General features: G+C 40.3%; 3 protein-coding genes and 1 pseudogene across 3 annotated transcripts in view; 3 read left to right on the top strand and 1 right to left on the bottom strand.

Moving 5' to 3' along the window:
• Positions 1 to 42401, top strand: part of LOC131240216 (V-type proton ATPase subunit H) — a 48496-nt gene extending 6095 nt beyond the window's left edge. Inside the window, exons 4-12 of the mRNA XM_058238340.1 lie at positions 466 to 568; positions 772 to 844; positions 1374 to 1439; positions 1522 to 1639; positions 34630 to 34791; positions 39278 to 39403; positions 39503 to 39628; positions 40625 to 40804; positions 41746 to 42401. Coding sequence (XP_058094323.1) covers positions 466 to 568; positions 772 to 844; positions 1374 to 1439; positions 1522 to 1639; positions 34630 to 34791; positions 39278 to 39403; positions 39503 to 39628; positions 40625 to 40804; positions 41746 to 41790 — 999 coding nt within the window. The 3' untranslated portion in view covers positions 41791 to 42401. The remainder of the gene's footprint in view (positions 1 to 465; positions 569 to 771; positions 845 to 1373; positions 1440 to 1521; positions 1640 to 34629; positions 34792 to 39277; positions 39404 to 39502; positions 39629 to 40624; positions 40805 to 41745) is intronic.
• Positions 26208 to 28221, bottom strand: LOC131240217 (uncharacterized). The gene is made up of 3 exons (XM_058238342.1): positions 26666 to 28221; positions 26439 to 26569; positions 26208 to 26331 (listed from the first exon to the last, which is right to left on the bottom strand). The coding sequence occupies exons 1-3, from the start codon at positions 26817 to 26819 to the stop codon at positions 26245 to 26247; spliced, it is 372 nt and encodes a 123-aa protein (XP_058094325.1). The 5' UTR covers positions 26820 to 28221; the 3' UTR covers positions 26208 to 26244.
• Positions 42402 to 62770: 20369 nt separating the features above from the next.
• On the top strand, positions 62771 to 121326 carry LOC131240215 (ribonuclease 2-like). Its single transcript, XM_058238339.1, has 9 exons — positions 62771 to 63020; positions 65832 to 65860; positions 66107 to 66180; positions 89930 to 90031; positions 90154 to 90157; positions 104597 to 104688; positions 109368 to 109529; positions 109727 to 109826; positions 121070 to 121326. Exons 1-9 carry the CDS (start codon positions 62824 to 62826, stop codon positions 121123 to 121125), a joined length of 816 nt encoding a protein of 271 aa, XP_058094322.1. The 5' UTR covers positions 62771 to 62823; the 3' UTR covers positions 121126 to 121326.
• On the top strand, positions 93901 to 94056 carry LOC131241577 (U2 spliceosomal RNA; annotated as a pseudogene).
• Positions 121327 to 144179: the final 22853 nt, after the last annotated feature.

Below are 144179 nucleotides of genomic sequence, written 5' to 3'. Positions count from 1 at the left end.
CAATCTCCTACAAACTGCAACCGAAACTGCTGGCCATGTCTATTTGAGCTACAAACATGACAACTGACATTTCAAGGGTACCTGCCAGAGTCTATGTTCAAGTTTCCCCAATTATTTTTTGGTGTCACAGTAGTTGCCTTGTTCACTCTGCCATGTCCTTGTGCTATAAATATGCCAGCTGGTATTTGTATTTTATCCGAGTTCTTCTCATTGTCAATAATGCGACCATGCTTCTTAGTGGTGTTTAATGAATTTTCCTTTCTTGATGAATATTTAGTGAGCATCCTTATTATCAGGTGTTTATTGTCGATCCTTTGTTGCATACCCGTTCTAAGGTTCCATTCATAGCCCTTTATAGGTTCCCAGAGGAACAAAGAAACATCCATTAGGGAATCATCATGAAATATTTTGACGTTTTTATTTTATTTTATTTTATAGTGATGACAATGTCAATGATTTTGACAGGATGGCCCAGCTTACATCCGGGTTTTTGTGAGCATTTTACGGGATATAACGAAAGAAGAAACAGTAGAATATGTTCTTGCTCTCATCGATGAAATGCTCACAGGTAACTGGGTAACAATTTCATTTTTTTTTTTTTTTTGACAGATAACAATATATTTAATTGAAAAAAGAGGTTACAAAAACAGGGGACTGATCAGCTGAGATAGCCAATCAGATGCACCCTAAGAAAGACAGATTACTTCAATTTCACTTTTTAAAGTGTTATCTGTTTAAGTTATTTGATGTATTGTTCATTTCTCTTGGCAGCTAATCCCAAACGAGCAAGACTTTTCCACGACAAATCTCTTGCAAATGAGGATACTTACGAACCTTTCTTAAGTTAAGTTTTTATTCGACATCATTAGATGTAATATAATAGATTATATATCGTTGGATGATTGAATTTATCAAATATCCAACTTGATACTGATAAAAAAATCCAGTTTGGTGTGTGTGACAACCGAGAAAATTGTCATTTTTAATGACAAAAAATTACTTTTTGCCTCTCTCCAACCAGATCTTCTTCATTTTTTAACTAGGCTTTGTCCTCAATTCTCTTCTTTTGGATTGCCAATAAACTATCCTGAAAGCCCATTTTTGAACACAGGCCTTCATAAACAAGATGTCCCTCTTTGGTGTTTTTTTTTTTAAAAATTTTAAAATTTCTTGTGCACGAGGCCATCCTTCTAGAGGTGAAAGAAGGAAATGTATTATGAGTTATAACTGCATAGCTAATAACTTTTCAATTTTACATTTCATCTATTTTTTTCCCTCTAAAAAAACTTCTAATTATTAGAAATGATGCCAATAATGTTTATTTCTTTAAACTGTAATGCTTGAGGTGATTTACACTTCTTGGTGCTTTTCAGATTGCTCTGGAGGGGTAACTGGTTCATACGAGAGAAGAGCTGTAAAATATTGTCACATATAATAAGGTACTCAAAATATCTTATTTGCACAACATTTTTTCAGAACCTCTAGAAGATTAACAACATATCCTACCTACTTTGATTATAGTGCTAGACCAAAAGCTCGGGAAGGCATCATTTCAAATGGAGAAGCCTCGTATTCAAAAAGCAAACTTACTACCATTGATGATGTATTGAAAGGTTTGGTGGAGTGGCTTTGTGCACAGGTCAGCATATCTTAAAATTATATGTTTAATGATAGTTTTAGACAGCTTAGTAGTTGTTTTCTGGGTTTGCCTAGTGATATCAAGGTGGAACTGATGGTTCTAAAAAAGTATAAAAGCGAGAGTGCCTTGGATTTGTCTATAAAGATCACCACCACCACCACGACAATAGCCTTGGATCTTTATATAAAATCATAACCACCACCATCATGGTCTTGACTCAGCTATGTGGGGTTGGCTTCATGAATCTTCTTTTGCCAATTTTTCTAATCTAATTGCCCTATCCTTGGTAAGTGAACAAGTCGCCTTCATATCCCTTCTCACCACTGCAATTAAAATCCTTTTAGGTCTTCCTCTCATCCTCTTTTCAACCCCTTGAAACCACAATTGTCCCCCCTTACCAGATCCTTTTCTGCTCTTCATTGAAAATGGTTGAACCATCTCAATCTGCTTTCTGTCTTTTTATATGTTACTATGCCTAACCCCAAGTATGCTTCGGATAACCTCATTCTTAGCCTTCCCACACATCCATTTCAATATTCTCATCTCTAAAACACTCGACCTTTGCTCATTCTGCCTTTTAATTGCCCAACACTTTTCATCATGCAATGCAACATAAATGGTTGGACAACTGTGCCATACAATTTTCAAAAAAAAAAAAAAAAAACTGTGCCATACAATTTTCCTTAAGTTTCATAGGCCTGAGAAAAATAACTATGTTACAACTTAACCAATTGAATAACTGTGTTATAAGATGAATGAGTTACAACTTTACCTAGTTCTAATTCCATTGGAAACATTGTTAACAATCTTCCCAGTCTTTTGAATAATAGATGTAAGGTAAAGAAAGAAGCATTGAAGAATCTCTTGACCATTGATTTTAACTAAAGACCGCCTCTTCAGATAACTACTACCAAAGTTACATTCCAAATACGCTCTTGATTCTGTTAAGTTTTAAGTAATGTTGGTCGACTCAGCAAGTTTGACTTGTGATTCGCCTGAGTCGACCTGGTTTGTATGCCCCATTGAGTCAAAATTGATGCAGACTCTGTGGGGTTGGAATTAGTACATGAATCGATTGAGTGTTCATATGACTTGATGGCTTGGATGAGTCACAAACCCACGCGAGATACATGCACTCCTTTTCTTCTCCTTTTCCCTTCTACTTTCTTCCCATTTTCATTCTTCCTTCTCCTCCATCCACACTATTGCTGTTGCTGCTGTGGATGCAGCTTTCAGTCCAATGACTGCTTATTTTCAATCCTAAAGAAAAAAAAGACTTTTTATCTCATCTTTCAAAAAATAAAGCAAGACTTATTATCTCTGTGAGAGAATAATGGTTGATACTCAGGCACTAAGAAATTCTACTTATGGCATATTAGTAACTCGGGCACTAAGAAATTCTACATATGGCATATAAGTTACATTAAACTGAGCAAATTGTGGGCTCCAATACAGAATGGTTATTAGAAAGATTTAGAGTCCTAGCTGTATGTTAGTGGATATTAAATGAATGGCTGAATTGAAAAATAGTTGACCGTTCTAGTTCAACAAGCATGTGTTCATTAATCAAAGCTTATGATCATTCATTCAATTTGATTTTGAGATGGTGAACTATCTGTGGTGGGTCCCACAATTTGGATGGTTTAATTTGAATAGTGTATGCAACTCATGCAATTTACGAGTGCCTGCATATCAATCTTCAACCTCTGCCAAAGTATCAAGTCGCTTCCCAAGAGGTAGGCTCCTGTGATAGTTCACCACCACATGTGACACTCATATATGGCTATCTATACCATCCAAATAATGGGGTTTGGATGGTTATAGAGATGAGGATGCTGGGATGGATGTGTGGGAAGGCTAACTATCCAACTGATGGTTAAAAGTAACCCTAAATGTATATTGAATAAGATAAGAGAGGTACGTTCTCTCTCTCTCTCCAAACCCTTTCTCACATTTTTCTCCCTTCTCTCACACATTCCTCTTCGGTTCTTTCATTCTTCAGTTATGACACGGAACCGATATTTAAACCAATATTATCATGGATGACACCCATTAAAAAAATAATGATTTATTTGTTGTGCTGGTAGGACATCATGTTAGCACATATGCACGGCGGGATTGTATACATACACTAAGGGCTCATTTGGTAGCTTGTATTTGGTATACATTGGAATCCAAATCACAATTATCATGGAATTGATGTGAATTGGAATCCTTAGTTGTGCTTGGCAGCTTATAATTGGAATTCATTAGAATCCAAAAACTGCGTTTGATAGCCTGCAGTCGGAATGAATTGGAACCTATAGTATATTCACATGAACCTGAAAGTAAATCTAAAGTTTAATACCTTAAAATGGCATACATATGTGACGTTTGACAGAATGATTTTAATAAGCCCATTGAAATACATACTTTGGCCAAAAATGAGGAAATATCGAGCCTCAGTTGGGCCACAAACGTAAAAGATCCCAAATGATGCAACTTGCCAACATTTTTTAATCGTCTGTTAGCTGGTTAACATCTGGATAGTTTGGATCTTTCTATTGTTATGATTTTAGTGATGTGGTCGATCTTGTTTTGGGGTATCATCAGCGTGCCACATGTACGATGGATTAGTAGCCCAGGGACTCTTCTGCCTTTAGAAAGGAAGCCAACATAGGTATTTCACACCAAACTGAGTGAATTCACAACAAAACAAGGGTGTCGGTCATCCTGAAAGATAAGTCTTCCAAATTCCAATGCTTAATCTCTTCTATTTACGGTCCTACTGTTGATTCTGCTAGATGCGAAGCCTGGGACGAGCTAACCTGTGTTAGACAGTCCTTCCCAGGTCCTCTCTGCATTGCTGGCGACTTCAATGTCATCCGGTTTGCTAATGAGCACTCTCGAAGAAGAAGGGTCTCTCCAGCCATGAACTGTTTCTTCGATTGGATCTAGTCTCAAGACCTCATCGACCTCCCGTTGTCTGGGGCCAGGTATACTTGAACCAATGGCCACAGATCCCCAATTCAATCAAGGCTGGATAGATTCCTTGTTTCCCCGGAATGGGTCGAGGCATTTCCCTCGGTTCACCAAATCGCCCTGCCTAGGATGATCTCCGATCATTGCCCGCTGCTTCTGATGATGGAGGAAGAGAACTAGGGGCCCAAACATTTCAAATTCAACGCTTCTTGGCTCAAAATAGAAGGGTCCAGTCAAAAGATTGTTGATTGGTGGTCGAGCTTCTAGGTGGAAGGCTTCGCTGGTCACAGGCTCTTATGCAAACTCAGAATGCTCAAGCTCAACATCAAAGAATGGCTTCTGGAAGAGCTTCGCAAGAGGGAATCCGCTTCGGAGTCCCTTTTATTGGAACTTCAACGCCTTGACTCAGAGGCTGATGGCACCCAGCTTTCGTTCGATCATCTAAACAGGCGTATTCAAATCATCCAAACTTTATCGGCCAGAGCGCTAGAAGAAGAAGCCTCTTGGAAAATTAAATCGAGAGCTAAATGGATCGCTAATGGTGATAAAAATACTAAGTACTTCCATAACATTGCCAATATGCACTCCCGATCCAAGGCCATATTCAGCATTTCGAAAAATGGAGTCCACATTGATGACAAACATACGATAGTTGACCTTGCTGTTAACCATTTCAAAGCCCTCCTGACCTCCGATACCAGGACCAGACCGCATCTCGACTCCATCCATTTCAACACGCTAGAGGCAGATGAAGTAGAGCTCCTTGAATCGCAATTTTCTGAAGAAGAGGTTAAAGCGGCAGTTGACTCCCTGGGTGGGGACAAATCCTCGGGACCTGACGGGTTCCTAATAATTTTCTATCAATCCTTCTGGGACGTCGTTCGTCAGGACATCCTTCAATTTGTCTAGGAATTTCACAGGAGAGGCGGGCTGTCGAAAGGGTTAGGTGCCTTCTTTATAGCTCTCATCCCCAAGGTGATCGGAGCTACTTCGTTTTCGGACTTCAGGCCCATTAGTTTGATCGGAGGCTCGTATAAGATCCTTGCCAAAGTCCTAACCAACCGTCTGTCAAAAGTCATAGGGAAAGTAATTCCGCCTAATCAGAACGCCTTCATCAGAGGAAGACAGATAACAGACTGTGCTCTTATTGCCAATGAGGTTCTTCATTCATGCCAGAAAGCTAACTTGAAGGCCATTTTTTGCAAGTTGGATATTGCTAAGGCCTACGACGAAGTAGACTGGGGATTCCTCCAATACATGCTATCTCGTATGGGGTTCGGGACCAGGTGGAGAAGATGGATTCAAGCCTTCATCGGTTTGGCCCATTTCTCTATTCTTCTCAATTGTACTCCTAAGGGCTTCTTCAAGAGCTCTAGAGGGTTGCGCCAGGGCGACCCCCTGTCCCCCTTCCTCTTCCTCATAATTGGTGAAGACTTATCTAAGATGATGCTCAAAGGTCAGGAAAATGGAATTCTGAGAGGCATTTCTATGCCAGGGCTGCCTGTCCTCATTACCCACATCCAGTTTGCAGATAACACCCTCATCTTCTCTGAAGCATCGGCGGAATTCATAGCAAACCTCCACACAACTCTTCACTGTTTTGAGGTTGTCTCTGGGCTGCGTATCAATAGGGCCAAGTTGAAGTTGTTCGGGATCAACGTGCCTACTGAACTTCTCCATAACTTTGCAGCTACTCTCAACTACTTTGTTGACTCTTTTCCAACCTCCTTCGTGGGCCTCCCCCTCTCTATTGGTCCTCCTCCCACATGGCTATGGGACAGAGTCATTTGCAAATTTCAGACCTACCTCGCCAGATGGAAATGCCGCTACTTATCTTTGGGAGGTCATCTAACTCTCATCAATGCAGCTCTCTCCAACCTCTATATTTCATGTCTCTGTTCAGATGCCCTGCCCTCATGTTAAAGTCCATTGACACCATCAAAAGAGATTTCCTGTGGTATGGGAAGGATGATCAACACAAGATTCATCTCCTTGAATGGAAGGATGTTTGTAAAATTTTTCGTGAAGGCGGTGCCAATGTCAAAAATCTGAAAACTATGAATCGAGCCCTGCTCGGTAAATGGACTTGGAGGCTTGGTACAAAAGGTGATGCCTTATGGACCTCGATTATTAAAGGCAAGTACGGCTCATCCCCGGGAGGTTGGTGGACCAAAGATTCCGCGAAATACAAGGCTTCTTGCCTTTGGAGAGGTATCCTCCAATCGAAATAGGCTGTTCTTCAGAATATTAGTTTCGAGTTGGGTGACGGGTCCGCTATCCAGTTATGGGAAGATATTTGGATGGGTGACGTCTCGTTGAAAATACGCTTTCCCAACATCTTCCGTCTGGCTCCCGACAAAAATATATTCATATCCGATTGGTACAAAAGGTGATGCTTGGTACAAAAGGTGATGCCTTATGGACCTCAATTATTAAAGGCAAGTACGGCTCATCCCCGGGAGGTTGGTGGACCAAAGATTCCGCGAAATACAAGGCTTCCTACCTTTGGAGAGGTATCCTCCAATTGAAATAGGCTGTTCTTCAGAATATTAGTTTCGAGTTGGGTGATGGGTCCACTATCCGGTTGTGGGAAGATATTTGGATGGGTGACGTCCCGTTGAAAATACGCTTTCCCAACATCTTCTGTCTGGCTCCCGACAAAAATATATTCATATCCGATTGTTATTCAGCCTCGGCGGCCCAAACTGTTTGGGACGTGCGATGTATAAGAAACCTAAGAGACAACAAAGCTTCAGAATACATAGACCTCCTGGAGCACATCTCCATAGCCATGCCGCAACGATCCTCGCCAGACAAACTCGTTTGGAGAATCGACAAATCCAGTGCCTTCTCGGTCAGATCTCTGTACTCCTCCCCTTCATCGTCCCAGCCTCCCCCTTCATCTGGAGATGACCCCGTCTCCCCTAAATTCATCTGTTTTGGGTGGCTGGTTGGACGAAACAGAATTCTTACCATAGACAACCTCAGGAAGAGAGGCATGCAGATTGTTAATATCTGCCTGTGTTGCATGCAAGCAGCGGAATTAGTCAACCACCTTTTGGTGCATTGCCCCTTCATCTCTCAGATCTGGACCGACATCTGCCAGCGATTCAACATCTCTTGGTGTACCCCTGACTCGGCTCACAATCTCCTCTCGTCTTGGCATGGCTTCCAGCTTTGTAAACTCAGAACAATCATTTGGAGAAATGGCAATCTTTGCTACCTAGTGGCCGGTCTGGGTAGAAAGGAATGATAGATGTTTTAACGACACCTCCGCCTCTGCCTCTGATGTTGGTTCTAGGGACAAAAGACTTTTGTTAGAATGGGCAATCAATGTCAAGGGTTTGAAAGATTATGATTTTTCTTTTCTAGGGTGTTAGGGCTGTTTGCTATCTCAGCAGGCTTGCTCTTTCCTTTTTTTTCCTCTTTTTTGTTCTCTGTCTTCCCCTTCTTTTTTTTTTATAAAATTTTTCGTTGCCTTTAAAAAAAAAAATTCACAACAAAACAAAGGGATTTCAAAAAACACAAAAAGCAGCTTTTCATTTACCACTGATTACACGGTGCCAAATGCACCAAAAAGGTTACCATCAATTACCACTGAATACCACAAAATACACGGTGCTAAATGACGTCTAAATCAAAATGAACCGTCTAAACTGCGGGTCCCATTAAATACAGGTCATCACTTTGAAAATAGATTCATTTATTTTGCTAATTGAAAATACAATTATTGAAGTAATCTAATCTAACCAATGATTAATAGACATTTGTCGGTTAGATTTGGGTCATCATGTGTTCTTCATTTCAAATCTCTACTCTATGTCCCCCAATCAAGTAGTTAAAAAAGGTAAATCCATGTAAAAATCTAAATAGGGGCCCACAATTTGGATGGCTAAGTTAATTGTGTGCCACAAGTACCATTCCGTAGTGCTTGTGTATCAACCATTACACATCACAATCGAAGTGTTTCTCAAAAAAGGCCAAGGTGTGTGATCTTTTAATCAAAGGTATTTGTACATGGGTGATTATGATGAGGTCCCTCATTTCTGTGGTATGGATGGCGTCAGACATCGCATCAATGGTAGGATCACTAGACATGGAACAATGGGCTCCAATACTGTAAAACATGGCTTGTTTGAGTAAAATTTTGTAAGTGAACTGAGTCTTCCCAGTCCCGAGTTTGCGAACCTTGGTTTTAAGCTTCTAGACTCTTTAAAGTATTCCTTCAAGCATCCAATTTAGCATTTGTCACTTGTCTAATCTCATTGACTAACACCACGCCATCTGCAAACAACCTATGCTGAAGACCTCGTCACTGAAAGTAGTGGTTGATTCATCTATAAACATAAACTGCTGAAAAGGACTCAATTGTCTCAGTTGGTCACCGGTTTCGAGTCGTCCTAGGACTTGGTGAGTCTACTAGGTGGGTCAGAAAATGATTTATTATTTATTATAAAATATTGAATAGATACAAAAATATACAGAATGATAAAAATAACTTCAAATGAAAAAACATATTATCAAATATAAAAATGAAAATTTGTTACACTATTAAGTCCATCGTAATCTTAAAAAAGTGAAATAATTAGAAAACTAAACACAGAAATAATCAGAAAATAATTGACAAAAAAGGAAATGCAATTGATAAAAAACAGATAAAAATCATTCTATGAAGGAAAAGATTCTTGTAAGAGGCGGATCCTTCATCCTCTTATTTGTCTTCAGACTCATGCTCTCGCTACTGCTTCCTAGCTGTTTGTACGTCCCAATTTGCTGCTGCTTCATTTCATGCTTTGTGCAAACTAACTACCAAAACTTTGTAGTCTAGATTACTCCAGAATTTTCTAAGCACTCTAGCCTATTTTAGAATCTCTGCACTCCATATACAAGCCTCTTATATACAAAATAAGCAAAGAATTGCTATGTCCCTAGATTAGATTCCACTCTCCACGCTCATGACACCATCCCAGTATTTTAAATAGCGGTAGCGTGTTGTGTAGCGTTCAACCCTCCGTAGCGTGTAGCGTAAGCTACGCGATACTTCTATTTTTTAATTTAAAAAAGAAAAAGAAAAATATGATAAATAGTAAGAAAAAAGCATACACACACACATATATAAATGTCACATTCTTCGAATTAAAAATCCCACAGGTAAAAGCATCAAGTACAATACAAATGTCACATTCCTCAGAAATCAAAATCTCAAATTCTCAATTAATAGTCTCTAGATTGTAGTGTCTAAAGTTCATCTACATCTAATAGATCATCATCATCATCGTCATCCTCATTCACTTCGTCACCAGGTCTAAGCATTTCATCGCCAACATCTGCATGTACATCATCCACACCATGAACAATCATTCCTATATCTCCTTCCTCTCTTATAGGAGTAAGAAATCTTCCCATAGGACCACCTACACATTAAAAAAAGAGATTCATTGGTCTTTTACTTTCTTTGTTAAAAATGTTCATGTAACTTAGTTTATAACTAGAAACACTTACTTAAATTAGTTGCCTTCCTTTTGTTTGAGGAAGGCGGGGGGCAAACTCCTTCAGAAATATTGTTGATGGTGCATTGCTATCAGCTAGATCATCAGACTTCGGAATAGTTGCAATGACACTAATATCAAAGGCCATATTTTGATCTTTGAGCCACGATGGATCAGTTGGGAGAACACGGTCTTCTTTCTTAGCAATCCATTCATCATCTGAAGCAATGTGGTCCACCAATATAGGATCCATTGCTGCTCTCCTCTTCATGCTTCTTTCTCACAGTTTCATATTTTACATCACATACACTAGAGAGTTGAGCTTTTGTTGCTCTAGCCGATTTCTCTTCTGTGTGGATTTGATCATATGATGACCTATGTCAGTCAATTATCAAACACTTGCTAATCTACTAAATAAAAATTAGCCAATTTAAAATATCGAATGGTACAACAGTCACCTGCTCAAAACTACTCCAATTTCTCTCACAGCCAGAAGCATTGCATGTGAGGCTTAAAACTTGTATTGCAAACTTCCAAAGCTGTGGAGTTCTATCTCCAAAGCGTTCCCACCAATCAGCTACACAAATTAGTTGTAATTTATAAATTAATGAAATGCTTTCACCAATTATAGAAATATAATTTACATAAAAATGAAAATATCAAAATATAAAATTATAAATTACCCGGGGAACGCTTTGTCATGGTTTCGAGTGCCAGGCAAGAGCCAAAATCCCCTCCTCTTCTCATATTCATCCAACTGAATATAAGCATCAACATGCTCTTCACGGGGGATCATCCTATCCATGCACTCCAACAACCCCTTTTTATCTCAGGGGTGTAGAGAACTTATTTGAGTACCGTATTTGAGGATTCAAATAGTACTCGACTGCATGTAGAAGTCAATGAAGTTGAGGAGTCCCATCTGTCATCTATTTTGTTCCAAATTGGAACATCTCTTTTTTACATTATTGCAATTAAATGCAAACTTCTCCTTCGCCGAGTCCATCAATTCACAAATGAACCCCATTGCTGGCCTCTCTTCCGAATCTACTTCTCTTAAAACGCTTATTAAAGGCATGGTGCTCTTAAGACATAAGGCAACATTCGGCCAAAACTTCTGATCAAACATTAGAATAGCCCGTACCTTTATTCCTTCAGGTTTTTTTTAGCCCAAGAACATGAACACCATTGTTCCGATGCGAACATGGCTATAAGACCATTCTTTTGCTTGTAAATATTTCGGAGGGTAAGGTACAGTGATCCGATGCAAACATGGCTATAAGAATACATTTTCATTTTTCCGATATCCTCCAACATTAGATCTATGCAGTGTATAGCACACAGTCCAATATATCCTTTTCCTCTTATCCATCTTCTTACCATCACTCACATAGATTGAATGGTTATCCGTGATAGCTGGACCACATTTTCTTCCACAATTTCGTCAAGATATTTAAATAGCAAATTTTCATCTTTTATTGAATCTGAAGCATCAATAGACTGGTAAAACATTGTTCCGATCGAAGAATTAATCAAAAAGTTAATGATGCTTCTGTTCTTTCCATCCATCCAACCATCGGACATAATTGAACATCCATAAGTTTTTCATGAATCTTTGTATGCTTTCATTAAACTATCAGTATTAGCAACCTCCTCTTTTAGTATCCATGTTCTCATCTCATGCATGGATGGTGGTTTTAACCCTGGTCCAAACTTTCCAATAGCCTCACACAATGTTGAAAAATATAGGTTATTAACACAGGTTGAACGCCAAAGCATGCTAAAAAAATATCTTCCAATCACCCTGTATACTTCTTTTCTTTCTTCCTTCTTCCACCTTGAATTCAATGTGGATTGACGTTGCTCGCTGCTAACAAATTGATCCATAAGACCCCTTGCTCTTGCCATTGGTTGATTACCAGAAGATCCACTGCCAAGTTGGCTGCCAATGAAAGCATCATTACCCACACTGACACTATCACTTGCAGAACTGGAAATATATGTTGATCCCCCTCTCCCTATATCTCGAAACACTTCATTTCTTTTATTTTTTTCCGTCATGGTATTCCTTTAAAGCCTTTCTACACTCCTCCTTGGCTTCTTCCGTCACTTTTGGGCATAACTTTATCCCATTGTGGGTTCCGGCCAAATGATTCTTTGGGCGAGTCATGCCTTCCGTACACCTTTGACCGTAAAATTTGCAATGCACATAATTTCTATGAGATTGTCCAAGTGGATTATCAGCCACATATTTCCAAGCAAAATCTCTTTTTTTCTTCAAACATTCTTCTCTCTTTAGTTCACTACTTCACAAAAAAAATTAAAAAAAATAACATGTTACAAACAAATCAGTGAATCACAAAGATCAACATTAACTTATGAAAAAACCATCATAAGATAGTGGTGGCCCACATGGACTAGAAAACAATGCATAGTCAGCCATACACACCACAATTGCCCCCACGTGGGCCCACACCATAGAAAACAATTGACAGCTACCTATATGCACACTATAGTGGTTGCCACGTGGACCACACAATAAAAAACAATGCACAAACACTTACACGTACAACATAGTGGTCCCCACGTGGGCCACACCATAGAAAACAATGCACATCCACACATACGCACACCACAAGTGGTCCCCTTGTGGGTCACACCATAGAAAACAATGCAAATCCACCCATGCACACACCTCAGTGGGCCCCACGTGGGCCATACCATAGAAAAGAATACATAGCCACAAAGATTGAAAAAGAAATGAAAAAAAATGATAAAGAACAAAAAAATGCACAGTAATTGGCATTTTAAAAAGGAAAAAATGAAAAAAAAACCTCAAAATAACAAATTATTTTTCATTGTACACCAAGAGAAACTCACTAAGGGAACAAATGTACCTAGTGTTGTCTCAAGAGGAGATTCAATTAATGAAAACTCTGAAATTTGAAGCTCCATAGTCGTACGAAACCGAAATTGGAGAAATTTGATTTCTCCTTTATTTCTTCTCCAATGATCATGACACCGCACCAAATGGACCTCCTTGTAGGCTCCAACAATCAGCCAAAGAAGCCCCTTCGATGGGCTTTTGTTTCGCAAGATTTTAGAGAGGGAGAGGAAGTTGCATTTGACGAGGGCTTTCCAAGGGGTTTCGAAAACCCCATTCGATTTTATTTTATTTATTTATTTTAAAAGTAACTTTAGAAGTTCTTGTGGTGTGAGTTCACTACCATTTTCAGCAAAGAATTTTGTTTTTTAAAAAAGTGCAGTGTAGACCACACTACTGTGCTACACACTACGCATCCGTAGCGTATGCTACAGGGGATTTACGCCATTTGGCACGCTACAACAATGCTACGTAGCATACACTACGGATGCTATTTAATACACTGCACCATCCCTAGATTTTTCGAGTTTTCCATACTGGACTATGCCTGGCACCAGTGCTATGTGTTTAGGTAACACTGTATATTCATATAATTACTTACAACAGTATATTATTCATTATATTCCATTCATGATATTTATAATTATATTCACAGATAATTTAGATCTAGATTATCTGTCGAGATTCTTGCGATGTTCAGTTAAAAACTTTGAATACGTAACAAAATCTACTACAACAAGAAGCTACGAATTGACCATCAACCAAAGAGTTTCTAATTCCCTAATTCTTGAACACCAAATTGAGAGCTCCAAGACTAAAAAAGCTCAGGTTTCAGCAGGTCAAGTCAACATAACAATATTTTCACTAAGAATAGTCCAGTACACCATTGAATGCATCAAAAAGTATATTTAAATGGTAGGTTCTTGTGTTCCTCAAATTTTCTTTGTGCTGATATATTTCTGTAATGTTTGGTTAACAAATTCATGCCTATACTTTCCAACATAGGTCAGATATACTACGTAGCGTATCATTTTTCAATTGGTTGGTATGCCCTGTAGTATATTTCTTTTCAACCCGCTGCTGATACTCCCTCCGACACTGATATTCAAAATCTTATTGTCTTACTTTTCCCAAATCCAGAATGTAGTGAGCATTTTAATGTTTTTTTTTTTTGAAAGATAACGATTATATTAAAAAGGAGAAAACCAAAAAACAAAAGAAGTCTGCTGAGAAGGCAGACTGCAGTTACACTCCTAAAAAGAAAAAATCACAAGCATTTAGACTCTCTACATTGGATGCCCATTCGATCAACAGACGTTTAGCCTTAGTCGCAACCTCCCCAGCAATATTAGAGGAGTTCCTGATGATTCTGTTGTTTCTCTCTCCCCAAACTGACCACCAGACAGCTAAAATAACCATCCTCTAGATTACTGTTTTCGCCTTCCCAAAATGGACCCTGTGCCACGCTTGAATGGACTGCTGAACCTCACACGGGATGCACCAGCACATGTCAAACCGAAGCAAAAAATCAGCCCAAATGGACTGAATGAAAGGGCAGTGAAGAAACAAATGATCGACTGTCTCTTCAACCCGCATACAACATAAGCAAATATTGGGAATGGCCATCCCTTTCCTCAGATTATCCACCGTTAAGATTCTCTTTTTGCCAACCAACCAGCCGAAAGCAAGAATTTTTGGGGGAGCAGCATTTTTCCAAATAAAAGAACAATGAGCAAGAGGCGCTGACTGACTGATGGCGGTGCAAACGATTGTACAGAGAACGACGAAGATTTGTCTAGTTTCCAGAAAATGCCGTCTTCGGAAGAAGGAGAAGGAATTGCCACGTAGATGCATTCCAAAAGGGCCGCATAGTCTGATATCTCCCAATCTTGGTGATTCCTTCTGCATGTCACGTTCCATATGACTTTACCATCTTCGATAACAAAATGGTCAGCCACAAAAGAAGCTTTCGAAGAGGCGATGCGATACATTTGCGGGAATCTTGTTCTAAGCGGCTGGTCCCCGACCCAAACGTCATCCCAAAAACGAATCTTTGTTCCGTTGCCTAGGACGAGGCCGATGTCGGATACAACCACCTTTTGCATCTTCAATATATCTCTGCAGATGGGAGACACCCTTTTGGACGAAGACTCCTTAGACCACCAACCACCAGGAGATCTCCCGTATTTACTCTTGATGATGAAGTTCCAAAGACTCCCCTCCTCAGCCCCAAGCCTCCAAATCCACTTGCCGAGCAATGCCCGATTCATTGCTTTTAACTCTTTAAACCCAGCTCCCCTGTCAGACGTATGTAAACAAACCTCTGCCCATTTTAGAAGAGGAAACTTCTTCTTATCCTCTTTCCCGTGCCAAAGGAAATCCCGTCTCAATTTGTCGATAGAAGCCAACACCGAGGCCGGACATTTGAGGAGAGACATGAAATAAATTGGGAGGTTGGAAAGAGTAGCTTTGATTAAGGTGAGACGGTTGCCTAGAGAAAGATACTGACACTTCCAACGCGCCAGGTAAACCTGAAATCTGAGGATGACTTTCTCCCAAAGGTTTTTCGACGGCCTTCCAACACTATTGGGGAGACCCACAAAGGATGAAGGCAGGGAAGCAGCCGCACATCCCAATACTTGAGCTAGCTCTTTGACCTCCCCCTTTTCCATATTTATCCCAAAAATTTTCGATTTCGCCAAATTCACCTTTACCCCAGAAATGGCCTGAAAACATCGGACTGTGGTTCGAAGATTTTCCACCTTATCTCTCGAGGCTTTAGAAAAGATTAAGGAATCATCTGCATACTGAATATGAGAAATCGGAGTGGAGATACCATTGATGCCGACTCCTCGCAATAAGCCTTCCACTTGCCCTTTGAGAATCATCCTGGACAAAGCCTCTCCAACTATGAGGAATAAGAAAGGGGAGAGGGGGTTGCCCTGCCTCAAACCTCTTGTGCTTCTAAAAAATCCCTTCGGGGAACCGTTAAGAAGAATAGAGAAGTTAGTCGACCCAATACATTCTCCCATCTAGGCTCTCCATCTTTCCCCAAATCCCATGCGATCAAGCAGATACGATAAGAATACCCAATCAACGTGATCATAAGCTTTCTCGATGTCCAGCTTGCACATGATATATTTGGATCTCGATCTGCAACTTGAATCGAGACACTCATTGGCACTAAGGGCCGTGTGAATAATCTATCTTCTTGAAATAAAGGTGCTTTGATTCTCTGAAATTAGCTTGCCTATAACCTTCCTGAGCCGGTTCGCCAACACTTTCGCCAAGATTTTGTAGGGCCCTCCCAACAGGCTGATCAGCCTGAAGTCTTTGGGAGATGTAGCTCCAGGCATTTTCGGAATTAGGGCTATAAAGGTAGCCCCAAGGCCCTTAGAGATCCTACTCCTTTGGTGAAACTCATTTAAGAATTTGATCACATCGGAGTGGATCACCTCCCAAAATGTTGGAAAAAGAAATTGGAAAACCATCCGGGCTTGGGGCCTTTTCAGCTCCAAGGGAGTCAACGGCCTGCTTGATTTCTTTGGTGGGAAAAGGCCCTTCTAACATTTCTGCCTCCCCAGTCAAGATTCTATCGAACTGAATTCCATCTAGCAAAGGCCTACGCCATTCTTCTCCCCTCAGCAGAGAGCTAAAATAGGAAACCATCTCTTCAGTTGTCTCTTCTTTATCTTCTATGGGTTCCCCATTCACCAGAATGCTGCTGATTTTGTTGTTCCTGGCATGCATGCTTGCAATGGTATGGAAGAAATGCGTATTCCTATCGCCTTCTTTGATCCAGGAGAGCCTAGACTCCTGCTTCCACGAAATCTCATTTTCCAGAGCCCTACTAGCAGTAGTCTGGAGCAGCTGAACTCTCCTATTCTGAGTTTCGGAGTTTAGCAGTTGAGCTTCAGCCTGGGCATCAATGGACTTCAGCTCAAATAATAGAGATTTAGTTTCCTGCTCCCTGGTGTGCATTTCACTCTTGAACCACTCCTTAAGGGCTGCCTTCAACAGCTTCAACTTGGAAGAAAGCCGGAATCCCGTGTACCCTTCGACCCGAAAACTTGTCCACCAATCTGCCACTTTCTGATAGAACCCTTCAACTTTAAACAAGGAAGCGTCAAAACGAAATGGCTTGGGGCCCTAATTTCGCTTCTCCACCTCCAAGGCAATTGGGCAATGATCTGACGTTGTCCTTGGAAGGATCGATTGGGAAGTTAGGGGGAAACAATCTAACCATTCAGGGGAGACTAAAAACCTGTCGAGCCTGCACATGGTGGGAGTCGCTTTACTGTTAGACCAAGTAAATCTGGCCCTGAGAAGAAGCAGATCCACTAACTCCTGATCTTCAATCCAGCGAGAGAATGACGCCATAGCTGGAGAAACCGAATGCCCATGGGATTTTTCATTAGCGAATCTGATGATGTTAAAATCCCCAACTATGCAGCAAGCACCTGGAAATTGTTGTTTAGAGCTAGAAATTTCCTCCCAGAAAAGCTTTCTGTCTGCGTCAAGAACAGGCCCGTATACAGAACAGAATAGGCAAGAAAAACCAAAAGAGACCTGCTGCAGAACAACCGAAACTGAAAAACGACCTAACCAACTGTTTAAGAGAACCCAATTTGATGACTTCCAAGCTACCAAAATTCCACCCGCACTCCATGTGGAGTCTAGCATGACCCATTTAACATCTGCTGCTTTCCAAAGAGTGCCCATTAGTCTGTCGTTGAAGCTGTTACTTTTTGTTTCTGGAAGACAATATCTGGATTATATCTGTCATAGGTATCTTTGATGAGTCTTCTTTTCTGTTTGGACCTCACACCCCTCACGTTCCATGAGAGCAGCTTCATTTGGAAATGGAACTTCCTCGAGAACCCTGCGCTGAAACCGTTTTAGGAAATACCTCAGAATTCCTTTGACCAACAAGGTGTCCCGTATCGGTATCGGTTGGTGTAACGGTGTCCTCCAAAACCGATACGGATACGGGGGCGTAACGGCCCGTAACAGCGCAAATTTTTTTTTTTGCCAAAAAAATATGAAAAAATATGGATTAAATCCAGAATATTCTAAGCATTCCAAATATGCATTCATTTATAAATTGGAACATGTTTATGGTGGTGTAACGGTCCACTCTTTGGTGAGAAGTTGTATCAGACTGTCTGATGAATTTATGAACCAGATAACCTGAATTTGACTACAAAATTCATATATTTAATTTTCTATCTACTATCAATGATAGATATATTATAATGAATGTAAAATGAAAATATCTTACATTAGGTGTTTGCAATTATTTTTGAGGAATTTCTCGAACATACCTGTGGTCCTGTGCAGTGTGGTGCACCGTGCACGTGACTATGATAGTGTAATTCCTGTCTATGACCTGTATTAAAAAATAAAAAATAAAAAATTAGTAGTGTCTGATATACTCCCTGCAACTTGATTAAGGATTACTTGATTGGTTGTCGGGGGAGCTATTTTAAATACAAGTTCGGCAGTGTCAAGTGTGTGCATGGCTTCTTGCAATAATCTGTTGTGAGCCTGCTGCAAATACTTACCTTAACACAAATATATACTCACAATCACAAGTCACCACCAAAATGAAACTCTGCTTTTTTGTGGTTGCTCGACCTCCACATCATCGTCATTGTCACCATCAGGCTGAGGCTGTCCAATAGGTGTAGGTGCTACATATCCATAATATCCAGGGCCAGAAGGAAATACTAGATCAACGAAACTAGAGGATGACTGATCCCGACTAGGCAACGACTCGACCGAATAAGGATATCCACCGGTTGCGTCGAATAGCCATCCGGTGCCCATACTCAGCCGTTGAGAATCTTGAGATTGAGAGTGCCTCTGGTGATGAGTAACTTGGATTTGGATCTGGATATCTATAATCATATGGATATTGATCAGGAGGGCTACTCCAACATGAATGTGATGGAACAGGCTCAGTATAACCATCATAATTCAATTCACCATAAGAATATCCATCATAATAACCAAGACCATGAGTCTGCTGATGTTCCGAACCTCTCGGACCCGGTGCACCACTAGATGTACCCACCTCCTGCTGGCTGTATCGTGACTCGGTACACTCATAAGTCCGACCTCTTGTACCACCTCGTCGCTGTTCATCGACATCGTGATCTGTAGACGGCTGTATAGGGCACTGAGCAACACCAGTAGTGCCAGCACCAGGGGCAGGGGGGTCATCGTCTTCATCCGACACGGTCACGCTACCACTGCTCGTACTCTTTTGTTGATCTTGAGCCGTATTTGTACGTGGCATAAACGCTGCCCCTCTTACTGGGTCCAACACATCTGCACGATTCTCTTGTTGCGCTCTGCGTATTTCTGGGTCATCAATTTCCAATTCTTCACTATCCTCTTCAATTTGTTTTTCCCTTGTTTCCAACCAAGGTAGAAGTGGGTCATCCTCATCATAAATATTATCCAAGTTTATTGGACAGTAGTCTTCGTCATCAGCAGCTGTAATGCTCCTATGATGTCGTCGCATTCTTAGTTTTATATTGTAGTGCATGAAGACAAGTCTATCTAATGTTCTAGTCTGCAATCTATTCTTATTCTTTGAATGAATGAGCGCAAAACAACTCCAATTCCTTTCGCAGCTAGAGGAAGATGTTGTCTGGCTCAAAACTTTTACTGCAATTTTTTGGAGAGCCTTCGTACTCTCTCCAAAATTAATCCACCATTCGGCCGGTTGCAATCTAGATACTGCATGCTGTGCAAGAGCATCTCCAAAGCTACTAAGGTGATTTCCAAATTATCTAATTCATTTAATGCCTTTATTTGCAGATCTAAGTCAGGCTCTAATCTCTTTATCACATTTTTTAGCCCGACACGAACTTCATCATCCGCAACAAATGATTGGGCATATCTATACCTAGGATTTAGGTAGTAACCTGCTGCATGAAGATCGTGATGGAGTTGTTTTGTCCATCTCTTGTCGATCATCTTCCAATAAGTCTGCCAACTTCTACAATCACGTTGAATTGCAAGCTTTGCCTTATCCATGGCATCATATAGGAAGCCCATGGTAAGGGCATCATATAGGAAGCCCATGGTAGGTGCTTCATCGGATTCAACAAGACGGAGTACCCTCATTAGTGGCTCCATCACCTTTAGGATCGCCTTGACCTTCTTCCAATATTTGTTGTCCCGTATGGTGTTCGCAACTTCGACCGGTATTCCTGATGTCTTCTTCCCATGTTTTGTGTTGAGCCATTCTCGGGAAGCGAACATCTCACTCAACTCTTCCCTATGCTGGAATAAACTCTCTAATGCTATAAAGTTTGTTGCGAATCTAGTCGCCGCAGGCCTCAACAACTCTCGTCCTTTCGTGAACTTTCTCATTATTGCAACTACTTGATTATGGTTGTAAATAAACGTCGTCACTTCCCTTGCCCTTTCGACCATTTCCTTAACATTCTTCTTCTTCCCAATATCTTCCAATATAAGATCAATACAATGGGCAGCACATGGTGACCAAAAAAGATGTTTTCTCTTATCCATCAACATATGTCCTGCAAGCTTATATGTTGCTTCATTATCTGTCACAATCTGCACTATATTCTCCTCTCCAATCTCATCCACAACTTTATCCATTAGTCCATTAATATAAGTAGAATTTTTTGTTGCCTCTGAGGCATCAATTGACTTGTGGTATATAGTTCCTAAGTGGCAGTATACCATGAAGTTGATCATGCTGCGTCTGGTTGGGCCAGTCCAACCATCACACATGATTGTGCATCCTCTGGCTTGCCATACAGGTTTAAAGGTAGCCACGTATGCTTTCACATCCGCATACTCTGCATCTGTCCATTTCCCCCTAATCTCCTTAGCCGTGGGAGCTTTTATTCCTTCACCTGCTTCTGCTGCTGCATCAATTACCACCTGCCAATATGGAGAATTGGCTGCGTTAGGAGGTATGTTGGCATGTATAAATAACTTTGCTGCTGCTCTACCTAATTTCTCAACGGAAGTTCTACTCCACATTTGTTTTATCTTCTTTTGTTTAGTTGATTCTTTCCTAAATAGGATTGGATCAATAGAGGGTCTCCTAGGCTCATTTACTTCTTCATCCAAACGTATAGGGGCATCATGTGAAGATGTCTGTCGTCGGCTCCCAAACATACGTCGTAACCCACCAAACCTACCCCCCCCCCCCCCACTCCCACCCCCACCCCCACCTGCAGAAGCAGTTGCACTTCCAGTTGCACTCCCACTCCCACTCCCACTCCCCCCCCTGTATCACGCACTGACCCATGCGTGCCAAACATGCGGCGACGTTCTTCCTCTTCACGAGCTAGACGCAAGCTCTCTCCTAGCTATAGTAAGTTCTCGATCTGAATCTTCGTCAGAATCAATAATATCTTCATCACGAATGCCCATATATTCAGGACCAAACACTTCCTATCGAGCTGCATCCAAAATATCATCTTTCTTCTTTTGTACAGCAGCACGTTTACCCTTCGACTCATCCAGACTAGCTTGCATTAAAAGCATTATCTCTTTCGGTACTCTACTACATGGCGCAACTTGACCCTTTCGATGTGCCAAATGTTGTTTGAGACGGGTAATTCCACCAGTCACTAGTCTATCACAATACTTGCACTTCATTTGGTGCCTAGTACCACCAACCCTCTCACAATGTTGCCATCCAATATCATCACTTGTTGTTGGCCAGACCCAGACATTTCTTTAGGCTTAGGTAGACACTAGATAATTAGATTTGAGTATGAGTGTATGACCTATGTTAATAAAGATGATTTTATATTCTAATTAAACCCTAAGAAGCTCCAAGGCAAAACCTGTCCAATATAAGCAAATAAAAACATAAAGTCACTAATTCGAAAATAGAAAAAAATTATAAAATGACACCCCAAATCTGTAAAATACACATTAACATGTTCTACTATGATTAACACATCACATGGGATGATTAAAACAGTAAAACAATCATTAAAAAATTATTTTTAAAATTTAAAAAAAAAGAGCCATAATTAATGCGTAAATAGAAAAAAATATTAAAAAATTATAAAATGGCACCCCAAATCTATAAAATGCACATGAACATATTCTACTATGATTAACATATCATATGGCATGATTAAAACAGCAATACAACCATTAAAAATTGATTTTTCGAATTTTTAAAAAAAGGGGCAAAATTCATGCGTAAATAGAAAAAAATATTTAAAAAATATAAAATGGCACTCCAAATCTGTAAAATGTACATTAACATGTTCTACTATGATTAACACATCATATGGAATGATTAAAACAGCAAAACAATCATTAAAAATTGATTTTTTGAATTTTAAAAAAAAGGGGCAAAATTCATGCGTAAATAGAAAAAAATATTTAAAAAATATAAAATGGTACCCCAAATCTGTAAAATACACATTAATATGTTCTACTATGATTAACACATCATATGGCATGATTAAAACAGCAAAACAATCATTAAAAATTGATTTTTTGAATTTTTAAAAAAAGGGGCAAAATTCATGCGTAAATAGAAAAAAATATTTAAAAAATATAAAATGGCACCCCAAATCTGTAAAATGCATATTAACATGTTCTACTATGATTAACACATCATATGGCATGATTAAAACAGCAATATAACCATTAAAAATTGATTTTTTGAATTTTTAAAAAAAGGGGCAAAATTCATGCGTAAATAGAAAAAAATATTTAAAAAATATAAAATGGCACCCCAAATCTGTAAAATGCACATTAACATGATCTACTATGATTAACACATTATATGGAATGATTAAAACAGCAAAACAATCATTAAAAATTGATTTTTTGAATTTTAAAAAAAAGGGACAAAATTCATGCGTAAATAGAAAAAAATATTAAATGGCACTCCAAATCTGTAAAATGCATATTAACATGTTCTACTATGATTAACACATCATATGAGATGATTAAAACAGCAAAACATATTAAAAAAAGTATAAATACCTATTTTTGACAAATTTATGAAAAATGGCCCACCAAGCTTTGATTCAACAAAATCCGCAATATAATGTGTTTTTTCCTCAAATATCCAGCCAAGGTTGGTCGAAATTAGTAGTAGAAGGAGTGAGAAATAGTTTGGAAGCAAGAAGTTTCGAAAAAACATCAAAAATGGAGCTTAAAATGCAAAAAAAAAAAAAAAAAGGCCGTTTTTCGACCGTTACGGCGCTGACCGTTACGCCCGTATCGGCCGATACGAGTACAAAAAATCGTATCGACCGTTTCGGCCCCGAAACGGGCACCGTTACCGTTACGTATCGGCCGATACGTAACCGATTTGGCATACCATGCTGACCAACCGCCACATGCTGAACTCCCTACTCCTTGGAGTTGATCAGCGTCCTCTGGGCGATTTCCGATCTAAAAGGGGCCTTCCGCTGGACTCAACACATTGAAAAAGGGCAATAAAGTCCTCTAGACAGTCTCCAAAGGATAGCCCAAGAGGCCTGCCCACGTGCCCCATAGCATCTCTAATCCACTTCTTATTGAGAATCTTGTCCAGCAGATGTAATCTTTCCGCGTCATCCACCATCGAAAGGGGAACACCTTCTGTCGAATCCGGTTGAACTCCCGCACGAGATTGAAGTGGCTCCGCTTCTAAGATTTCTAGGTCTGGATGTTCCTGGAACAACGTGAGAAGGCTATGATCTGACCAGTCGCAAATGGATGGAGGGGGCGAGGAATACATTGGCGTTAGAGATGGCGGATTTTCAGATTGAAAGGATCCTTGGTCAATCTTAGAGCTTAGGGTTCCCTGTAACGACTTTCTAGGGAGAGATAGATTTGGGTAGTGGGTTTGCCTCAACTGAGAACAATCAACTGCTAAAACCACCTTAGCTGCAGACACTGATATAATAACATATGCTTCAGACGAATCAAAAGGGTGATACAGAAGCCTTCTTTTTGCTCTCGTAAGCGGCTCGGGCGTTATATTGAGATTTAAGTTACCTGGGTCCGATATTCGTAGGTTGGGCCCGGATCCGTTTAGACCCGAAAGAGACTTATTGTGATTTGATGACTGCCTGCCTGATAAGGATACATAATCGGATCGATTATTGGGTCTGGCATTAAATAAGCTAATTTCGACTCCCGCCATCGAACCTCACCTCGCCACGTGTCTCTACTACGCTGTCAAAGCGGTTAGGGAAATGAAGGGCAGCCGCGACGGTACTGCCACTTGGCATAATTGCATCTCTCTGGCGGGAAACTCGAGATCGTCCAATCTCGATGCCGTCCTCGGGAAGACAAGGAGTCGACTTCTCAATGCCACGCGTCTGTCGGAGAGGTCTTTCTCTGACAGAGTCATTAACTGCAGCAGAAACCGGAGCTCTCCGGGAGTACCGAATCGCTGCTCTCTCACGCTCTGCTCCGACCGCCACTGTTGTCGCCGGAGAGAGATTCTCTTGAACGCCATAGGTCCCCCCATCTAGGTGAAGGAGAGAGCTTATCTTCCTTCTGAATAGGTAGACAGATCTCCCTGTTGTCTATCAGAACCTGAATGTGGGTCGGTAACTCATCACCCTTCTTCCTTCGCACCCGCAACCTGGCGACCGCCATATCCTCTCCGACCTTGGTTTTGGGATCCAGTTCAACCAGCGTACCTAGAAGCTTCGCAGTTGCGATGAAGAACTCATCGTACCAAAATTCGAGAGGGATCCCCCAGATGAGGATCTAGATCTCCTCAAAACCGAACACAGAAAATTCCTCTCAACTTTGGACTGTAAAAACTGGCCCATCCTTGTGCAAAACCCCTGCCATGACAAGGATATCTGGATTCAGACCGGGGCTGAGCTTAACCCATAGCTCGTTATATCCTATCGGTTTGATAGAGTACTGAGAAACTTGGATTCTACTAACGCCATCGATCCATTCCCTGACTTGAGGGATCGTTGCTCCTCCTTTCGTTATAATCACTACAGACTCTCGTAATTCTTGTTTTGATAGTTCTATATGCTCTTTACTGATTCGCAGCGAATACAATTTCTTTAGCTGGTTGGGGATTAAGTCTTCCTTCCTAGCCTCTTCCTTGTCCGGTTTTTGCATCTGATCTTTATTCTGTAACGAGTTAGAAGAAACTTCACGGTCCATTAGGGCTTCTTTATATGAAAGATCGGAGGCTGAGATCTGACGACTGCATTGAAGTTTGGAGACTTGTTTCGGTATTTTTTTTGTGTTTTGGATGGTGTGAATCATTTATGATATTAACCCTATCTGGACCAAATCGTGCTCGCTGCACCAGCAGAGGTATTCCCCCAAAGCATTGGCCATGGAGCATAAACACCGCTTTGGACCAATGTTGTCGAATAGCATATGCGATCGTGTGCGATTGCATATGCGTGTGCGCATACGTGATAGCACAATCGCATATACGGTCGCATATTTTTTATTTATTTTTTTCGCATTTTTCAAAAAAATTAAAAAAAATCAGAAAAATCAGAAAAAAAATCAGAAAAATCAAAATAAATTATTATATGTCATTGGCCCTTGAAATACATTTAATTTAAGTAAAATAAAACCAATTACATTTACATTTACAATTTTACAAAATGAATTAAATATTAAGTTAAGTCATCATCACTCATCAACATTTCTACTACATTCTACAATATATAGTTTACTTCTTAACAATTAACATCTAACAAATATGAAATATCAATATTCAACATTCAACACTACATGATATACATCAACACACTTAGTAAACATTAAACAAAATTAAGAAGTTATTTATTTATTATTTATGTAATCAGTAATCATATACATTGATCTAGTAGCCATTGTGGTACATCACCACCAGGTCCACCACCACCACCACCACCACCATCATCATCATCATTCGAGTCATCTCCTTGTTCCACATACACTTCTTCTTCCGTTGCTTCATCATCTGTACGTACTAATACTTCATCAACATCCAATGGTAGATGGTCTTCAACTTGATCATCATTATCACTCCTTCTTTAATCTCCTCAATCTCATCAACGGGTTGACGGCTACTACTCGCCCCCCGGCTCCTCCCCATCCTTTGCCTTCGAGTGGTACTACCTTCACCAAGTGTCGATCCGTATGCAGCATCTTCAACTCGTGCCATTTCAGCTCTTCTCCAGTAAATGCTGGGTCCTCCGTCTCAACGAGCCACTCGTTATCTACATCCAACTCATCTAAGCAGATAGGTTAAAGAAACTGGGTTTTTCTTTCCTAGTTTGAAATCATTCTCGCAATTTTTTATTGTATGGAACGAAAACCAAGTCGTTGAGCTTTTTTTGCTCAAGGCGATTCCTTTTCTTGGTATGAATCTGCAAGAAAGAAAGCGTATTTGGCATTAGCTATTTAGGTAATTAATTTAGCTTTGGCCACTAAAAAATTAAAGTTGACAAACAATTACTAAACAGTCCAAACTTACCGCCTCGAACGTGCTCCAATTGTGCTCGCAACCACTGGTAGAACACGTGAGTCCAAGAATCTTCATAGCCAGCTTCTTTAGAGATGGATCCTTCCTGTTCGGGTCCACTCCATAGGCAGCCCACCAGTCAGCTGAGAAAAACAGTTTAAGTAGGTTCGTTAGAGACACTTTGTAGAAAAACTATTTGTAAGAGTACACACTACACTAACATTTATAGAAGTACTTACTCGGTAATTTCATTGTCCAATGCCTTATTACGATATCCCTTGAGAATATCTCTTCACTTTTTGTGTAGAAGTCCAGTAAAGTTGAGATCTTGTCCTGTTCTCCTCTATCTGGAATCATTCTTTCCAAGACATCAATAAATCCAACCATATGCATAGTTAGTGGTTCTGCTGGATCAGCAGAAGCGAATAAACAGGCTGGGTTAAGGATGTAAGCAGCCGAATACAATGGGGATGACGTTTGGCTGCCTCATCTTCTATCTATAATATCTAAAATTGGCTTGTAATCACGGTCTCAATAGTTAAAATGGTCTATGATCTTATTTTTTACCCTCTCCATCGCATCATATATGTAGCCCATTGCAGGCTTCTCATCCTCGTCCACCAATCGCAACGCAGTGACTAAGGGCTCGGATGATTTTAACGCCTTTACCACTTGAGTCCAAAAACTTTGACAAAGAATTGTTTGTTGAACCCATTTCCCTTCAACCTTCTTTGACTAAGGCCCACTTGTAAAATCAGCCGACACTACAAAGCTTCTAAGTTCCGATTTCTTTGTATGTAGCCTTTGTAGTGTTAAAAAGGTTGTAGCGAAACGGGTAACTGCTGGACGTAGCAAGTTACCCCCAATGTGTTTTCTCATTCGACTAAGAAGAAGGGCGTGTTTGTACATAAAGACTGTGATTCTTCTAGCCATTGCAATCACATTTATAAATAATCTACCTATATCTTCTAACATAAGATCAATACAAAGGATTACACAGGGGGTTCAAAATAAATGTCGCCTTTTCTCCATAAGAAGACGACCGGCCATTACATACGAGGCTGCGTTATCTGTAATTACTTGTACAACATATTCCTCACCTATTTCTTTAACTACACTATCTAGTAAGTTAAACAAATATTCTCCTGTGTGAATGGCCCGACGCATCCACTGACTTCAAGAACATTGTCCCAGCTGGACAATTTACCAAAAAGTTAATGAGAGACCGACCGGATCTATCGGTCCATCCATCGGCCATTAGTGAACAACCATATGTTTTCCACGATTCCTTATATTCAGTTATGAAGGATTGTGTAGATTCAACTTCAGTTTTTAGGCATGTCTCCCTCATTTCATGATATGAAGGAAGTTTAAGCCCATGTCCAAATTGACCTATAGCCTCAACCATTACTTTGAAGCTTCTCGATTTAACGGCGTTGAAAGCAATGTCGGTTTGGTAAAACCACTTAGCAATATATTGAATTGTGGTTTTCCTATCTTTTTGTTTATACCGGTTCTCTAAAGTTGTTTAAGCCGGCCCTTTCCCTCTACCCCTTTGGTCGATCACGTCATCGGGGTGTGGTCTACACCATCTATCCATGGGCCCATGCCCTTGGGCTCTTTTCGATGGTTATACAACTTGTGGTCTAGACCTGCTTGTCGAAGTAGGGGGAGTGAGACTAGCTTCATCTACATTAACTACATTTATATCTTCATATGCATCTTATTCCAGATATTCCTCTTGACGTAGGGCACTATCTCATTTCTTTCTTGATTATTTTTCCATATACTCTACGATTTCCCTTCAGATTTTTGGAGTAATTTTGTTGCATGCTTTTGCATTTGACCCCCATAAATGTGCAAGGTGTTGCTTGTCCCTTGCAATGCCACCGGAACTCACATACCCACATAACTCACATACTATGTGAGTCTTTTTTGTAGCACTACGGTAGTGCCCATACTTCTAAATCGGGTCATTCAACTAGGGTTTCAAAGAGGAAGATTGGGAAGAAGACATTATGATGGTGGTGTGTGTGTTATTGATTGCTAATAGCCTAGTACTAAAAAGTAACTACTAACTAGAAAGTAAAAAGTAAACTAAAGTAAGAGACTAAGAAGTAAGAGTAAAGAGACTAAAGAGATGAGACTTGGAGAGAGAGAGAGAGAGAGAGAGAGAGAGAGAGAGAGAGAGAGTTACACTTACACACACACTTACACACTTTAGTAGTAGTAGTCTAGTAGAGGGAGAGAGAGAGTTGAGTTACACTTGTAGAAAGGGAGAAGAAGAGGGAAAAGAAAATGAGAAAGAGAGAGAGTTGAGTTACACTTGTAGAAAGGGAGAAAAAGAGGGAAAAGAAAATGAGAAAGAGAGAGAGAGTTGAGTTACACTTGTAAAGAGAGAGAGAGAGAGAGAGAGAGAGAGAGAGAGATTTACACAAACAAAATTAAAATTACAAATCTAAAAGAGGTTCTAACTTCCAAATTCTTGTCCAAGTTGTCTTCTCTTCACCTTTGCCCCTTGACTTGAGTATTGATCTTGAATTCTTGTTGTACTTGTAAGTTGTAAGTTGTAAGTTGTAACTTATAACAAAGTAACAATTAACAACCAAACTTAAAAAAAATAAATGATTGAAGTTGTTAGTAGAAGTGTAGAACTTAGAAAACTTAGAACTTGGATATTATGAAATATGAAAATAAGTGAAAATAAGATAGAAAGAGAGAGTGATGTTTGTTCCCTTGATTGAACTAGAAAGTAGAAAGAGAGTTCAATCAATTCAATGGATGGAGATTGGAGAGCTTGGTCGTAGACTTGTAGTTGTAGTCTTATAGATGTAGATCATGTAGTAAATTAGTAATGTCTCTTGAAGAGTCTTGACTCTTGAATCTTCTTGATTCTTGAATGTGGATGTATGTACCCTTCCTTGATTGAAACTTCAATCTCAATCTTGATTCTTGATTTTTGAAAGTTGAAAGAAAAGAAATATGGAATATGGATGGAGAGGAGTGGATGTAGAGTGCTTAGAAATATGTAAGAGAGAATGTAAGAGAGCAAAATAGAGAATAGAGAGAGAGTTTGAGGTTTTTTTTTTTTTGCATGTAGGAGTGCTTAGAATCCATTTTTGTAGAGAAAAAAAATCCGGATTTAAGAAAAAAAAAACAAAAGGTAAAAAAACGGTTAGAAATATGACCGTTGGCCATTATGCGATCGCATACATTGATATGCGATCGCATATGCTGGCACATGTGGCATATGTGCAGTGATCGCATATGCCACTGCCGCATATGCGATCCCACCACCATTATGCGCATATGCGATCACATATGTGAATGTGCGATTGCACATGACAACACTGATCCCTCGTCATTGAAACATGTAACAATACCAATAATCTAAACACCAGTGCCATTTAAGGCACGCCAAGACTATCATTATATTGGAAACCAGATAATATATAGACAAAGTTGCAAGTTAAAATGATGTTGCCCCCTCTGAATAACTAACTATTAAGAAATTATTTTTCTTGTCGGTTCCTATCAAAACATTCCTCATTTTAGTGAACATTAAGAATCTTTTGTAAGCACTTCCTTATTATCACACAAAGACTAGTCATTGCCACTAACAAATCCTACACTAGTTTCTTTTGCTGTCGATGTTGGTTGCATCGTTCTTGAGGAAAGTTGTCTAAATTTAGACTTCGAGCTCTTCCGTATCCCAAATAGGCTAAGGGACATTAAAATGGCTACTGAATATGAGATGATGATGATCGACGACGACGATCGAGACGACAATGGCCTGTACGATGACAGAGACCGAAGACGATCGACTTAGCGACTAGAGGAAGGACGACGCAAGGGAAAGGAAGTTAACGGAGAGAAATCTTCCGGTTTGAACCAAGCACAGCAGGCGGAAACAGTAGATGAATGGGCAGAGGTTAATCGAAAATCAAGGAAACACTTTCCCTCTACAAGGTAAGACAGGAAGGTGTCTTCCTACCCAACCCTGGCTATGAAGATCCGAATAGGAAGGATCCAGCTCTAAAGAAGCTGGCTATGAAGATTCTTGGACTCACGTGTTCTGCTAGTAGTTGCGAGCACAATTGGAGCACGTTCGAGGTGGTAAGTTTAGACTGTTTAGTAATTGTTTGTAAACTTTAATTTTTTAGTGGCCTAAGCTAAATTAATTACCTAAATAGCTAATGCTAAATGCGCTTTCTTTCTTGCAGATTCATACCAAGAAAAGGAATCGCCTTGAGTAAAAAAAGCTCAACGACTTGGTTTTCGTTCAATACAATAAAAAATTGCGAGAACGATTCCAAACTAGGATAGAAAAGCCCGGTTTCTTTGACCCTAACTGCTTAGATGAGTTGGATGCAGATAACGAGTGACTTGTAGAGAGGGAGGACCCAGTATTTGTTGGAGAGGAGTTGACATGGGCACAAGTTGAAGATGCCACATACGGATCGACACCTGGTGAAAGTAGTACCACTCGAAGGTGAAGAGGGGGGGGGGGGGTAGTAGCCGTCAACCCGTTGATGAGATTGAGGAGATTGAAGAAGGAGATGGTGATAATGATGATCAAGCTGAAAATCATCCACCATTGGATGTTGATGAAGTATTAGTACGTACAGATGATGAAGAAACGGAAGAAAAAGAAGTGTATGTGGAAAAGGAGATGACTCGAATGATGATGATGGTGGTGGTGGTGGTGGACCTGGTGGTGATATGCCACAATGGCTACTAGATCAATGTATATGATTATTGATTACATAAATAATAAATAAATAACTTCTTAATTTTGTTTAATGTTTACTAAGTGTGTTGATGTTGATTGTTGATGTATATTATGTAGTGTTGAATGTTGAATATTGATATTTCATATTTGTTAAATGTTAATTGTTAAGAAGTTAACTATATATTGTAGAATGTAGTAGAAATGTTGATGAGTGATGATGACTTAACTTAATATTTAATTCATTATGTAAAATTGTAAATGTAAATGTAATTGGTTTTATTTTACTTAAATTAAATGTATTTCAAGGGCCAATGACATATAATAATTTATTTTGATTTTTTCTAATTTTTCTGATTTTTTTTAATTTTTTAAAAAATGCGAAAAGATAATAAAAAAAAAAATGCGACCGCATATGCACACACGCATATGCAATTGCACACGATCGCATATGCTATTCGACAACATTGCGAGGGATATGGAAACATGTATCATTATCGTCGATACTCGGAAAAATATCATTGTCTGAGAGAAACCTTGGAAAAAAGGTGGAAGTTTTCAGTGGAACTTAAGAAGATGTTAAAAGACACATGTTTACACATATTTAGGAATCAAAATATTGGAAAAACAACCATACATAATAATGTTCTATTTTGTAGAGGCCTAAATCACGTGTTATCAGAAAAATCAGGACACTACGCGCGCGCGCACGCACAAAATATATGCATGTGCGCGTGCATCTGTGCATGCGTGTGTGTGTATAAATATATAAAATTATGTAGCCAATTAATAGATCAACCAACACTCATCATATATAAGGGAATGCTTGGCTTTGCTTTGAAAAAAACTGTTATATATATATATTTTTTATTTTTTTATAAATCTGAAAATAACTTTTTAGGCTTTAAATGTGTTTCATTAGCCACTTTTAGAAAAAAATAATTTTCCAAATTTGTGCCTTTTCCCACAGCCCCTAGTCCCCCGTTTCCTGCAGTTGTTTCCACTTCTAAAAATTTGTGAAAAGCACTCACAAAATCTAAGATCTCTCTTGTTGGAAGGTTTGTTAACCACGTACAAGTCCGCACACATCCACACATGTGCCATCATGGCATGTAGGTCCAAGATCAAATCCATCCATTGGTTGGTTCGACCATCTTTTTCCTAAAATTAATCTAGTCCACTGAGAAGGTGGGCCTCAATATTGGAAACATGTGGATGGGTAAGAAAACTTCAACGGACTGTTTTAGAGCTGCACATTTCTTTTGCAAATTGTGGCCCACCTGACCAATGGATCAACCTAATTCTTGGGCTAGGGCATCAATATAGTGGTCCCTTTCTAATGGATGGGTTGGAACTCGGACCGAATTGCCATGATTGGAAACATGTGGTGTGTACGTAAGTTGTATTACACGCACGTGATTTTGGTAAATCTCATCTCCGGATAAGCCAGGCGGATGTGACTTTCCTATAACCCCCTCCTGCAGTGTCGAGGGGCCAACTGTGATGACTGTGAGACATCCAATTCTCCATATCATGTTAGGATATGAATCCAAAGATGAGGTAGATCTAAGACTTTAGTGGGCCAAACCACGGGAAATAGTGGGGATTCAATGTTCACCTTCGAAACCTTCATGGGGAAATTAATTTTCTTATGCATGTTTACCAAACATGCACTTTTCAAGAAGGCAATTCTCCTACAGTTGCTAGAAGCAATGCTAAACAGACCCTAAAATCTCCATATTAATTAACAGTGTAAAACACATATTTCCATTAAACAGATTGTTTTGTATCTTTAAATAAAAATGATTTTTTTGCGAAAGAAGGAAAAATTATGGCCAATTGGTAGATTGACCCTCACTGATGAACATATCAAATTTGCACTCACCCATTCTCAATTTAAGAGGGTGAAAGTGGGGAAACTAAGATTTCCCTATTTTCCACATTAAGTGTTGATTTTTCGCAACAAATCCATGTCAACACATGAGAATCATGCTTAGACATGGATTTCTATTGCAATCCATGCTAACATTTGATTTTTTTTTTTGGGGGGAAGTTTATATGGATCTTTTGTCACCTTTGAGTTCTGACCGTCTCCCACTTTGAGTTGAGATTCTGCCCCATATCCATACCTATGATTCAATACAAATGAAGAGAAGTGAACGAAATCACAAGGAACTAAATTCTAAAACACACACACACACACACACACAAAAACTTGATATTTTATGAGTTTTTGGGATTTTGTTTTTCCCAATTTTCTATTGATTTTCACCTATTTATAAATGTTTACCTGGTATTGAGGAATTATTGTCAGTATCGGGGATATTATCATTGGTATTTGCCAATGCCAGGGTACTTTTATGAGTGTATCTTCTCAAAATATTGCTGAGTCAATAATATCATTGATATTATAAAAAATATTGGCAATATTTGGAAAATTTAAAATACCAGTAGTTTCGGTATCCCTAACTTGACGATACCAAAAACACCAATGATACCAAAAACACCAATATTTGGAACATTGCATCGCATACACATTTGTTTGAGAGTTCCTATATAGGGTTGATCCATCTGATTAGTCAATGGTGGATTTCCACGAAACTTCTCTAGTAATTGTTTCTGCTTTTTTTTTTAAAAAAAATTATTATTATTATAAATTTTACTGAGGGCAACTAAATGTGCTGATAAATACTAAATTTTCTGAAGTTTTTGCCACATCTCAAAACTCCATATTTACGTGTGCTTGGGCTAGAGTAGTAATACAATGGGTAACCTGCTGGGCAGTTGTTACCAGCAGGTTACCCATTGTATGGAGTTTTGAGATGTGGCAAAAACTTCAGAAGTTCGCAGGCCCTGCCCCCCCCCAAAAAAAAAAAAAGAAAGAAAGAAAGAAAGAAAGAAAGAAAAAGAAAACAGAAACACATGCCACCATGAAGTTTGCAGCCTTCCAGTTCAATTGAAGTTCGTTGGACAACCTCTCTGACATTCTGACCAACTTGATACCCACATTTTTAATCTGCTAAAGATCTCTAATATCAGCAAAAGAAGTTTTTAGTGTATAGCAGCCCTATCGGCTGCAACTGTTTGAAGGATTACAATAAGCTAGTGGGTGCTAGGATTTTTGCTGGTGCTAACAGCTCCATTTACTTGGAAAACAGGTTTTACCTGTGAAGAATTGGGAAGCTGCCTTTGATATTGTTCTCGTGCATGTCTCAATTGAGTCATTCTGTTTAACAGTGTTCATTTTATTCTCATGCCACTTGATGCACTTCACGCTGCTATGCTCCAGTTTCCTGTTTCGTGAGTTGTTGGAATTTGGAAATATACACAGAATGCCCAGTGTGCTCATACTTTTAGCTAGCACGTGGCACAATTAGTGATCCAAGTGATCATGACTGTTATTTTCTTTTCAGATAATCAGTAGAGTGTGATTTAGATTCTTATATTTCAATTTGACATGACATCTATGCACAGTTGAAGGCGCCTTCCCATCCCACTAGTGGTGTCCCAACAGCAATCAGTTGCCTGTCGACATTGCTGAGGGAACCCTTGGTCAGATCATCATTTGTTCAAGCAGATGGTGTGAAGTTGCTTGTTCCTTTGATCTCTCCAGCATCTACTCAGCAATCTATCCAGGTAATATAATGTTATTTTCCTGGTGATTTGCTGTCTAGTCAATTATGCATGGGCTTGCAACAATGACTGCATTTTCATTTGGTTACCAACAAAAAATGCATGCTAGGTCTAAATCTAGAGGAATGCCTGAAGTATAAGTTATGAACTAAATGTGTTTGTTCAATTGATTACTTTCACACTACAATGCTTTTCTCGGTTTTGTATATAGTTCTCTGTTCTTCAATTAGGTGAAAGAAACATCCTTTGCAGTACATCAATAGAAATGGATAAAGTGCATTTTTCTACTACGTAGATCTGATGCCCTAGTGTTCCAGTAACTTTCCATCTGGAAACTTTCAATGATAAGAACTGATAGCCTGAATTGACTATGGGCAGCTCATTTTACTCGAATTATCTTCGAACTCAACAATAGTTGCAAGAAAGGTGAAGCCAGGTGGCAAAAGATTTGGGTGCAGGAGTGCAGAAGCTTATGTTTTAAAATGTGCCTGGTTATAATGATCGTGTGTCAAAGAACTCAACATGGCAGGAGATGTATATAGGTCTCTTCATCATGCGTATAATGTAGTCACCATCATCACTATAGCCTTGTCCCAACTGTTTGGGTTGGCTTTGCAAATCTTATTTCACCAGTCATTCATAAGGCCCTTTCCTTTGTACGTGAACTAGCCTTCATATCCCTTCTCACCCCCTTAGTGGAATTCCTTGCAGGTCTTCATCTTATCCTCTTTCCAGGCCCTTCAAGCGTCGTTAAAGTCCCCCTCATGACTAGTATCATCTCTGGTCTTCATTGCACATGAGCAAACCATCCCAATTTGTTCTCCATCATTTGTTCTCCCATTAAGACTGATCCTAGGCTGCTTTGTATGATCTCATTCTTAACTTTATCCTTGCTAGTCTTCTCATATATTCATCTCACACCTATCCTCAACTCATGTTGCCTTCTCCCTGTGCAACACTTTGCCCCTTTGGCATAGACAATTAAATAAATGTGTATAAATTTCCCCTAGTATCATTGGCACGCAGCAGTCACTCCAAAGGCACATACGTTATCCCTCCAGGCTCTAATACTACTGGAAACATCATTGTTGATCTCTCTATCCTTTTGAGTAAATAGAGCCAAGTCAACAAAACAAGTCAATTTGAGGAATCTCCTTCTTTTCTTTTTTTTTTCTTTTCTTTTTTTGAAGAACTATGATTGATTTTATTAGAAAACAGCCTGACAAATTGTCAAGCTGAAAGAATACAAAAAAGAACGCACTACACTGATATCAAAATGATGAATATTTGAAGCCCATTCCGAAGCGTCTCTCTTTGGCTTCCAAAGAACTTGATCCCATGATTTGAACTTGTTGTCAAAGCAGTGCGCATTACGTTCGCCCCATATTTTCCAAAAGCATGCGACTAGGCTCAACCTCCACGGAGTAGGCCTTTGTTTCAACATCTGGATGCCATGCCACGCCTGAATAACGTGCGGAACTGAACATGGCATGACCTACTGTACTTCAAAAAATTGCAGAATGCGGCTCCAAAGCTGATTGGCGAAAGGACAGTGGATTAATAGATGATCAACAGATTCTGCGTCTCTCATACAGAGAAGGCATATATTTGGGTGAACCATTCACCTCTTCTGTAGATTGTCGATCGTAAGAATCTGTTTCCTGCCCGGCAGCCACATGAAGGATGATACCTTAGGGGGGCTCCCATAGGACCAGATTTCAAATGGAAAGATTATGCTACGGAGGTTCCTCAAAGGATGGATCTTGTCGTAAAAGGATTTAACCGAGAATACATCTGAAGAAGATGCCGACCAGACCATAGAATCGCTCGACTCCAGGGAATGGATATAGAGGTGGAGACGCTCCAATAAATTTGCAAACTCCACAGCTTTAGAATCTTAGAGAGCCCTTCTACGTGGAGGGCACCACGCGTACCTTCCGCCTTTGGATGAGCACCTTTGAACTGAGATGTTCTTCTCCGGAGAAAGCAATGGCAAGGACAGGAAATCCTCCACTAGGGGTCTTCTTCCGCACCAAGTATCCTCCCAAAACAAATTCACGTGCCGTTACCAAGAATGAGTGATGAAGCATTCATAATCGATGGGACCACTAAGGAAATCGCCTTCCAAATGGCTGAATTGCAATAGAGAGATGATTTCTTGATCTCCCATCCCCTCTCTTCCAAGCCATACTTCTGAGCAATAACTTCGCTCCAAAGCTTATCTTCTTCAACGCTGAATTTCCATTGCCATTTACTGAGTAAAGCCTCATTCACTGATGCGAGATCTCTCAAACCCACTCCCCCCTCAACTAGGGAAGAACAAACCTCTTCCCATTTCAAAAGATGAAATTTATGTTTATCCTCTGCACCTTGCCACAGGAAATCCCTCAAATTTTCGAGGTTATCTATCACCGACTTCGGACATCTATAAAGGGGCAAAGTATAGGGGTAAATTTGTGAGTGCCACTTTTATGAGTGTAATACCCCCAGCTAGAGTCAATAACTTCCCTTTCTATCTTGATAATTTCCATTGGAACCTTTCTATAACTTAGTTCCATAAATTCTTGGGTGGTTTCCTCAGACACAGCGGGAGCCCCAGGTAGGATGATGGGAAAGATCCAGTGCTGCATGCCTGCACCCAAAAACTCTCGCATAGCTTGATAACTCTTCATTTGGCAGACCAATACCCAGCATTTCAGATTTGGCCGTGTTTATCTTCAACCCTGAAACACTTTGAGGAATCTCCTGGCGATTGATTATAATGAAAGCCTCACCTCTATTATTATTCCTACTACAGTTGCAATGCTCATGTCTCGCAGTGAGACAAAATTATTTTCAATAAGAGCTGACATCCCCGTATTGGACATAGATGTACTCTCTGGATTGTCATTGCCCCATTCTTGATCTTGAACGAATAGTTCTTACCTGTTGATTTTGACTTGGTTATGAAAATTTCTACCTTCAAGGTGTTTCAGAGCTAAAGGGAGGGTTTTCTCCCTTACTCTAGCACCACCAGGACTTTTTCCATGCCAATTTCTCTCAAGTACTATGCAGGATGACTTTCTCTTGATGTCCCAAGGCGTGACAGCTCAATTGGTGGTGCTCAAGGTAGCAGCCATGATGATGTGGTTCATTCCCAGCTTACCTACCTGATGGTGGTGGTGGTGATGGTCGAACTGATGGATGCTCACTCTTCTTCTTCTTCTTCTTCTTCTTCTTTGCATGCTAATATTGTTACCTCTGATGGCATCATTGAAAAAGTATTATCCTATTCCTGTAGTGTTTATTTTGAGGAACATTAAGACGCATTTGACCAATAATTGCTCCTTGAATCAGTGAGCATCATCTTCTTCTTCTTTTCCCCCCACTTAAGGATCTTGCCCAATATTTTCTACACTTGTGTGAGCCTCATTTTCCTTCTGTCCAATCTTTTAATTCTCATGTGTGTATTATGTCAATTTCAGCCAGGCAACATGGGTGTTCCACTGAGCTTGTTTGGCACTGCATCTTCTACACCTTAGTCATCACCACCACCACCACCACATCATCAATGAAATGCCTTCAAATATTTAGCATGTCCTTGAATCAATGAGAGCTGCCTGTGTGAAATGCCTTCAACTATTTTATGTATCAGGCGATACTCTTGAGCATGTCCATAAATCCTGAAACTGATAACTGATTTTCTCTGTTATAGCTCCTTTATAAACCGAGCCTCTCTGTTTGGCTCATCTTACTATGAGCTAGCTGCAAGGTATTCGATAACGGTAATGGTGGCTGTAACAGCCACTGCAGTTACCCTTACGATATGGGCCATAATTGCTGTTACGCCTTTTGTTTTTCTGAAAAAATCTGTTTCGGCCCCATTACTGACTGTTATGGGGTCGTGGGCCATTTTTTCTCTAAAGGCCATTTCAGTTCCATAACGCATAGCGGTTATCACTGTCACTGTTACCGTTATGTAAATCTTTCGGCATACCTTGGCCAGCGGTGGAATACCTTTGCACTAAATCATGTTGAGTTGGATGTGATCCTTGGAAAGGTTTGTTAGTGAAGGGACTCAACAAGTGTGCTTATGTGGGTCTCGGATTCTAAGGCTTGCATTTGGAGTGTTTCTTTTGGGTTGACGAGATTAAGGGGTTGTTGTCATTGTCTTCATCTTTTAGCTTAGGTTGAGGGTTGTTCCCTTCCCTCTCTCTCTCTCTCTCACCCCTTCTTTCCTCTCTCTCCTTATTTTATTTCTACATATCTTCTTTTTTTATGTGCAATTTCCATTGTGGGGATATTTCTGCTGCAGTGGCCTGCATAGTGATTGGTTCAAGTAATCTCATTGCAGTTTCCAACCAAGATAAAAACGCAAATAAAATGAAAGCTCCCTGCGTTTCTATATCAGATGATACTGAATTATTTTGTTCATCTCTTGAGCATGTCCATAAATATTGAAATGGCTACCATAAATCTTGAAATGGCTAACTGATTTTCTCTGTTACAGCTACTTTACGAAACATGCCTCTGTGTTTGGCTCTTGTCTTACTATGAGCCAGCAGTGGAATACCTGGGCACTACAAGAACCTTGCCACGTCTAGTAGAGGTTGTCAAGGGTTCCACCAAGGAGAAGGTAATGTTTCATTTCACACCTTACCGTGTTCACATTTTTCGTATCTTACTTTCATTCAGCCTCTAATTCCAATACGTTGGCTCTATTGACTTTCCTTAGGTTGTGAGGGTCATTGCCTTAACTCTTAAAAACTTGCTCACAAAGGGGACGTTTGGGGCTCAGATGGTGGATCTTGGTTTACCACAAATTGTTCAGAGTTTGAAAGCGCAGGCATGGAGTGATGAGGTTAGAAAAGCTCTGAAGTTTCAACATTTTTCTATATTAACCAAAGAATGTTACCTTAACCTTTTAAAAAAAAGTAAAGGAAAAAAAAGAAAAAGAAAAAGGTACCTCGTCATCAATAAATAAATAAGCTGGCTTTAATGAAAATTATTGAACTATTTTTTTAATATTTAATGTCAATCAAGAAAAAATACTGAGGGATGCGGAATTTTATTCTCATGAAAAAATAATTTTATTCCCCTTTTGACCTCAATGTTTTTTTTTTTTTTATGGATGATAGTGCACATTTCCTTATCAACATAAAAAGAAAAACTTGACCAAATACCTAAAATGCTCCTTGATTTGATTGAATTTGATCATGACGCTTGTTGACTTAGTTGATAATTCTATTTCTTGGAAAATCCGTGAAAATCAATGGAAGAATTCAAATTAGTCAAAGAAGAAAACTGATTATTACTACAAAAACTTGAAAGAAGTACATGAGATTTCTTCATTTGATAAACTCGAACAAACACTGAGTGTGTTTCAAGTCGATTCGGACTCAGCCTGCAGGTGAGTTTGAGTTTTGATACCTTGGTGTAAGCATGCTTTGTGTTTGCACCTGACCAGTTTTTGGTCAGGCTTTTATGAGTATAGTCACTGTCAGAAATTTTGAGTGTGGTGTTTTGTTTATTGTTGAGGAGAGCATGTGATTGGTTTTTCGTTGGTTTTTTCTTTCTTTCTTTTTCTTTTTGCCTCTCTTTCTTTCTTTGTGCGTGCATGCGTGCGTGCGTGTGTGTGTGTGTGTGTGTGTGTGTGTGTGTGTGTGTGTGTGTGTGTTTTGAGTTGTTTTCTGCAAAGGAGGAGAAGAAAGAGCATTGAAGTCATTCCAGGATACATATTTATTCACCATTTAACTGAAGAAGAAGGGCATTCCTGCTTCTAATGCCTCTGCCTAGACTACTATCCTTCTCTCACAAGTGTTTTCTCTATTTTATTTTGTTTTGGAATTCTCTGTAGGATCTTTTGGATACATTGAATCAATTGGAAGTGGGACTTAAGGATAACATCAAGAGACTGAGTTCTTTTGACAAGTACAAGCAGGAAGTCCTTTTAGGCCATCTTGATTGGTCGCCTATGCACAAGGACCCTGTATTTTGGCGTGATAATATTACAAACTTCGAAGAGAATGATTTCCAGGTATGCTTGTTCCCATGTTTATGCCATATTTTGTTCTTCTATGCTGGATAATAAATGCACTGCCAATTGTCTAATTCTCGTATTAATCCAAGATAGCAATTTCACAGATTTCAAGCTGTCAGTCAAATGTTTGGCTTTTTCCTCTGGGGTTAAGAGTAACGTAAACCTTTAGAATGCATTATTTCTTCTGAGCAGTTACTGTGTTGTAAGTGAATTTCTTTCTTGGTATCGTAGTGGAATTTAGACCATGGGCGTCCATCATAGACTTTTTCTTTATATTCTCATTGTGGTCTGGGTTGTTTTTCCACGAAGATTCTAAGCACAGTTTCCGTTTTGAGTTTTTCTTGCAGCTTTTTGGCCCATGTTCCTTTTGTTGCTTGTTTTTATACTATACAGTGCAGCTTGAATCTTCATTCACCAGTGGCATAGCATGAAGGTTTCAGCTGTAGTTGCATAAGTTCTACTTAAGTTTTGTTCTTTGCAATACCATGATTCATGGATGATTTCAGCTATAAAGAGCATAGTTGCTACTTGTTGTTTCCACTCCTGCTTGCTGCTGCTTCTATTGACTACAGTTTTAGCAACAATTGTCAGAAATATTTGTGTATCGAAATATCAATATTCTTGGTTTCAAAATCTCTTGATGGCTCATGTAACATTTCTTGGGAAGACTGTCGTGTTGATTTTTATTTGAAAAGGTTTTTTCAATTTCTGAATATTTTCGTCCAGATTTCATCTCAAATTTCTCGGGCTTGCATATGAAATGACAAACACCTTGAAGATTTCTCATCCCATGCCCATTCAGACTACTGTTCATTAATCGTTTTGAAAAGCTGTAGCGTCCGTGTCTTGGTTTAGTAACTATCATCATCATCTTTATTTTGCAATTCTCGAGTTGATGATCAGAAAACTGAAACACGGAATAACATTGTCTCTTACAGATTATATGTGTTCTCATCATGATCCTCGATACATCTGGTGATTGAAGGACGTTGGCCGTTGCCTGTTATGACCTATCGCAGTTCATTCAATACCATCCAGCTGGGCGGGCATTGTGACTGATCTGAAGGGGAAAGAGAGGGTCATGAAACTCATGAACCATGAGAATGCAGAGGTAACAAAGAATGCGCTGCTTTGTATTCAGAGGCTTTTCCTCGGCACGAAATACGCTAGCTTCTTGCAGTCTTAGCCATGTCACACACGATGGTTACAAGACAGGTATGTCATGTGCATGGCTCCTAAGTCTCTGGAAATGTGGGTGGTTTTGGACGCTTGGGTCCTGCATTGACTTCGAATCATTTGAGTGGTATAGGTTTAGGCCTTAGTAGGTACTATTCACATGGTCTGTTGTTGTTGGCCGTCGAGCCTGTAGCTCCATTGGATGGTGCTCTTTGTTGCAACCATGAGGTCATGGGTTTGATCTTTTTGCAGTATTGAGATTTTTTTATTATTCTGCAAGGCTTTTTTCCTTCTTGCTTTTCTAATGGAACATATTTTTTGTATTCTTGCTGCGTTGTGGAGGGAAAAAAAGTACATGGATTATGTAGAAATAATTGTTGTTGACATGTTCTATGGAATAAAAGATGTCACTTGTATTTGTTTGTTTTTAAAATTTATGTTTTTAGTTTTTACATTCTGTTTTAGTTTAGGGGCGTGCTTGAGTGGTACTGGTGCCGCCCTTAGCTTGAGGCTTCATCAGGAAGATGTGGGGCCGACACGGTCTATGAAGGCCATCCAACCTCTCCGTCAGATGTGTCACCTCATATAACCACCGGGTGCCAAACATCAGCCTATACAACAATCAAGTGGGCTACAAGATGGGGACCAATCTGAGAGGGGACACCCAATGTTGTCAAATGGCATAAACGATCCCATGCGACCAAGGGAGCTGTGCATTTATGTGATAGCATAATCGCACTAGCGATGGTACAACCTCCTGATTCGAAAAAAGTAAAAATAAAATAATAATAAAAATAAAAATAAAATGAAAAAATCAAGGAAAATGAAAAGAAATTATATGAAAAACTATATAAGAATACCATGAGTATAGGTAGTTGTCTTTTATAATTTTATTAGACTATTAGACTATAACTAATCAACTAACAATTTGAATGAATGCATATACTAAAAAATGTGAAAGAAAAAAAAAAAAAAAACAATGCATAAATTTTGTTGATGTCATTTTAAGAGAACAAGAATAATAGTGAGAGAGTAACAAACAGCTAACACTAGAAATTGAGAGATGAGAGCATTAGAGTGAGAGAGAGTAACAGAGTTGTGAAAATAGGGGGTACAAAAGTCCCAACTGAGAGAGTAACGGAGTTGCGAAAATAGGGGGTACAAAAGTCCCAACGGTCTGCATACTTTCTATGCAACCACATAAGCACCAACGATACAATAACAAACTTCTAATCCCACTTGGATGAAATGGAAGATATTGTCTATAAATAGAAGTACATCTTGTTCATTAACATCCGGAAATATTCTGCCATGGTTAGTGCAGTCAAACCAACTCTCTAGCGGGCTCTTGGTGGTTCATTCATCTGACCATAGACTAGAGCTACTTACTTTTGATTATGCAATATTTTGTTCATTACTCTAATTTTTTCATTTCCATAAAAACATCATTTCCTTTACGAGTATGTCCGCTTACTCTGCCAAATACAGATAAACCTCCATGAACTTTAGCAATGCTGTTGATTAATTCCGTAACATTTACTGCATATGCAGTTTGTTGGTCTAAAATGACATGTGCGAAGGTATAATCACTTGTGCAATCGCATATGACAACACTTGGACACACCCTTGATTTACATGGGGCAACCTGAATTTTGAAACAAAAGCCTGAATTTTTGTCTAACCCTTCTTCCAGACTAGGCTATAAGAGCTTGAATGACCTGGATTTCACATTAACAAAAAAAAAAAAAAAAACAGTGAGCCCTCCATGCAAAATCAAGGGTGGACGTTCCCTGCCAACTTTTTCAACCGGAGTTCAGGTTCCTAGGGGTAACATGTTCTGACACATGATGGATAGATAGGTTGCATTTTCTGCGTGCATCGTGTGGGCCTCACATCACTTGGGATTCCGCCCCTTTTAGTTTATTATCCAAAAAACACTCATTTCATGAGGTATTATTATTTTTTTAATGTAATATTGCATTTTGCCAATGATATTGTTCTCAAACTTGATAATTTTTATTGAAAAGAGGGTGAGATTTTTTTATTTTTTATTTTTTATTAGTCTCTTCTCAGTTATGAGCCATTTTCTCCAAGGGAGCCCTTTGATGTACACTCTGTCATGTGATATTTTATGCACGGGTACTTGTAACAAATGAACTTGAACTTAATTCAAACGGCCCAAATTGCCGGACCCACGATAGTTTGGTCATAATCTAGATATAGAATTTGATTGAACTGGTTATTATCCAAATTTAGATTTTGATTTCTAACATCTGATTTTGTGGCCATCTGTTTGTTAGTGTGGGCCGTTGTCTGTTTTTCATTTCAACCGTTAAGATGTCCACTAATTGGTCAGTTAGGACAGAGCCATGATTTGGACGTGCAATTTTTTAGTGCCTGCGTATCAACCGTCATTCTGCCGGAGTATCAAAGTTCTCTCTGTTTCCTGATGGAACTGCATCAATCATGACCTACTACAGTACAGGCACGCGGACGTGGATTGCATACTGGCCCTGCCAGCGTAGCTACTGTTCGGTGCTGTGGGCCCACCATGATGTACGTCTTTTATCCATGCCGTCAATCCGCTTTTCCACATCATTCTACAGCATGAGCCCAAAAGTGAAGTAGATCCAAATCTCAGGTGGACCACACCACAGGAGAACAATGGTGATTGAACGCCCCATCATTAAAAACTTCCTAGGGCCCACTGTAATGTTTAGTAATGTTTATTTGCCACCCAAACTGTTGATAAGATCACATAAACCTGGATGAAGGTAAAAAATAAATATCAGCTTGACCAGAAACTTGTGGCCCATTATAAGTTGTTAATGGTCAATCAACATTGTTTCTTAGGGTATGGTCCACTTGAGATTTTGAAATGCTTCACTTTTTGGACCTGGAAAAACGGATGGACGATGTGGATATAGGATTAATGAAATAAGGTGGGCCCCAGAGTAAGGGCCTCATCGTCTTGGGTGAAGCCAGAGCTGCACCCGTCCTCTGCACCTCCAACGAACGTTCAAAGGCCTCCATGAGGCAGAGACATGAAGCAGTGGCCACGTGTTCATACATGACGCAGGTGTGCAACTCACAGGAGGTGGGCATCGAGTCGAGTCGAGTCGGACCAAGTTAGGTACAACCCACTCGATCCGGTTTTGAAAAAGGCTTGACCCGACTCCGTACCGAGTTTAGCGTGCCTGACTTGATCCGAGTCCAGGTCTAGTCTGGACTGATCCAAACCAAGTTTGACCTGGTCAAAAATACCGAGTTGGATCGAGTCGCCGGGGTGAGTTACTGGGGCAAAGGCTGCAAGGGCTTAGGCCCAAACACTTGACCCGAGGTTTGAACCCAAGCTTAAAAATCTAGCCTTGGGGATCGAGTTGGCACTGAGTCGGATCGGGTCACTGGATGGCAAGGCCGCAAGAGCTTGTGATCAAACACTTAACCCGAGGGCTGAGCCTAAGTTTAAAAATATAGCCTTGGGGTTTCTAGACTATTTTCAAAATACAGACGTCGCTTAAAAGCACTCAAAGATATCTTTTTTGAAATCAAAAGTTAATAAATCATGTCCGTAAAACCAACAAAGTAAATAAACATTGTAAAAAAATCAAAAATAAATAAACCACGTCCACATACAAACTAATGAACATTTCATTCATTTAATATCCTCTGTATGATGAACGCATTTGTGGCGTGTAACCTGAGTAACTTTGTCCATATCAGTAACCCTTTCCTCCACCTTCGTCGCCAGAATCATCCTTTAGTTATCTTTTAACGGTTTTAACTGTAGGAGAACTCTGATTTGACTCCGAGCTGGAGGTGTCTAAAATATGGTTGTTTACCTTGCTGAATCGGATGGTAGAGATGCCTTTCCATCGTCCCCATTCATAGATTGAACGAGTTTTTTCAGCCTATTTGTATGATCCGATTTGTACGGGATTTTCAACCACCTATAGAATGCCGCGAGACTTTTAAAAAAACTTTGATGATATACTCGTGCCTGCTTCAGCATCATGTTGTCTCGGAAGGGGTTGATGATGTTGTTTAGTCCTGGATGTCATTTTCAACATTTCTTTTACGACCTCCTTATAATTTTGTTTTTCTAGTTCCCTTAATAGTCTTTCTTGTTCTTCTCTACTAATTGTGGAGGCAGTTCTTCTGCTTAACCCTTCTTCAATTATAATAGGTCTACTTTTATATATTCTGTGACTGGTTGTATTGATTGTATTTGTAGGGGAATGGGTGGACAAAGTCTTTATATTTGAGTCAAGAATGGCTCGAAATAAATCCTGGACTTTTTGAGGAGCATTGCTATATGGGGCAGCGTCTCCTCCTTGACAAGCCAAATGTAATTTCAATCAATTTTTTTGGTTTACAAATTATTTTCCACACAACTTGTATTGTAACTTTATCTTTTCATCCTAGGAATAGACTTGGGCTCCATAATCCCAAATATCTGTCAATGGATCATCTTCCGATGACATATTTATAAGTGTTTATTTTAAAAGAAAAAAAAATAGTTGGTTAAGTTAATGCAACATAAATAATTAATGACTGAAAATAATAAACACAATCAGCCAACCATATGAGATTTAAGCAACATTAACTAATTTAAAAGCATAAACGAAAAGAGGAAAATATGCATCCACCCATTAAATATTACAATTTAAGTATATAAAAAAAAAAACTATCAAAATCCTATTGTAAGCAAATGCAAGAGAAATAGAAGGTAATGTCTTATCTCGCTTCATGCAATTGTTGAAGGTACTGTCTCATCTTGCTTCTCACTCTCCTCTTCCTCAAACTCCTCATCAATAGATTTTCCTTTCTCCCAAATCGAATGCAGCCAATCCTGTGTACAAATAAGTGCTTTAACTGATTCCGATGTAAGTGAGCTTCGATATTTGATCACGACCCTACTCCCCGTAGTAAAAACAGATTATAATGCCATAGTTGAAATTAGAATTGATAATATGTCTTGTGCCATTAACAAGAGCACATGGTACTGTGAATAACGAGCTTTCGACTTCTACCTGTAACGTCTTGGATTTTCACTGTTTTGGATTTCCAAAAACCCTTGAAAATTTTTCGCTATAATTTGCTCGCGTTGTCACTAATTGACCATTAATACTCGTGGTGAGCCTATACGCAAGTGGTACTAAGAAAGAACTATACAAATTTAATTAATTAACCATAGAAAGCCAACGAATCCGCCCGATCACTTAAACATCAAGTCTAGTCTCATGATTTGTTAATCTAAGACCTAAATCTAGCTGATCTATCACTGACTAATCGAGACAATCATAATTAAATAAAGATCTACTTAAAGCCGAGACAATTAGGGGTCAAATCTAAATTAATTAACCAAATTGACTCAGTTACTCGACTAACATAAGAACCGATGGTTTAAGGTAATTATGAATGAATCGTCATTTCTGCTAATTGCGAACATGCCATACTATGAACGTAACTAATTTAAACCATAATCATTGTGCATAATAAATCTTGATACCTAATTCATTCAAGAAATACCTTGATTATCCAAATGATCTCTAGACTGCTCGTTAGTGGTCCACTAGTTCTAAAACTGTAGAATAATGTCTGTCTCATTAGGCTTGACGCTTATCGCGGGTGGCGAACCAAAAAATTGCCCGGAACTGCTCAACTTAGGTCGGAAGCCAAGTACTTGCAACGCATAAATCCCCTAGGTTGAAATATGAAATTTAAGTGAAATAGACTTTCCGCTCTTTCGCGAAGTTGTGGCCTTTCGACCATTAGATCACAACCAAATTGGATGCATAAGTTAAGAATATTTCCCTACTCATATCTGTATAACCGTAGCCCCGATTGATTACCAACGATCATTTATTGCAAGTGGGGTCCCGACGGTTTATCGAAGCATCTGATTGTCACTAAATTTGTGATGTAACATAGATCCCATGGTAGGACACCTATCCTCTGGTGCAGATGAGCTTGTGGGCCTCCGTTGAGGCCTTATAAGTCAGAAACGCCCTCTTCCAGGACAATTCTAATGGAAAAAGGGTACCGGGGCTATTTGTGTACATTTTGTCACTATAAATAACCCCCATTTCTCACTCTCTCACTCCCATACGAATTTTCACTTGCAAAAAGAGGGGAGAAAAAGAGGAGAAGGAGGTGTAAGAGGGGGTAGATTGGAGTATTTGCCCCATCCTTGCTAGCCTGGGACGTACCCGCGACCATGCTGCATCGCTGGAATTGCCTCGGCGACAATCAAAGGTAACTAACAAGCCATTTCTTTTAGATATGGGCCTTGAAGGCCAATTGCATGTGCCCTTACGAGCTAACCACGTTGGTGCAGGGCATCGACAAGTCGATCTACGAACTCAAATCTTAGGAGGGGCGCTGGAAATTCAACGAACCACTTCTAAGTGCGGACCATAAGTACTTAGGTTGCGGTTTATCAATGCCACTGCTTTAATTAATGATTTATGATTGCTAATGTAGGATTTGCATGATAACTTAGGTGTGTTTTAATTTTGTCCAATGAATTACAAATTATAGTATAGCGATACCTACATGTTCGATGAAATGCCTAAATAAGTATGTTACTGAATTTAGTTATTAAATGTGAATCATTTTATTTGTAAATGCTAGCTGATTTGATTAAAATGAAAAATAGGACTTCAAGAGTAGCCTGGTTAGTCGGAAAATTCCCAGATATGGGTTAACCGAATTAAGCTGGCCACCCTAGGCAAGTTCGATTGATTCGGGTCAAACACGGATGACCGATAGTGGTTGGGCCATGCGGGGTGCTTATCCACTCCATGCCAGTTACGCAGGTGTTCGCCCACATCAACCAAAAATGTCCAAAGAATCGGCTAACCCTATATATGTTCACCATGTACGATTAGAACTGCTTGAATATGGGACACCCCCTTACCATTTGCGAAGGTTTACTATTAACCATTAGCGTCGCGATCCTTGAGACTCGTGAGCCGGGCATGGTGGTATGGGACACCATGTCCATGCTATTGGCCTATGCTGGGGTGACGAGCCTCCCCATAGTAACCGCGAGCATTATCTTTACAACTTGCCTTTCGTATGTATTTCAGCTATGAGTGATGAACCCATACAAATCAAGAATACAGGCGTAGGACCGCTGCGGCCGTCCTGCGCCTAGTGATTTAGTTAAGATCGATGACTAAAAGAGAGGTGCCCTAACTTCCCCAAATTGCTGGATGAATAAGCTTAATTAATCACTCAGCTAATGTAACCATTCACCGCATTGCACTAGAATAGGATGTGGCGAATCAGGAGTTGAAGTTGCGTGTTGTTATTTGCGAACCAGGTTGTCGGAGTCACGTGTTGAGGGAGTGTTGGGTTGTAAGTGCATGCATCATTTCATAAACCCCATTATGCGCATTAATAAGATTAATTAGTAAGTGATAGTTTGCATTGCTTTATTATTCCTGTACCGTTAGACTTGATAATATGTACAACTTATGCTTTATGGAACCACTAAGTTGATCACTCACTCCCACTCTGGGACGGTGTTTTAAAACACCAACCAGACACTAATATAGATGCAGGGACCATCGAGGCTGATGCATTGGACCAGGCAGGCATGGACAAGGAGGGGGAGTTCTCTTACTTCCATCTTTCGGATGAGCTGATGTAAGCTGCACACTTCTTGACAGGGAGAGTCGAGTGATCCGGCTTAGCTAGATGCCACATTTTCACATTTTTTTGTTGATTTTAGAATTGTATATTGGACCCAGCTGCACCTATACTTTGGATAATCATATTACATGCGTTTCAATTTACTTATCTACTTTAATCGTGTTTATTCTGGAGTATGTTATACTATTTAGTATAATCCTATACATGCTTAATTACCTAATGTAGAAGTAACCGAGAAACCGGCTTCCGCAAAACATAAGTGATGCCCGAAAAATTGAAAGTCGAGCATTTGCTCGACCCTTAAAATTTGGAGCGTTACACTACTGGTCTAAAACATCAAATTCTTTGCCTTTGTTCTTCACAAGTGGCTCTTTGAGATAGTGGTCAAGTTCTATTTGGGTTGTTTATGTTTGAGTCTCAACATGTGTCATGAAAGACATGAAATCATTAATCATGTTTCATTGTTCATCAACAATAGAACTAGAACTCACTTCAGGAGTCAGGCCTACAACAGCAGTATTGTCTTTTGCGGTGTCTAAAGTTTGTACATAAAAATTGCACAAATCATCAACTGTATCATGAATCTTATCGACCTTAGTGACACTCTTCTCACCATATAACTTATTAAAGATGAATAGAAACATGAATATCTTGTATCGAGGATTAAGAATGAGTGCAACATCCATTACCAGAATGCACTCAGACCAATACTTATCAAACTTTAACTGCATACCTATAGTCATTAATTGTAAAAAGTCTGGTCTACTACAGCTTCTGTACAAAAGATCTTTTCTCCTCCAAAGTTCTGGTAGAAATATATTTGTTGTTGGATACTTGCTTCCTGAAAATTTCTTCGTTATGTCGTAACAAACTAAAAGGAACTTGCGAACTATTTCAGCTCTTGTCCAATCATCATCAGAAGGCAACCACAAATATGCATTATTACGCTTCGCTTAGTGAGAGAATGCATCTCTGAAAGCTATCCCTAAATCCAACATTTCGAAAGTTGAATTCAAACGTGTCATGACATCCAGCTTCATCATTCTCTAAGATGACAAATTCAACTGTTTAACGATCTCATTTCATGTATTTAATTGTGAAGGTGACCCCTGTATGTACTTCACACTCTCTCATGTACTTCACACTCTCTCTTATGTTCTTGATCGTCGGCTCAATTGTTTTAAGGCCATTTTGTACAATCAAGTTTAGGATGTGGGCACAACACCTAACATAAAATATCTTTCCACTAATATACAAGATACCGGTGGCCCTAAATTGGTTCTGCAAATTCGTATAACGCTATCATTTGCAGAGGCATTATCTAAAGTTATTCAAAAGATTTTTTCGTAATGCCCCACTCCACAAGACATCTGTAGAGCAGTCTGAAATCATCAATCCAGTGTGAGGAGACGCAAGAGCCTCCATTCGGCATCAACATATTGGGCAGTTAGTGACATATACTCATTTCATTGATTGGAAGCCATTCACAAATTTGATGTTAAGTTGATCAGGGAAACCGATTCTAACTATCCTTTTAACTTGAGCTTCTCGCTTGCATACATTTTCATGCACACTCTTTTTATTGTTGTATGAGAAACCTTTTCGTATCTGGAGTTAAGGCCTTTGACTAATTTGACAAAAGAAAGACTCTCTACCATCTGAAATGGTCATTCATTGGCAATAATAAATTTGGTCGCCAACTCATTCACATGGTTTTTGTTATACTTATAAATGGATAATGTACCTTGTGACAGACCTATTAAATATTGGGTAAATGAAAGTGTCTGTTGCCCCGAGGTCTGGGTTCTCACTTTTTTATGACAACTTGCTTTATTTAGCATATTGAGCCTTGCAGTACTTGTATTGTATATTTACCATAATGTTTTTAAGGTTACTTTTTAAAAATCTTCCCACACAACTGATCTTTTTTTTCCTACTTTTCCTGAAATTTGTGACTATGAGGTACTAATATCAATGGGTATATCTTCATTTTCTAGACCTAATCCTTCATCATTCAAGATCATCGGTGATGTGACTGACAAACCATGGAGGGTATTAGAAATTTCCTCACTAGCCATCTACTAATTGAAAGATACTAAATTAGATTAACATTAGCACTCTAATGCTTTAAATTAGTCACCGATTCAAGTTTGAATAGATTGTAATATTTTCATATTCTCATTTAAACGCTCATACTGAAAATCCGGCAGTATATCTCCATGTGTTCCGGATAAGTTGATCTTTCATTACATTCCGATGTCAAATACTAAGCAATGTGAATATATTTAATATGAGAAATGAAAAGGAAGAAATACATCCAAAGAGAAATGAAGAGATAGAGCACAAATCAAGCATGAATATTTAAATAGATTACATGAAAGCATACTATCTATCTAAACTTGAACTATCTAAAATGGGACAATTTGAGCGATTTCTATGCCACTAAAAAACATACTATATCTATGTTTGGCCACACAGAAATCCTCAAATGGGCAACTAATTATCTAACTCACAAGTCACAATAATAAGCTAAGAAAAAAGAAATGTAATCCATACATATTAAGCTAACTATCTAATGCATAATAATAAGTTAAGCAAAAAAATAATATAATACATACATACTAAGCTAACTATCTAATACACAATAATATGCTAAGCAAAAAAGCAATGTAATCCATACATATTAAGCTAACTATCTAATGCACAATAATAAGCTAAGCAAAAAACAATGTAATACATACATACTAAGCTAACCATCTAATACACATAAACTAAGTAAAAAGCAATGTAATCCATACATATTAAGCTAATCATCTAATGCACAATAATAAGCTAAGCAATAAGCAATGTAAACCATAATCCCTAAAAATTAACCACTAATTGTTTAATTCAAATAAATAAAACACATTAACAATTTAGGATTTAGGGTTTAGGGATTAGGTTTAGTCATTTAGGCCTTAGGGTTTGGATTTAGGATTTAGGGTTTAAGGTTTATGATTTAGGGCATGTTTGGCCAGACCGATCCCATGGGATTAGGAGGGATGGAATGGTTTTTAAAGTAATGATGGTGGTGTCAGTGTTTGTCCGTTGATCCCATGGGTTTGCAATAGCCTATGGGATATACAGCAGCGTGTTTGGACCGTCACAAATGGATGGGTTGGCATCTCCACTACTTCTTGTGGTGTGCCCCACTCACTGTTTTATATCTGCCTCAAAATAGGTTCATGGCTAAATGTAGGCTGGTGAAAATGATGAAGGGAGTGGATATATCATTGATATCTCGGTGGGCCCCACATAGCGGTGAAAACTTGCATCTCAGGATTGGCGGAATCCGTCTCAGAGATGGGCGGTGTTTACGAGGGCATGGTGGATGAAATACATCCCGCCATCCCAAATAGCAGACATGATGGGATGACGCGCAATAACCCTCCTAATCCCATCAAATCTCATCCCTCTTGACTGTCTAAACACGCCCTTACGGTTTAGGGTTTAGGGATTAGGGATTAGAGTTAGGGTTTAAGGTTAGGTTTTAGGTTTTATGTTTAGGGATTAGGGTTTGGGGTTAGGTAGGGTTTAGATTTTATGGATTAGGTTTTAGGGTTTAGGGTTAGGTTTTAGTCTTTAGCGTTTAGGTTTAGGGATTAGGGATTATAGTTTAGAGCTTAGGGTAGGGTTAGGTAGTGTTTAGGGTTTAGATTGATGGATTAAGGATTAGGGTTGAGGGTTTAGGGTTAGGGTTAAGTATTAGGTTTAGGAGTTTGGGGTTACGAATTAGGTTTTAGGGTTAGGTTTTAGCCCGGCCTCACCGCACTCGAGCCAGGCCAGCTGGGACGCACCAAAGGTCCACATTGAGCCCGACGGCACCGCACTCGAGACAGGCTGGATGCACCATTGCAAGTCTAGACGCGTCACACCCAAGTCAGGCCAGGCGGGACGCACCACAGGTCCATAGCGAGCCCGACCGCACCGCACTTGAGCCAATTCGGACGCACTATAGCAAGCCCAGGCCGCTCCCGAGTCAGTACAGAACACCACAGCCAACCCGGGATTACCCGAGTCATCCCGGACAAATTGTAAATTATTAAATTCGAAAAAAAATTTGCCTGTTAATCGAGTCGGATTGCTGCCAGAGCTCGAAATATGAGGGAGGGAGGAAGTGGAGAGGAGAGAGAGAGAGAGGAGGAGGAGGAGCGGTTGGATGAGTGTTGTTGCGCCGAATTGGGTTTCAAATCGCATAGCTTCCGATCGGGTATGACGGGTAGGGTTAGGGTAGAGAGAGGAGTTTTTTTTATATACCTACTCAACAACCCAGATCAAGTCGAGTTTCGGATTGTGTTGAGTTTAACCGGATCGAGTTTTGGGTCGAGTCAGGTTGAGTTACTGTGTAACTCAAACTCAACTCGGTCGGGTTTTAGATCGGGCTAAGGCTACTCAATCTGAACCCAACTAAGCCATTTGGTTCAGGTTGAGTCGAGTCTGACCGAGTCGGATGAGTCAAGTCCACTGAGTCGGTTCAACTTGTGTGCAGCTCTATGCGAAAGATCCAAGTATCTCATTAGGCGAGACCATGAAGATGCCCTAAGAAAGAAGTAGGCTTGGCCATTCATGCAGTGGGGCATGCATGTCTATATTTCTTAATGGCCCATTTGTTTTGTGAACGTGTGAGCCACTCGATGAGCTGTTCAACTTGATTTTTGGATCGATGAATTTGCAGGAGGGGCCCACTATGTTGGTGCCTTGGATCTCGCATGTGTATGCCATGTCGGTACCCGTGAACTGGGAGTGCAAATGCGTATGATTGAAATCATACAACTACCACATTAAAGCGTTGTGCCCCCATGATTTGCTACGTGTATGGTCCAGATCAATGATCGAAATTGTGTCAAAGTGTTGACGTCTTTCAAACTAGAAACCCCTCCTATGCATCAAACATCCATGGTGAGTCCCGGCGGATCTACCTATCTAATCGTTGGACCATGGGCGCCACATATAAGACACTACATTTCCTCTCAAATAATGGGAGCCGATACGGTAGAGCTGTCTTTCCACAGAACTCGTGGTAGGGACATGCATTGATCATGGTCGTCCATCTAGTGAGCTCTGTCATGAATGACTCGTGGTTCACAAATCACACTAATTATATAATATTGTCCATCACATTTCTACATATTTCCTGATGAGTTTTTGGTTGGACATGAATTGCCTACGACAGGAAGTTAGGTGGGGCCCACCGTGATGTTTGTGAGAAATCCATTGAGATAGATCGAAAACTCAAGTGTGCCGCACGATAGGAAAAATTTGTTAGGGAAATGCCTATGTTGAAATCTCCATAGGTCCACCATAATGTTTATATGTCATCTAGAGCTGTACACAAACCAAGCTAGCTCGGTTAACTTGATCGACTCGACTAAAAAAAGCTCGACTCTATTCGGATCAAAACTATATTCAAGCCGAGTCGAGCCAATTTTATTATGCTCAAAAAAATTCAATTCGATTTCGATCTGGACCGAGCTCGACTCAACTCAACTCGGTCTTGGGCTTGAACACGACTCGGTTTGGCTCAAATCGAAAATTTGACCAGGTATATAAACTCGGTTGCCCAAATAGGTTTTAAAAAACCCTAATCCTCCAGCGCTCAAATCCTGACCCCACTTGACGGCTACCCTCTCTCCTCTCCTCTCTCTCCAAGCGTCCGTCCGACCCCGCCCGACAACTACCCTCTCTCCTCTCCTCTCTCTCCAGGCGTTCGTCTGACCCCAACCGACCGATCCTCTCATCTCTCATCATTCTCCAGCATTCGACCAGCGACTAATGCCCTCTCTCCTTAGTCCTCTCCTCTCTATCCGTTCTCCAGCATCTGACCAGGCGGCCAACAACTGATATAGGTATTCTCCTCTCCTCATCGCATCTCTCTCTCTTTATCCATTTATCAATTATCATTCACACTGCCTTTGGTCGAGTTGTGGCGACTAGCGATTAGCGTTCGTCCAATTATCGGACCCCATCTGACCATTGGCCTAGTGGTTGTAGCCCAATCAGATCGTCAGACCCCACCCGACCACTAGCTAGGTGGCTCTGGTCCACTCGAACGGTAGGACGCCACCCGACCACTGGCCAGGTGGCTTTGGCCGACTCAGTATATATATAATAAATACATACATGCACACACACACACATTATAGATTTATATATAATATATTAATATTAAATTATTAATATATATATTTACAATATATGTTATAAATTTGTAATATGATATAATTAATATATAAATTATGCTTAATTGCTTATTTGATGGATGGATGTATGGGATGGTTGGGAGGACGGATGGATGGATGGATGTATCATGTAGTATGGATGATTTGGTTGGATGGTTAGATGGATGGATCATGTGGTATGGATGATTTAGTTGGGAGGTTGGATGGTTGGATGATTGGATAGATGTAAGTGTTAGTTTGTTAAAGTGCTTTCATTTGTTAGATTGTTTTTAAATTGTTAAGTTGTTTTTTAGTTAAATTATTTTTAATTTGTGAAATTGTGAAATTGTGTTTGTTGGATAGATGTAAGTGTTAATTTGTAATTGTTAAGTTATTTTTAATTTAAATTATTTTTTATTCGTTAAATTGTGAGATTGTTTCTATTGGATAGATGTAAGTGTTAATTTGTTAATTTGTTAAGTTGTTTTTTAGTTAAATTATTTTTAATTTGTTAAATTATGAGATTGTGTTTGTTGGATAGATGTAAGTGTTAATTTGTTAATTTATAATTGTTAAGTTGTTTTTTAATTAAATTACTTTTAATTTGTTAATTTGTGAGATTATTTTTGTTTAATAGATGTAAGTATCAATTTGTAATTGTTAAGTTATTTTTTTAGTTAGATTGTAAGATTGTTTTTGTTGAATTTTTTTTTTTTAAAAATAAATTGTAAGGAATAAGGATAGATAATCAGTTACCTATTTGAGGATTTATATGTTACTAGACATAGATACAATGTGTTCTTGGAGACATAAAAATTCTCAAATTGTCTCATTTTTTGACAATTCGGGGTCAAATTGATTGTAATGTCTTCATTTATTCTAATTTAAATGCATATGCCTGTTCTGGTTTCATCTCTCATTTTTCTCTATAGATATATTTCATGTATTTATTTTCGTCGTCAAATGTCCACAATTTGTGTTGATGCTTGACATGAGAATTAAATACATGATTAATATATTCTGGAGAGATAAGGGGAGATGCTGCCGGAATTTTGGCGCGATATTTAAATTGAAAAATGAATGCATTACAATCAATCTAACCTTGAATGTGTTATTGATTTATACAGTTAGGTAAATATGCCCGTCTAGAGCTAGTTAAGCATTACATCCTATAATTCTATATAATGGTATAGTGAAGATTATAACTTATCAAAAACTTTGTCTTATAGATTGACTAGTGAGGAAGCCCAAAAACTCATGATGTATGTGCGTCAGCCACATCTCCTCTTATTATGGAGGGAGACGTCTTCAATTGTAGTTAGAGGAAAGAAAAGATCAGCAATGTGAGATGACTTTGAAGAAGTCATGGTTAATGGTGTGTTGAAGATCAAGTGTATTCATTACAAGTCACTATACAGTAAGAATCCAGGGGGATCAATAACACATTTAAACAAACATAAGCAACACTACTCTAAGAGACCAAAACTCCTACCACTAAGCCAATAGTTGTTGTAATTTATTAAGTCAGAAGATAATGACTCACAAGGCATAGTTTCCACTCATAAATTTAAGAAAAAGAAGCTGAGAAAGTGGTATGCTAGATTAGTGATCGTTGAAGAAAAATCTTTTAGAATGATATAAAGCAAAGTGTTTATGTCTTTTTATTAATTTTTTAACCCTCGAACTGAGAAGGTCTCCCGGGTCACTATGCAGAGAGAGTGCATAAAGATGTACAAAAACGAGATGATGAAATTGAAAAAAGTTTTGTCATTGATCTCCAAAATGAGTTTGACGTCAGATTTTCGGACGACTTCCAATCAAAGAAAATAATACATTTCATTAATCACACACTATGTAGATAAATAATAAAAACTCTGCAAAAGAATTTTGAACTTCCACCACCTTCCTACTAATACTAGTTTACTTATTTTAGATTACATTTTACAGTTGTTTACAAGACTGGAGCATTGAGAAGAAAATTTTTGCAATAACTTTAGATAAAGCTTCAACAAATGACAGTGTAATTTCATATTTACATAACTAGTTTAAGGCAACCGAAAAAAAAAACTTGATTACAAAATATTTTTAAGTCATGTGCTATGCTCATATTCTAAACTCGATAATACAAGAATGACTGAAAATAATTAAACACACTATAGAGAACATAAGAGAAATGTGAAATATATAAGGGGGTCATCGTCGATATTGAGTATATGAAGTAACATTATCAAACGTTCGAATGTAGCATCTCAAAAAATGTTGAAGTTAGATATATGTAAACGTTATAACTCGACTTATGAAATGTTAAATACGACAATGGAATTAGAGGTCGCATTTTCTAAATATGCGGCGTGTGATAGAACGTGTTCTTGGTTGCTAAGTGTAGATGATTGGACCAAAACAAAACAAGTTTTAAACTTTCTCAAATTTTTTTATAATTGCACGAATATTTTTTTTGAAAATAAGTATTCAACTACGATATTGTTTCTTCTGCCTCTTTGGAAGATTAAAGATGCTTTACAAAAAAAAATGTCAGTATGGGGTCCAGATTTTATACAACATATGACAATTAACATACAAGTGAAGTTTGAAAAATACCGGGACGAATGTCATTTGTTGACGACCTTAGCAGTTATTTTTTATCTTCGTTGTAATATGTGCTCGGTCAAGTTTATTTTTATGAAGATTTATTATGTTGAAAGAGTAGTAATGGAGACCTCAAAGGTTCATCAAGCATTCGAAGATTTATACAATTCGTATGTTACTACTTTACCTATAACAAATGTTAAAGAAGTTAGAGATACAGATATTTTTATAAGCGATGACGATGTGCTAAATGAATATATGTCTTACTTATCTGTGATAGCACGGGACATATTATCAATGCTAATTTGAACAGTGGCGTCAAAATCCGCATTTAGCATGGGGAGTAGGGTTGTGAGTAAGTATCGAAGCTCATTTTTACCAAAAACAGCTAAAACATTAATTTGTAAACAAGATTGGTTGCGTCCGATATGAGGATGAGATAAGATTCATGATGAGGAAGAGGAAGACACCGAGAGTCAGGACGAGACTGTACCCGTAACAACAAATACATGAAGTCGGTTATAAATTATTTTCTTTTTTATTGAAACTTGAATGGTATGTAATATTATTTAAGTTAAAAGTGGTGCAATATGACATTTATTTACTCATTATTATTGATTTGCTTTTGTTTTTCATATATTCATATTGCTTTTATTTTATTCTTATATTAAGTTATTTGTTTCTAATTTCTATTTATCTTTATAAATCTTTAACATTATCTCTCTCTCTCTCTCTCTCTCTCTCTCTCTCTATATATATATATATATATATATATATATATATATATATTTAAAATGAGTGTAGATATGTTGTCATTCGACCCATCAACTAATATTTGGGACTATGGTTCCCTAGTCGAATCGCCAAGGTCCGGAAGAATAAAATTTGTGTGTGGTTTCTGTGAGGTAAAGTTTGTGAACAAAACTAATCGGCTTCAATTACACTTGGCATGTCGAGGTGGTGACATAAAATCATGCTCTAATATCCCAAAGTATGTCCAAATTATTTTTCAGGCCATTTTATATTCGAATAGGAAACCTTCCTCTCCATCCAAATTTTTTAGTACACAGAAAACTTATATGGAAGTGACAGAGAAGGAAGTCAGGTTAAAAGCTTTGGAATAAGATCAATTAAAACTTGCTTTAAAACGTAGTATGGAAGATGCTTATAGACATCAGCGACGTCTCCAAAGACAACTTGATGCTAAAGCAGAATCGAGCACGAGCAACAAAAAGAAGAAGAGTAACACATTCAAGTTTCTCACCCATTTCGATGAATTTTATAAAGCGTAAGGTACTATGTACAAATCTTTACATAAAGAAAATTTGAAAAATATAGTTCAAACAATAAAAGAGCATGAATAAAACCTCTCTTCACATTCTGATTCAGATGATATGAACCAATATGTATACGGAAAATTAGATAGTAGTTCGGATGGACCGGACGACGATATATGAGCTTATAATCATATGACAGGAACAGGAAGACACTCATCCTATGGAAATTATTAGTTGTAATTTGTGAAGAATGTAATTATAATGAATTATAATTGTATTTTATATATTTTAGTATTATGTCCAACTTTAAATTCAAATTTGATATCGAATTTAAACTCGACTTAAACTCAACTTATCAAACTCGAACTCCGCTAAAAAGAACGAACTCAAATCGAAGTAACAAACTTGAACTCAGCTCGGAAGCTTGAGCTTGGACTTTGCTCAAAAACTCAAACTCGAACTCGAACTCGGCTCAAACTGGCCCAGACTGTTGACCTCGCCGAGCCGAGTCGAGCGGAGTTGCCAATATAGGCTCCAGGACTAAGCCGAGCTGAGTTCAAGCTGGGGGCAGCTTGCTGCCCGAGTTGAGCCGAGCTGCGTTAAGCTTGATTCGGTTTAACTCATGTACAACTCTAAATTGCCATCTGTACCCTTAATAAGGTCATTCTTCCTTGGATGCACTTAAAAACCAAAAATATTAGACTGATCTGAAAACTTTTGTGGCCCCACGAATGTCAAACGTCGGACGTTCAATCATTACCGTTTCTTATCGTGCGCCCCACTTGAGTTTTAGATCTGGCTTATTTGTGGCCCATATCTTAACTGGATCCGGCAAAAAAGGATGGATGGGTGTATTTCTCACAAACATCACGGTAGCCCCACCTAGCTTCCTGCCGCAGCCAATCCGCTTCCTCTTTGTTTGGAAACACAATTCATCCGGGGCAGCTAGATGGACGGCCACGATAGATTCATCAGCTGCCGTTTGTACTCTTGAAAGCTAGCTCTACCATCTTCCGATTCCACAGGCTCTTCCTGTTCATATTCCCCCATAATTGCCCTCTCAACGGCCACAAATTCAGAAGATTCTGCACCGCAGTCGATAATATCACGTGGGACCAACCTGATATCCTTTTCGGTAGAGAGAATTTTTGATACTCTGGCAGACTGTGATGGATGATACACAGGCATTTAGAAATTACCTAGGAATTACTTACGTGCATACAATTAATACAAATCCAACCGTCCAAATTTTAGTTACCATATCAGATTGGTGGACATCCATTGGACGGTTAAAAATGAAAAATATCTGATGCTTATTTGTGCAAATAAGAGTCTACCAATCCAATGTTAGGATCGTTAAAAAAGAAAATCTGATTTTAGTTAACATTGGACACGTGTACCACTTCTAAGTGCTGCGTATCAAGAGTCATAGTCGGCCAGAGTATAAAATAGTCGTCCAAGCCAAAAAGAAGGTGCAACAGTGCTTTTGTAGTCCGCTGGTCCACCATGTTGGATTGCGACATGCAAGTATAGTAGTCTCGATTCACCAACTCTTCCAGTTGATCTGCTCATCTGGTCGCCCAGAGGTGTACGTTGAATTGCGCCCAACGGTTAATTTTTCCTGACCGTTCATTCTACTTCTGTAAACGTGTGACCACCTAATGATCAGTTCTTCCTGATTTTTGAGCCATGAAATCTACCCAGTGGGGCCCACCTGATGTGAAGATCAGATCTGGTGAGTATTCTTGTTTTACACTCTCAGGTGGAGCCTAGATAGGCTTCAACGGTAAGCGTCAATGTACCCACGGTTTTCTGTGGTGGGATCTACTTAGAGTTTTGGATCTGCCTTCTTTTTCTCGTGCCCTAAAATGATTTCTCCAAATGGATGGACGGTGTGGATACACCACATTTATTACGGTGGAGCCCACAGAAATGGGTGACGTCACTTCTGTAGCGAGTTCGGTACTAACTCATCCTCCCCCTGTGATGAATCGGCCGAGAGGAGCTCCGTGGGGCCACAGTGATGTGTGGGTTTTATCCACGCCGTTCATCCATTTTTCTAGATTATTTTAGGTTACAATCCCAAAAATGAGCCAAATCCAAATATCAAGTGCGTCATACAGTGGGAAGTGGGCACTGAACGACTGCCATTAAAAAATTCTTGTGGGTCACGAAAGTTTTTGATCGAGCTGATATTCATGTTTTCACTTCATCCAAGTCTGAGTGACCTTATAAACAGGTTGGATGGAAAATAATCATAACGATAAGCCCTGTTAAGGTTTCAACAGTGGATGCCATTATCACTGCCGCTTCCTGTGGTGTGGTCCATTTTAGCTTGGATCTACATAAGTTTTGGTCTGATAACCTAAAATGGTCTAGAAAAAAATGGATGGACGGCGTGGATAAAACCCATACATCACTTTGGGCCCCACAAAGCCCCTGCGTGGACCAGTTTCGGTTGAGATGGAGCATGACGCAATCCGCTTCCGAGGTCTAAAACGTTGGCAATATGCTCTCGAGTTTTACCGTAGATACTACCTTTCATCTGCCTTACCAGCCTCGACAGACCACAAACATAGATAACCAAAGTAGACCTATGTTTGTAAAGACAACCTATTTCGGACGAAAATAACCTCACTTTTTCACCTGCTACAAAATAATCCTCTTGTTCGCCTCCGTCTTACCTGAAGCCGTGATCCTGAGGGGTATTTTCGTCCGTCAGTAACTTTAAAAATCCTTTTACGTCGCCAAAGTTTCCTGCTAGCGAAAAAATAATTACCCTCAAAGATAGCGTTTAGGTTTATAATTATTTCTATCCAAGAAAGTAACCTTATCCGTTCAGGGCTCATATTCACAAAAAATCGGAGTAAAACGAAAAAGGAATATAACCAACGGTCTACATTCAAGGTGTACTGGATGTGAAACTGAAGGGAGGGCTGGCCTGATTATCAGGATTAGACGCGGGCACCAGACGGTACGTTTATTGAACGTTCCAGATCTAACGCACGTATGCCACGTCAGCTGGGAGTTTGTATTTGGTGCTTGAAGACAAGGCTCTTCTCAGCTTTTCTACTTTTCCCTCTCTCTCTGTCGATCGTTGAGGGGAGGGAAGAGAAAGATGACTTCTCCTCTCGCAGCAAGATCCTTTCTCTCTCTTCTTCTCCCTCTCTTCTTTTCTTTCCTTTGCTTTTCTACGAGTGAGGTATTTGGAGAAGAACAGAGAGAGTTCGATTACTTCCTTTTAGCTCTTCAATGGCCTGGTACTTACTGTCAAAGAACTCACCATTGCTGTCCTAAAAACGGTTGCTGCCAAAGGTTTTTTTCCTCCCGCTTTTGTGCTTTTGTTGGAAAAAATTCCGATTTTTTTTTTTTGGATACTGAAAAATAAATTAGAAAATTAATCAGAATCACGTATTAGTGTGATTCGCCTCCTCTCTTATGTGATTTGAGATCGCCGGCAGGTTACTGACGAATTGCTTCCAGAATTTTTTGGTCCTACGTGCAGCAATTACGAAGGGACCACCTGGGAACTCAGCTCACGCAGTCACTTTCTCTGGCAGACTTAGTGAATATTCGCACTCAGAATTCACTGAGATCGAGTACTCAGTGTGTTACTAATTCGTCTTAGTTAAAAGAAGAGAGATTTTGTTTTTCTTGTAGATGAGAACGATTGGTTTTCTGATACTCTGGACTACTCTGGACTTGGAGGGGTCCGGTTTATAGAAGATCATGAATGAAAACCAACTGATGATTAGGGAAATTAAAGATGGCTAAAATGAATTAGTATGAATTCTCCAACAAAGTACATGTAATTCGACCCAACAAACTATGAGCAAACTAGAAGGTAGATTTACTGTAGGCTTCTGATGCCAGCTCTAAAAATCATAAATCAGGCAATATATGTATTGGTCCCAAATTGTAGGATTAAGATTGTAAATGAACAAATGAAATCAATATTAGTTTCAGCCACTAAATATTTTGGAACAAGATGAAAATCTACCTTAAAATTAACTGAGAGCATGAACTGGGTAGAATTAAGATAAGATCAAATTTTGGTGAAAATGGTAGAAAATAAGATGAATGAGTTATTGGTTAATTTTGAAGATATGTTGTTTTTCGTATCATTTGCCACAAGTTTTTGCTTTGGGATAAAATTGTTGTGATTGCCTTCAGACACATTGTGGTGTGGTCGGCCATGGAGGCCATGGTTTTAAGATTCAGTGACTTGAGGCCCCAATCTTATCTATTTGTCCTCCGAGATGGAGTCCTAGGGCACCAAGCCATTCCGATTCGAAAAGACGTGGTTAAAACTCCCAAATTTTGCTTCCTTGATCAAGTCCTGGTGGAATTAATTCATGGTGGTCGATAGAGCGAAGAAGAAATTCAGTGCTAAACTTAAGGTCCTCAAACCAAGATAAGAGAGTGGAACAGAGAAACTTCCGAAGACATCATGGATACTAAAGATATACTGCTAAAGGAATTAATCAACCTCTGTGAAAGAGGGGAAGATAGGCTGCTCTCTGCTGAGGAAAAATGCTACAGAAATGGAAGTGAAAACCCAAATGGAGGATACCCTTCAGAAAGAGGAGATTCATTGGAGACAGAAATCACGATCCAAATGGTCCTAGAATCAGATTTCTTCTATCATGTTCGGGAATGATCTTTTCTTTGAAAGGGATGATATCGGCTGAGACATAGTGGAGTACATAAACTGTTGTATGCAGAGGATTTCCCTATCTCACTGGTCCTGGATGGCTTGCAGCTCAATAGTCTTCCCTGGAAGAGGTGATGCTGCTGGAGGAGTTGTCTAAAGAAGAGATGGAAAAGGCTATCTTCAGTTTGCAAGGTGCTAGGGCCCTGGGACTAGACAGGCTCATGATATTGTTCTATCAGAAGTGTTGTCGCATCCTTCAAGATGACATTACGGGGGGGTCTTTGATGACTTGGTTGATAGAGCTCGGATTACAGAGACATGAATGCTACATTTGTCTCTCTGGTCTGTCAGAAATCGGACCCCAAGGAGGTTCAAGACTTCATTGCAATCAGCCTGATAGGAAGTCTATTTAACATTTTAGCTGTCTGGTCCAATTATTGCAAAAGGAGACTCTAAATGCCATCTCTTGGGTCCATAGGATTCATTGAACATTGGAAGCTCTCCTTTATTTTTGATGAAGATCACTTTGCATCTGTGCCAAACATTTCGTTGCTTATTGTAGGAGAAAGGCCAATTCTATAGCAGATACATTAGTCAAAAGGGGAGCTGATCAATATTTCATTTGTATTGGAAACAATTTCCCTTTATCTTGATGCATTGCTGGTGCAATCTTAATGAAATATTAATCTTTACATAGAAAGAAGATCAGATAGTTTGGTTATCCACCAATCTGGCTGTGTAGAGGCCCTCCTCCCTCCCTCTACCAAGTACAGTGTGCCTTTTTTTTTTTTCTTTCCATTTTTGTCCTTAAAATATCATATATATTTTTAAGGAAAATACTTGTGAAAATGTGTAGATGATCAGTCCTCTCCGATTTTAGTGTTTGATGTTGTAGTTTTCATTTTCTGCATCCCATTTTGCTGAATAATGGTTTAAATGTAGAGATTCTTTGTTTTAGAAGTCTATTCATCATCATCATCATCATCATCATCATCTTCTTCTTCTTCTTCTTCTTCTTTTTTTCTTTTTGTTTCCTTCTTCTTTCTTCTTCTTCTTAGCAGCCTATCTTAGAGTGATCGTGTACTTTGTATTACCAATTATTTCTGCTGTTGTATGAAGTTACAAATTTTCAAGATTTTCAGATTTTGCCTGTCTAATCATTAAATCCTATTTATTTGTTGCTGCCCCTTTATGATTACTTGATTTGGGTTGACAGTCATCAACTTATAACTTGGGTCGGGCACTTGACTTGTGTACCCCCCTTATGCTTTCCTCACCATTTACTGTATTAGTATCTATACATTGAATTGATTTGGATGGAAATGTTTATAGATAGCCCTTGGAAACCAAAAACGGAATTTGTGCTTTGTATTCCTCTGCATGGTTCATCGCCATCCATATGCATTGTTCATTGCCAGTTGCATTTTATCAGAAAGAGAACTTAGCCAGTCTATTTTTGTCTACTTATGCAGCTCACTTCCTCGAACCGAGTTTACAATCCGTAAGTATAACGTAGTGTTTATCACAAAGGTCTTCTGCATTTTGGACTTTGATTTCAATGGCCTTTCAAGATAAATCTTGAAAAATCTCTACTCTAGCTATATTGCTGCCGTGTTGGCTGATGTATTGACAATCAGGCCAATTGAAATATTCTGTACTTCTAGAAGTTGTTCAGGATCAGAATCTTGAGTTGTTTGACATTGCATTGTGCCTGGTTTCAATTCATTTTATAAACCTTTTGCAACAGATGGACTCTGGGTTGATTACAATGATGGAAGCTGGCCATCATGCTGTAGCCGGTCTGATTTTGATATAAAAAAGGTGCTGATTTTTTTATTTGCTTGAGTAATTTGCAACTAGATATTGTTTTGAGGTTTGCTAAGGCCACATGCATGTAAAGAAAACATAGCATCCCAGCTATACCATTGGTCCAGCTCATGAAGTGTTTTTGTTGACTTTTGACCTTCCGAAACGTTAGTATCCAAATGGGACTGCGAACCATGGAATCCAAATGGGAAAGACAGGCCACTTCAAGTCCCATATCTCCAACATCAACCACAAACACTGCAAGTGCGTATGCACTATGCATGGAGACTGGCGTGAGCACCTGACTGTGCATTACATGTGCTCTACATGCCGCGCTCGATCTTTCTTCCAAATGAGCCATTTCTCTTGATTTGAAAGACAGGCGATGCTACTGCTCTTTCACTTTGTTTTTTGGTTATGTGGGAGTGCTAAGAGTCTGTGAACGCTTTCTGTACTGGAGCAACTAAGAGAATGATTTACTAGTTCAATTCTTTTAGGGATGTTCTCAATCAGTGAAGCTTCACTCAAAAGTCTCAAGTTTGGTTGGTCAAGTTGCATCTTCGGTAACCATAGAACCGGCTATGGCTGATATGAAGAGATTATCTACTTGCTTGGAGCTACGACGCTTAGCGACTGGTCTCCAAAGTTCTTAGCTTAACCTACCTTTGTGCAGTAACCATTCTAAGTTTGGTAATAGGTCAAATACTCTTGGGTCATCAGCCACTGGATGATTTGGTCATGTTTCAAGGATCCAAACCATTTATATGTTGGACTCAGGATGGATGGAAACTGCCTTGGGAATCTTCAAGATTGGAAGATCCCAACTGTCGGTCAATGGCCCACGAAACAAAAGTTAAGGAGTTGGTCCTTTTTCAAAGGAAAAGAGTTCAGCGATCAAAGGGTTGAAATATTACAATCTAAGAGTTATGTTTTAAGTATCCTCAAATGTTTAAATTATCGGCAGTATTATTGAATTATTGCCAATAATATCGGTATTGTTGGGTAACCGAAAACTATAACCCCTTCTTTCATCGCTCTTCCGGATATCGCCGATTTTTCGCCGATATTTTTGTTTTTTCGACATTTCCTAAAAAATCGGCGATAATTCCCTGTTCCCATCAACCACAGGTGGGAACTGTAGCCAACTACCTCCATTTTCTTCCCATAAAAGGGTGACATTTTCGGTGATAAGAAAAAAAGAGAGAGAAGAAAATTCCTATTTTTTTTCTCTCGGATCTGTTTGAGGAAGAAGATTTCAATGCCCGACAGTCGTTGGATTGCAAATTGACAACCGTTCTTCAAAAACTAAGAATCAAACCCCAAAAAATTCAGACTTTCTGTCAAAAAATCCTCCAATGGCGACTTCTCCCAGCCTCAGAACGTGCTGTTAGGACTGCGAAATTTCAGGGATATGTATTTTTAGGGAGAAAATTTCGAATTTTAGGGTTAGAGGGAAAGGGATTTTTAGGTTCTAGATGAAGATAAAGGGGATCAATGTTCAAGTTGTTGGTTTCGCTACAAGTTTTGCTGGTTGGAGATAAAGTTATAATATCGTTATCGCCGATAATCGAAAATGTGGGGAAAAAGGAGGAAGCATGGGAAAATAGTAGAATTTTTCAATAAAACTTGAGGGCATGGCTAAATACACATATTTGTATATTTAGTAATGAAAAAATTGCAAAAAGAATGCATTAAATAATAAGTTTTCATTTAATGGGGCCTAAAAAGCATGCGCTGGCGTAAGAAATCACTCCAACAATTACCAAAATGAGTTTATATAATACAAATGCAGCTATCTTACAATATTTAAGATATGGAAAAGTAAATGAATTAAAAAAGTACACCTTTCCAGCCATATTTCATCCCCACATGGAGTGATGAGGTGACTTATAGTCATCATCTGGATCCCGTTGCAGTTGGGCAGCTATTGCCCAACATGTTGGCAATAATGTTCCCAGGTCATCCTTTACTCGTACCAATTGAGAAACTCCCTTATGTACCTTTGATAGTCGTCCTCCCTGAACTGTACAAGTACACGCCTAGACGTGTGTACAGTGTGACATACATCGACGACATTTGCTGAGCAGAGTCCTAAGGGAACAGATCAAGTCCAACCCCGACTCCCTGATAATATTGTTGCCAGTCATATGGGTACCCGGAATATCCTCCTGTCAAAGGGTCATGGCTCGAAGAACTATCTGTCGGTTGCCCGTATCTATAGGTAGACAAGTGTGACTGAATGTTTGAGTTACCGTGCCCATACCCATGATATCCCCATGTGCATAAAGTGGGACGGAGGTGGAGCTCCCCTGCTCAGTCATATGGGTACCTGGAATATCCTCCTGTCAAAGGGTCATGACTCGAAGAACTATCTGTCGGTTGCCCGTATCTATAGGTAGACAAGTGTGACTGAATGTTTGAGTTACCGTGCCCATACCCATGATATCCCCATGTGCATAAAGTGGGACGGAGGTGGAGCTCCCCTGCTCTAAATTGATGTCCATAGATGACAAGCTGCGTGCGAGAGCATCAGCTGCGATGCGTCCGGCTTTATTCTTCGAACGACGCTCGAAAATATATGTGGGCTCTGATACTCTCACCCTGGATGGTGGACGAGATCCATGGTCATCGTCTCAAGTAGCATTGTCAAAGTATTGCTCCTCAGTGAACTGGCCATCGAATCGCTGGCTCTGACATGTCGTGTACCCCCCTACCAATGCCACCTCCGCCCCCACTAGTACCACCTACATTAATGCCGGTGCCTCCATCCCCTCCCTCATCACCGCTATCGTTGTCGTCCCTACGACCAATGTCGAGTGGGGGTTGAGTCTCATCATCATCACTTATTATGACTTGATGATGGGGAGGGGGGCGTGAAGATGCCTCATCACCCTCATCGGAACGTGCCGAACTCCTCACAAAGGATCAGAGAAGTATATATCTGCTCTCTGTTGGCTTACTATCTGATCGACATCGATACCAAGAAACGTTGCTCCCTCGGCTACTTGTGGAGCTGGGCCTTCATCCTCGTCATTTAAATCAACTTATTTGACCCAATCATAAAGTGGGCCCTTAGCATCGTCACCTATTTGTGTCTTGGTACCTATAGACAACAGGTCGTGCGGTTCCAGATTTTCCTCCATGTCTCGGTCTGCCCGCAATTGCCTCTCTTAACTTCATATTGTAGTGGTAGTAAACGAGCTTCTGCAACTTCTCATATGCCAGCCTGTTCCTCTTGCTGGTGTATATGAGTGACCATGTGCTCCAATTCCTCTCGTGCGGTGAAGAGGATAAAGTTTGTGCGAGAACACGAACTGCCAATAACTGTAGTGCGGGCGTGTCAACTGCGTACATCACCCACCACTCACCCATATATCCATGAGGATCTTGTTTTAATTTGAAGTTCAAAGGGAAAATGCAGTTACCTAATTATATTACCATACATGACAATATCGTTTCTGGCGATGCTTTTGCTAGTGCGGGTGAGAACGTACCCCTAGAATCCCTAAACTGCAACAACTGTAAACACAGATTCACAGGTCATTATTTTTAATCACCCACATTTCTAGAGACTATAAGAAAGAAAATTTATTTTATCAATTACCATTAGCGAAATCTGCTCAAATTGCATTACTTGGTTACCGAATTCTACTTGCGTTGTCGATTATGGGAACAACCGTTTGAACACCTCGTGGACAGCCATCGTTAAATCATTATTCTCATGGAGCCAACGTTTGTGATAGAATTTGGGATTCAGGTATTATGTTGAAACCCAAATATTATTTACTCAGTTGCATTAACATGCAAATAGAAGTAATGCTTAAAGTGCAAGTGCAAGTGCTAAAAATACAGGTAAACGTAACAAACTTACCAACTTGGTGGAGTGGATGCTCGAGGGTCTTGGTCCATCGTTCATCGATGATATCGATCACCCACTGATGCGAATTGGGGATTGCAGTCTTTATCCTCTCTCTCATAATTCTCATAAGCTCGTACATTGACCCCATCGAAGGCCACATCTCATTTCTACGGCTCGTAGGACCTTATAAATTGGATGCAGGATGGAAACAACGGTGTGAACTCTATCCTAAAAGGAATCGGAAAGCACCATTTTCAAAACCTTCTTTGCACCCTCAGTCTTCCTTTGATTCCACTCTATGTATTTCTCGGATCTGAACAAATTCTAATACCCACATGGTGCCTGTATAAGCCGTCGAGTGTGATAAAGTTCGTGGAGAACCATGTCGCACCTGGTCTAACGATGTCCCATCCACAACACTCACGCATTCAGCCAAACCATGAGTGATTATATATAAAGTTCGTCATTCTCCTCGCATCCTCGATGGTCTTCCTAACAGAATCCCTCTGGCCTATCCCCTCGAGCATTAAATCAATGCAGTATGCCGCACACGAGGTCCAATAGAGATTGTACCTCCTCATCAATTTATTCCCCACCTTAACAAACGCACTGCCATTGTCCGTCACAACTTTGACGACATTCTCGGACCCAACATCTTTAATCACTTCTTTTAGGAGGTCATATATGTATTTGTGATCTTTTATTTTGGCTGATGCATCAATAGATTTGAGGAAAACGTGCTGCCCTCTACAGTACACCGTGAAATTGATAACGGACAATTTCATGGGTCCCGTCCACCCATCACATACTATCGTCACTCCGTACTGCTTCCGGTTCAGCTTGAGTCCTCTTCCCCAAGCCTGCATCTCCTCATACTCCTGATCGAGGTAGACCCCGAGAATCTCCTATGGTGTCGGAGGCTTCATGCCGAGCACGGCACGCTGCACCTCAATCATATTTTTGAAGTGAGAACTGACTGCTGCATTTGCTGGTATATGGCTCGAGATGAACCACCTAGATATAGCGCCCTCCACTTTCTCCCTAAGCCCCTTGTTCCACATTTTTTAATCTCTTTTAAGTAATACATGCAATGGGTGCATCTATGACACGAGCATTTTGTGTGCGTTGTAGGCCATGCTCGCCAGAACCACTACCACCCATACTGTCTCCCTCAAACCATCTGCTGCTCGCACTTGAATTTTATGGTGTGGTCCACGTAAATTTTTTGGTGTGGTCCACCTGATACAAAATAAATATCAAGTGGTGTGGTCCACCTGAATTTTGTATATGCTTCATTTTGTTTGGAGATTTAGGATTACTATCATGCATTGCCAAACTGGTCCCACATGCAAAAATATTTTAGCGATTCGATTCATCCTTCATTTTGGAGATTAAATGGATTGGTCAATCAGGAGCAAAATATTTTGACGATCCGATCCATCCTTCATTATGGAGTCATATGCAATTTGTTTCGTTGTATTTGTATGTAGTATCAATCGGGAGCAAAATGTCGTCTGGATCGGGAAAAAGGAGCAAGAGACATTGGGTGGAAATATGGACGGCCAGTGGAGGGGAATAAATATGGAGCCATATGCAACTACTTTGGACAAGTGATACAGAGTTGGGGAGTGTCTAGGTTGAAGGAGCATTTGGCAGGGGTGCAAGAATGTGAAAGGCTACCCAAGTGTAACAAAGCCAGTGAGAGAGGAGATGAGAAGAGTGTTGGCTGAAGCAAAGTCACACAAACAACAGCAGAAGGATTGGCTACGTGGTACTTGACGGGGCCTAGGTGCTATCAACGAGCAAGATGACGACGACGACGAGGGGATCACATATCCCGATGACTGTGTTGCGACACAGGATAGGAGGGAGTTCAAATAAGTGATTCGTGAGTCTCAGGCATCGGGGTGGGAGGGGGAGCAAAGGAGACGACTTGATGAGAGTAGGCTGTTGTCTGAGAAGTCCTGACATGAGGCTGGTGGGAGCAGCAGATGGTTTGAGGGAGGCAGTATGGGTGGTAGTGGTTCTGGCGGGCATGGCCTACAACGCACACAAAACGCTCGTGTCATAGATGCACCCATTGCAAGTGTTAATCAAAAGAGATTAAAAAATATGTGGAACAAAGGGCTTAGGGAGAAAGTGGGAGGCGCTATATCTAGGTGGTTCATCTCGAGCCATATACCAGCAAATGCAGCAGCCAATCCTCACTTCAAAAATATGATTGAGGTGCAACGTACCGTGCTCTGCATGAAGCCTCCGACACCATAGGAGATTCTTGGGGTCTACCTCGATCAAGAGTATGAGGAGATGCAGGCTTGGGTAGGAGAACTCAAGCTGAACCGGAAGCAGTGCGGAGTGACGATTGTATGTGATGGGTGGACGGGACCCACGAAATTGTCCATTATCAATTTCACGGTGTACTGTAGAGGGCAGCCCGTTTTCCTCAAATTTATTGATGCATAGGCCAAAATAAAAGATCACAAATACATATATGACCTCCTAAAAGAAGTGATTAAAGATGTTGGGTCCGAGAAAGTCGTCGAAGTGGTGACGGACAATGGCAGTGCGTTTGTTCAGGTGATGAATAAATTGATGAGGAGGTACAATCTCTATTGGACCCCATGTGCGACACACTGCATTGATTTAATGCTCGAGGGGATAGGCCAGAGGGATTCTGTCAAGAAGACCATCGAGGATGCGAGGAGAATGACGAACTTTATATATAATCACTCATGGTTGTTGGCTGAATGCGTGAGTGTTGTGGATGGGACATCGTTAGACCAGGAACGACACGGTGCTCCACGGACTTTATCACACTCGACAGCTTATACAGGCACCGTGTAGGTATTAGAATTTGTTCAGATCTGAGAAATACTTAGAGTGGAATCAAAGGAAGACTAAGGGTGCAAAGAAGGTTTCGAAAATGGTGCTTTCCGATTCCTTCTAGGATAAAGTTCACACCATTGTTTCCATCCTGCATCTGATTTATAAGGTCCTACGAGCCGTAGAAATGAGATGTGGCCTTCGATGGGGTCAATGTACGAGCTTATGAGAATTATGAGAGAGAGGATAATGACTGCAATCCCCAATTCGCATCAGTGGGTGATCAATATCATCGATGAACGATGGACCAAGACCCTCGAGCATCCACTCCACCAAGCTGGTAAGTTTGTTACGTTTACCTGTATTTTTAGCACTTGCACTTACACTTTAAGCATCACTTTTATTTGCATGTTAATGCAACTGAGTAAATAATATTTGGGTTTCAACATAATACATGAATCCCAAATTCCATCACAAACGTTGGCTCCATGAGAATAATGATTTGATAATGGCTGTCCACGAGGTGTTCGAATGGTTGTTCCCATAATCGACAACGCAAGTAGAATTCGGTAACCAGGTAATGCAATTTGAACAAATTTCGCTAATGGTAATTGATAAAATAAATTTTCTTTCTTATAGTCTCTAGAAATATGAGTGATTAAAAATAATGACTTGTGAATCTATGTTTACAGTTGTTGCAGTTTAGGGATGCTAGGGGTATGTTCTCACCCGCACTAGCAAAAGCATCGCCAGAAACGATGTTGCCGTGTGAGTATGGTAATATAATTAGGTAATTACATTTTTCCTTTAAACTTCAAATTAAAACGAGATCCTCATGGATATATAGGTGAGTGGTGGGCGATGTACGGAGTTGACATGCCCGCACTGCAGTTATTAGCAGTTCGTGTTCTCGCACAAACTTTATCCTCTTCATCGCACGAGAGGAATTGGAGCACATGGTCACTCATATACACTAGCAAGAGGAACAGGCTGGCATATGAGAAGTTGCAAAAGCTCGTTTATTGCCATTACACTATGAAGTTAAGAGAGGCTATTGCAGGCAGACCGGGACATGGAGGAAAATTTGGAACCGCACGACCTGTTGTCTATAGGTACCGAGGCACAGATAGGTGACGATGCTGAGAACCCACTTTATGATTGGGTCAAACAAGTTGATTTAAATGACGCGAAGGGAGGCCCTACTCCACAAGTAGTCGAGGGAGCAACGTTTCTTGGTATCGATGTTGATCAGATAGTAAGCCAATAGAGGGCAGATACATACTTCTCTGATCCTTTGTGAGGAGTTTGGCACGTTCCGATGAGGGTGATGAAGCATCTTCACGCCCCCCTCCCCATCATTAAGTGGTAATAAGTGATGATGATGAGACTCAACCCCCACTCGACACTGGTCATGGGGACGACGACGATAGCAGTGATGAGGGAGGGGATGGAGGCATTGTCACTAATGTAGGTGGTACTAGTGGGGGCGGAGGTGGCATTGGTTGGGGGGGGGGGGGGGGTACATGACATGTCAGAGCCAGCGATCCTTTAGCCAGTTCACTAAGAAGCAATACTTTGACAATGCCACTTGAGACGATGACTATGGATCTCGTCCACCATCCAGGGTGAAAGCATCAGAGCCCACATATATTTTCGAGCATCGTTCGAAGAATAAAGCCGGATGCGCTGCAGCTGATGCTCTCGCACGCAGCTTGTCATCTATGGACATCAATTCAGACCAGGGGAGCTCCACCTCCGTCCTACCTTATGCACATGGGGAAATCATGGGTATGGGCACGACAACTCAAACATTCAGTCACATTTGTCTACCCATAGATACGGGCAATCGGTAGATAGTTCTTCGAGTCATGACCCTTTGACAAGAGGATATTTCGGGCACCCATATTACTGACAACAATACTATCAGGGAGTCGGGGTTGGACTTGATTTGTTCCCTTAGGACCCTACTCAACAAATGTCGTTGATGTATGTCACACAGTACTCGGGGTGCACACGGGTCGGTTTGGTCTGGTTTTGGGGTGAAACCAGAACCGAACCGTTCCAGGAAAATCAGAACCGGAACTGAACCGTTTGCACCATAGAACCGAACCGGAATCGGACCGTAAAAACCGGTTCGGTTCTACGGTTCTGGGCTTTTTATAATCCAGCCCAATTGCATGCTTTTTTAAAAATAGTCCAGCCCATGTTCATTCGTGTTATGATCTATTTAATGAATGGTCTAGATATTGTGTAAGGTGTGCAAAAAGACATTGACAGAAACAATCAAAGGGCGCATTGTAAACAATAAATCATGAGTCAAATAGACAACTAAAATATATTGTAAACTAATAAAATAGACAACTAAAATATATTGTAAACTCTGTCTGGTTTTAAGTTCGGTTCTACGGTTTGGTTCATGGTTTGGTTCGGTTTTACAGGACCCCAAATCGAGAACCGAACCGAACTAATTAGTTCTTTGGTTTTCTGAACTGGAATCGGAACCGGTGCACTTCAGAACTGGACCAAACTGTGCGGTTGGTCGGTTCGATACGGTCTACCTGTTCTACTGGTTCCATGTGCACCCCTACACAGTACCCACGTCTGGGCGTGTACTCGTATAGTTCAGGGAGGACGACTATCAAAGGTACACAAGGGAGTTTCTCAATTAGTACGAGCAGAGGATGACCTGGGAATAGTACTGCCAACATATTGGGCAACAGTACCACTCCCAATTGCAACGGGATCTAGATGATGCCTACGAACCACCTCGTCACTCCATGTGGGGATGAAATATGATTGGAAAGGTGTACTTTTTTAATTTATTTACTTTTACATGTCTTAATTACTGTAAGCTAGTTGCATTTGTATTATATAAACTCATTTTGGTTATTGTTGGAGTGATTTCTTATGCCAGTGCATGCTTTTTGGGCCCCATTAAATGAAAACTTATTATTTAATGCACTCTTTTTGCAATTTTTTCATTATCAAATATACAAATATATGTATTTAGGCATGTCCTAAAGTTTCATTTAAAAATTCAACTGTTTTCCCATGCTTCTCCCTTTTTCCCGACATTTTCGGTTATCGGCCATAGCGATATTATATCTTTATCTCCGTCCAGCGAAACTTGTAGTGAAACCGACAACTCGAACACTAGGTATCCTCCATCCATGGTGAGGCCCATTATACATAATGGTTTGGATTGTCGTAACATGAACTCAGATCGACCAGCTATCATCCCAACTTATCCTACAAGGCTATAACCAATTAGTGGGGCGACAAACCCCTCAAAGAACTATACCATGTTTCTAGGAGGAATTATAGGATCCCAGATTATAAGCTTTCCCCAAGTTACGTGGGTTTTAAGTTCTAATTAATGGGCTCATGGTTCAATAATCTGGATCATTGGTTTGTTGCTTACTACCATGGATGTACTACGCCCATAAATCTCATCAACCAGACCAGTATAACACTTGGTGCCTAAAAATAGATTGTTAAAAAGTGAACAGCCAAGCTTAACAAAAAGAAAGGCGCAATATGGGTGAGTAGGATCTAGTCTTGGAGAATTGTCACGCATGGTCCATCCATGTTGGAATGCAACAGAGTAATGATGTGGATGGGTGATCCAAGGATCCTGCTTGTTATAATTGGAAACCCAAGTACCTTGTGCAAATCCTTGCATTAGCATCCTTTAATTCTCCTCCATTGTCCAATGTCTACAAGCCTGTGATAATTCACTGTTAATTTGAAAATATGGTGATGACTCATTCTTGCGACATGTGGCGCTCATGTACGGCTATCCGGACAACCCAAATTGAGCTGCACACTGTGGATGGAGTATATCTCTAAACTCACACTGATCAAGAAATCCTAATCATCCAATTGCTGGCTATCAAATGGATGGTTAAAAGTAAACTTGTGAGTGCTCAGATTCTAAGGGTAAAATCTGATAGTCAATGCCTTCTTTTTCTTGTGATTATTTTGGTTATGATCCATCCACTCTCTCTCAGCAATTTGGACAGGCTGGATAGCCCTACAACTACACCCTGGTTAAGGTTGAAGAGTCCTCACCATTTATTTAATGGTGGTGAACTACAGATAATGAGTTATTTTCGCTTGTGTTGATAATGATATTGTAGATTACATGCACTTGTTGCTCCAATGGGGTCCACATGTAGAGATGGTCTAATGATAAAAACCATCCATGTTTTGGAGCTACAATAGATGGACCCCAATGAGGAACTAACACTGAGAGGATGATTGTATTAGTTTGCATGCATTTCTTAATTTGGTCCTCTAAAAATAAAATTTTCAATGATCATCTTTTAATTTGATTGTTGGATCACCGTAGACCTAAGGTAAGACATAGGGAATGGACAGTTCCAATCGTTATACCTGTAAGATTATGGTGGTATGGGACACTATATTCATGCAACCTGTAAGATTCAACATCCACATAATCCACCCACACAGCAATCACAGCACAACTTCAACCATAAGCAACATGCATTCCATTTAACAAAATTTGACGCAATACAAGTAGTGCAGCATTACATGAATCACGACAGGAAAGCATGTAAACTAAAACATCTAAAACTTCAAACCATAAACAACTACCAACAACAAAGCCAACAATGGCAACACAACAAAACAAAGCAAAGGACGACTACGACGACAACTACTCGTCGGAATCAGGAGATGGAGGCGGGGCACCCTTATCCTGCAAGCAACACAGGATAGACTTCAGAGTTCGAGTCACCTTCTTGAACTTATGCTTCAAAAGGCCTCGAAGATCCACAATATCCTGGCGTAAAACAGCCTGCCCTTCCTCAAGCCGAGCAATACGGGCATCCCTGGCAGCTTGATCTGCGCTCTGCTTTGGTGCCACAGGAGGAGAACTCTAACTCGTATCCTGTGCCTCAACCTCTTCCTCGTCCTGCTCTGTTTCTTCTTCAATCTCAGCTCCACCTTCAGCATAACTCTCTTCATCATCGCTCTCTGTCTCATCCTCACTTTCTGAGGCTTGTCGACGAGGAACAATTTTCATCTGCTTAAGGGTCGTCAGATTAATGTGGCGAACAGGTACCGGCTTTTCTGCCCCAAGCCTATAGCCAAACTCATGTGCAAGCTTACAGATAAGTCGGCCAAATGGGAGCGATTCGGTCCTCCTAGTCGAACGAGCGGTGAGAATGATTTGACGCAAGATGTACGTCGGCACACATAGCTTCGCTCCTTGCCCCACCTGATACAGAAAATCTACCATCAGGAGCGTACACTCGCTGCGGTTGCTCCACCGTGGATATACATTGAACGTACACATGTGGTGAAGCAAGCGGAAGTCGTCCGTCATGTTGGTAGCTAGAAGACTTCTATTAGGTTGCCATTCGACCAAACGACCACACAAGAGCCGGGTGCGACGATCCCTCTCGCGTATACTGTTCAAATTCTTCTCACTAGCATGCACCTCACCAAATGGCACATTCAGGAGTCGGGATATCAAAGCGACGTTGACCGTAGCCTCCTGACCGCTTCCACAAGGAATCTTGAATTGCAGAGGCTCCAGCGAAGGATCACGAATATTGGCATTAAAAGCTTGAACAGTGCTTGCGCATACTGTTCAAATTCTTCTCACTAGCATGCACCTCATCAAGTGGCACATTCAGGAGTCGGGATATCAAAGTGACGTTGACCGTAGCCTCCTGACCGCTTCCACAAGGAATCTTGAATTGCAGAGGCTCCAGCGAAGGATCACGAATATTGGCATTAAAAGCTTGAACAGTGCTTGCATTGGCGCGATATTCGCCCCCAAACAAGGGACACCAACCAGCCTCTTCTAGACGCTCCAGCAACAGAAACTCGCCATATAGCCGCGGATCAACATGAGCCTCAAAAAGGACCCTACGGCCTTTATAGACTCCATGAGATAACTCCACCAACAAGGTTCTTCCAATGGGAGCTCGAGGATCAAGGTCCCGCTTGGTCTAAATTCACGGGTGGCGGTCGTGCTCGCGGCGGCACCTCTCGGCCTCCGTGCACGGGTTGGGCGGCTAGGCTCGGCTTCATCCACGGGCGCTCTCTTCTTCCCCATCAAAGAAAGAAGAGTAGAGATGGAAAAGATGGCCGTGATAAACTCAAAGAGGGCCATAGGAAATGAGAGATGGGAGAAATGGGAAGGATGGTGAAGCTTCCACACACTTGAGATCCCAAAGAGGGATTTGAGAGCCCAAATGAGAAGAAAATAGAGTGAAATCAGCAATGGGGGTGAGGTTTTGAGATGGGTTGATGGGGTGAGCACGAAAAATGGAAGAAGAAGGAGATTGGGGAGAGATTTGGTGGAGTTTTGAGAGAAACTTGGAGAAAAGGAGAGCTTGGGAGGGTCTTTTGTGAAGGAAGTAGGGCTTAGGAAGGGTTTTAATCAGCAAACCGTGGAGGGGTGGGCTACACTAGGCCACAAACTCGTTGGCCCGAGCTCTGATACCAACTTGTAACGCCCTGAAATTCGGGGGTCGAGCATAACCCAGCTCCCGAGTTTCAAAACATCACTTATGCAACATATTGAATGATGGATTTATGTTGTCTGTATGATTGCATAAAACATGGAATAGATTTAGCCAAACTGCAAACATAATTCAGGGATAAGTGAAGAACGCAAGCGGAAGACTTAAAGAAATATGTGTATATGTGCGAATCCCTGAAATACATATACATACCAGGTCATACTTACAAGTGTTACTATCAAAATTATAAATATCAAATGACATCATCTAATCCCAAAAAGAAGTCCCAGAATCCCACGCATCAGGACATGGCTCGCTAGAACCCGCCTGAAAACTGCATGAAAGAAAATGCAGCCTCATCATCCTCAAACTCCGGCTCTGCCTCAGAGGTCGCATCAACATCTGCAACTAAGACAGAGTCTGGTGGGTGTTTAAACACCGTCCCAGAACGTGGGAGTGAGTGATCAACTCAGTGGAACAATAAAGCAAAGGTTAACATGTTACAATTCAATCAAGCAGTAATGATAAAGCAGAACAATCAAACATGTCCTAAGTACTCTTGTTAGTGCAAGGGTGTATGTAGAATGATGCGTGCCCTCGCGCGTACACCCTCAGCGTCTTCATCTTACGTTACGCATGACATCGCCTCAAAGTGCGCCACCTCTTCCAGGCACATGCAAATGTGGTGCATGAACATGATTTCCAAGTTGTTATTAGTCCTTTTCATACAGCAGGATTGGGAAGCTAAGGTACCTTCCTCATATCAATTGTCCAAACAGTGATCCATTCTAGGGCCGTCAGTCCTAGACAATCTCATACGATCATATGGTTTAGGTCGCTGCAAAGGGCTCGTCACCAATCAATGCATGCCTATCATACCTTCGTTACTACACTAAGGCTCGTCACCTCAATGCGGTATCCAGGTATGCTCGAGGTCACTACAAAGGGCTCGTCACCAATCAATGTAGGCCGACAGCACGAATATAGTGTCCCATACCACCATAATCGGCTCACGAGTTTGGTTGCTCACTGGTCACTACGGGGAGGCTCGTCACCCCAGCGTAGGCCGACAACTCGACCACGGTGTCCCATACCACCATGTCCGGCTCATGAGTCTTAGCGGATCAAGGTACAATGGTTAACATGATTTGCAATGGTAAGTTTGGTACCTTAGATTCAAGCAATAACGTCCATACATGGTGAACATACATCGGAGAATCGGGTTACTTGACGAACTCGACTAGCACGAGCGCACGTTGGGTTGAACGACATAGAGTGCGCAAACACTCCGGGTGGCCAAACCACTGCCGTCAACTCTAATATGACTCGGGTTCGTCAAATCACGTCCTTCGTAGTGAAAGCAATCTCAGCCACGAACTCAAGGCCGACTACCGATTTCCTGGACTAATCCATAGTCCCAAACACATTCCACTACAGTAGATATTCATATAGAATTTAGAACAGTAATGGAACAACAACTCAAATCATGTAGAATATGAGCATTTGAAGAATATCAACTCAACATGGATTTTCACATAAGTAATGCTTAAAGTTAACAACAAAGAATATGACTTGCATGTAGGAAATCATACACACCAAGTAGATCATGTAGACATTTCTACAAACACTTAGAATACATAATTCAACATACATGACGTATGTTGAAATACACGCATTCGGACAAATCCTTTTACCAAGGAGTTGTCACACATACATCTAGCACAAATACACGACAGATAATCATGACAATCACATGTTCATATTTTATACGTATACGGTAATTTATACATATACATAGAATACACAAATCTCAATACAGCACATGCATATTAGGAACGCATAATAAACATAGCATTTGGCATGTGAAATCTCATCCATAACAAGAATAAACCATTAGCTGGCATTGAAAGCCTTGAAAACCATAACCTATACGATTAAAGTCCGCACCTTAAACCAGAAATAGAACACCGAACTGATTTAGACGATATGTCTTCGTCAACGGCGACAGAACAACCTAAGGCAAGAATAGAAATGAGCTACAACACACATACTATTCTAAGCTCCAAAACAGATTAGGGTTAGGTGAACTTACCCAAGGATGAACTCAGAATCGCCGGAAAAACGATTCCAAAGTGTAAGTTCGTGCTGTCGGCCTACATTGATTGATGACGAGCCTTTTGTAGTGACCTTGAGCATACCTGGATACCGCATTGAGGTGACGAGCCGTAGTGTAGTAACGAAGGTATGATAGGCATGCATTGATTGGTGACGAGCCCTTTGCAGCGACCTAAACCATATGATCTTATGAGATTGTCTAGGACTGACGGCCCTAGAATGGATCACTGTTTGGACAATTGATATGAGGAAGGTACCTTAGCTTCCCAATCCTGCTGTATGAAAAGGACTAATAACAACTTGGAAATCATGTTCATGCGCCGCATTTGCATGTGCCTGGAAGAGGTGGCGCACTTTGAGGCGATGTCATGCGTAACGTAAGATGAAGACGCTGAGGGTGTACGCGCGAGGGCACGCATCATTCTACATACGTCCTTGCACTAACAAGAGTACTTAGGACATGTTTGATTGTTCTGCTTTATCATTACTGCTTGATTGAATTGATAACATGTTAACCTTTGCTTTATTGTTCCACTGAGTTGATCACTCACTCCCACGTTCTAGGACGGTGTTTAAACACCCACCAGACTGTCTTAGTTGCAGATGTTGATGCGACCTCTGAGGCAGAACCGGAGTTTGAGGATGATGAGGCTGCATTTTCTTTCATGCAGTTTTCAGGCGGGTTCTAGCGAGCCATGTCCTGATGCGTGGGATTCTGGGACTTCTTTTTGGGATTAGATGATGTCATTTGATATTTGTAATTTTGATAGTAACACTTGTAAGTATGACCTGGTATGTATATGTATTTCAGGGATTCGCACATGTACACATATATTTCTTTAAGTCTTCCGCTTGCGTTCTTCACTTATCCCTGAATTATGTTTGCAGTTTGGCTAAATCTATTCCATGTTTTATGCAATCATACAGACAACATAAATCCATCATTCAATATGTTGCATAAGTGATGTTTTGAAACTCGGGAGCTGGGTTATGCTCGACCCCCGAATTTCAAGGCGTTACAAGTTGGTATCAGAGCTCGGGCCGACGAGTTTGTGGCCGAGTGTGGCCCACCCCTCCACGGTTTGCTGATTAAAACCCTTCCTAAGCCCTACTTCCTTCACAAAAGACCCTCCCAAGCTCTCCTTTTCTCCAAGTTTCTCTCAAAACTCCACCAAATCTCTCCCCAATCTCCTTCTTCCATTTTTCGTGCTCACCCCATCAACCCATCTCAAAACCTCACCCCCATTGCTGATTTCACTCTCTTTTCTTCTCATTTGGGCTCTCAAATCCCTCTTTGGGATCTCAAGTGTGTGGAAGCTTCACCATCCTTCCCATTTCTCCCATTTCTCTCATTTCCCATTGCCCTCTTTGAGTTTATCACGGCCATCTTTTCCATCTCTACTCTTCTTTCTTTGATGGGGAAGAAGAGAGCGCCCGTGGATGAAGCCGGGCCTAGCCGCCCAACTCGTGCACGGAGGCCGAAAGGTGCCGCCGCGAGCACGACTGCCACCCGTGAATTTCAGACCAAGCGGGGCCTTGATCCTCGAGCTCCCATTGGAAGAACCTTGTTGGCGGAGTTATCTCATGGAGTCTATGAAGGCCGTAGGGTCCTTTTTGAGGCTCATGCTGATCTGCGGCTGTATGGCGAGTTTCTGTTGCTGGAGCGTCTAGAAGAGGCTTGTTAGTGTCCCTTGTTTGGGGGCGAATATCGCGCCAATGCAAGCACTGTTCGAGTTTTTTATGCCAATATTCGTGATCATTCGCTGGAGCCTCTGCAATTCAAGATTCCTTGTGGAAGCGGTCGGGAGGCCACGGTCAACGTCGCTTTGATATCTCGACTCCTGAATGTGCCACTTGGTGAGGTGCATGCTAGTGAGAAGAATTTGAACAGTATGCGCGAGAGGGATCGTCGCACCCGGCTCTTGTGTGGTCGTCTGGTCGAATGGCAGCCTAATAGAAGTCTTCTAGCTACCAACATGACGGACGACTTCCGCTTGCTTCACCACATGTGTACGTTCAATGTATATCCAAGGTGGAGCAACCGCAGCGAGTGTACGCGCCTGATGGTAGATTTTCTGTATCAGGTGGGGCAAGGAGTGAAGCTATGTGTGCCGACGTACATCTTGCGTCAGATCATTCTCACCGCTCATTCGACTAGGAGGACCGAATCGCTCCCATTTGGCCGACTTATCTGTAAGCTTGCACATGAGTTTGGCTATAGGCTTGGGGCAGAAAAGCCGGTATCTGTTCGCCACATTAATCTGACGACCCTTAAGCAGATGAAAATTGTTCCTCGTCGACAAGCCTCAGAAAGTGAGGATGAGACAGAGAGCGATGATGAAGAGAGTTATGCTGAAGGTGGAGCTGAGATTGAAGAAGAAACAGAGCAGGACGAGGAAGAGGTTGAGGCACAGGATACGAGTTAGAGTTCTCCTCCTGTGGCACCAGAGCAGAGCGCAGATCAAGCTGCCAGGGATGCCCGTATTGCTCGGCTTGAGGAAGGGCGGGCTGTTTTATGCCAGGATATTGTGGATCTTCGAGGCCTTTTGAAGCATAAGTTCAAGAAGGTGACTCGAACTCTGAAGTCTATCCTGTGTTGCTTGCAGGATAAGGGTGCCCCGCCTCCATCTCCTGATTCCGACGAGTAGTTGTCGTCGTAGTCGTCCTTTGCTTTGTTTTGTTGTGTTGCCATTGTTGGCTTTGTTGTTGGTAGTTGTTTATGGTTTGAAGTTTTAGATGTTTTAGTTTACATGCTTTCCTGTCGTGATTCATGTAATGCTGCACTACTTGTATTGCGGCAAATTTTGTTAAATGGAATGCATGTTGCTTATGGTTGAAGTTGTGCTGTGATTGCTGTGTGGGTGGATTATGTGGATGTTGAATCTTACAGGTTGCATCCTTTGTTGAATGTAGGGTATGCCTCCTAAGGGTTCGAAGACATCGGCCCGTCTCTCTTTGATCGAGTCGCTTGTCGGGGTTTCTCCCCTGAGCGATAGTCAGACGGATCCACAGTCGGGCCCGTCTCATACTAGTGCTGGGCCGACACCTGTGATTCCACCTATGGCTCCTCCAGTCACGCCTTCGGTTCCTGAGCCGAACTGTGCATCTTCGTCTGCTCCGCCTTCTGATAGGTTTGAGTAGATGATACTGTTGATGCAGCAGCAGCAGATTCAGCACCAGCAGTACCAGTAGCAGCAGCGGTTTCTATCTTCCATGGCTGGCATCTTTGCTCAGTCGGTGGGGGCGACTCCACCTGCTTCACCTATGCACTCATCTAGGAGCGCTAGTGCGAGCGACACTTTTGAGCGATTCCAGCTCTTACGACCTCCCACATTTGCGGGTTCTCGTAAACCCGAGGAGGCCGAGTACTGGATTGATCGCATCTCTAAAATGCTCAGACCGCTGCACTGTTCTGAGGTTGAGCAGGTTGAGCTTGCCTCCTTCATGTTTGAGAAGGAGGCCAGTTTTTGGTGGGACAGTGTTCTCCGCACTGTTGAGGAAGGATTTGAGTGGTCGTGGCAGGCGTTTGAGGCACGCTTCCACGAGAAGTACTTCTCGGTTACGTACTGACATGAGTAGGAGAGTGAGTTCCTTCACCTCCGCCAGGGAGGGATGTCGGTGACGGAATATGAGAACTGGTTCATTGAGCTAGGTCGCTATGTTCCCTTGATTCTGGGTGATCAACCGATGAGGATGCGGCGCTTTTCTGAGGGATTGAGGCCTGAGATCCGATTGAAGATATGCTGTGCTAGCATTTCTTCCTATGCGGAGTTGGTGAGCATGTCCTTGCGAGCTGAGCAGGACGGGGACAGGTCGTCCCGTATGCGAGCACCTATGGTTCCTAGGCCGCGACCTGACTTTCAGAGTGCACCTTTTCTCGGCAAGAGGCCGCGAGCAGATTCTCCTCCGAGGCGTTCAGGGCCTCCCGCTTAGCAGGTGCGAGCTGATCTTCGTTGTTCGTATTATGGGAAGATGGGGCATTTTGATCGTTTTTGCTTTTCGCGTATGTGGGCTAGTGGTTTTACTCCACCGCAGAGGATCAGCCGTCCGATGTCTCAGTTTATATCACCTCCACCTCTTCGTTCAGACCTGCTGTACCTAGCTTCAGGTCACCTCAGCGGCCCATGGTTCCTTCGCCGAATCGTCAGCAGCAGGCTCGAGTTCACGCGCTCTCAGCTGAAGCGCCTATGTCTGACTTGGTGCCGAGATCCTTCGAGGTTACAGCGCACATTGAAGGTATTCCCGTTTCTATGTTGGTGGATACATGGTCCACTACCTCTCTTATATCGTATGCGGCAGTTAGGCGTCTGAGTTTGAGCACTATTTCCATGCAAAGAGTGACGCTCACTACCGCTACAGGGATCTCCTCTGCTATGAACAAGCGTTGTATGGATTGTTTGATTGATCTAGGGAGTGGATCGATTCTTGTTGATCTTTTTGTTGCACCTCTTTTCCATTACGATGTTATTATGGGTATGGATTGACTCACGAGGATGCGAATAGAGATTGATTGTGAAGCGAGGTCGGTGACAATCCATGGACCTGAGGGCGAGACAGTTACTTTCCCAGCTCAGGTTAGTTACCCTTTTCGTCTTGGTTATTATACTTCTCTGTTGGAAAGTATGGCTGAATTGGCGTTTGAAAGCACGCCTGTAGTTCGGGAGTTTGAAGATGTGTTTGAGTCGATTCCTGGATTACCTCCTCAGCGTGAGATTGACTTTATTATCGATCTCATGCCTGGTGTGGCGCCCATTTCTTTGCTCACCTATCGTATGCCTCCAAGTGAAATGGAGGAATTGAGGAAGCAGATAGATGGCTTGTTGAATTTGGATTTTATTAAGCCTAGTGTGTCTCCTTGGGGAGCACCTGTCCTGTTTGTGAAGAAGAAAGATGGTTCTTTGCGATTATGTATTGATTATTGCAAGTTGAATCAAATAACTGTGAAGAATAAGTATCCTTTGCCTAGGATTGATGATCTATTTGATCAGTTGAAAGGGGCATGGTACTTTTCGAAGGTTGATCTGCAGTCAGGGTATCACCAGTTGCGCGTTAAGAATGAGGACGTGCAGAAGACCGCTTTCAGAACTAGCTTTGGTCACTATGAGTTCCTTGTGATGTCGTTCGGCCTTACGAACGCACCGGCTGTGTTCATGGATCTGATGAACAGGGTATTTCGGCCATTCTTGTTCCGATTTGTCATTGTCTTTATCGATAACATCCTGATTTATTCTGCGATTCGAGAAGAACACGAGGAGCACTTAAGAACGGTCTTGGATACTCCTAGGAAGAATCAGCTTTGAAATCGTTTTTCCGACGATTTTGAGTTCATCCTTGGGTAAGTTCACCTAACCCTAATTTGTTTTGGAGCTTAGATTACATGCACTTGTTGCTCCAATGGGGTCCACATGTAGAGATGGTCTAATGATAAAAACCATCCATGTTTTGGAGCTACAATAGATGGACCACAATGAGGAACTTACACTGAGAGGATGATTGTATTAGCATGCATGCATTTCTTAATTTGGTCCTCTAAAAAGAAAATTTTCAATGATCATCTTTTAATTTGATTGTTGGATCACCGTAGACCTAAGGTAAGACATAGGGAATGGACAGTTCCAATCGTTATACCACATCTACATTTTGGCCCATTGGAGAGATACATGCTAACGATCCTTAGTTGCAAGCTGCAACATATGGAAATCTAACTGTATTCTAGTTGGAAAAAGAAGAATGCTGGCTAGCTACATAGCCCCATCTTCAAGTTTCCCATCCTGGGCCGTTTATAAGATAAGGTCCCCATAGGAATGTTCCTTTGCCAAAAAATCTGGCAGTCCATTGATCAGATGGGCTACAAGTGCACGATGTGGTGGACCGTTAGATGATAACAAGTCCTTTGCATTCAAGGGACATGCCACACACCTGATGAGTTGGATGGCCAAATTTTAGGAAAGTACAGAAATGTGATCGTATTATACGTTTAGGATCCAACAAAGCAAACCACGTAGACACGTGGCACTTTTTCTTGGGGTAGAAGATATGGCATTTGAGATGGGATTGTCTTTCCTGTCTGAGACTCTATGGGCATTGGTTACTATCTAGTTATAGTTTTTAAGCTTTGGGGAGTCAAAAGTCAACAACAAACTCTTCTATGAGCTGGACCAATGCACATGGATTCTAACCTTGTTATACATGCGTTCAGTGTTCATAGTATTGGTATCATTACATATATCCGGACCGAGGATATGGAAACATGTATCGATATCGCCGATGCCAAGAAATGTATCGCTAACTGAGGGAAACATGGGGAAAAATACGAAAATTTTTAGTGAAACTTCAGGAGATTCTAAAAGGTACATTTTATATATTTAGGAATTAAAAAATTGCAAAAAGAAGCATACATAATAAGTTTCCATTTAATGGGAATTAAAGCATGTGTTGTCGTAAAGAACCAGTTCATATCATATAAATGTAGATAACAAATAATAACTAAGACATCCAAAAACTAAAGGACCCCATCCATGCATACATATAGACATTCATACATGTCTATCCATCCATCCATCTATACATACAATTATACATCCATCCATCCATCCATGCATACATAAGTAGTGCATGCAGACATACATGATCCATTCATCCAATCATCTATGCATGCATACAAACATGCATGATGCACACATTACATAGATACATACATGTATCCCTCCCTAAAAAATGTGCCCATCCACAAATACATTATAGAACCATACATCCATAAATAATTTTATTTTTTTTCATTTCATTTTTTTTAATGACAATAAGGTGTCCCTGCCCCCTTTTAAGGTGAGACTAATCCCTGCGGATGCAGGCAATCACCCGCAAACCATGTGCATCGGGGGATCGAACTCGTGTCTGTTGGGAGCAAACCTATTTCAAAATTATTTTATCTATCATATTTTTAAGATCTTAAAAAATGTAATATATTTCTCGAGAAGTGGACCCCATCAATCATCAACATCCATCCATAAATAAAAAAGAAAAAGAAAAATAAACCATATATCTAAGAAAATTAGTTCGAAATTAATTTTCCAAATAAAACATATTTTTAATTAATTTTCAAAATTCTAAAAAATTAAAAAATTCTAAAAATTAAATTATATGATTTAATATCGGCCTACTATCATCAACATACTAAAGTTTGGTCCTCAATTACTTATTTTAGGGGAGAAAATGGGTTTCTTCCAATTTTTCCCAATTTTGACTCCCAAATCTTTATATTTTCAACTCAAATCCATGTCAATGCATGAGAATCATGCATGGACATTTATTTTGGTTGAAATTGAAGCTCAACTGTTAAGAAAAATAGCTCTTTTACGAAAAATCTCATCTTTTTATATCTAGCCTACTATCCCTCTCCTTGCTCTAATCTCCCCCAAATCAAACCTTCTTCCCAAATAAATGAGATGGGTAATTGATGCAGGACAACTAACCACTTGCTCTAAAAGCTCGAATTGATAGAGTGTGGAGAATCAATCCCTTTATCTCATAGCCCAGGCCCCGCATTCATGGGTTAGGTCCTGGCCGAACCCCCCTCGTGGGCCCCAAATAACATGGGTTCTATGGGCCGCCCACCTCGAGTGTGCCCCCGCATCTCACAGGTCACCCCACTCAAGCCCGGTGTGAAAATGCCCTTGCATTAATCATCCCTAATGAGGAGTCTTGAATACCAAACTTCCTTCTCTGATACCACTTTGATGCAGGACAACTAACCACTTGCTTTAAAAGCTGAAACTTAAAAAAATCTCGAATTGATAGAGCGTGGCGAATCAATCCCTTTATCTTATAGCCCAGGCCCCACATCCATGGGTTAGGTCCTCGGCCAAAACCCCCTCATGGGCCCCAAATCACATGGGTTCTGCGGGTTGCCCACCTTGAGTGTGCCCCCGCATCCCACAGGCCACCCCACTCTAGCCCGATGCGAAAATGCCCCTGCATTAGTAATGGTCGAAATCCAATTCCGAACTGGTTTCTCCAAAAAAAATCTAAAAAATTATTGTATTTTCTGCTTTTTAGGTTTTTTTTTTTTTTTTTTTTTTTTTTTTAAATTTACATCAATATCACAAGTTCTCTGGACAAGAATTGGTGTTGGCGATAATATCGCCTATATCATCGACACCAGGAATTTATAGTAAAGCGCACATGGTGATATTTTCCCTTCATCAACACTATGCAATGTATCAGCAATATTTTCCCTTCATCAACACTATGCAATGTATCAGCAATATTTTCGCCAATACCAGGAAATATCTCAGTTTCCGGTGGTTTCGGTATCGTCGGGCTGGTGATACTGATAATATCAGTGAATATTATCAATAATATCATTGATATTTGGAACACTGCATGTGTGTGGGCTTAGAAAACCTCTATATTTCATCATGAATAATGTGCATCCATTCATGAGCATCCACCTTCTCCTATTACCTTGCAGATCACATCATTGATGGGAATGCTTGAAAAGTATTGGCCATCCTTAAGTTGCAGCTCTTCCTCACTTTGCCATGGTGGAAAGGGACTGTTTTGGGCACATGAGGTTATTATGAATTTCAGAATCAGCTTGTTTTCCAATTTGACTATCTAACATTTTGTACGACCCTGATGCCATTTTTGTCTTATGTGTTATTGTGCATGGTTTGACTGGATATACGTGAACAGTGGGGTAACATCTTCTACCCTAGACTTGCATGATGCAGCATATTACTAATTTACTGTGCATTTCTTCTTATTCTTCTTCTTGTTTTTTTTTTTTTTTTTTGTTATGTTTTTGGTTTTATCTTTATTTCTTTCTCTGATTCTCAAACTTAAATGTCTCTGTTATTTCCCTCATGTAGGATTCAAGATCTAGATTTAGACTCTAGACTTTTTCTGGTTTAATTGGTTTGTCTAGGCAAGGATCCTAAGGATTGTTATGGTTTTAATTTTGAAATCAACTTGGGCAAGTTTTCAAAAATACAAATTGATTATTGGCTCCCTGATATTTTTTCAAACTTCTGCAAGTTTGTGTAAATGGAAAGTGAAATTGGATTCTGTAGTTTCTGGTTGATTTTTAAGCTTATCTTCAATTAGGGAAAGGAGCAGAGCATTTTTGGGTTTTAGTAATTTTAACCCTCAACCAAAACCTGAAAAACCACATTTGCTACACCTGCTTTTGGACTCTAAAACACCTATACAATATAGGCAGCTCTCCTTATTTTACAGACTTCCACATTTATTTTTCTTCATCCTTTTATGATGATATTTTGTTTCAAACCTGAATTTGGCATAGAACAAATTGTATGGTTTTGGTTCAACCCGAAATTGATCTTCTTGTTTCTCGAATGGATTTTTATCGGACTTGAACAATTGGACAAAAAAACCCCAATCCTCCATTAAGAATCATTGATACAGCTGATTCTTGTCGCCATTTGTTCCATTATCTCATCGAATAACAAATTGGTATTTACAAAGAAGGAATGGCCTTTTTAAAAAATGGGTTTCATCTAGTTAAATAGATTCTGATGTCTGGTATTTTTTAATTTTTCTGCTATGCAATCTCCATTTCTTGCTTTTCTTTAATTTACTAATAACTTTGAACTGATGCTTGCATTTTCCCTTTTTTTTTTCAATACTTTTTTATTTAGAGATTTCCTAATTAAGGATTCTGAAATTTCCTGTTTTTAGCATTGAATTGTTGGACTAGTAACGAAGTTGCTTTAGTAGTCACTGTTTAATTAGAGATTAAGATAACAATTAGTTTAAATTAAGAAAACTTATGTTTTTTTTTTTTTCTCCCTTTTTTCTTCCTTTTGAATTATATTATCTCAGGTGGAATTTTAGCCATGCCATCGCAATTTATTTGCATGGTGCCCATTTTCCATTTGTAGGAATCAACATAGTACAACTTTTTACTATGTGAGTTTGCAGACGAGTTACACTGCGAATCGTCTTGTTTTGTTTTGAATGGCCCCAATTCAATGAGATTTGTCCTAATATTGGATGAGTCGGACCAAGTTAATGGAGGCATGACTCATACCGGTCCTAAACCAATTTGATATGGCTCAGCTGAAATTGGTTTGTATCAGACTATTTTAAATCCAGTGTTCGTAATATCGATACTATCGGCCGATATTATCTGTATCTCACTCCAGCGATACGAAACCAAGTGGAGAGCAGTGTTCGAAATTTCGGTATCGCACCCTTGGGATACAGATACGTATCGGTTATCGCACGGGATATATCGATTGTATCGCATAAGTTATCGCACTTTTTGGGAAACATTGGGAAAATGGTTGAATTTTTTAATGAAACTTTGGGGATTGTTAAAAAAGCCCTTAATACAAACTTTTAAATCATAACATCTCAAAAAAAAGATGCATATAATAAATTTCCTTTATATAGGGTCTTAAAGCTATGCAATGTTTAACTGAACTAATGCAACTATATTTAAATTGAATGCATGATATTTATAAATATATAAAAGTCATGTATGAAAACACAACCAATTCATTGAAAAGCAAAAGAAGTAAAATTTGAGAAATATACATATCAATGATGGGGACTGGTTGTGGCCTAGACCCACATAGAGTTGCGCGGTGGCTCGTAATCATCGTCTCCATCTCGACGGGGAGGGGAATAGTACTACTGCTCCACAAATCAACAATATTGTGACTAGGTTATAGTAGAGTGGTACCAGTTAAGATACTCCCTGACATAACGCTGGTACTCATCTTCTCCGAACCGAATCAATACGCCCATCTGTGGGTACTGCGTAATCGTCACAATCTGCAACTGATATGGATCTGGGAAGGGCACATATGAAGCTCCTTTATATCTATATTGTTGGCCATATCCATACTGTACTCATATCCCTACCTATATGCAGAAGTGAACTCCTGACCATTGTTGAAAAATGATGTGCCATAATTGCTGGAGTCACTCGCCGCGTATCCACTAGGTTCATATCCATGCCCATACTGTGGCATAGAACTCGAGTTACTCTCCTGTGTTTGTGATCCAGATTCATATTGTGGCCTGTAACTCGAGCTCCCCTCCCTCGTCCGTGATCCAAATCTAGAGTCACCTCGCCTGTCACGAATGCATGTGTCCCTTATGCATTTTACTAGCAGCTCCTCAAAATCTGAAAGTTTCTGAGTCCACTCTTTCTGCAGTAGCTTTTGACGCGTGTATGTCTTATTGTAAATAAGACAAGGTCGTGGTTCTCCTGTACGAGAACCATGTTCAGGGTTCTATGTGAAATGATCGAAATTCTCCTCCCCAGTGAAAGGGCTAAGAGGCCTCTTATCCTGACTCCCACCTGTGCCGCCATCATCCCGGTCGCCATCATCATCATCATTCTTACTGTCATCAGAGCCATCGTCACCCTTATCGCCGCCATCATCATCATCGGACTCATTCCCCACATCACTCTCTGACTCAGTTTCGGTGTTAGAAAATGTCTCTGCGCCACGTGTCTCCCGTGATAGTGACTGCCGCAGGCTGCCCTCCAAACTCCTCGTCAATGGGTCGAATGCCTCATCTGGAGACCTCTGCTGCTCCCATGGTATTCCAAATTGGTTACGTAACGGCCGTTACATAACGGTAACGGTCATAACCATTATGCGTTACAGGGTCGAAACAGCTGTAAGGCCGTTACAGAAAAATGTGCCGTAACGGTCCCGTAACGGTCTAGGAAGTACATTTTTCAAAAAATAAAAAATGGCCATAACGGCCGATACGGGGGCTGTAACGGTCGTTACGGCTGGTATCATAACGGTAACGGTGGTGGCCGTTACAGCCACCGTTACCGTTACGGAACACCTTGGCTGCTCCACATGTGCGTCAACATCAATCTCTTATGTCTCTGCTTCTGCTGCAACATGTGGCTCTGGTCACCCATACGAGGTATCCAAGTCATCTGACCTAACCCACTGGTAAACTGGGTCGTCCTCATTCTCAGCATATGCATGCTGTCCGACCGTCATCAGGTCCAGTGGGTCTTCCTGCGCATTTCTTCTTCCTTCCGCGTGGAGCAGCCTCTCTCATAACTTTGTATTATAGTGACAATACACTAGCTTCTGAAGCCTCTCATACTCTATTCTATTACGTTTATTTGTGTGGATGAGGGAGAATGTACTCCAATTCCTTTCACAGGGCGACAAGGACACCATCTGTGTAAGTACACGGACAGCCGGTCGCTGTAAAACCTCGTAGTCAATCCCATACATGTACCACCATTCGCTTGCATATCATGAAATTCTTTCATTATTTTAGATTTTCCAAAATAATATGAAATTTATGTTTATTGCATTAACTCATATGCCATCATGGTGTTCCTTGACTTCACCGCAGGGTGGCACCCAAACATTCCAACCGTGTTGCGGAATCTAACAATCTGTTGGTGGCGTATAACAACCAGGATAAGTAATATCTTTCTCGGCATTTTGGCTAAGATCAAGTGTAGTATTTGTTCTTATCAGTTTAATATTTGATACGTGGGCCATCGGCTCACATGATATTAAATTAATTTCTTGTGGGGGAGGGCCCACCACAGTGGGGTCCTCATTTCAAAAAAAAAAACTAGGATAAGTATGAAATGGTTGAGATGAAGATAAGGAAAATGTAAGTGCGGAACATACTTACCTCACTACCTTCCCCATACAGTTGGGGAATAAGTGATCGTACACCTCATGTACAACCCTCTTTAATGAACTATCTTCATAGAGTTTCCGGCTGTAATGATAATTGGGATTCAGGAAATACGCTAAAAACCAACATCTTCACATCAGTACAACCCTCGTTTATTGTTGCATATAGAAAAAAAAATGTAAAATAAGTACTTACCAACCTGATGTAGTGGGTGAGAAAGCGTCCTTTCCCAATGGTTGTCTATTATTGCATGCACCCACTTATATGCGTTGGGAGGCTTTAGCCATGATGGCCTCTTTCATCTGCTGTATGGACGGATACAGCGACCCCATCGACGGATTTGTCTCATTGTCCACCATCGTCAACACCATATAAATGGGCTCTAGAATACTCAGTACACTATGCACACGATCCCAGAATGTATTTCTCAGCACCAGCTCCTCGATTCTCTAGGTTACTTTCGTCAACCTCTTTTTCCATTCTTCGTAATCATGAGAGGCGAAAAGCTCCCATAACCCCTGTCTGTGTTTGAGGAGGCTACTTAAGATGATATAATTTGTGGCGAATCGTGTCGCCCCAGGGCGCACTATATCCCCACCACACCTCTCGCGCATCGCGGCTAATAACCAGGTGTGGTTCTATATAAAGTTTGTGATGAGCCGTACATTAGTAATTACAGTCTTCACCGACGGCCTATTCCTGATCACCTCCAGCATGAGGTCGATGCAATGGGTTGCGCAGGGGGTCCAATACATATGATACTTCTTCTGAATATCCTTTCCCGCCTTGACAAATGCACTCCTATTGTTTGTAACAAACTGCACAATGTTTCTCCTCCCAACATCTTGCATGACATTGTGCATTAGTCTGAAATGTGGTCACCATCTTTAATTTTATTACTCGCATCTGCAGACTTTAGGAACACTGTCCGTCCCCTGCAATAGACCATAAAATTTATGACCGACATCTTCATCCGTTCGGTCCAATCATCACACATGACGGTGCTGCCGTACATCTCCCATGACTGCTTATACGAATCGACGTATGTCTTTATCTCTGCATGTTCATCATCCAAATACTTTCCCATGATCTCAAAGGGCGTGGGCAGCCGCACACCCTCACCCCCATGCTGCACTTCACTTATCATATTTTTGAAGTGCGGGCTTGCGGTGGTATTCGCGGGGATTTGATCGTATATAAAAAAAACTTTGCTATAAATTTTCTAACTTTTTTCCCTCACATCCCCTCCACTAAACATGTCCTTTATTTTCTTTTGTGTCCCCCCCCCCCCCCCCCCCTTTGTACATCCTCAGATCTGAAGGTAGATCCGGCACCCGTACGCTACTACTCCTGCCCATGCCCCATAATCCTCCCCACCCTACTACCCTCCCCTAGTCCACCCCTAACACTCCCACCTGCTCCACTACCCCCTACCACACTCCCCCCTGCTCCACTCTCCCCACCACGCTCATGGATAGACCCCTCAAATCTAGGCCTACTCGTGTCCCACCTCCTATCCTGATCCCTCTCCTACTGATCCTGCATGGACTCTTGAACTGCGCGTCTATATTTGGGATCGTCATCGCCATCGAGATTCACTACATCCTCCTCACCTACATATGGTGGTCGCCCCAACTCCTCCCTAATCTCCCTCTCCCGTGCATGTCGTTCATCTTTTGTCTTCACTTTTTCTTTTCAATATGACCCTCATCTCTTCTCGCACATCCTGTGGGCACTTAGAGCAATCCACAACATTGTGATACCCTCCCACTAAATGCTCCTTCAAGCGGGTTACCCCCCACTCCTTGATACATGGCCACATAAATTACATATACTCCTGAATCGATTATCGGGAGTGGGCCGGTCATATTACCACCCTTTATCAGGTTGTCTCCCTCTTCCTCTCGACATTTTATCTGTAAAAGATTATTATATTAAAACTTGTTAGGGCCCACCTTGGTGCATGCGTGTATATCCATGCCACCCTTTATCAGCTTGAACCTTGGTGCATGTGATGTATATCCATGCCACATCTTGGTGGGCTGTGATCGGAAGTTGGTGGGCCGTGATCGGAAGCTCCCCTAAAAATCAGATCGTTGCAGCTTGAGCCTTGAAGGTGAGTGAATCTCATAGAAAATAGCCCCAAAAAATGGAAAATTTTTGAGATTTGGGCGATTTGAGGCGATTTGGGCGGAAATCGTGATTTTGGGCGCTTGATTTGGGGGCTTGGGTTTCGGAATCCCTCCCAAAATCAGCTTAAAATCGTGATTTTGGGCACATGATTTGGGGGCGATTTGGGCGTGATTTAAAGAAATCGGATTTCATACTGAGTTACTTAGTAAGCTCTTATCGTACTTAGTAAACTCCATTGGGCCCACCGTGAATGCATGTGATTTATTCACGCCGTCCATCTGTTTTTAAAGATCATTTTAGGTATTGAGCCCAAAATTGAAGCATATTCACAGCTCTAGTGGACCATACCACAGGAAACAGAGTAAGTATTTATTCCCACCGTTGAAACCATTTTGAGGGCTACAGTGATGTTTATTTGTCATCCAACTTGTTCATAATATCAAAAAGACATGGATGAAGGGAAAAATCAAACATCAGCTTGATAGAAAACTTTTGTGGCCCCCAAAACTTTTCAACAGTAAACGTTCAAATCACGTTGTTTTCGTTGGTGTGGTGCACTTGAGATTTTGATATGCTTTATTTTTGTGCTAAAGCACTAAAATTATCTGGTAAAATGGATGAACGGAGTGGATAAAAGCAATGAATGACGGTGGGTCCCGTAGAGTTTACTTAGTACGCTTAGGGTACTGAGTTACTCAGTACGCAATCCTCTTCCCCTTGGGCACCGCTGGGATGTTAGGTGGGGTCCACCTTGATGTTTGTGAGAAATCCACTCCGTTCATTCGTTTTCCTAGATCATTTTAGGACGTGACTGAAAATGAGGCGAATTCAAAACTTAAGTGGGCCGCACTAGAGCAAACAGTGGGAATTCAATCACCACGGCTGAAATATTTTCAAGTGGGCCTCACTTGGGATTTTTGCATGAGGCTAAGTGGATAGTTTTTCACTTCATCCCAGTGGGAATGACCTTATAAACAGGTTCGATGGCATATAAACATCAAGGTGGAGCCCACGAAGGTTTCAACGGTGGAAAACTCTTTCCCTAGTTTTCCCTCTCACATGGCCCACTTGATTTGTGTATCCACCTTATTTTCTGGCGTATGTCATAAAATGATATCATAAAACGGATGGACAGAGTGGATTACTTACAAACATCAAGGTGGACCCCACCTACCATCCCAGCGCACCAACTTGATGCGTACAAACGGACACGGATTGGCTGGCGTACAGTGTACGCTACTGATAAACGTTGTTGAGCCCATTTTGAATGTATGTGTGGCTTATCCACGCAGTCCATCCATTTTTCCATCTCGTTTGAGAGGTTGAGCCCAAAATTGTAGCATATCCAAAGATCTAGTGGACCATACCACAGGAAAGAGTGGGAATAATGATTTCGATCGTTGATACGTTCCTAGGGCCCACAGTGATGTTTATTTGTCATCCAACATGTTCATAAGATCACAAAGACATGGATGAAGGGAAAAAACAAATATCATCTTGATCCAAAACTTCCGTGCCCCCCAAGAATATTTCAACGTTAGATGTTTATTCGTTTTTGTTCTTGTGGTGTGGTCCACCTGAACTTTGGATGTGCTTCATTTTTCGACTAACAATCTAAAATTACCAAGTAAAATGGATGAGGGGAGTGGATAAAATACATAAATCACAGTGGGTCCCATAGAGTTAACTCAGTATGCTTGGCGTACTAAGTTACTCAGTACACAGTCCGCTTCCGTGTAGCACGCAGGGCGTGGATTACGTACTACCCCCGACTGTTCGGAGCTCCGGATAGGCGGATGATCTGAGGGCCATTGAGGGGCCACCGTGATGTATGACTTTTATCCACACCGTCCATCCATTTTTTCATATCATTTGAGTATTGAACCAAAAACAAGGCATATACAAGTCTCAAGTGGACCACACCACAGGAACCAGCGGTGCTAATTGACGCTGTATGTTGAAACCTTCAACGGTAGGAATTTAATCCTCAATGCGTGGTCCATTTGAGACTTCGATCTTCTCTGTTTTTGGGATAAAAATCTAAAATGATATGGAAAAATGTATGGACGGTGTGGATAAATTTCATACATCACGGTGACCCCTCAGTGTCCCTCGAAGACTCTGCCTGTCCCGAGCTCCGAACGGGCGGGGGTAGTACCTAATCAGCGCGCTAGCACCCACCACTAACAGACGTCACCTAGTTCTGTGGGTCCCATCATGAGGTACGGGTTATATCCAAACCGTCCATCCACTTGTATAGCTCATTTGAGGGGTTGAGCCGAAAAATAAGACATCCAAAAATCAACTGGACCACACTGTAAAAAGCAGTGGACCCTATGAGCGTCTACTGGTGGGTGTTCAATCACCACTTTGTGGCCCACTTAAGCCTTGGTTCTGCCTCATTTTTGGTATCATACCCTAAAATCATCTGTAAGTAGGGATGGATGTTGTGGATAAGACCTTTACATCACGGTGACCCTCACATTATGTGGTCTATCTACGCTTCTCATCCCCATTGTACCATATGGTGTGACCCACTTCAGTTGTGGGTCTAGCAGATTTTTGGACCGTGTATCATGTACCATGGGCCATTTTAGTTGTGGGTCTATCCCCATTGTACCATGGGCCATTCACGTGGACCGTGTATCATGTTTGTTCTCCCTCAGCTTAAAAACAACAGCAACAGTCCAGATCAGGTTAGAAACCCTTATATCATGACCCCACCTTATATCAAAATCCAATGTATATGTGAAATCCACCCCGTCTATTAGGTTAGAACCCCTTATATTCACTATCAAGCTGAAACAATCGGCCGATGAAAACATCAATTGGCCATAACAATGGGACCAATGTACAATTGGGACTAAAAACCTCTACGTTCATGCAGTGTGGCCCATTGGAGTTTTGGGCCAAGATTATTTTCGTCATTTACTTTATCCCTAAGGTTCACAGCTTATAAATTCATTTGATAGAAGATACACAACATGGTGAGCCCCCATACAAACATATATAGTTGGCATTACATACCCTTGGTTTACTTATGGTGTGGACAGTCTTTCTAGCTGATGTTTGGCTCCACTGCCTATCATTTAGGATAGAACTTGATGGACGGAGTGGATTTTAAATGGACAACATGGTGGGCCAACACAACTTGATTGTTGTACGCACTGCTTAAAACAAGTGTTGTTGACGATTCCACTCCCTCAGATTGTACAATGGGAATTGCGTGTACTCCGGCAGAGTGGGACGATAATACACAGGCACTCAGGAATTGTCCATGTGGACTGTCCAAATTGTAGGACCTACAATGGATAGAACATCAACAAAACGTCAAATTGATTGGGTGATCTTAAGCTCCAATTGATGGACGTTTGTTTATTGGATTTGGGCCGTTGAATAATTTTCATCTCAAACATCTGCATGGTGATCCCGCCACCTTTGTGGGGCCAACCGTGATGTATGTGTTTTATCCACACTGTCTGTACATTTTCTTTGGGTGGATTTTCTTTGGGCCATATGGTTCATGCACACGGGAGTGGATTAGGTGACACCCCGGTAACACTTTAGTGGGTATAACACTTTAATGTTTAATTGCCATCCAACCTTTTGGTAATGTAAAGAAGACCGATATATTGCATGTATATTTTACTTGAGTTGCTTATTGCCTATTGGATTGTGCTCTATGGCCCCACCACGATGTATGTGTTTTATCTACGCCATCCATCTGAGATTTGGATAATTCTCATTTTTAGGATCATTCCTTAAAATAATATGGTAAAATGGATGGGCGGCATGGATATACAACACATGCACCAAGGTGGGCCCTAACAAGTTTTAATATAATATTCTTTTACAAATAAAATGTCGGGAGGAAGAGGAGGGAGACAACCTGATAAAGGGTGGCAATATGGCCGGCCCACTCCCGATAATCGATTCGGGAGTATATGTAATTTATGTGGTCGTGTATCAAGGAGCAAGGGGGTAACCCACTTGAAGGAGCATTTAGCGGGAGGGTATCGCAATGTTGTGGATTGCCATAAGTGCCCACATGATGTGCGAGAAGAGATGAGGGCCATATTGAAAGAAAAAAGTGAAGACAAAAGATGAACGACATGCACGGGAGAGGGAGATTAGGGAGGAGTTGGGGCGACCACCATATGTAGGTGAGGAGGATGTAGTGGATCTCGATGGCGATGATGATCCCGAACATAGACGCGCAGTTCAAGAGTCCATGCGGGATCAGTGGGAGAGGGATCAGGATAGGACGTGGGACATGAGTAGGCCTAGATTTGAAGGGTCTATCCATGAGCGTGGTGGGGGGAGGGGCAGGGGGGAGTGTGGCAGGAGGTAGTGGAGCAGGTGGGAGTGTTAGGGGTGGACCAGGGGAGGGTAGTAGGCGGGGAGGATTATGGGGCATGGGCAGGAGTAGTAGCGTGTGGGTACCGGATCTACCTTCAGATCTGAGGATGTATAAAGAGGCAGGAGGGACACAAAAGAAAATAAAGGACATGTTTAGTGGAGGCGATGTGAGGAAAAAAGTTGAAAATTTTATAGCAAAGTTTTTTTTTTATATACGATCAAATCTCCCCAAATGCCGCCGCAAGCCCGCACTTCAAAAATATGATAAGTGAAGTGCAGCGTGGGGGTGAGGGTGTGCAGCTGCCCACGCCCTTTGAGATCATGGGGAAGTATTTGGATGATGGACATGCAGAGATGAAGACATACGTCGATTCGTATAAGCAATCATGAGAGATGTACCGCTACACCGTCATGTGTTACGGTTTGGACTGGACCGATGAAGATGTCGGTCATAAATTTTATTGTCTATTCAGGGGACGGGCGGTGTTCCTAAAGTCTGTAGATGCGTGTAATAAGATTAAAGATGGTGACTACATTTACAAACTAATGCACAACGTCATGCAAGATGTTGGGAGGAGAAACATTGTGTAGTTTGTTATAGACAACGGGAGTGCATTTGTCAAGGTGGGGAAGGATATTCAAAAGAAGTATCATATGTATTGGACCCCCTGCACAGCTCATTGCATCGACCTCATGCTGGAGGCGATCGAGGATAGGCCATCGGTGAAGACTGTAATTACTGATGCACGACTCATCACAAACTTCATATATAACCACACCTGGTTATTAGCCGCGATGCGCGAGAGGTTTGGTGGGGATATAGTGCGCCCTGGGGCGATGCGATTTGTCACGAATTATATCGCCTTAAGTAGCCTCCTCAAACACAGACAGGGGTTACGGGAGCTTTTCGCTTCTCATGATTACGAAGAATGGAAAAGGAGGTTGACGAAAGTAAGCTGGAGAATTGAGGAGCTGGTGCTGAGAAATACATTCTGAGATCGCATGTGTAGTGTACCGAGTATTCTAGAGCCCATTTATATGGTGTTGAGGATGGTGGACAATGAGACAAATCCGTCGATGGGGTCGCTGTATCCGTCCATACGGCAGATGAAAGAGGCCATCATGGCTAAATCTCCCAACGCATATAAGTGGGTGCATGCGTAGACGAGGGTTGTACTGATGTGTAGATGTTGGTTTTCAGCGTATTTCCTAAATCCCAAATCACACTACAGCCGGAAACTCTACGAAGTTAATTAATTAAAGATGGCTGTACATGAGGTGTATGATCACTTATTCCCCGACCGTATGGGGAAAGGCACCTTTTGTAGTGAGGCAAGTATGTTCCGCACTTACATTTTCCTTATCTTCATCTCAATCGTTTCATACTTATCCTGGTTGTTATGCGCTATCAACAGATTACTAGATTCCGCGATACGGTTGGAATGTTTGGGTGCCACCCTGCAGTGAAGTCAAGGAACACCATGATGGCATGTTTAATGCAATAAACATAAATTTCATATTATTTTGGAAAATCTAAAATAATGAAAGAATTTCATGATATACATGCGAGTGGTGGTCCATATACGGGATTGACTGCGAGCAATTGGTTGTCCGTGTGCTTGCATAGACGGTGTTCTCGTCACCCTATGAAAGGAATTAGAGTACATTCTCCCTCATCCACACAAATAAACGTAATAGAATAGGGTATGAGAGGCTTCAGAAGCTAGTGTATTGTTACTACAATATGAAGTTACGAGAGATGTTGTTCCGTGCAGAAGGAAGAAGAAAAGCGCATGAAGACCCACTAGACCTGATGACGGTCGAACAACATGCATATGCTGAGAATGAGGAAGATGACCTAGTTTACCAGTGGGTTAGGTCAGATGACTTGGATACCTCGGATGGGCGACCAGAGCCACATGTTGCGGCGGAAGCAGAGACACAAGGGATTGATGTTGACACACATGTGGAGCAGCAGAGGTCTCCTGATGAGGCATTCGACCCATTGACGAGGAGTCCGGAGGGCAGCCCACGACAGTCACTATCACGTGGGACACGTGGCGGGGAGACATTGTCTGACACCGAGACCGAGTCAGAGAGTGATGCGGGGAATGGGTCCAGTGATGGCGATGGCGGTGATAAGGGTGACGAAGACTCTAATGACAGTAAGGATGATGATGGCGACAGGGATGATGGCGGCGCGGGTGGGAGTCAGGATAAGAGACCTCTTAGCCCTTCACTGGGGAGGAGAATTTCGATCATTCCGCACAGGACACTGACCATGGATCTCGTCCAGGAGAACCACGACCCCGTCTTATTTACAATAAGACATACACGCATCAAAAGCTACTGTAGAAAAAGTAGGCTCAGAAACTTTCAGATTTTGAGGAGGACTGTATGCTGGCAAAATGCATGTGGGACACAAGCGTTCGTGACAGGCGAGGTGGCTCTAGATTTGGATCACGGACGAGGGAGGGGAGCTCGAGTTAAATGCCACAACATGAATCTGGATCACAAACACAAGAGAGTAGCTCGAGTTTTGTGCCACAGTATGGGCATGGATATGGACCTAGTGGATATGCAGCGAGTGACTCCAGCAGTTACGACACATCATTTTTCAACCATGGTCAGGAGTTCACTTCTGCATATGGGCAGGGATATGAGTAGCAGTATGGATATGGCCAACAATATGGATACTAAAGAGCTTCATATATGCCCTTCTCAGATCCATATCAGTTGCAGACTGTGATGATTACGCAGTACCCACGGATGGGCGTATTGATTCAATTCAGAGAAGATGAGTACCAGCGTTATGTCAAGGAGTATCTTAACTGGTACCACTCTACTATGACCTGGGCATAATATCGTTGATTTGTGGTGCAGCAGTATGGATATGGCCAACAATATGGATACCAAGGAGCTTCATATGTGCCCTTCTCAGATCCATATCAGTTGCAGACTGTGACGATTACGCAGTACCTACAGATGGGCGTATTGATTCAATTCAGAGAAGATGAGTACCAGCATTATGTCAGGGAGTATCTTAACTGGTACCACTCTACTATGACCTGGGCACAATATCGTTGATTTGTGGAGCAACAGTACTATTCCCAACCTCGTCGAGATGAAGACGATGATTACGAGCCACCGCGCAACTCTATGTGGGTCTAGGCCACAACCAGTTCCCATCATTGATATGTATATTTCTCAAATTTTACTTGTTCTTTTACTTTTCAATGAATTGGTTGTGTTTTCATACATGACTTTGATATATTTATAAATATCATGCATTCAATTTAAATATAGTTGCATTAGTTCAGTTAAACATTGCATAGCTTAGGACCCTATACAAAGGAAATTTATTATGTGCATCTTTTTTTTTGAGATGTTATGATTTAAAAGTGTGTATTAAGGGCTTTTTTAACAATCCCCAAAGTTTCTTTGAAAAATTCAACCATTTTCCCAATGTTTCCCCATGTTTCCCAAAAAGTGCGATACAAACGATATATCCCGTGTGATAACCGATGCGTATCTGTATCCCAAGGGTGTGATACATGGTGCGATACCGATATTTCGAACACTGTTTAAATCATGCCCCAAATTGCTAGGACAAGGCTACGATGATGATGAATTATGACTGTTTACAGAATTCAAATAATGTTTATTCATACTTATTGCAACCATGTACATACGGATCCTTTTTTTATTTCCCTTATCTGACGACTCATAGGCCATTGATCGGAGGTCTAGGCAATTGTTTGGAGAATTTCCCATCCATGGTAGGGACCATCAGACCTACAGTCTATTTGAGCAAACCGTAGCTTGTCACAGGCTGGAGCATCAGGACATGACTCACACTATGATGCATCATAACTTTCTAGTTTCTCCTTGCATTTTTCTTCTTTTGTTTTATGCTATTCTTTTTATGCTCTTTGGTTTTATATTAGGCAAGTGACTTCTTTTATTTCACTGTTGCTTGCAGAAAAACACGGGACTTGTTCATTTCCAGTAATTCAGGATGAATACAGCTACTTTTCAACTGCCCTCAACCTTTACGTCAAGTATAACATGACGGTTAGTATTTAGAGGAAAAGCTGGAAATCCACATCTCACACTTCTTTTGCATGTATGTTGTGGTGTACACATTATCTCTCCTCGTAAGTCTTAGACAATATATAGCAAAAGACTTGCAGTATAACTTGAGTGGTTTTGTATAGCTAACAGTGTTTTAAATAGCGGTAGCGTGTTGCATAGCATTCAGCCCTTTATGGTGCGTAGCGTAAATAGCATAGCGCATAGCATAAGCTACATGATACTTCTATTTTTAATTTAAAAATAGGAAAAATATGGTAAATAGTAAGGGGAAAAAAACAGAATAAATATAAAATGCCTAAAGATGTATCATTTTTTCAAGTATAAGCATGTTCAAGCAAATTATTAATTATCATTTATCAAAAGCCAATCCACATATAAAGCCATAAACCAAATCAAATAATTATCACATCAACAATTTTCCAAGCAAACGACTTTAATTAATAATATCTAATTGAAACCACAAGTCACAACTCACAAGTATGAAAGAAATAAAAATCCTACAGGTTAAGAGTATTAAGTACAATACAAATGTCATCTATACAAAGAGGGGTTTTCAAAAACCCTCTTTCGAAACCCTTTTTTGTTTTAAGTTTAGTTTTAAAGGTTTTTAGGATGTGAGTTTCACACCAACTTTAACAAAGGATCACCACCATTTTAAGTGAAACTAAATAATGAAAGGTTTGCTTTTAACTTTACATTTTAAGTTATATATATATATATATATATATATATATATATATATATATAATGTGAGTTTTACACCATTTTTAACGAACAAAACTAAATAAAAAATAAAAAAATACCCTATAGCGTATGCTACAAATGCTACACGCTACAACCCCTGTAGTGTACACTACATGGAATTTACGCTATTTAGCTACACTACGACTACTATTTGAAACATTGATTGCTATTGTCATTGAAGTCACTAGAACTTTTCCATACTTGGAGCATACCATTTCTTGTCATCCTTTTGAATCATCAACTTATTCATGCCTAGGATTGGAACTATGCATCTAGAAATAGTTTGGTGTTTCAAGATGAATTTAGTGTCCTATAGAATCAAATTGAATAATGAGATTTGAACTGTAAATCGCAGTTAAGGGGGCCATTTGGATGTACCAATCACTCAATGGTGTGAGTCGGATAATGACAGAAAGACATTTGGCGTGGGTTTCTTTCTTCTTCTTTTTTTTTTTTTCTTTTTTTTTTTTTTTTCGGGAAACCATGTCCAGAGGCAAATTTCCCAAAATTATTATGAATTAAACAAAAGAGAGCTAATCTCATCCCCTCAAAAGGAATAGATACCTAAACATACTAATGCAGGAGCATCTGGGCCCAACATTAACTACACCGTTCATATTTGAGGAAGTCCCGATCATAGCACACAAAGAAGGAGATCTTTGAGGCTCCATATGATGGTTATTATATTCGAAAAGAAGGAGATCTTTGAGGCTCTATATGATGGTTATCATATTCGATCCAGGTGGGCATCATGGACCTAGGTTTGCAAGCCTCGTGGACTCAACATCTGGACTTCCAAACACCCAAAGTCCAAACAAGACCATGATCAGCTAGGAAACAACAATGAATCACAACTGCGCACATCTGGACGTTTTTGCAATAAGAAACAGTGGTTTGAGGGAGAAGATTGGCTGGGGAAATGGGATTTCCGCCAGCTAGTGATGGGTCTGGATTTCCCCCGGCTAGTGATGAGACCCCAGACCCATCACTAGATGACGAAAGTCCTATTCCTACCAGCTAGTGATGTAATGGGCCTAGGTCGGGATGGTGAGGTTTCAATTTCCACCACAGTGTGACGTCTGTTTTTATCCAGTTTTGCTTTGCTTTAGTTGTTTGCATAAGTTTAGGGATCTTTTGGTATCTGTGCGTTGTATTAGTATTTGTGTGGATGAGATTAGAAATTAGGATAGATGAAGATGATGATGATGGATGGCGTAGATTGATTAGGCTTATGTTCAGTTTACAGACTCTCATTGTGTTATAATTTGGGGTGGTTGGATTGATGAATCAGAGTTTTCTCTTTGAGAGAAGGAAGAAGAAAAGACGGTGGATTCCTTTTCATGTTCTTGATCTTGAAGTTGTGTTTAATTGTTGCTTGAGTAGCTCTTCGATCACCCATCTTTGGAGGATTTCCTCATCATGTGCACTCGAGTTGCTTACCAGATTTGGAGTTATCACCCACAGTTGGCCATGCTATGGATTATGTGCATCCCTTGTTGCCTCAGTTGGTATCAAGACTGAGTTTGATTGCCAGTGTACAAAAAGTTGCTTGATCAGAATTGAGGTCACCGGAGGGAGGAAATTACAATCATGATCATTCCATTCAATCAGTTGCAAGATCGATGTGTTTTTTCTTTGATGGTTGGGTGTTTGTAGAGCCGAACATCAAATGTTTGGCTATTTTGTTGACTCGTGCAATTTTTTGTGGTGGTTGGGACAGTTGTGACTGTGCATTTAAACCATTCAATGAAAAGGCCGGATCATCATGTAAGCTCTTATGAGGCTTTATTGTAACCTCGAATGCGACATGTTCTTCAATTTGTAGGAACTAGATAACCTTGCCCCTATCAACTTTGTTTCCATTTCTTTTTCTGTCGTCATTTGCTATACCATATGAACCCAATCTGTGCATTCTCATCACAACATTACCCGTCTATCACCCAAAATCACATCCCCCGCATCCTACCAATCAAAAACACTGATTTCCCAAGCACAATGCATACATCCCACTTGGCGCCACAGGTTTGAGTTTGCAAACAGTACACTCCCAATGCAAAAGAGGGAGATTTAGCTCCTGAGATGGAAAGTCAACGAATTAACACAACAAATCAAGCTAAAAAAGATGCGGTGATGTATAAATTATGGCATCGATCTCATCTCGCAACTTGAAGCTCGACTGTTTGCTCTTATTGGTCACCAGTTGTCACATTTTGTTGGATGATGCACAAAGCAAGGGGGACCTCAACCTTTCGGCCATCTTGGAAATCCTATAGAATCACAGATTTTATTTATTTATTAATCATCTCTTCGATCTCGAAGTGGTGCCTAATGGGTATGTTGGCATGTTGGATTTCGATAAGTCTTCCATCTTGAACGAGGAACCCAGTGACTTCACGGGCTTTAGTGGAGTGCCAATCTTAGATGAGGAACCTGAAGAAGACGACACTGTCGATGGTAAATCAGAGTTGAACATGGCTTGATCTCTATGCAAGTGTTTTGTTTCGATGAAATTTGTTATGTGATTGTGGCCAGTAAATTTCCGTCAGCAATAGATGTGTTCCAACCAAAATCCGGCACAAATGAAGGGATGAACGTCAAAGGAGATCAGATGTTGCCTTGGAACGCATGTGTATTGGCAACCATCAATCATTATGATTTGGATGATGCGTGCTATCTATGTTGTATACCTTCCCTTCGGTCAAAACTCAAGGACAAGTTTGTTTCAACCCAGGGAGATGATTCAAGAACATATGGGCCCAAAATTAACCACATTGTTCATCACTGAGGAAATCCCAATCATAGCCCACGAAGAGGAAGATTTGTGAGGTTTTGTATGATAACTGTCATATTCAATCCGGGTGGCCAACAAGAGCACTTGTTTGAGGGCCCCACAGGCCTAACATCCGGACATCCCGAATAGTCCCAAAGAAGACCATGATCAGCTGGCCAGAACATTGAATCAAGGCCATGCACATCTGGACCTATCCAGAAGAAGAAACGGTGTTTTGAGGGGGAACACTGACTTGCAGAAATAGGATTTCTGCTGGCCATTAATGTGCCTGGACCTAGCAGTAGATGGCGGAAATCCTATTCCCGCCAACCAGTGATGCAATGGGCATAGATTTGAATGGCGAGGATTTGATTTCCTCCATACAGTGTAACTTCTATTTCGATCTGGTTGCCATTCTTTAGTTGTTTGCTTAAGTTTGGGGATATTTCAGTATCTTTACATTCTATTAGTGTTTGGTAGATGAGATTAGAAGTCAGGATACACAATGAGTGACTTAGATTAATTAGGGTTAGGTCTTAGTATAAGTACAATGAATGACTTAGGTTAATTAGGGTTGGGTCTTAGTATAAATACTCTCTTTGCATTGTAATTGGGGTGGTTGAGTGAATGAATTCTCTTTGTGAGAAGAAGAAGAAGAGGGTGGATTCCCTTTATTGTTCTTCATCTTGAAGTTGGATTTGATCTTTGCTTGGGTTGCTCACAGGTGGCCAGTCATTAGAGAATTCTGATCTTCCGTGTTTGAGTCACTTGCAGGATTCAGAGTCCTCGCCCACAGCCAGCCATGCTGTGGATTCAGTGCATTCCTGCTGCATCACATACCTTAAACCATTTATAAGATTTTATTGAAATTTGAAACTGCAGCCTAGAAACTCTTTATTTTTTCCTCAAACATTGAGATCCAGAATGTAAGATGCTTGGGTTGGTTATGATGCTGACATGCATTTAAAAATGTACAAGCATTTGTTTTTATTTAGTACTTGTCTTCCTTACAATAATCCACAATTTTGCATGATACAAACATCAAATTTATTTGAAGGTTTTAATTGAACTACAATGTTATGGAAGTCATGTTGCATTTTATTCGACATTTTTCTTCTAAATATGGCATGCGATTTGCCGCCAGAGAATTCTGACTGATGCTGGATACCTGCCTAACAATGCCAACAAATATCCATTGGGAGACATTGTTGCCACCATCAAGGACACTTTTGGGGCATCCCCATCATTGACCTGCAAACATGGTGCTGTGGAAGAGCTTCATATATGCTTCTATAAGGATTTTAAGGTTAGGCTTGATTTCTGCACTTTTCTTATTCTTCTTTTTGACCGGTTGAGTTCCATGCTTCCAGAAATCCCCTTTATCCTCCTACTATCTCATATAACATTGGCATGTACTGTTAATATGTTATATTTACCAGAATTTGGGACTTTTAGGATATCAAAGGTCAAAGTAGTTGAATTTTTGTTCCATGCTTTGTTCAGCCTCGTGATTGCACAATTGGATCTAGCACTCAAGATGACATGCTCGGTTCAAGGTCGTCTTGCCCCAGATATATCAGCCTACCTGAATACTCTCCCCCCAGTGAGTTTCCTTTGTATTATTATTTCGACATTCAGAGGTCTATGAGTAAGAGCTAATACGATGTTTTTTGTTTTTTTAAAAAAAAACTCTAATATTAATAGATGACTTGTGCACGAGGCCCGCCCCTTTTTTTTCTTCAATAGGATGTGTTTAGATGTCTTCTACACAAGTTAATTCAGCTATTGGGGAAAAATATCGATATAATTTTTTTAATGAATATCTAAGACTATTTATAGATTTGTAATTCTTTTTTATCAATCTATAAGCATTTTTCTACATATTGACTTTTATGAATTGATATTAGAAAGGGATCTCATCTAGTGCTTCTGGATATTGTTTACCATACACGTGGTACATGTTGATGAGATCTGGACCATACATTGAACAAGTCCTATAGTAAATGGGGCAGAAATTAAAACCAAAAAAGAAAAAGAAAAAAAGGCATACTGATCAGAGACAGTCCTAACCATTTAATCGATGGGGTAAAATAAAATATGGCTAAATTCAATGAGAAAAAAGATTCACTGATTGGATGGTTAGGGGTTGTCCAATAAAGGAAGTTGTTTGTTACTGGCCAATCGATACTAAATCCTAAGAGATGACAGTCCAGATCTCGTTGATGTATTCTACTTCAACAGAAAATGATTGGAGGTGGGAGGATAGAATTCCTATGCCTCTGTGGCAATTGGGTCAGCTCGCTTCACAATATTATATTTTCCATTACCATTGTATTACCATACAGATATCTCAGGATTTCATTATTTACCAGATTTGACACCTAATGTCAATGTCTAAAGGCATGTACCTGACTCTCATTCATCGATTGGAAGAGGTCAGTTTTCTGAGTTACTATAGAATGCTGGTCACACCTATTGAATTAGGTAGGTCTTTGAGGGGAAGTCGAGAAAAGAAGAAGAAGAAGAAGTCATTTTTTAAAGTCTATCCTCAAACAACCTAATAGTCTCTCCTCTTACAAAAGGACGCCAGTTTCAAAAAGTGCATGCTTTATGTGTGTGTTTTTTTTTAAAAAAAATGGAAAGGTAACGATAATTTTATTAACAAAGCGCCGATATGGTGCAAAGCACTTTACAAAAGGAAAGGGGCGAACAATCGCCCCAGCAACTTGCAAAAGATCATTCTCCCCCTTCATACACAAAACCCATTTAATAACAAAACCCGGATTAGGGGTGTGGCTCGAACTTTGAAAGCACCTCCAGTTCCTCTCTTCCCAAACCGCCCAAAAGTCTGCCAACAAACACAATCACCAAATTACCCTCACCTTCTTCCCTACCTCCACACCATGCCAAGCCACCTGGAAGCACCAATAGAGCTCAGTAAGACCTAAGAGACATTGAACTTGGTTAAGAAGCCATTCACACCTTAATAGCAAACAGACAATGGAGGAAGCGATGATCAACCTACTCAGAGCTTGCTATGCACATCAAACAAACATTAGGTAATACCATCCCTCATTTTTGGAGATTATCCACTGTCAAAACTCTCTCCCTTCCAACTAGCCAACCAAAGGCAACAAGAATCCTTCGAGGGAGCACCGTAGGACCACACATGCAAAGTATTTTTTTAATTCCCCGCCCATCCCTTGCTTGTGGAGCATCTTGTAGAATGCTAGAAGCACCCAGATTTATTGCTTCGCCATATCAACCGGTCCCTTTCCCCACTTATTGGGCAGCATAAATGAATGTGGTTTAGCAACGAGGCCAGTTCTGCGACCTCTTCATCCGAAAGAAATAATCAACACAGGAATCTCCACATACCAAAAAACATTACACAGTAAAGATATTTTGAGCCATAGACAAACATGCAACTCTCAGGAATAATGATGACAAAGACTCCTCCCCAATCCACATGTCCTCCCAAAACTGAATCATCTTCCCATCCCCAAGCGCAATGTCAATCCCTTCAGCAACGCATGACTTGGCAAAGACAATCCCTTTCCAGATCGTCGAGGCCCTATACATGGAAGACTCCCTAATGCACACCCTCTCACATCACATTCATATTTGCTAGTAACTGTATCCCTCCATAAAATGCCTTCCTCCCTCCCAAACCTTCATAAACACTTACCCAACAACGCCCTATTCATCAACCTCCAAATCCCTAGTTCATGCCCCCTCCTTCGTCATAAGCTTTGCATACCTCTCCCTAACGTAGAAAATGAAACTTTTTTGTTCCTTCTGCTCCTTGCCACAGAAAATCTTGCCTCCAACCTCCCCAGAACCGACTTCCACCTAATTATGCAGCCCCCAATGAAAGATACCGGCACTTCCACTTAATTAATTTCCTTTCAACCCCTCTCCACTACTACATCTCACAAGCATTTCGCAGGTTTGCCAATACAAAGAGGTAACCCAAGGTAAGTGGATTGAAATTCACCCGCTTCACTTCCAAACAAGATAGCCAACTCTAATAGATTCTCCCTTGGCAAACGGACACCCAAACATCACGCTCTTTGCAATATTCATTTTCAACCCCAACACAACTTCAAAACAATAGATAACCATTTGCAACTTTTCCATCATCATAGAATAGAAGCATGTTGTCTCAGCGTCATAGAATAGAAGCATGTTGTCCCCGAGCTGAAGATGGGAGATTAGGGAGTTCATCTTGTTAGCACAAAATCCACAGAAAAGACCAACTTCTTGCTTGCATTCCAACATTATGCCTAATGCTTTTGCTACCACCATGAAAAGAAGGGGGAAAGTGAATCCCCTTACCTAATACCTCTCGAACTTTGGAAAAACCCCTTCAGTGACCCATTAATCATTACCAAGAATCTTCTTTACCCATCCCTTCCACTTCGCCCTACAACCAATTCTCCCAAGCATATAGTTCAGAAAACCCAAATCCACATGGTCATAAGCTTTCTCAATATCTAACTTGCAGAAAATGCCTCTCAACCCTTCCCTATACCTAGACTCCATCAAGACAGTCATGAGGTATTATGTGTTTGACTCTCTTAAAAATGGATATTAAGCTAAGATGATTGTTAGTTTCAGAGCTCATCTTTAAGCACAAAACATAAACACCCCTATTTGTGATCTAGGCCATTCATAGGGGGTCCATTTACCAAGTGGGCCACATGTGTGAAGAATTTTATTTTTATTTTTTCAAAGATGAGAATTTTATTGAAAAAAGGGATACTTCAAGCTGAAACAAAAGGGAAAGATAGGAAGACAACAAGAAAGGAAAACGATACAACTAGTTACCCCTAGGCAGCAACAAAAGCCCCGAAAAAAAAAAAAACAAAAACATAAAAAACATTAAAAAAAAAAACAAAAACCAAAAAAAGAACATAAAAAGAACACAAAAAACGCCTACTGAAATTAAGGTGCCCAATCCTTGAAATGCACTAAGACTTGGGAGAAAACCCTTCTTGCAGAAACACTAACATTCCAAAAGCACCTATTATTTCTTTCCGTCCACACAACCCAAAGGACAACCATGAGGAGGATTCGCCACTTCTTTTTTCCCACAACGCCTCCCGAGTTCACATTCCAACCACAAAAGAAATCATCCAATGCTTTCGGCATCACCCACGAAATACCTGCGAGCCTAAAAACACTCCACCAAATATCAACAAAGAAGGGACAATTGATGAAAAGATGATTTGCATTCCTCTACCTGAAGACAGAGGACAGGCATTTGGGATCTGCATACCCCTTTTCCTTTGGTTATCACTAGTTAGGATTTGATTTTGACCTACCAGCCATTCGGATGTTGCTAACTTCAGGGGAACTCCATAGAACCACAAAGATCTTGTGTGGTAGCAAGAGTAGAACTTTGAAGCCGAGAGAGATCTGTAGAAAGATCGCACTGTGAACAACCCCGATCCCATTATCAACCACTGCATCGAATCATCCATAGAGAGGGAGTTAGAAAGAGAATCCCTGCAAATGAGATGAGAAGAGTGAACTCAATCTCCAAATATGACAGATTTTTCCAAAGGGAGGGATCTAAATACCATCCCCACCATCATCGTAGAAACAATCCCTAACAAGAGTGTCATGTTCAGAGGTAATGGCAAATGGAGATGGGAAAGACTCAGCTAGGGTGTGATTACCACACCAAAGATCCAACCAGACTCTGATTCTCGAACCGTTCCTCAGGTGGTAAGAAATTCTTTCAAACATGGTAGGACCGGATCTGGCTATACCTTTCCACAGAAAAGAGGCAGGATAAAGGGATGAACTTCTAGTCCACCACCCCTGAGGGGTAGTACCATATTTAGCTGCAATAATTTGGCTCCATAAGCACTCAATTTCATTTCCAAACCTCCAAATCTATTTGCCTAAAAGTGCCTCGTTAACCACAAGGAGGTCCTTAATATTCGCTTAGTAGAAAATGATTTGATGATAATAATGTGAAGAAAAGAGGAGAATATTGAGAGAGAAGGAGGAGAGTTTGGGAGAGATGTTGTGTTAGGCTAGCTTGCCCTAACACATAATGTTTTATTATAATAAAGTATATAGTACACCGCAGGCGAAGAGGGAAGTGTGCACATGCACTTACACTAAAAGGGACTAAAAGGGCCACTAACTATGGGCCACTAACCACATACATAATACACTAGCATTCACTATATTCCCCCTCAAGTTGGAGCATAGATGTTGATCATGCCCAACTTGGCACGAACATGATGAAGAGCATCTTGACTCAAGGATATTGTAAGAACATCAGCAAGTTAATCCCCAGATCGAACAAAAGGAGTGATGATTTCCTTATAAGCTACTTTCTCTCGAATAAAGTGACAGTCGACCTCAATATGCTTGGTTCGCTCGTGGAAAACCGGGTTACGAGCAATATGGATGGCCGCTTGGTTGTCACAGGAACAGGATCCGAAGGAGGATAGCCAAGTTCTTAAAGAAGGTTGCGAAGCCACACGAGTTCACACGTCACATGAGCCATAGCACGATATTCTGCTTCAGTCGAGGACCGGGCAACAACTGGCTACGTTTTGCTCTTTCATGTTATAAGATTGCCACCTAGGAAGGTACAAAAGCCAGATGTAGAGCGGCGATGAAAAGTACTACCTGCACAATCAGCATCGGAATAGCCAGAAAGATGAAGATGACCATGCGACTGAAAACAGAGGCCAAGACCCGGGGCTGATTTTAGATACCGAAGTATGCGGTAGACAGCCGTGAGATGGGAAGTACGGGAAGCTTGCATGAATTGGCTAATAACGCCCACCACAAATGAGAGATCTGGGCGAGTAATAGTCAGGTAAATAAGCCAGTCTACAAGTCGTCGATACATCCCGGGATCAGTAAGGAAAGCACCCTCATCTGGTCGAAGCTTCTGTGAAGTATCCATAGGAGTGGTAGTAGGCTTGCACCCTAACATGCCGATCTCCATGAGAAGATCGAGTGAATATTTTCGTTGTGACAAGACCAATCTGGATAATGAGCGACCAACTTCAATTCCGAGGAAGTAATGAAGAGGACCAAGATCCTTGATCGTGTCTTCAAAAAATCTTTAACCTCCTTCATTCCAGCAGAATCACTATCGGATAGAATAATATCATCCACATAGACATTGAGAACCATGATGCTCGTCGATCGACGACATATAAAGAGAATGATTGGCATGACTACGAACAAAGCCGAACTCCAAGGGAACCTGACTAAATTTTTCGAACCATGCACGTGGGGATTGTTTGAGTCCATAAAGAGCCTTCTTCAACCGGCATACATGTGCAGGGTTGTGAGAAGCAACAAAGCCAGGAGGTTGATGCATGTAAACTTCCTCTGCAAGGTCCTCATGGAGAAATGCATTTTTAACATCAAGTTGATACAAGGGCCATGATAAATTAATGGCCAAGGAGATCACAACGCGAATCGAATTAAGCTTAGCCACCAGAGAGAATGTCTCGAAGTAATCCACACCATGAGTTTGTGTGTAACCCTTAACAACAAGATGGGCTTTATAGTGATCAATGGAGCTGTCTGGAAGAAACTTAATCGTATAAACCCATCGACAGCCAACAGGTTTATGGCTTAAAGGAAGTGGCACAAGGTCCCAAGTATGATTCTTCTCAAGAGCAGACATTTCTTCTATCATCACCTTCGTCCACTCAGGACTTTGAAGAGCATGTGAGAGAGATCGAGGAATAGTCTGTGATAAAAGGGAAGCTGCAAACGACTGAAAAGATGGTGAAAGATAATCATATGAAACGAAATTACTAATGGGGTGTTGAGTACAAGATCGTGACCCTTTGCGCAAGGCAGTGGGAAGATCTAAACTCAAAGAAGGAGAGTCACCTGAGCCAACATCCAAAGTGAACGGAAGGGTGGATGGTTAAGCATCTGAAGATTTATCTCAACGATGATACACTCGAAAAGGCTTAAGCTCACCCAAATCACCAACAGGATGCTTAATGGAGGGGAGAAGAGTTTTTCCATGATCACTAGTGGAAAGAGGATAAGAGTCATGCTCCCCCTTACTCGCAAGAGGATCACAGAGGGATCGGCCTGGAGCTGAGAAAAAAGAAATATCCTCAAAGAAGGTTACATTGGCAGAGACATTTCTTGCGAGTCGATGGGTCAAAACATTTATACCCTTTCTGATTCCGAGTATACCCTAGAAAAACACATTTAATTGCCATGGGGCTAAGTTTATCATTACTTCCATCTAAAATTTGAACAAAGCATGTACAACAAAAAACTTTAGGTGGTAGAGGAAATGGATTATCATGAGAATACAATATAGTAAATGAAGATTTGTAAGACAGGATACGTGAGAGTATACAATTAATAAGAAAAGTAGCAGTTAGAAGAGCATCACCCTAAAAATGTTTAGGTAGATGCATACCAAGCAGAAGGGTGCGAGCAACTTCAAGAAGATGACGATTCTTTCGTTCTGCAATACCATTTTGTTGAGGTGTGCGAGCACACGACGTCCTAGACAAAATACCATGTTCCTGCAAGAAGGACAGAAAGGCAGTAAACATGTATTCCTCCCCATTATCAGAATGTAGGGTTTTGATGGAACATTGAAATTGAGTGCACACTTCATGATAAAACACTTTAAACGCATCAAACACTTCACTTTTAGATTTCAAAAGAGAAATCCAAGTCATGCGTGAATCAATAAAGGTAACAAAATATCTAAATTCAAAAGTGGAGGTAACCGGAGCTGGTCCCCAGACATCCGAGTGAACCAGAAGAAAAGGTTGAGATTTCCTCCCAGAAGAGCTAGGAGGAAACGTAGCACGATGATATTTAGAGAATTTACAAATATTACAGCATAACGGTTTAGCGACAGATAAGGAGGGAAATAAAATTTTCAATCTAGCTATGGATGGGTGGCCTAAGCGGCAATGTCACCGAGTCATGGACTCTCGATCCAAAGAAAGGGTACTAGAAGCGACAACGGGTGTATCATCGAAAAGATAAACGCCTCCTCGCTCATGCCCCCCACCAATCACTCTCTTTGTCTATAGGTCCTGAAACAAACAATAAGAAGGGAAGAAGGTAATGGAACAATTTAATGATTTAGTAAGAGAGCTAACAGACAATAAGTTTAATGGAAAATGAGGCACATGCAAGACCGAGGACAAACACAAGGAAGAAGAAAGAGGGATGGAACCAATCCCAGAGATGGGAGTTTGGGTTTCATCTGCGACTGTGACATACTGAGTGTGAGGAGAAGGAGAATAAGAAGAAAAGAATTGAAACTTACCAGTCATATGGGAGGAAGCTCCAGAGTCTATGACCCAAGAGGTAGGAGAGGATGACGCAAGAAGGGCAGTACCTGACTAGGCCGAAGCTGCGTGAGATGGCTCAGGAATATCACGAATCCGAAGCCGCATAAGGGCATCATATGCAGCCCGAGAAATAATAAGAGACTCCCCTGAAGTAGACTGCTCAGCTGTCGAGGTAGAAGACTGTCTCAGGAGCAATTGTGGATGCAACAGAAACAGCGGCATACGTAGGACGACCATGTATCTGTCAACAATAATCAACGGTGTGATTAGTTACACCGCAATATGAACAAATGCGAGAACCATCACGTCCTCGTCCACGTCCACCACGACCACGAAGACTACGGCCGCCACGACTGCGATATCCCTCACGGCCTCTACCATGACCACCAAAACCAGAAATGCGCCCTGAACTCAACGATGGTACCCGAAGACCAAGAGAGGACTGATCGCCAGCAAGATGTGCCGAACGCTCGAGTGGCACAAATGAATGAGAAGGAAGAGTAGAGACAGTAGCACGCTACACATGGCATAAACTGTCGTCAATGGGAGAAGAGGATCCTGCATAACAACTTGATCTCAAACATAAAGATAATCGGAATTCAACCCAGCTAGGAACTGCATGATACGAGTATCATCCCACTGCTTGTGAGCATGTTCATGATCCTCTTTACATTTGGAAGAAAGCGGCTGATACATATCCAACTCATTTCACATACCCCGAAGCGTTGAATAGTAATCTTTTAACGATCTGGAGTTTTGTTGGAACCAGCCAAGTTCTTGAATAAGCTGGAATACCCGTGAAAAATTCTGAGATTCCGAGAACATATCATGAAGTGTATCCTAAATGCCTTTAGCCGAGTGTAAAAACATCACTGAGTGGCTAATCGAGGAATCCATACTATTCAACAACCATGCAATAACTTGATAATTCTCCTTTGTCCAAGACTTGTAACATCTATAGAGCTTGGGGGATCATTCAAAATATACGACAACTTCTCACGGGCTCCTAAAGATACTTTTACAGATTGTGCCCATTGAAGATAGTTGTCACCATTCAACTTAGTGGAGGTAATCTGCAAGGGGTTGGATTTAAGAGACCCTATGCCAAGAGATGAGGGCCCTTTGTCAGCCATAGGAGAGTCCAAGAGAGATAAACCTATGCCAAGAGAGGCCCTACGCCAAGATGGATTGATTCAAACAAATCTATCTCACTCAATCCTTCAAGATAATAAGAGATAAACCTCAAACAAATATCAATCATCCAAAATACCATGAAACTCAGTCAAAAAAGGCCCAACTAAGTGAAAAACGGCCCAGCTGCACGTCCGTTTGAGGTTAAAAACCTCTCAAACATTGATCTTAAGTAAAAAATCCTCCATGGGTAGCTTGGGAGGAAGATTTCGGTCCATCTTGAGCAAAGAAACCAAAGAAAAACTTACCGATTTGAGGTAGATCAAAGAAAAACGGAAGATGGGCCCGATTTTCGAATTTCTTTATTTCGCCCAAAATACCATGAAAGGAGGTCCAAAAAATTCTTTAAAAAATCATGACAAGTCTTCTAAAATCAAGATCTATCAAACCCCTAAACTTTTAGTTCAAACGAAGTCCATATGTCCGTACAACGCTGACGTCAGCTGTACGGCTGCTGACGTCAGCAAGGTGACATGTCGCCTCTCAATTTGTTGGATGCAGAATGCCTGGATCTATGCTCTGATACCAAGTAGAGAATGATTTGATGATAATAATGTGAAGAAAAGCGGAGAATATTGAGAGAGGAGGAGGAGAGTTTGGGAGAGATGTTGTGTTAGGCTTGCTTGCCCTAACACATAATGTTTTATTATAATAAGGCATGTAGTACACCGCAAGAGAAGAGGGAAGTGTGCACATGCACTTACACTAAAAGGGACTAAAAGGGTCACTAACCACATACACAATACACTAGCATTCTCTATACGCTCCCCCATCCTCACAAGGAATGCATGCCTCTTTCCAGTTGAGAAGGGGGAACTTCCTGTTGTTGATGCCACCTTGCCAAAGAAAGTTTTTTCTTAGTTTTTCAATCTTAGCAATGACCCACTTAGGGCATTGAAAAAGCGAAAGAAAGTAAACCAGCAAGTTTGATAAGGACACCTTGATTAAATTCAATCTCCCTCCCAATGATAAAAGATTAAGCTTCTATGAGGAGAGTTTCCTCTCCAACCTCTCGATGATCTTGTCCCAAACAGCAATAGGTGGCTTCCCAATGCATAAAGGCAAACCAAGTAGATCATTGGGAGATTACCTACCTTACAACCAAAAGAGTCAGCAAGAGAAACAGTTTCCTCTTAATCTTGGTTTATGCCAAAGAGCTCACTTTTGGACAAATTGATTTTCAAACCTGAAACAACTTGAAACTAGCAAATTGTCATACTAAGAAAGGATACCATAGAGTCATCAGCCTCACAAAAAAGTAGCGTGTCGTCCGCAAACTGCAAATGAGAAATTGGGAGATGAAAATTCTCCACACAGAAACCTTTCAATAGGCCAACCTCCTGCCCCCGAGACAACATAGCACTAAGGGCCTTCGTTGCCAAAACAAAGAGGAAAGGGGAGAGTGGATCACGTTGATTAATTCCCCTTGAAGCTCTAAAGAAACCAACAGGGGAACCATTACTGAGAACAGAAAATTTTGGGGACATTATGCACATCCTCCACAATCTCCATTTGAAACCAAAGCCCATTCTTTCGAGAATATAATCCAGGAAGTTCCAATCCACGTGATCGTAGGCTTTTTCAAGATCAAGTTTACACATTATTCTCAGCCTCCTCGATCTAGCTTGGGAGTGTAGATATTCGTTGGCAATGAGGACAGGATCAAGAATCCATCTCCCTTTGACAAAGGCATATTGGAAGGGGGATATGACCTTAGGAATAATCACCCTTAGCCTCTGACTAAGAATTTTGGACAGAACTTAACATGTAAAGAAATGGATGGTTAGGAAAATGGTAATTAATAATTCAACACGCATATGTTGCTCACCTGTTGAGTGGGCGAGCCTATTTCTAGGAGAGGACATATGTCACCCACCTGTTGAGTGGAATCCCTTTGATGATGGATTGGATCTGTTTCTTATGTTCCTTGCAGACACATGTGGCAGGGTGTACATGAGCTTCCTTGAAAGCACATGTGGGCTTAGCAAAGGTCACAGATTAATACTCTTACAGTGTTATTATCTTCATCTGTTATGTATAGCTATCCATACATTACACACTAATCCATGTCTAAGTTCCAGAGGTTTTACTGATCATTTGCCGATCTCTTACTCCTCTTTGATCGATCCCTTCTGTTTTAAAAAACTTCATTAACATTACAGATGGCATCAGGTGGGCCTGGTAAGGATTCGGCCTGAATTTTGAACTACTCGGGCTTAGTCTATTTAAAACTGGCATGCAGCTCAGCCTGGGCCCTGGCCATTTCCAACCCTAATCAACATTAGTTCTCTTATATCTCTGTTTTTCTTTTCTTTTCTTTTTCCAGTGCTTCAAGATGGAAATGCAGCAATTCCATGGCTTCCAGAAATTGACGTTCTCTAGCCTTTGTGGGGTTTGAAAGATACTGGACAGACTACGTGGTAACTTCCGTCCTATGAACTTGGACAGCCCATCTGGTCTATATACTGCTGTCTATAATGTGGAGAGGGAACAGGTGCTTTGGTATATGTTTTATATAAACAAAACTATTAGATCACCTCAGTTTACTGCTTATCATCAATAAAATGCTCTTTGCAGTTTCAATTCAGATTAGTAAAATGGCAGATGAAATGGTTACTGTGTGCAGTATTTCGGAGGGAGAGTCTATATATGCCCTTAAAATTATAAAAGAAAAAAGAAACTGTCATGTATGGATGTATAGTCTTTCAACCATTGCTGTTATTTTATTTATTTATTTATTATTATTATTATTTTGAAGTTTAAAGGTATGTATTTGGGTAGTTAGGATATGTTATAAACTAAATACACTTTAATTTCTATTAACTAAGAAGTATGTATGAGAACCCATGATTTCCTGCCATGGGAGTAACTGGGTCTTTGGTTTTACACATTCATCATCACCATCTAAGCCTTATCCCAACTGATTAGGGTCAGTGACATGAATCCATTTCCGCCATTCCACTCTATCAAGGGCCACATGATGCAGGACATGAAAATTAAATATGATATGCGAGATTTCAGGCTTAAGATCACGTTAGTTCAAAAACAATTACAGAAATTCTATATCCCACATGAAAGTCCAAACATTCAATTAAGGGGAATCTATGCGGGTCCAGGCCTACACATGATAGGGCTGGATCAATAAAAATTATGAACCAAATGATACTCAAAGATAAGAAATAATCATCCACACATGCATAGTAATCAGTCACTAATCCAAGGGATTCAGAAATTCCAATTCGGGGAACCCTAGGGTAAGAAAAGGGGCATAAAATTAGAGATTTGAGTAATTTAGGGTTAGGTTTAGGAATTTTGGGTGAAAAAGAGGAGAGAGACGAACTAGAGAAGTACCGCACGCGTGAACAACAACAATGGCCCAGATGCACATGCGTGTGATCACGGCCGCACGTGTGTGGGGCCCACTATTCAGAAAAAGACCACCTTGGCCCTGATCGGCCAGGGATGGACTCCAAAACCCCCAAATCTCAGCTCGATCCGATGTACAGTTTGCGCGTAGTGATCCACCGAAGTTTCAACCCTCCTGTAGGGCCAGATTCTGAAATTCTGACGTGGGGAGGAGAATTGTTGCAATAGATGATTGATTTGAAGTGTAGATGATGAGGTAAGGTGAGAAGAAGGGATGGTAGAAGATGGGTAGTAGAGATGGCGATAGATGGGGGCGAATCAAGATAGATGTGGCTTCGCACCACGGTATTTAACCCTTCGATGAAGGGAGGGCTTCGCACCCAATTAGGCTTCACAACTCAGAGAGTAGGAAAACGCAGAATTTTTATTAATCTTCAATGAATGAAAAAAGCTACAAGGGGTGCCTATTTATAAGAAAACCCTATACTCCAAATCTTGCGCCATGTGCGCAACCTATTATTAGGCGATGAAGTAAACTAAAATAAAAAATCAAACAAAGAAATCTAAAGCGTTCACGATGTTCTAAATAATAACAATAAGCAAAACCTAAAATATGAAATCAATCCAACGAGTGGGCCACGATCATGAGATCCCATGATGGGCTTTTCTTGACTATTGGGCCCACCCTTTTGAACCAAAACTTCGTCTTCTAGCTAGGAGGCCCTCCCTGAACGTCGTCATCGAGCCAGATCGATGGTGGGGCCTTCCTTCTGCGTACGTATGTGCGTAGAGGGGGAGGTGTGCATGCACATGTGCGCATGATGTCCCCATTACCACAACTTCAGTTAGACCACATAGGTCATCAAGTCTTTTTGTACTACCTCCACCCATGTCCTTTTGGGCTTTCCCCTCCCTTGTTCTTTTAGAGCCTTTAACTTGTACCAACTCACTCCTAACTGGCACAGTTCTTGGTCTCCATTGCACGTGACCAAACTATCTAAAGTCTACTTTCCTCCATCTTGTTACCTATTGGTGCTACTCCTAAATTTCCTCGGATGCATTCATTTCTTATTCCATCGCTCCTTGTCTTGCCACTCATCCATCTCAACATCCTCATTTCAGCTACAGACATCCTATGGACATGTTGTTCTTTAACTACCAACGCTCTGTCCCATAAAGCATGGCTGGTCTTGTAGCCATCCTAAAAAATATCCCTTTCAGCTTGAGTTGTACACCATGATCACATCAAACTCCATAGGTACATCTTCACTTCTTCCACCCCCGATGGAATTCTATGGGTAATTTCCTTCTCAATCTCTCCACTCTCATAAATTTTTGTTGCAAGATATCAAAAGTGGCCATTTTGGGAAACTTCTTAGTCAGCAATCTTAACTAATTCCCCGTTCCTACTATTGTTACTAATTGCACTCTATATACTCTGTTTTAGTCTGACTAATTTTGAATCTTTTAGATTCTAATTATGTTTACAGCCTCCCTCATCTTGTCTTTCAAAACCATGCCATCTACAAACAACATACACCATGGGATCTCTTCCTACAAATGCCTCATTAACTTGTACATAACCAATGTGAAAAGGTACGGGCTCAATGCCAAACCTTGGCGCAAGCCTACAATAATTGAAAAATCACTTGTATGTCCACCAGCTGTCCTCACATTTGTTATTGCTTCCTCATATCTATGCTTTATCATGTCAATATATCCTCTTAAATCTCCTTTCTCTCCCAACACCCATTAGATTAACTCTCAAAGGAACCTATCCTAAGTTTTCTCTAAGTCAATAAAGACCATGTGGAGATCCTTCTTCGTCTCCCTATATTTCTCCATTAATTATCAAGGTAGAAAATAAATTCAGTAGTAGACCTCCTTGGTGTGAAACCAACTGATTTTTTAATACATTCATCTCATGGCAGTCTTTGTACAACTGCTCTTTACCAAAGTTTCATAATATGGTTCCTAAGTTTAATCCTAAGATAGTGCATTTCTTTTGTCTTCTTTATTCTTATAAATGGGTACCATGGTAATTTTCCTCCATTGGTCTAGCATTTTCTTCAATCTTACAATCTTATTGAACAACTTTGTTAACCAAAATAACCCTGTACTTTAATGCACTTCCAAACCTTTATTGGAAATATATCATATAATCCAAGCGCCTCTCCTCTTTCATATTTCTCGAAGCTTCTTTCACTTTAGATATCCTATTCCTACGAAAGTATCTATGGACGTTGATGTCATTTGAGTTTATAGTTCCTTCTCTCTACACTCTTAGAGTAATTATCATTTAAGAAGATATGAAAATAGTTCCTCCACCTTTCATTGATCCCATTATCCTCGACTAATACCCTTGATCATCAGTTTTAATGCATCTAACATGATTTGAGTCCCTACTCTTCTTCTCTCATTACTGCAAGTTTGAAGACATCTTTCTTACATTCTCGTCCCCAATCTATTGTTGAAGATCACCATAAGCATTAAGTTTAGCCTCACTACTTTGTTAGCAATCTTTTTAGCATTTTTATCTTGTTCAAGATTTTCATTATTGCCAACCCGTTGTCACTTGGGAATTGGGATATTGCTCCTTTTAGTTTATTATCCAGAAAACACTCATTTCATGAGCTATTATTATTATTATTATTAATGTAATATTGCATTTTGGCGATGATATTGTTCTCTAATTTGATAATTTTTCTTGAAAAGAGTGAGATTTTTTTTTATTTTTTTATTTTTTTTTTAGTCTCTTCTCAGTTATGAGCCATTTTCTCGAAGGGAGCCCTTTGATGTACACTCTTGTCATGTAATGTTTGATGCACGTGTACTTGGAGCAAATGAACTTGAACTAATTCAAACCGGCCAAATTGCAGGTCCCACGATAGGTTGGTCATTATCTAGATATAGAGTTTGATTGAACTGGCTATCTTCTAAATTTCGATTTTGATTTCTAACATCTGATTTTGTGGGCTTTTGGTTGTTAGTGTGGGCCATTGTCTGTTTTTCATTTCAACCATTATGATGTCCACTAATTGGTCAGTTAGGACAGAGCCATGATTGGGACGTGCAATTTTTTAGTGCCCGCGTATCAACCATCACTCTGCAGGAGTATCAAAGTTCTCTCTGTTTCCTGATGGAACTGCATCAATCATGACCTGCTACAATATAGGCACACGGACGCGGATTGCATACTGACCCTGCTAGCGTAGCTACTGATCGGTGCTGTGTGGGCCCCACCATGATGTATGTGTTTTATCCATGCCGTCAATCCATTTTGCCACTTCATTCTAGGGCATTTTCCCAAAAATGAGGCAGATCCAAATCTAAGTAGACCACGCCACAGGAAAACAATGGTGATTGAACGCCCCTCCATTAAAAACTTCCTAGGGCCCACCGTAATGTTTAGTTGCCACCCAACTTATTGATAAGGTCACATAAACCTGGATGAAGGTAAAAATAAATTAATATCTGCTTGATTTGAAACTTTTGCGGCCCATTATAAGTTAATCAACACTGCTTCTTATGGTTTGGTCCACTTGAGATTTTGATACTTTTGGGCTCATGCCCTAAAATTACCTGGAAAAAAAACGGATGGACGATATGGATATAGGGTAAATACATCAAAGGTGGGCCCACAATAAGGGCCTCATCGTCGTAGGTGAGACCTGGGCTGCACCTAATCCTCTGCACCTCCAACCGGTGGCTGCACCTCCAACCCATTACGTTCATCCATTTTTACAGATCATTTTAGGGATTGATCCCAAAAATGAGAGGGAAATAAATCTCAGGTGGACCACACCACAGGAAAACAATAGTGATTGGATATCCACCATTAAAATCCTCCTAAGGCCCACTGTACTGTTTATTTGACATCCATTCTGTTGATTAGGTCATACAGACCCGGATGAAGGGAAAAAACAAATATCAGCTTGATCCAAAACTTTTCTGGCCCCCAAAAAGTTTTTAATGTTCGACGTTCATTCAACACTGTTTCCTGTAATGTGGTTCACTTGAGATTGGGATGTACCTCATTTTTGGTATTATACCATAAAATGATCTCGAAAAATAGATGTACGGCATGGATGAAACAAATACATCATGGTGGAGCCCACAGAGTACCGACCATCAGCCATTGGCTGGTGGCAGGGGAGTAGCCAATCCGGACAGACAGGCAACGGCACTGCTTATGCAGAGGAGGATAGGTGAGAGTTAACGTGGTTTTCCACGCCGGTAGGAGTTCTATGACGCGAGCCTCCTACGGTGGGGCCCATGGGATGAGCGGTCATAATCACTACGGGTAGGGCCAAACGGATTGCGTGCTGTACCGTGGTGTGTTGACGACACCAAGTTCTGTGGGCCTCACCATGATGTATGTGTTATATCCAAACCCTCAGTCCATTTGGCGAGATCACCTTAGATTAAAATAAAATAAAATAAGACAGATCCCAAGCTCAAGTGGGCCACACCACCAAAAAAAGCAGTGGGAATTGAGAGTGGTCACACGGGAATAGGTATCAAGTTTATATATAAAAGCTATTATTATAAGAACTCTAATAAAAGAGTTCCTGGTCATAGGGAAATAGGTATCAAATAGTCTATCTCTTCTTTTTATTAGAAACCCTTGGCCAATAATCTAGCTTTTAACTTATCAATGGTACCAATCGTTTTTTACTTTTTTTTAAAAAACTCATTTAGTATCTACTGACTTGTTCCCGGTGATATATCTACTAATTCTCAAGTTCTATTGGACAAAATAGATTTTAACTCATCATTTATAACTTCTTTCCAAAATGATGCATCTGGTGAATTAATAGCTTTTGTATAAGTTAAATGACTATCATCAAGTAGAAATGTATAAACCCATCTCCTAAGTCTCTTTCCCAACTTTACACTCTTCCTTAATTCTATTTATTTTACATTTTTACTTTCTATGATTTTACTAGTTGAGGCAATATCTTAGGCATCAAGTTCTTTAGATGTAGCTTTCATTTGAAAAATATTTTCAAATACTTCTACATCTCTTACATCAATGATAGTGTTAGGATCTAAGATATTATCTTTGCATTTCAAAAGTACGAATCTGTAGACTACACTATTTTCTGCATATTCTATAAACACGCAGTCTATTATTTTCAAATGTAACTTCTTTTTCTTAGTTTTAAGTAATCCTACTTTTGCTAAGCACTCCCACTTTAAGATATTTATAATTAGATCGATTTTGCTTCCAAAGTTCATACAGTATTTTACCTGTAATCTTATAAGATATTTTATTTCAAATGTAACAAGTAGAAAGTATGGCTTCTCCCCATGTGTTTGAGGGTAAAGCAGATTTATTCAACTTAGCATTCATTATTTCTTTCAAAATTTTATTTTTTCTTTCTACTATACTGTTCTATTCTATTGTATAAGGGCTAATGGCTTCATATATAATGTTATCCTTTTCACAAATTTTCTTAAACTGTGAGGATTCATATTCACTTCCCCTATATCTTCTGATCCTCTTAATTTTCTTATTTAATTTATTTTCAACTTCCGTCTTACACTTGATAAAGACTTCTAGAGCTTTATCTTTACTTCTTAGTAAGTACACGCTAATATACCTAGAGAAATCATATATGAAAGCGATGTAGTATTTTTTTCTATTTTTAGACACGTGATTCTTAAAATCATCCAAGTTACTATGAATCAGTTCTAAAATTTCAGATTCTCTAAAAACTGATTTGAATAGTTTATATATATATATATAACTTAGATTATACACATACTTTACATTTGTTTGGTTCTTCATTTGAAAAATCATGTATAAGACCTAATTTTCTCATTATTATCAAAACCTTTACATTTATATGTCCTAATCTATTGTATCATAAATCAAGTGACTCAATCAAATATGCAGAACTGAAATTCATCTTATTAATATCAATAGAGGATACATTTAGTATAAACAATCCATCACAACAATCATCCTTCCCAACAAATGTTCCATTTTTTGACAATACAACCTTCTCTGAATTGAAGCGCAAAACATGAAACTAGGGACGCGGATTCGGTGGGAAGGAAATCGGATCTTATCGTACTGAGTAAACTCAGTTGGACCCACCTTGAATGTATGTGGTCCATACACACTATCCATCCGTTTTTCCATCTAATTTTAGGGGTTGAGCCCAAAATTGAAGCATATCCAAAAATCAAGTGAATCATAACATAGGAAACAGTGGGGATAATGATTTCCATAGTTGAAACCTTGCTAGGCCTCACAGTGATGTTTATTTGTCATCAACCTGTTCACGAGATCATATAGACATTGATGAAAGGAAAATACATATATAAGCTTTATCCAAAACTTAGTTCGCCCTTAAGAAATTTTCAACAGTAAAAGTTCAAGTCAACTGTTTCCTATGGTATGGTTCATTTGAACATTCTACGTGCTTCATTTTTGGCTCAATAATTAAAATTATTTCAAAAAATGGATACAACGAGCAGATTTCCTATGGTATGGTTCATTTGAACATTTTACATGCTTCATTTTTAGCTCAGTAATTAAAATTATTGGAAAAAATGGATACACAGAGGATAAAATGCATAAATCATGTTAGAGCTCACAGAGTTTACTCATTATGGGCTTCCCACGCTGAGCACACTGAGTAAACCCTGTAGGGTCCACCTTAATTTATATATTTTATCCCCTCTTCCATCCATTTTATCGGATAATCTTATACCTGCAACCAGAAAAATAATCATATACAAAGCTGGGTGTCGAAACTCCTGAGAGTTTACCACCCGAGCAAAGAGTGGGATTTCACCATGAGTTTTTTCCGACTATATGACTCACTTTTAAGCCACCCACCTTCCTCGTTACCTCCAAACTTACTTTACCAAACTATGCCCCTGCTGTATGTGCGACTTTTCACCGGACTAAAATACCCCTGCTTCATCGGAAACACAACTTCGAAAGCTGCTGATCCCCTCACACAATTTTACCCTAGTAGTAAAACCATCATTTTCTGATTCTTCTCTCATATTTGTAATTGTCTACCCTATCAGAAAAACTCCCATTTTTTTATTTCTTCTCTCCTCTTTGTAATTGTCCACCCTAGTAGTAAAACTCTCATTTTCTGATTTCTTCTCTCCTTTATGATTGTCCACCCTAGCAGTAAAACCCCTATTTTCGGTATATTTTTCTTTGGTCAAGAATACACTTGCCACATACGTTATTTTCGACTTTTGTCAACCCAAGATAAGACGAAAATGGTGCCTCCATTAAAGAAGCTACCAATGGCGGGTATATTTTAAATCATTTATTTCATTATGTGGACCCCACCATATTTTATATGATATATCCGCACCGTCCACAATCCAGTTATTTTATTTAAACATTTTAGGGTATGTCCCGAAAAATAAGACAAATTCAATGCTCAAATGGCTCACGTTGAAGTTTTTTTAAACAAAGAACGAAGACCGAAGTGAAATTGAACGAAGACTGAGTTAAATAGACCAAGGACCGACTGAAGTTGATCGCGAACTGAATTAAATTGACAGCGAACTAAGTTTTAATGACTGCGAACTAAGTTAAATTGATTGCAAACTAAGTGAAATTGACTGAAGACTGCTTGAAATTAACATCTTGACTGAGAACTGTGTGAATGTAACGTCCTAAATTTTCGTTATTTTGAATTTTCAAAAACCCTTAAAAACTTCTGATATGACCAACCTACGTTGTCACTTATTGACCCTTGAGGCTCAAAGTGAGCCTATACGCAGGTGGTACTGATAAAGAACCATACAAATCTGAATAATCAACTGTAGAAAGCCAACGAATTCGACCGATCACTTAAACATCGAGCTTAGCCTTGGGATTTATTCACGTAGGATCCAAATCTAGTCGACCTATCACTGACTAATCAAGACAACCGTAACTAAATAAAGATCTATCCAAAGTCGAGACAAGTAGGGGTCAGATCTTAATTAACAAACCAAATCAATCCAGTTATCCCTTTAGCCTAAAAACCAACGGTTTAGGGTTATTAAGACCGAATTGCTGTTTCCACTAATTATAAATAAGTCACACTATGAAGATAATTAATCTAAACCCTAATAATTGCGCACAAGAAATCTTGATACCTAATTCATTACAAAAATGCCTTGATTTTTCAAACAAACTCTACACCGTTCATTAGTGGGCCACTAGTTCCGAAACTATGGAATAATGTCCACCCTGCTGGGTTTAACGCCCATCGTGGGTGGTAAACCAAGATAGTACCCAAAATTACTCAACTTGGGCCGGAATCTAAGTGTTTCAAATGCGTGAATCCCCTATGTTGAAATCTTGAACTTAAGTGAAACTAATCATTTTATTTTTTCACGAAGTTGTGGCTTTCTGACCGTTAAATCACAACCAAACTCGAGGCATGAGTTAATGATATTTTCCTGTTCATATCCATATAGCCACGACATCGATCGACCATCGGTGACCATTAAACAGACTTCTAATCATATCCGTTGATTGGCACATCCAAATGGCGGGTCGATCATATTCATACGTAGATCATCATTAGGGCTAACAATCCTACGGTGTATATCGACATATACACCCTATAATGGGCTCTAGAGGTTAGAAACACTCTCTCATAGGGCTAGTATAATGAAAACTTAGCCCTTGGGGCCATTTGTGTAACATCTGGCATTATATAAAGCCCTCATCTGGGCACCCCCTCTCCCCATACGAATTTGCATTTTTCAAAGGAGAGAAAGAGAGAAAGAGGAAGAGAAAGAAGAAGAGAAGAACAGTGAGAGTAAGCGTGGGGAGGCTTTAGTACTTTCCTTAATCGATTTCCTCTAATCAAAGCCCTAACATCGATCATTTTCCTCTGCTGAATCCACCTCATTCGCGATTGGGAGGTAAGAAACAAACTTACTTCTCAACCTAGGTTTTTCTAGGATGAATTGCATGGATCTCATGTATTTCTTGGTGTTTGTATAGGAATTTGTGATTTTTCCCAAATCCATAACCAGAGGAGCTCAAAATCGAAGATTTCTTCTTAAAGGTATAGACCATTATTTCTAGCTTTCCATTTATCGACCCTTGAAGGTCTCAGTTAATGATATGTTGTGTTGAATGAGTTATAATAGGTAGCATGTTCATATTTCATATTTCATATTTGATTATATTATAGTTATTGGTCGGATATGGATGCTCACATGTTCGATGAAATGTCTAAGTGGTAGAATGTATTGATTTGTCAATGTTCACATGCTTGATTTATTGCCTAAGTGATTGTATTACTTTATGCATGCACACATGTTTGATTTAATGCTTTAGTGAATGTAATACTCTATGGATGCTCATATGTTCGATGAAGTGCCTAAGTGGTTGCGTAGTGCAATTTATGATATAATTGTTGATATAAAGTTTAGTCCATAGAAACACTTAAGATTGCTAAGATGTTGAGTCAGTCGATAAATCATCCAAATCAAGGGGTGGCCCAAGTTAAGGCAGCCACCCTAGGCTTGTTCGAGCGACCTGGGTTGAACACAGATGACAGACAATAGCTGGATTACACGAGCTGCTTGCACCCAATACCGGTTGTGTCGTGGTTCTCCCAGGTCAATCAAATTAGTCCACTAGCCGACTGATCATATATGTTCACATATATGACACGACTAAATGGAATCTAGGATACCCCGTTTCCAATGGATGTCTTCATTCATAACCGTTAGTGCGATACGATCCCACTAAGACTCATAAGCCAGGCATGGTGGTCTGGGACACCGTGTCCGAGCTGTCGGCCTATGTTGGGGTGACGAGCCTCCCCATAGTGACCAGTGAGCACCGATGGAGGTGATAGGCCGTTATTCGAACGGCCCTCGTCAAATTACTCGGCCGATGGTTGCGTGCTAGAATATCGTTCAAACGACACGGGCGTGAATGGAATTGGGTGATGAGCCCTTTCCTTATGGTAACTTGGTTTTATATGATAAGCCCGCACCTCTATAACGCCACAACCACTGTTTATTCGGGCTGTAGTTCGAGTGTAGGTTGGGGTAAGTCGTCTGATCCGGAGCCTCTTCAAAAATAACACTCCAATCGGTCGGGGCAGCATGCTGTGGGTTGTTATAACCTTGGAACTGAGTGATCATATTCGGTTTGGGTGACAACCCATATTGGGTTGATCCTCATACATTTAGGTATCATACTGTACCTTTGAAATTGTTGAATTGTGAGATAAACGGGTGACACCTAAATTTAGATGAAAGGACACTAGTAAGGAGTCGCTAGGTGCGGTAACAAACCATGTGATCCGGATAAGGACTCATGATATAACATCGGTATCCTCGCTTCGTCAATATGCTAAATGAATTGAACTTAATAATTACTTGGCTAACATGATCATTCATCGTATCGTATTAGTTTAGAATGTGGCGAAATAGGTGTTGAAGTCGCATGTTGAGGAAGTGTTGTCATTTGCGAACCAAGTGATCGGAGTCGTGTGTGAGGGAGTGTTGTTTGGAAATAACTTGCATCATGTTATATCTTCATATACACATTTAACAAGAGTATTTAGAAATTGTTTGATTTCTTATTTATCATTAACTGCGTTGATTGTGTTGATAACATGTGTAACTTAGAACTAATGGAACCACTGAGTTAGCTACTCACTCCCACCTGGGACGGTGTTTTAAAATACCAAGCAAGCATATCATTGATGCAGGTACTAGTGAAACCTCAGATAGGTAGGCTTATATCGAGTTGTGCCAACGTCGTTATGTTTTGGAGAATTGGGAGTAAAGTGAAAGCTTTACACTTTAATCATCTTGGGTATGTATATTGTGGTTTGTATAACCCTTTTTAGGCAATCACCACTATTGGGATTGTAATTTTTTTGCTCTTAGCCCTATATTTCTAAATCTTTTGTTATCTCTACCTCGCTTTGGATCCGCTAATTTGAATTGCGCTACTCTGATTATCTGTGTATGAAATGAATTCAAATCAAATGAGTACACACATGCGTTTTCATTTGGTTAACACCTGTGAACTCGAGATCGGGGTCTATGTACTCAAGTGCCGATTTTCGAGGCGTTACAAGTTGGTATCAGAGCGAAGGATTGAGATAACCTGTACCTTAGGAATGCGGACTATACAAACCACAATAACTTGGGTTGAGACACTTAAGATTAGAAGTTGGTCCTGTAGGGGATCGTCCTGATTTTAGGAGTATCCGTTAGTGTAGAAAATCTAATAAATTAAAGATTATGAACCCTAGGACCAAACTCCCCTGTTTGCTATTGTTTGAAACTTGAAACTCAGAAATTGGAGTCTGGGATTTAACTCCTTATTATGTTGATGGTTTTGAATTTGAGCTTAGAAATGATGAACTATAGGATCAAATTCTCGATTTTGTGATGCTTTCAAACTTTAACTTAGAAGTCAGAAACTTAGGATCGCCCTAGTTAATTTGTTCGCGTACGAAGTGTTATGTATGTGTGATTTTGACATGGAATGAATAAATACGGTAAACCCTGTAGGGAGTAAGATTTAGCGTAAGGGTTCAAAGACTTGATAGGATGAGTGATTCAGGCTTAGTAGAAACTCTACCAACAAGTACAAATTTAAAGTTTTATAGAATATGGACAGTGGAGCTCTGTTCCTCAAAGTAATAGTTAAGGGTTGCTTGATACCATGGATTTGGAGGGATTTGAAGAGATTTCAATTCCCCTGGTTGTTTAACACCATAAGGGGGGCGCTTGTTGCGGGGTGTTAGATGGAATTGCATTTGGTCCCATGCAAGATTTTCCTGATTTTGAAATTCATTACACATGTGGGCCCCACATTGATGCATGTGTTTATCCATGTTTTCCATCCATATAACCTATTTACACATGACATTCTCGTTATACATAGGTATAAGTGAATGACATCTGTTGTGAATTTGGTCTGTTGTTTACAATTCCATGGTCCACCAAACATGATTTGGCTTAGTTCAGTGTTTTCCTGTAGTAAAATTTTTATCCCAAGCATGGGATTAGATGGCTACTATACCATGGTATTTCCAGACATGCAATCATTATGCGATAATGATTTTAATCCCATCTAATACAATTCAATACCATTCAATTCTACGAACCAAACACACCCTAAAGTAATTGGGAGTTTCAAATCTCCTCAAAGAGGAGGTTTGAAATCCTCAAGAGTTGCATTTGTAATATGTGTGTCACTAGACTATTAAACCATTGAGCACATGGCCCACTATTGATATCCTAAAACAAGTGGATTATCAATTGCATCACTATAATTACTTTAATATAATGATTAGTGCCATCCAAACATTGTCCATATAAATCAACAGTCAAAAGTTGTTTGTTAGTCATTCGAACATGATCTTGTGCTTGTGGCCCATCCGATACTTGGAATTTCATCATTTTCGAGCAAAATACTTACTTCAATGGGCTTATTACATATATTAGGTCAAACATTACATAAATTTACTAATTAGAGATATTAAAGTTGATTTAGTAATAAAATTCAAACCCTTGTAAATATACTATGTATAACTACCTTTGAATTAAAGTTGATTCAAAATGTATGGTTTCATACACAATAGGAGGATTTCAAATCCATGGGGTTCCCAGTCCAGAGGGTTCCATATTCACGATCTCAAACGAGCCCTTAAGAAAATGAGAGGCCTAAGAAACAAAGAAAAGGAATGAGCGTGATGGGGTCGATCATCATCTTTCTCAAGGGGATAACTACTCTGAATCCACGGAGTTTCTTTGGACTCCTCACGGAGATACCCTGAATCCACGAGCGAAAAATAAGAAAATAGAAATAAATTCTAAAAAATTCAAGAATTCATTGGTAATTAATAAAAATAAATTTACAATCCTTTAAACAATGATACTAAACCTTGTTAGAAGTTTCAGAATCAAACTCCAAAAATAAATAAATCGTAACTCAATATAAATAATATATTTGCTATTTATAGTGTCCTATTTGGCTTAACCATGTTATTCTACTAATTTTTCTAAGTACTTTTCATGTTAGACACAACTCCTAAAGCTTAAAGGATGAAGAGTTATAATTAAACTAAAACTTACTATAAATAGTAAAAACATAAATAAAATGGAATTTTGACCAATAATATGATGAAATCTCATATGCTAACCAAGTTTTTTGGCTAAAGTAGCTCCTCCTACCGCAAAATTATATATGGCATGTCGAATAACTCATTCTGGTTTGGGAGATATACATGTTGAATGAATAAAGAAAGAAAGAGAGAAAGGGAGAAAATAATTTTTATATACTTATATATACATAGATACATATATATGTAGTAGAGAAAAATATAGAAAATAAAAAGTTTTATTTATAAAAAAACAATAATAATAAAAATCAAATTCCGGCGGTGGTGGTGGTGCACCGTCGAAATCTGTCAGGCGGTGGCGGTGCCACCGCAGGAAGTGTGGCACCTCGCCGAACCACCGGCGTGCCACTGCCGGAGTAGCTGAAAGCGGTGACTCCACCGCCGGAAAATTTTGAAATTTTTTAGATTTTTCAGTCAACTTAAAAAATTCATATCTCCTTCATTACAACTCTAATTTAGGTGATTCAAAAGTCAGATTGAAGCTTAATAAGTATAGTTTTATATTATAATATAGTTAATTTTAGGATGTTTTGACAACTGTCCAAAAATTATTAATTTCGGACAGCTTTTACTCCTAGAATTTTAATAATTTATTTACAATTCTAAATGATATGAAATTTTGTAGGATGGCTTTAAACTTAATGATAAATCATCATAAAAATTTTAAAAATAATTCAGTTATAAAAAGTATAAGAAACGTTACAAGAATTAGAGATGTTTTAATATCTTATAGAAAAACGTTAGTTTCGAATAACTTGTGCTTTTAAAATTTTTATAATTTTTATGGAACTTGAAATATATTGAAATTTTGTATGAAAATGGTCAACTTAATGATGAATTACCATAAAAAAAATTACAAAAATTATCCAGTAATTAAAAATAATAAATACATTATGAACAAAAGATGTATTCAAACCGAAAGTTTTTACAACTAAAAGTTGTTGATAGACCAAACATATTTTTTTTATCATAGAGTTTTAGGATTCAGAGTCTAATTAGGAATTGCTTTCAAACATCCTAGGAATCATCTTGGGTGATTAAATTAAATTCTTATTTTTAATATATTTTACTATTTCAAATAATTTATAACTTGGATGAATTAGACTTCTTAAGTAGGGTTTCATTTCATTGCTTAAGACTCTGTGAGTTCATATTCGAAGCGGACTTTACTAAAATATTTTGGGTTCTTATTCTCTTATGTATTCAAAGTTCATACCATTTTGAGGAGATAATGTTCTTCCTTTTTCCTTTTTTGCGGTATTCCTTACGTCACCATCACTCCAAACCTTCAAAATACCTTAAAACTTTCGATTCTTCCTTCCCTGTTGAAATTAATGAAACCAAAGGATGATTTCCTTATAACTTACTGACCATACGATCAAAATGGTAATGTCGAGAGGAACCTTAAGTTCCTGGAAACCTTTCTAGGATAGTCGTTTGATCATAGGCACTGTGGGAGACTCATCACCCACAAAAATATTATAAATGTGAAACTTGAACTTTTTAATAGATTTTGATATCTTCCAAATGTTAAGAATAATCGGACTACGAAATTACGGAACCATATATTTGCGAAGTATTCACGGCTTAACCCAATTCTCAATCCTAGGTGACTACCAACGGACTCACTGCTTTAACCGAGTAGAAGACCAGGATCCACCAGGACTAGGAATGGATAAAATGAGTTGTCTGCCTTGGTCAGGTGGACAATCAACGTATCGGATTTGAGCCTATCACAACCATTTTTCCTTATTAACTCGATTGTGAAGAGCATGATATACCACCCTTAGATAAATTTTATTGTCAAACATATAGTGTAATAATAATGATTTTGACATCTGTTTTCGCACCTTATAGGTGGAAACTTTTAAGAGGGGTAAATCGCAATAAGTCAAGTATTAGAGTTAGTATATATATGCTAACACGTATATGAACGTAAAATCAACCAAAACTTAGGCATATGAAATTAGAATATCTTTACCTATTTATATTAGGCAATTTCATTGACGAAATTGTTTTTAAGGGGGGCAGATTATAATGTCTCAGATTTTCGTTATTTTGAATTTTCAAAAACCCTTAAAAACTTTTGATATAACCAGCTTACGTTGTCACTTATTGACCCTTAAGACTCAAAGTGAGCCTATATGCGAGTGATACTGGTATAACGCCCCGAACTTTTCAATGCCAAGTATTGAAAGTTCTTGAGCGTTATCTTAAGATTTAACCTATTATGTACATGGGTATAGTATCAATCTATCAACCTAGCCTTATATCCTCGTCCTGACACGAATCTAACCATTAGAAAATACATCCATTCAATAAATCCAACCATCTGACCCTTAATTTTAAGGTAAGACCATCCATCACATGAGTTGATGTAAGTACCTTCCCATAAATGACACGACAAATAACTCCCTATCCATGATGATTTAGATATACATTCTTTTATAAGAATTTCTTAAAAACGTGCTTAGAACCATGTGGAGCCATCGGATTTCTCAAAACTAACAAATTAGCAATAATTATAAAAATGACATTGACCTAGACCCCCAAATTCTAGATCAAATGGTCTCCACCATCCGTTTAATACGAAAATTTACACCAAGCCTAAGAACCATAAAATGACCGTACACATCAAATTTCAGTACTTGTAGCCTTGTAAAAGTGTCCCAACCGACAGATCATCTCCTAACCCTTGATCTTGGGGTCCACCTGATGTTAGGTTATGCTTCAAATTTGGGCTCAACCCCTTAAATTAGATGGAGGGACGGATGGACGGAATGGATTCACCTATAACAACACAGTGGGCCCCACAGAAGATCTAAAGAGTGTATGTACGCGTGCACCAGACGGGAGATCGGGTCAAACCACGTTTGACCGACTCTTTCAAACCAGGAAATCTCCTGCTGCATCCAACAAACGGAGAGCGTGTACATACAGTATAGGGTCGAAGCTATACGCGTCCGAGATTTGGTATGGCCCATCACGATCGCTCATCTCGGTGATCTGGACCGTCCATCGCATTGACCACCCAAAACCGACCACAATACCTATATTCCATTAGTCAATGGCTGGCCAATCTCAAACCAGACAGTTCAGATGTGGGAGATTTAAACTGACAGTGTCCGTTTGAGAAATTTGGGGCCACCGTGATCGTCCAGACGGACGATCTGTACCGTCCATCCTGTCCAGGGTACAGCTTCGACCCTATCCACGCTGTCCGAATGGGACGCAATGGGGAGAGAAATCAGAACCCCACTATCTCTTCGCTCGAGATCGCGTATACGAAGATTCGTCCGCGCAAGCCCGAGAATCCCATTCGCAGTAGAGCGACGTGATCAAACCAGGATTCCGGTGGGCTTGGGATCACCAAAACAGCAAGATCCAGGCCATCCAAAGGGACCGATCAGGTGAAGAACGACCCCAGCCAGAATCACCATTAAAACAGAACCCATCTGATGGGTGGATGTTATGTGTTGGGCGCTGATCTGGATGACAGGAACATCTGATCAGTGGCCGGAGTATGTCGGACGTCAATCTCAAACCGTCCGAAGGAGAGGTTTCAAACAAAGAACGGCCGGGGACAAAACTACCATTGGAACGAAGCTTGCAGAACGCTGATCGGTGGAATCTACATCAGGAGTCCAAAGACCGATCAGAGCCGTTCATCTGATGGCCCTCATCAAAGATATTTTCCCACCAACTGGATCGGATCCAACCCATCAAAACGCAGCGTGATCCCAGGCCACGCACCGGCTGACTGCGAGCAACGCATCCATTTCCTTGTTGCGCATAAACTGAGCAGCTAAAGGAGCTGCACTGCCTTCCTGCGTACGTAGAAGGTTCTGGATTTCCAGAACCTTATAAATACACCCCTCCCTCTGGGATGCACACACGACAGAGAGAGAAACGAGAGGAAGAGAGAGAGAGAGAGAGAGAGAGAGAGAGAGAGAGAAGACGTGCAGCAGCGGTTCCCGTCAGACAGGCCTGCTGCCGTCCAGCAGGGGAGGAAGAAAGGAAGGAAAAGAAAGGAAAGAGAAAGGAAAGAAAAGAAAGGAAAGAGAAAGGAAAGGAAAGAAAAGAAAAGAAAGTAAAAGAGACGAAAAGAGAAAAGAAAGAAAAGAAAAGAAAAGAAAAGAGGGAAGAAAGGAAAGAGAAGAAAAAGAAAAGAGGGTAGAAGAGTACCGAGTTGACTCGCCAAGTGCTGGACTGAGTCAGGGCCAGGATCGAGTCAATTTTTGGGTCCTACGGTGCTAGAAACATAGTGAGAGTTTTATCCTTTAAGCTTATAATAATTTAAGTTACTATATTTATCTTGCCTTTCTATGCTATTAAAGATGTGAATTATCCTGCCCTTTTCATACCTTTAATGACGTGAATTATCTTGCCTTTTCATACCTTTAATGATGTGAATTATCATGTCTCTCATGTTTATATTTTTCTAGAAATTATCTTATCAATTGATTCAGTTATTATCATTACAATTATTAGCCCTACTGGGATTATGACATTATGTCAATTATAAGTGATTTCTCTAAATTTATGTGAGGCCATGGATACAAGCCTGCCCCTGCCTTATTAATTTATTGAGTTGACCCTACTACTCGTCTCTTTATTTGAGTTGGCCCTTGCCACTCTTCTTGTTATTGAGTTGGCCCTTGTCACTCTTCTATCTATTGAGTTAGCCATTGCTTTTCTTCTTTTGTTGAGTTGACCATTGTCACTCTTCTATTATTTATCTTTACCTTATGTCGTTTATCTTTTAGGGCATGGGCATGTGTTTTGCTATTTCAGAACCTCCATAATTCGGTTTATATCATCCATAATTCAGATTATATTCTTCATTATTCAGATTCAATTATATTCGTTATGTTTCAATTTATCTCTAAAAGTGCAAGCGATGTGTAAGATGTATCACAACTAGTGATTCAAATATTCTATCATGGATGTAATGCGCTATGGGTAGAGACCATCTTGGGGCACGTAAGTCCTCGAGCCTTCAGGTAGTGGTGCACAAATCGATGTGTGTAATTCGCAAATGCAGTGTCACATCACTCCAGGATTGGATGTCGCAAATAATCGCTCAATGAACAAATCGTTGCACGTAATTCACCTTGCTTATGTGTTGTGCGCCTTAGCGAGTCACGTAAATCCATGGTAGTGTTAGCCATGCCGGCGAATATCCATAGTCATGGGATGCGGATCGAGCCGGGTTTTCTATAAATCGTATTCCACATTGTGATGATCACTACGTATGATGAGCCCCATATACTTTGCTAGGCATGCATCTCATGTAGGTTGTTTGCGCATTCTGATATCCTCGTATTTGTGGACTACGGGACATATCAGAACCTTTACATTACTGATACGAATCCCTTGAATTATTGTTAATCTTAAAGGATAATCATTACTATAAGTAGGGCATTGACCCTCTCCCAACCATATAGATTATGCAGGTGATGTACAGATTGAAGACTTAGAGGACTATTTTCTTATAGAAGATTACACTAAAAGAATTCGAAGATAGTTTACTATTTAGTTTTATACTTCCGCTGTGAACTCTGATGTTGTAATAAACCTCCCATTATGAGGGCATTTGATTATTCTTTTACTCTGATGAAATATAATCAATACAGTTTATTTTATTTTTGTAAATGTTACCTTCATGAATGTATCTGGATATGGTCCAAATGGAAAAATAATAATAATAAATAATAAGGTGCAATTTTCTAAAGTATCCAATTTATACATCATTAACACCCCGTTTCCCAGAGCACGAGTACGAACTCTGGCCGTCAATTTAAGTGAGTCCTCGATCAATTTCACGACATTCATGGTCAATTTAACTCAGTTGAAAATGTCAATTTCAAGTAGTTATTGATCAATTTCACTTCATTGTTAGTCAATTTCACTCAGTTAGCGATCAATTTTACTCAGTTTGCGGGTCAATGGCTTATGTTCGGCTCGGTCGATTTCACAATGTTCATGGTCAATTTCACTAATGTTCGGCTCAGTCAATTTCATGCTAGGCTCGGTCAATTTTATGTGAGGCTCGATCAATTTCATGTTAAGCATGGTCAATTTGATTTGAGGCTTGGTTAATTTCTTTCATGAAATTGACTGAGCCAAACATGAAATTCACCGAGTCGCAATTAAAATTCACCGAGCTTCACATATAATTGACCGAGGGTAACATGAAATTGACCAAGCCTCATATGTAATTGACCGAGTGTAACATGAAAATGACCGAGCCAAACATGAATTTCATTGGGGAATATCGCCGACTAGCAATATTCTCATGAAGTTCTTGATCGACTTAAATATTCTCATGAAGTTCTTAATCGTTAATTTCAAGTTGGCTTGGTCAATTTCAGGTTAGGCTTGGTGAATTTGATGTGAAGCTCGGTGAATTTCATGTTTGGCTCGGTCAATTTCAAGTTGGGCGCGATCAATTTCATGTTGGGCTCGGTCAATTTCAAGTTCGCCTCGGTGAATTTCATGTTAGGCTCGGTGAATTTCATGGTAGGCTCGTTCAATTTCACATTAGGCTCGGTCAATATCATGTTCGACTCGGTTAATTTTAAGTTAGGCTCGGTCAATTTCACTTACTTTGCGGCCAAATTCAACAAGCCTAACGTGAAATTCAACGAGTCTAACGTGAAATTTAACGAGCCTAACATGAAATTCACAATATTAACATCTTCTATAGTTATTAACTACATGAGTTTAAAGTTTTCAAGTTTGAGTTGAGAAGAATATCGGGACAGCCTAATCGAACTAAAACTTAATATTTATAATAAATACAAAAATAAAATAAGCTTTCGACCATTTATATGATGGAATCTCGCAAATCCGCTAGGTTGGTTGGCTAAATCAGCTTCTCCTACCCCAAAATCATATATGATATATCTAAAAACTCATTCCGATTTGCAACATACAACTGATTTGAGGTTGGACAAACAGATAACAAGTCGCGATCGAACCTCAAATTAGTCGTATGTTGCAAACTGGATTGAGTTTTTTGATATATCATATATGATTTTGGGGTAGGAGAAGTTGATTGACCCAACCAACCTAGCAGATTTGCGAGATTCCATCAGATCGATGGCCGAAAGCCCATTTTATTTTCGTTTTTACCATAACTATTTAGTTTTAGTTCGATTAAGCTGCCCCAACATTCTTCTCAACTCAAACTTGAAAACTTTAAACCTATGTAGTTAATTACTATAGAAGATGTTAATATTATGAATTTCATATTCGGCTCGGTGAATTTTATGTTACGCTCATTGAATGTCACGTTAGGCTCGTTGAATTTCATGTTAGGCTTGTTGAATTTCACGTTACGTTAGGCTCGTTCAATTTCATATTAGGCTTGTTGAAATTGAACGCGAAGTGATTGAAATTGACCGCGAAGTAAGTGAAATTGACCGTGAAGTGAGTGAACTTGACCGTGAAGTGATTGAACTTCACCGCGAAGTGATTGAATTTCACCACGAAGTGAGTGAACTCAACCACGAAGTGAGTGAAATTGACCACGAAGTGAGTAAAATTCATCGTGAAGTGAGTGAACTTGACCGATAAGTAAGCGAAATTGACCGATAAGTGAGTGAATTTGATCGAGAAGTGAGTGAAATCGACCGAGCTTCACATAAAATTCACCAAGCCTAACTTGAAATTGACCGAGCTTCACATGAAATTCATGTTTACCTCGTTGAATTTCGTGTTAGGCTCGTTCAATTTCAAGTTAGGCTCAGTGAATTTCAAGTTAAGCTCGGTGAATTTCAAGTTATGCTTGGTTAATTTCAAATTAGGCTTGTTAAGATCGATGAATTTCATGTTAGGCTCGGTGAATTTCATGTTAGGCTCGTTGAAATTCATATTTGTCTATGGCTATAGTTATAATATGTAACCATAGGTTTCACGTGAGGGTTACAACAACTTTCAGAAACTGTGTTTCTAAGAAAGTAGGGACATTTTGGTTCGATAAAAATACATCCATACAAAAGGGTTATAGTTTGGTAAAATAAGTTTGGAGGGGCAGCAAGAGGACGGTGGCTTAAAAGTAAGGCATAGAGTCAGAAAAAGCTCTTTCACCACCTATAGTTATTCGAACCCTTCACCAACTGTTGAAAAATTCTCGATGGACACGGGAGTTTTAGATCAAGAGCTTATAAAGATTTCAACGGTTTCCACTGTTTCCTGGGGTAGGGTCCACTTGAGCTTTGTATATGCTTCAGTTTTGGTGTAAACCATATATTTGAGATGGAAAAGCGGATGGATGGGGTAGATAAACCACGTATATTCAACGTGGGCCTAACTGAATTTACTCAGTGCGATGAGAGCATACCGAGTGACTCAGTACGCAATCTGATTTGGCTTTGGTGGATAAGGATTGTGAGGCCTACCTTGATGTATCTGTTTTATATCCACCTAGCTTATTTGAGGCATAATCCAAAAAATGAAGCATATGATTTAGTAGACCATACCACAAATATCAGCATGATAGAAAACTTTTGTAGAACCCAAGAAGATTTTAATGGTGCGTGTTCAATCGAAAATGCTTCCTACGGTCTGATCCACCTGGTATTTAGATCTACTTTATTTTTTAAATCATGTTCTAACATGAGTTGGAAAAGAAGATAGACGGCCTGGATATAAAACAAATATATCATAGGTGGCCCCACATTCCCGGATCCACCGAAGCCGCGTGCCGGACCACGTGACATTACCACACGCGATGCTGGTTGTGAGGAAGCGGATTGCTTCCCCCCGCGTGCACGGAGTCGATCGATTCAGGGGCTCTGTGGGACCTACCGTGATGTATGGGTTTTATCCACGCAGTCCATTAAATTTTTTTCAGATTGTTTTAAGTTATGAGCCCAATAATAAGGCAGATTTAAGGCCCAAGTGGATTACACAGTCAGT

This window comes from Magnolia sinica, chromosome 3, assembly GCF_029962835.1.
Source record: "Magnolia sinica isolate HGM2019 chromosome 3, MsV1, whole genome shotgun sequence".
Taxonomy (NCBI): Eukaryota; Viridiplantae; Streptophyta; class Magnoliopsida; order Magnoliales; family Magnoliaceae; genus Magnolia; species Magnolia sinica.
This window is presented reverse-complemented; position numbering and strand designations above follow the sequence as displayed.

Bases quoted from the DNA above. Each gene is read 5' to 3' on its own strand.
- LOC131240217 (XM_058238342.1), bottom strand. From the start codon at position 26,819: ATGCATATGGTTGGATTTATTGATGTCTTGGAAAGAATGATTCCAGAT. The intron at 26,570-26,665 runs GTAAGTACTTCT...TGTTTTTCTCAG, and splicing joins TTGGACAATGAAATTACCGA to CTGACTGGTGGGCTGCCTAT. The intron at 26,332-26,438 runs GTAAGTTTGGAC...TCTTTCTTGCAG, and splicing joins ATTGGAGCACGTTCGAGGCG to ATTCATACCAAGAAAAGGAA.
- LOC131240215 (XM_058238339.1), top strand. From the start codon at position 62,824: ATGACTTCTCCTCTCGCAGCAAGATCCTTTCTCTCTCTTCTTCTCCCT. The intron at 65,861-66,106 runs GTAAGTATAACG...CTTTTGCAACAG, and splicing joins TCGAACCGAGTTTACAATCC to ATGGACTCTGGGTTGATTAC. The intron at 66,181-89,929 runs GTGCTGATTTTT...ATTACCTTGCAG, and splicing joins CTGATTTTGATATAAAAAAG to ATCACATCATTGATGGGAAT.